Here is a 121,896-nt window from a genome sequence, read left to right as displayed (position 1 = left end):
CCTCAGGGCCCAGAGCCCTCCAAACCCTGGGTCAGTTCCACCCACCATGCAGGGCCATGTGACTGCAGGGGTCTGGGCTCCCATGTGAGGCCCTAGCAGGCCATCTCCCTACCCAAGTGTTCCAACTTTTTGAATTTGAGAAATTATCAAACGTTCTGTGTCCAAATTCATATAAGACCTATCTCATACAATTCCTTAAGAAAAATAACAATAATAGCTTTTATTTATACAGCATTTCTATCAGAATTGGTTATATACTCTACATATATAACAATAATAGCTTTTATTTATATAGCATTTCTATCAGAATTGGTTATATACTCTACATATATTTTCCTTTTGTACATAATTTAAGCATAACACTAACTTTTGTGAGATAAAATAATTTCTTCCTTTCCATTCAAGGTATATTTTGATTAATAGCTATAATTTCAGCCTGGTTCTGGGTTTTATCAAAAGGATAATACATGGTTTTGTTGTTTTTTTAAATTTCTGGTACATTTTACAAAATCAGTTGTCTCTGGCTCCTTTGTTGAAATTCAGAACCAATTCCTCAAAACTGTGTTAAGGTAGAAATTATAAAGGCTAGGCCTTAGGGACCAGTTTTCTTTTTATCTGAGACTTAATTCCAAATGATCTTAGAGTAGTGTCCTTTTAAATCAAGTTTGTGGTAGAAGAGCCTTCCAGCCAAGAGGCAGAGACGTCTTTAGCACAATAAACAGCTGATGTGAAATCTGTTAGTAAATCTTTGTGCATCACTAAGCCCCTGATAACATGGAAGGGTATTCTGTGAGAATATTTGGCAAAAGAGCCACTGCATTCATCTGTGTTGAAGTAGAATGTGTTTGATTGGTCACAAGAAGAAATTAGAAGAAAAGTAATCACTTCTTTTTGGAATGTAAAATTTCATTGTGTATACAGATTTTAATACATCATATGTATGATTAGCTGGAGTAGTATACTTAGTAATAATTCTTCCTGGAGTAGCTGATGAAAATGCCTAGTGCTTAATCTTGTTTAAAATAAATCATTTCTATTTCCTTTAAAAATATTTGGCATCTAAAAGTGAAAAGAAAAAATGTTTTATAAGCTTTGGGGAAAGGCATTTAGTGACAGGACTTCTGAACAGAAAATTCTTGGTTACCTAGGGGAGAGGGCTGTGAAGAAAGCCTACAGATGAACTCCACAAAAAGTACCCAGGCTATATTTTAATTAATACTTTTGGTTTTATTTCAATCCTTCTCCCACTGAGGAACACTATGAAAAACAAGGTGGGTGGAGTTTCATCTTTCTTGATTTGGTTGCCAGTGGCAGAGAATGTAGAAAAGGAACAGAAGCATTAGTCTGAATAACTGATGAAGTGACTTACAGCACAGTGCTGCAGAATTAATGGTATTTATTGGTGCCCTCATAATTCAACTATTAGAAAAGCTGTGTTGCAATGAGAGATGTGACCTATTGATCATTGCCCTCTTCCACAAAGCTATGTCACAAAGAGGCCACAGTATTCATGAAACATGCCCATGGCCTGGGGCAGGACAGGGGCAGCAGCGGAGTATTAGGCATGATTCTAGCAAGTGTAGCTTTGGTCTGGGTCCCAAATTTAATTCTCACTCACTCCTAGTTAGGTACCTACTAAGTGACAGGTGCTTGGGGAATACCGAAACAAATATGAGACAATTCCTGCACTAAAAAAGTTCTAGTCAAGTCAAGGGTCATGTAAGAGAGAACAGTAATATTATGCTATAGGAGCTATTGTGCCAATAGGTATGGTGTGGGCACCTGGGAGGAAGCTAGCCAGTTCCATGTGATAGACAGAGAAGAAATGGCTTCTTAGAGAAGATGGAGCGTGAACTGGCAGATGCTCGTAAGGAGAGAACTGAAAAAAGCAGAAGAAAAGTAGCTGGAGAAGAACATACCAAGTGGGGAAAAGCAGCATGGTCAGTAACAGGAAGGCACAGAAATAACAGCATGTTTATAAAACTGCAGGTAGTTAGATATGGTGTATATAAATGATGATGAGGAGAAAGCAATGCATGATAAAATTGGAGAGGAAGGTGAGAGCTAGGTTGCAGAGGACCTGAGATGTGCAGTTGGAAACCATCCAAGGGCTTTAGGTAGGGGAGGGTCTTGATCATATTTTGGGTTTTTTTTTTTTTTTTTTTTGTATGGGGGATGGAACTCAGGGACACTCGACCACTAAGCCACACCCTCATCTCTATTTTGTATTTTATTTAGAGACAGGGTCTCACTGAGTTGCTTAGTGCCTCGCTTTTGCTGAGGCTGGCTTTGAACTTGATATCCCCCAGCCTCAGCCTCCTGAGTTGCTAGGATTAGGTGTGCACCAACACACCCGGCCAAATGTAGTTTTTTTTATAATGACTATCAAGATGACCTACCAAGGTCATGGACTTCGGATGATTTTCTAATCTTGTTCTGTAGGAAAGAAAAGAAAAGAATGTAAAAAATGGGGAAGGACAAAAATAATGATATTTTTTCACTATGTTCTCTATGTAGCATATTTTCTTACTCACTTGCAAGGAAAATATGCCATTTAGGACAGAACTATGAGACCCTAAAAGATTAAAATTTTTCAATATATAATATTGAATTGTCATAGATCATTCTTAATGAACTTGAATAGAAATATTAAATCAGAGTCTCAATTACATTTAACATTCCCATAGATTTATTTAGGAAAAGGTTCCTGCCATGATTTGCAAACCTAATGAATTTCTTTGAAAGTGATGAACTAGAGGCAAAAATTAGACATTGAGACTATTAAAGTACCCCTTTTCATATCTTGATTTTCCACCATTCTCAGTACAATTAGCAAGAGTAACATCATAATTTTGAGATGATGCAGAGAAAGTCTAAAGCTCCTTTGCATGCTGCTAGGAGCCACAACCAAATAATATGATGCATGGCACTTTTGGTTGTAAGGTGATTATGTTAAGATTTACATTCATATGGAAATTGGACTCCTGCTGTTCACCTTGGCCTGCTATGGGACTCATGTTACGGGACTCCTGGAGAGTTCCCATTGGTTGGGGAAGGACAGTAGGAGGGAATTCGGGGGGGAGGTGCTGGGCTCTGGTAGACACAACCGCGTGGGTGGACCGGTTTGCTTGCCGGGTGCGTAGGGAGTATTGGCGGCATTTTCAAAAATAAAGTTTTGTTCCTGCTTGAGTGGCTCATGATTCTGTGCCCAGCTAGACTGCGGCAGCATGCTAAGTGTACTGAGGTCAATCAATCAATAAGAGCCTATGGAAATGGTGATGGCTGAAGGCTGCCAAGATCTGAGGTTTTTTAAAACACATGGCCTGACCACTTAGAAAAGGCTAGAGAGCTCTTTTGCCCCATGTCACCCCCTTGATTCAAGGCCAGTATATATCCATGCATACGGGCCTTCAATCCATTGTGAAAATAGACCATAAGTAAACAAATATATTTTTTAAAAAATTTTTAAATAGATGAATGCAATACCTTTTTTAAAAAAATTTATTTTTATGTGGTGCTGAGGATCAAACCCAGTGCCTCACATGCTAAGCAAGCCCTCTACCACTGAGCTACAACCCCAGCACATAAACAAATACCTTGACTGGTAAAAAATGTGAGTTTATATGCAAATTTTATTATTTTAAAAGTTTTAGAAAAAATTCCATAGTTTCTCTCTACAATTCATAGAAGACCCATATTCTGTTTAAATTAGCATTTGTGATTTAGCATCAGATCACATTCTTTCATATTAGGCTGGGGGTGTAATTCAGTGGTAGAGCACTTGTCTAGTATGCCCAAGGGCCAGCAATACAGTGGGTAAAAAAAAAAAAATCATACTTAACTTAGCACTTTGCAAACAGCTAGTCTAAATCTGCTCAGAGGTTTTGATTTTTAGAACAGTTGTATTTACACATGGTATGCTGAGCAAACATGTCTCAGGACATAATCAAAATACAACTTTAGTTATTATCCAAAAGACAAAAGACAACAAGTGCTGGTCAGAGAAAAGGGAACCCTTGCACACTGTTAGTGGAAAACAGTATGGAAAGTTCCTCAAAAAGTTAAAAGTGAACTACCATATGATCTAGCAATACCACCACTGGGTAAACATCCAGAGGAAATGCAATCAGTATGTCGAAGAGACATCTGCACACCCAAGTTCACTGCAGTGCTATTCACAACAATCAAGAAAAGAAGCTGGGAGCAGTAGCCCACTCCTATAATCCCAGGATTCGGGAGGCTGAGGCCAGTCTCAGTAACTTAGCAAGGCAGTTAGCAACTCAGTTAGACCGTATCTCTAATACAATACAAAAAAAAAGGGGGGGTAGGGATGTTTCTCAGTGGTTAAAGACCCCTGATTCAATCTCCTGTACCAAAAAAGAAAAAAGAAAGAAAACAATCTAAATGTCCCTCAACTGATGAATGGATAAAGAAAATGTGGTATACATACAACAGAATACCATTTGGCCAAATAAAAGAATAAAATCCTGTCATTTGTGACAACAGGGATGGAACTGGAGATCATTAGGTTACAAGTACTGCATGATCTCACTCACATGCGGAATCTAAAAAAGTTGATTTCATGGCAGTTGAGAATAGAATGTGATTACCAGAGGCTAGGAGGAGTAAGTGGGAGAAGGCAATGGGAAAGGTTGATCAATGGATACTAAATTATAGTTGGACAGGAGTAAGCAGCTGTGGTGTGCTAGTATTACATAGTAGGGTGACTACACACAACAGCAAAGTACTATGTATTTCAGAAAACTAGAAAGAAGGATTTTGTTTAACACCAACTGTGATACTGCTGATCATATAGGAGTTCACTATAAAGCAATGACAAATGTTTGAGGAGGTAGATAAGCTTACCCTGATTTAAAAATATTACATGACGTGCACATGTATCAATACATCTCATAGTACCCCATAAATATGTACAATTGTTAAGTTTGTATGAACCAGCTAAAAAATAAATTTAAATTTAAAAATTCTAATGCAACTTTAATTTTTGTCTCCTACTTCTACCCTAAGCTTTTTCACTCAGGGAAACTTGTCATTTATATGGAATGGATACACAGCAAGCCCAATGGGTTCTTCAAAATAATTTCCTTTGGAAACTCTGCACATGTGGAAAACCTACTCTGACTTTGGGAGTCTGCAATTGTTTTATTAGCACCCAAGGAACTGGGCCAGGATTAGTCCATTTTTAACATCTCACTATGTTCTTAATCAACCCTGAATGGGTTTCTGCATATAACTTATAGTATCAGATTCTGAAACAAGTCTAAAATAACAGATTATAGCTGGGTGCAGTGTTGCACGCCTGTAATTCCAGCCATTCAGAAAGCTGAGGCAACAGGATTGCAAACTGGAGGCCAGTCTTGGCAATATTTAGTGAGATCCTATAGCGAAATAAAAAGGACTGGGGGATGTAGCTCAATGGTAAATCCCCTTGAAGTCCAAATAATAATAAAATAACAGATCATAAGATTTAATGTTAGTGTAAGAAAATATCTAGCCATAAAATATATAGCAAAATAAATAGGGTTTTTTTTGTGTTTTGTTTTTGTTTTGTACAAGGGATTGAACTCAGGGGCACTCCTCAACCACTGAGCCACATCCCCAGCCCTATCTTGTATGTTATTTAGAGACAGGGTCTCACTGAGTTGCTTAGTACCTCGATTTTGCTAAGGCTGGCTTTGAACTCAACATCACCCAGCCTCAGCCTCTAGAGTTGCTGGGATTACAGGTGTATGCCACCACGCCTTGCTTTTAAGCAATTTTTTTGCAGGCAAAATCTTAGTACATTCCTAAGAGGCAAACATATATTCTTTTTTTTTTTTGAGAGAGAGAATTTTAATATTTATTTTTTAGTTATTGGCGGACACAACATCTTTGTTTGTATGTGGTGCTGAGAATCGAACCTGAGCCGCACGCATGCCAGGCAAGCGCGCTACCACTTGAGCCACATCTCCAGCCCCAAGGCAAACATATATTCTTGAGAGCAGTAAATCTCTTTCCAATTCAGGTTCTATAAAAAAATATTTACCACATAAAGAGCTCAAAAAGCTAAACACCAAAAAATAAATAAATCAATAAGTTGTCCAAGGATCTGAATAGACACTTCTCAGAAGATGATATACAATCAATCAACAAATATATGAAAAAAATGTTCATCATCGATAGCAATTAGAGAAATGCAAATCAAAACTACTCTACTCTATTTCATCTCAGTCCAGTCAGAATGGCAGCTATTATGAAGACAAACAACAATAAGTGTTGGCGAGAATATGGGGGAAAAGGTACATTCAAACACTGCAGGTGGGACTGCAAATTGGTGCAGCCAATATGGAAAGCAGTATGAAGATTTCTTGGAAAATTGGGAATGGAACCACCATTTGACCCAGCTATCCCACTCCTTGGTCTATAGCTAAAGGACTTAAAAACAGAATACTTTACAGGGACACAGCCACATCAATGTTTATAGCAGCACAATTCACAATAGCTAAACTGTGGAACCAATCTAGATGCCCTTCAATAGATGAATGGACAAAAAAAGTGATATATATATATATATATATATATATATATATATATATATATATATATATCAATCACATACAATGGAATATTACTCAGCAAAAAGAGAATAAAATCATGGCATTTGCAGGTAAATGGATGGAATTAGAGAAGATAATACTAAGAGAAGTTAGCCAATCCCAAAAAACCAAATGCTGAATGTTTCCTCTGATATAAGGAGGCTGATTCATAGTAGGGTAGGGAGAGGGAGCATGGGAGGACTATACAAACTCTAGATAGGGCAGAGGGGTGGGAAGGGAAGGGAGGGGGCATGGGGTCAGAAGTGATGGTGGAATGTGATGGACATTATTATCCAAAGTACATGTATGAAGACATGAATTGGTGTGAATATACTTTGTATATAACCAGAGATATGAAAAATTGTGCTCTATATGTGTAATAAGAATTATAATGCATTCCACTGTCACATATAAATTAAAAAATGCTAAACAATTTATCAGGTGATTATTTTAAAATCATTGCAAAATATTAAGAATTTTCCTATAATTTATCTTAAATTGAGACGTGGAAAAGTTTTTAGAAATGTATTATATACATGTGTATAAATACACACACACACACACACACACACACACACACTTTTTTAAAGCTAAAGACATTATTATTAGCTCGGCGTGGTAGTGCATGTCTGTGGCTCAGGAGGATGAGGTGGGAGGATTGCAAGTTCAAAGTCAGCCTCAGCAAATTTTTTAGTGAGGCCCTAAGCAATTCAGTGAAACCCTGCCTCTAAATAAAATACAATAAAGGGCTGGGAATGAGGCTCAGTGGTTGAGTACTCTGGAGTGCAATACCTGGTACCAAAGTGTGTGGGGGGTGGGCAAGACATTACTATTGATTTTTAAAGAATGGAAAACTTACCTCAGTTTTCTGGCTCTCTCTCTGGGCCTTCTCATTAAATCTTCCAGATGTTTATTTCTCTCTTCTAAACTGAAAGAAGAAACAATTGAATTTTTTTTTTTTTTTTTTTTTTTTTTTACTGAAGTGGACTCTTCTAGATAAATATTTTCTTAAGATTCGCTGGAGGATTTGAGTAGATAAATTCAAATTGTAGTCTAGTTATCTACACATTATCTGTCCTTCTCACCATATAGGTACTTGGGGTTCTTTTCTAGCAACTTCAATTATGTAATCAATTTTTCCCTTTATAGGTTCTGGGGGTAAAGAAGAAAAGTAGATAGTAGCAAATATTTAAAGTGACATTTAGGTTTTCTGCTGTTTGTTTGCACAGTGGGTAGAGAACTGACCCCTCTGTATGTGTAAACCCCCATGCTCCTAGGATTGCATGTTAAAAATAAAACCCCTGAGCTATGAACTGCTTTACCCGGAAAAAAGTGTGATGGTGTTCCAGGACAGTAGGCACTTGGCTGGGCTGCTAGAGAGTTATTTGTGTTCTGTCTTTATGGTTTAGTGAGAGATGTAGCAATGGGCTCCCTTGTTGCTGGTAGGAGGGAAAATTCCGTTAAGAACGTCTCCTCCCTGAACCCACCTTCGGGTCCAGAAGGGTGTATAAGTTTCCTGACTGGTGCAACAGATAAACACAAACTGGGTGGCCGAAAGCAGCACTCAATTATTTTCTTATGGTTCTGGACGTCAGAGGTCCAAAATCAGTTTCACCCGGCTGAAATCGAGGTGTGGGCAGGGATATGCTGCCTTGGAGGGGGTATGCTGCCTGTGGGCAGGGATATGCTGCCTGTGCTTTGCCTTGACTTGTGTAGCTAGGCAGGTGGTCCTCACTACTCTTGGTTCCACTCATGTGACCTTTTCCCCTGCTTCTCTCATTACAAGGCCTTTTTTTTTTTTTTTTTTTTAATCAAATCTCTCTCAGCTTCCTCCTCTTAAGACATTTGTGATTGCATTTAGGGCCCACCCAGATAATCTAAGACAAACTCCCCATCTCAAAATCCCAACATAATTACATCTACAAAGTCTCTTTTGCCATATAAGGTAACATTTGTTGGTTCTAGGGATTAGGATTTGGGTTTGTTTCAGGGCTATTCTTCAGCCTGCTGTAGAAGGTAAACAGTCAACAGACTCTTGGAGGAGATGAAATTCTAATCTACAGGAGCACATTGTAAATTCAATAGCCTAAAGAAGGGTCAGGAAAGTATGTGAAATCAGTGTCTTTTCATCTCTTAACAATGCCTTTTTGAAGAACATTTTTGAATTGATAAAGTTGGATTTTCTTATGAATTATGCTTTTAGTGACATGTCTAAGCATTTGTTATCAAACCCAAGATTACAGAAAATTTCTATATTTTTATAGAAGTATTAAAGTTTTAGTGTTTATATTTAGGTCAATTATAAATTTTGAATTAATTTTGTATGAGGTATAGGGTATAAATATAAAGTTGGGGCTTTTTGTGGGGGAAGGGGAATAGTTAGTTATTTCCAGTTGTGAAAAGACTACCCTTTTTCCACTTCATTGTTTTTGTACCTTTCTCAAAAATCTCTTGTCCAGGGGCTGGGAATGTGGCTCAGTGGTAGAGTGCATGCACAGCATGAAAGACCCTGGGTTCGATCCCCAGCAACACAAACACCCACACCGCAAAAAACTAACAAAAAACATATCCCATGTTTATGTATGTATGGGTTTATAACTTTATATCTGTTTTGTTGATCTTTTTCTATTATTTTTTTCTATTCTACGACACAACATTTTGATTGATTATTGTACCTTTATAAAAAGTCTCAAAATCAAGTTTGCCCACCCATTTTGTTCTGTTGTTGTTGTTGTTGCAGTTGGACAAAATACCTTTTTTTATTATTAATTTATTTTTATGTGGTGCTGAGGATCGACCCCAGGGCCTCACACATGCTAGGCAAGCGCTCTACTGCTGAGTCACAACCCCAGCCCCTTGTTTTTCTTGATCAGAGTTCTTTTGCCTCTTCTATGTCTTTTGAATTAGCACATGAATTTAGAATCAGCTTGTCAACTTCTAAACAAGCAAACCAACCAACCTTCTGGTACTCTGATTAGGTCTGCACTGAATCTGTAGATTTACTTGGGGAGAATCTTAACAATATTGAGTCTTCAGATCCACAAAAAATCTATATGCCTCTCTATTTAAATCTTTGTTTTCTCTCATCAGTGTTTTGTACTCAAGTGTTTTTCACATATTTTTTCAAACTTATCCCTGTGCAGTTCATATTTTTGGTTTTAGAGAAATGTTTTTAAAGATTTAATTTGATTGTCCATTACTAGTATACAAAAATGCAATTGACTTTTATCTCATACCTTGCAACCTTACTAATCTCACCTAAACAATTTTAGTATTTTTTTTGTAGAATCAGATTTTCTAGATAGATTATTATGTTGCCTACAAATAAATTCATTTTTGCTTCTATTTTTTTATTCCCAATTTGGATGTGTTTTATTTCTTTTCCTTATTTGATTGCCCTGAGCAGAACTTCCAGGACAATATAAATAGAAATCTTTTTATCGACCTTGAGAAAATAGTCACTTGTTCTTTTTTTTTTAATATATTTTTACTTATAGATTTATTTTATTTGTTTATTATTTATGTGGTGCTGAAGATTGAACCCAGTGCCTCACACATGCTAGGCAATAGCTCCACCACTGAGCCACAACCCCAGCCATTTTGTTCTCTCTCTCTTTTTTTAAAAATTTTTTTAGTTGTAGATGTACATAATATCTTTGTTTTATTTATTTTTATGTGGTGCTGAGGATTGAACACAGTGCCTCACAAGTACAGTGCTAGCCAAGAACTGTACCACTGAGCTACACTCCAGCCCCCATTTGTTCTTTTTTTTTTTTTTTAATATATCTTTATTTTGTTTATTTATTTTTATGTGGTGCTGAGGATTGAACCCAGGGTCTCTCACGTGTGAAGCGAGTGCTCTACCACTGAGCCACAACCCCAACCTTCCATTTGTTCTTTATTAAGTATGATGCAGTAGGCTGCTTTTTTTTTTTTTTCTTTCCCTCAGTGCTAGGTAAAGAAATTTAGTGCCTCAGACATGACAGACAGGTGCTCTACCACTGAGCTATACCCTCAGCCCAGCAACAGGCTTTCTGTAGGTGCTGTTTATCACTGCTGTAGAAGTTCCCTCCTGTGATTAATTTGTTTAGTTTCCCACCACCACCCCACCCCGCTTTTTTTTTTTTTTTTAATTAAGAATGGTGTTCCGATGTGATTCTGCAATCTGTATTTGGGGTAAAAATGGGAGTTCATAAGCCACTTGAATCTAATGTATGACATATGATATGTCAAGAGCTTTGTAATGTTTTGAACAACCAATTAAAAAAAAAAGAGAAAAAAAAAAAAGAATGGTGTTGAGTGGGCTGGGGTTGTGGCTCAGTGGTAAAGTACTTGCCTAGAATGTGTGAGGCCCTGGGTTCAATTCTCAGCATCACATATAAGCAAATAAATGAAATAAAGGTCCATTAACAACTAAACAAAATATTTTAATAAAGAAAAAAAAAGAATGATTTTGAAATTTGCCAAATGCTTTTCCTGTGTCTATTTAGATTACCATATGCTCTTTCCCTTTTAGTTTTCTAAATATATGGATACAGTTGTTATTAGAGATAAAGCTGACACTTTTCCCAAAAAAGTAGCATTCAGAGATTTCAGTGATTAGGACAGAAATCAGCCATTTACTTTTACCACCATATTTGGGGGGGGGGGTACCAGGGATTGAATCCAGGGTCACTTAACCTCTGAGACACATCCCCAGGCCTTTTAAAAATGTTTTATTTAGAGACAGGGTCTAAAGTTGCTTAGGACCTCATGAAGTTGCTGACCCTGTCTTTGAACTTGAAATCCTCTTGCCACAGCATCCTGAGCGTTTTTCTTATGACAATACACTTTTTAATTAAAAATATAGAAAGAAGAAAAAAATCAAAGCAATAGAAGAGTATGGTGACTATAAATAGGGCAGTATTGGTGTTATTTTAATTTCCTATATAGTTAAATGTAGTTATTTTGTGGCATTTACAAGCTTTAGAATTAACAAATGTTCACCTTATTGTCTGTGACCAAGTTATACCATCACATGGCTTTTTAACAGCATGTTCAATTAAAATATTTGATCACTTTAGACTATCAATAGAACATAGAAAGTTATAGATTTGCACTTTGAATTTTTCTATGATTTCTGATTTTATTTTGTATGGAAAATAATTTACAGGCATTTCAGGCGGATAGAAGTCAGGTATAGTGGTGCACACCTGTAATCCCAGCAACCTGGGAGACTGAGGCAGAAGGATCACAAATTTAAGGCCAGCCTCAACTATTTATGAGACCCTAAGCAATTTAACAAGACCCTGTCTCAAAATAAAACCTTAAAACGGATAGGGATGTAGCTCAGTGCTAAAGTGCCCCTGAGTTCAATCATCAGTCCCCCTTTCCCCCACCACCCCTCCCCCCCAAAAAAAAAGGTGGGGAACTGTTATCGTGAATTTAGGTTATCTGTAGGAGATACAACATTGGACATATTCTTCTGGAACCTCGTTGGTATTCTTTGGATGGTGATTAGTAAATAAGAATTAGAGAAGTCTGATAAGAGTCTTCATAAACATAGACTGTAATCCCAGATCAAATGATAGATTGGCAATGAAATGTACGACCACCTTAAACAGTAAGGTAGTATGGCTGAATAAGGTGGGAGGCCAGGACAGGAAATGAGCTGGGACGTTATTTTTTTTCATTTTTAAGGATGTTTATTTTCAGAATAGTTTGATATAAAGATATAATGTGTGACCTTGAAAAATAATGAAGTTAATTGGTATTCACAATCATCAAAACCAGGGCACTGAAACCATGTTCTGCAGAGAAAATGGACCAAAGATTACTTAAATGGCTTTGTTAAATGTGTTGAGTTAGGTTTCAAGGCTGCTATATTTACATCACCAATTGTCTTTTTCTTCTTCTTCTTCTTCTTTTTTTTCTTTTTGAGAATGGGGATGGGGAGTCCTTGTAGGGAAATCAAAAGATTCTGAGTCTTTTTCAAGGAGCAAAACCCATGGGTGTTTCCAGGATCCAGGAAATCATCATACCAATCCTCCCACCCTCAAGCTACCAGGAATCAAGTCTGGAGATTTATTATAAAAAGGTCAACCTTGAGTTAGGGTTGAATCAAAGGCTGGATGGGATGATGTTGGCTATTATAAGGAACTATTCTTTCCACTTCTTCCTGTTTCCTGAATTAGGCTTATTTAAAAAATGTGTTCTATAGAACTATTACATCAATAGTTCTATAAACCTTTCCTATACAGAAGATTTTAAAACCAACTTCTAGCTGGGCATGGTGGCACATGCCTGTAATCCCAGTGGTTTGGGAGGCTGAGGCAGGAGGATTTCGAGTTCAAAGCCAGCCTCAGCAAAAGCAAGTGGTTGAGTGCCCCTGAATTCAATCCCTGGTACCCTCCCCCCCAACCCCCTGCCAAAAAAAAAAAAAAACCCAACTGCTAAACACAGGCACAATAAAACAATTAATCCAAGGAGAGAATTGTTTTGGTGGTGACTAAAAAGGCTACTGTGGGGGTAGGTAGAGAATACTACAGGAGAGGTACCCAGTCCAGTCCTGGAATGTAAATGAAGGTGTCTGGAGGAAGTTATGTCTTTGCTGAAGCCTAAGAATAAATAGGAGTTAGGCTCAGAGGGGAGAGAGAGCACATAGGAATGGAAAGTGGGAGTAAGGGAGGAAATAGGCAGGGTGCATCAGACAAAAGTGTGCTTGGCTGCAGGTGACAGTTGTCTCAAACAGTGACATCTAACAATCCTGCACCCCACACCACCCCCTGCAGTAATAGATGGGTTCAGAATTAGTACAGTGTGGAAGACCCAGGTCTCTACCTTCCTGGGCTCCTTTCATCTTTGGCCTTGTGGAAGACAGTTGCCATAGCACTAATCATGTCTTCCTACAACCATCTTCAATGTAGTAAAACGATGTAGGCAATCCTTTTTTTTTTTTTAATCAAGGAGCATACTTTTCCCCAAAAGCTCCCCACAAAACTTATTATTGAGTCTTGACCGACAGAAATGAGTCACATATCCATCCCAACACGAATGAGCAGCAAGTAGAATAGTGCTGCCACATGAGACATGGGCTAACTGTGGCTCATCCCTGAGCTAGGGAGGGCTCAGCTTCCCCAAGAGCCACCTACAGAAAAGTAGGGAAGCCAAGGGGGAAAGATGGTGTGTGGATAGCCACAATGTCTGCCATACAGCAGATGTGATGAGAAACAAAGGTCATGAGAGCTCTTGATCACCTGTGACCCAATGGGGACTTTATTCTGAAAGTGAAGAAAGTCTGGTAGTTTCCTCAAGAGTCTATTCAGGTTATGCAATTTGGGTAGCAAGTTAATGTAAGCAATGTTTGTATCACCCACTGTACCACACCAGAGAAAACTGGTGTCAATATGTGCTCTCTTAAGCCAGGTGTAATGGCGCACACCTGTAATCCCAGAAGCCCAGGAGGCTGAGGCAGGAAGATCACAAGTGCAAAGCCAGCCTCAGCAACTTATTAAGGCCCTAAGCAACTTAGTGAGACCCTGTCTCTAAATATAAAAAGGGCTAGGAATACAACTCAGTGGTTAAGCACCTCTGGGTTTAATTCCTGGTACAAAAAAAAAAAGTGCTTTCTTTGTGGTATTAACTGATCAGTTACTTAAGGAACACACCTCACTTGAACATTCTATAAAACAAATGATGTGAGATCTTTAAGACTGCCAATGCCAAGAAAAGAAACAAAAAGGCTAAGGAAATATTTCAGATCAGAGTTAGACACAACAACTAAATGCAACAAAGGATCTTGGATTTGCTCTAGGACTTAGAAAAAAAAAACTGCTAGAAAGGAGATTATTGGAACAATGAGTAAAATTTGAATATAAACTTATAGCCAACTTATAATTACATTTTATATAGTTGAGTTTTAACATATCAATTGTTATTCCTTTTTTTTGAGAGAGAGAGAGAATTTTTTAATATTTATTTTTTAGTTTTCGGTTAACACAACAACTTTATTTTACTTTTATGTGGTGCTAAGGATCAAACCCAGCACCCCACGCATGCCAGGTGAGCACGCTACCACCTGAGCCACATCCCCAGCCCCTCAATTGTTATTCTTCTAGTAAATGATATCAAATGATTATTAAATGATCTGCATTTAATCATTGCATTATGGTTGTGTGAGAAAAGGTCCTTGTTCTTCAGAGATACATTCTAAAGTATTGAGGAGTGAGGAATCATGCTGGAGCTGGGACATTTTTGTTAGAGGATCCACCTCTCACCAGGATATTTGTAATGGGAAGTGAATAAGTCTCCAATTTCATAGGGAGAGGTTCTAGAAACATGAAGGTATGGAGCAGATTTCCACACGTGAAAGAGACCTGACCACAGGTGTTAACAGAGAAAGCATGGCCACTTGAACTTTAGTAGTATTGTGGAAAAACTACCTGACTCAGACTCACAATAGTGAATGCACCTCTAAGGAAATGGTATTTGAGCAGAGATCTAAAGGATAGCAGAGATAGAACTGAGGTGGTGAGCCTGACCACTTTAAGCAGAACAACACATGCTAACATCAGTATGGTTAACAGTAAGCTAGGGGTTAGTGAGATGAGACTGGAAAGGTAGGCAGGAGCCTGATAATGAAGGAACTTGTAGGCCATGTAAAGGATTTTTGTTTTCACCTAAAAATGATGGAAACTTACTGTCAAATCAAAGTGTTTTAAGATGTAAACTGGCAGGATCAGATTTAACATCAGAAAGATCAGTGTGGTTACATATACAAAGTAAACTTTAGTGAACATCAGATCATCAGCTACTTACCAAGACTCTGTCTCAAAATAAAAACTGAAAAAATAAAAAGGACTAGGGATGTGATTCAGTAGTAAAGTACCCCTGGGTTCAATCCCTAACTCAAAATAAATAAATAAATAAACAAACAAATAAATAAATAAATAAACTTTACTCTGTGTGTGTGTGTGTGTACATACACACACATAATATACATATATATTAGTCTTTTTAAAAAAATCAAATTTCAGGGTCTGGAGTTGTAGCTCAGTGGTAGAGCGCTTGCATGTGTGAGGCACTGGGTTTAATTCTCAGCACCACATATAAATAAATAAATAATAAAGGTCCATTGACAACTAAAAAAGAAAAATCAAATTTCAGTTGGGCACAGAGGTACACTCTTGTAATCCTAGCTGTTGGGTGTGTGGGAGACCTTGCCTTTTGGTTTTATTTCCCCCATCGAAACTTAACTCCCCACTGAAGTTAAGTTTCCATCTCTGGAGAAGAACATCACATAATCCATTACCCCTCCCCCTCCTCTCCAAAGGGCGCCAAGCCGAAGGGCACCAAGCCAAAGGACACCAAAGTCAAAAGTTTTCTCGACCAATCCTCTCAGGACACAGTGTCCACTAGCCTGTTCCTGAGTCACCCTGCCAATCAGCACCCGCCACATCGCCAAAGCAACCATTCTTAAGCTGAAGCTTGCAGTCTCACGCAAGCTGCTTCTCCTCTCCTTTCTTCCCCTTCAGGCAGCCCCCCAATAAGATCTCTTGGATGAATTTCTGTCTTGGGGGAGTCACTCCACTTTCACCAGCTACTTGGGAGGTTGAGGTAGGAGGATCACAAGTTCAAGGCCAATCTGAGCAACTTAGCTACCTTGCTATTTAAAAAGGCCTGGGGATGATGGCTCAGTGGCAGAGTGCTCCTGGGTTCAATTCCTAGCACTGGGGGGAAAAATCAAATTCATTAGTGGATTTTGTAGGTAAACAGCCATATCTAAAGTCCAAGGCGTGTGAATTGAAAAATTACAGCATAGTCAATGAATGTATTTGGAGAATAATACCTCAAATACTGCTAAAGTTTAACAGAATTAACAAACTAAAGCCAAGTTAAAGAACACTGCTCTGATTATATATTTCATAATTTTTGAAGCAGCATATGCTTTTTAATGATACCAAAGCAAATTCACTAAAACAAAATATATCATCATGGACATATTTGGTTTAAAAAATGTATTACAACAGTGATCATTTAAGCAAATCGACTCACATGATATGGGGCAGTAGTAATCAATCTGTCCAGACACTAGAATTATTTGGACAGCTTGTGAAATATATTAAAGCCCAGGTTCCATCTAGCATTTTAGTGCAATGGAGTTTTAGGATAGGGCCTAGACACTGTTATTTTTTAAACACATTCAAGAGGTTCCTAATAAACAGTCATACTTGACCCTTCTTTTAATAAAGCTTGTAGAATTCAGATGCCACGTTTCTTCATCAACACAAACTGGGTTAATCACTCAACTGAAACATACATTTAATTTTTTTTTTTTAATTTTAAAAGTAACTAGGGTAGCTGGGCACAGTGGCACATGCTTGTAATCCCAGCACTTGGGAGGCTGAGGCAAGAGGACTACAAGTTCAAAGCCAGCCATAGCAACTCAGTGAGACCTTAAGCAACTTAGCACGACCCTGTCTCAAAAAAAAGCGGGGGGTGGGGATGTGTTTTTAGAGGTTAAGAGCTCCTGAATTCAATCCCTGGTACCACCCCCATAAAAACAAAACAAAACAAAACAAAAAACTAGGGGGTGGGTAAAGCAACATGGCCAAAATGATAGTTTGATACTGTTTGGTGGTTTGTTTTGTTTTGGTACCAGGTATTGAACCCAGGTACTGAGCCACATCCCTAGCCCTTTTTATTCTTTATTTTGAGACAAGGTCTCACTAAATTACTTAGGGCCTAGCTAAGTTGCTGAGGCTGATGTCTAACTTGCAATCCTCCTGACGTAGCTTCCTGAATCACTGGGATTACGGACATGCACTACCACGGCTAGTTTGATGCTGTTTTTTAAATCTTATTTTTTATTTTGATATTTCATTATTGAACATTGGCTGAATTTTCTTGGTTATAAGCTGAGGAAGAGTTTAACTTTATTTCTTTTTTCTTTTTTTAAAGAGAGAGAGAGAGAGAGAGAGAGAGAGAATTTTTAATATTTATTTTTTAGTTTTTGGCGGACACAACATCTTTGTTTGTATGTGGTGCTGAGGATCGAACCCGGGCCGCACACATGCCAGGCGAGCACGCTACCGCTTGAGCCACATCCCCAGCCCCTTAACTTTATTTCTTGAGTATAAAATATTCTTTCCATCCTTAAAACTTACCTGCATTAGTGTGGGAAAAAAACGGGAAAATTGTTTACTATTCACTCTGCTTAGAAACAACAGTGAAAAACAAAAGCTAACTTTCCAAGCTACCAGTACCCACATTTTCTGTTATCTAATGGGGAAAACTCCAATAGGAAGCTCATAATTTGGGGGTAGGGGGAGTGCTTTCTATCTAAGAATAGACCTTTTGTTATGTCGAGATAAATGAAATTGGGGGAAGGACAGAGGGAGAAGCATATTAGAAGTAAGAATAAAAAGTCAGTGGAAAGCTGCAAAATTTAAGAATATTAGTTTTGGAGACTTTTATGCTGAATTAGTTCTGATGAGTTGATTTGGTACTAGATATATATATATATATATATATATATATATATATATATATATAGATATATAGATATATATAGATATATATATATATATATAGATATATATATATATATAGTTTGCATTCAATATCTTTTTGTGAATAAATGCTAAGCATTGGAAGTTATTTTATTTGAATACTATGATAATATACTCTAAAATTGCTAGATGTTTCTCACTAATTCCCTTAAAACCAAAAGCAGTTCTAAGACAGGAAAATGAAAATCTGGCTATTCAACCTTGTTCAAATAGTCTGAATGTTAAAACCCATTTTGTCCCGTTGTTTGATATACAGAGCATGTATAAAAACCTATAAAATTTTATGGGACACATATAAAATTGCTCAACTAAAATTTTATAGGTGTCCTATATATAGGATGATGGAACACAGGTTAAGCAGACTAGCTATATTAATGAAGAATGGTCTGAATTATAAAATTGCATGTTTCCTCTTTATAGTAGTCAAGGAAAATTAATTTAGAAGCTAGAGAGTGAAATCAAATATTAGTAAATATTCATAAAATTAAAAATTGAGTTTTATAAACTTACTGTGCTATTTGGAAGTGGGATATCTCAAGCCTTTGATCAGCACATTTGATAATTTCTTCATATGAAGTAACCTTGAAAAAATAAGGTAAGCAGTTATTCTTTGATAAATTCTGGTTTATTTATTTATTTAGTACCAGGGATTGAACCACTGAGATAGATTTCCAGTCCTTTTATTTTTTTAACAATTTTTTAAAAACTTTATTAGTTTTTGGTGGATCTTTATTTATTTATATGCGGTGCTGATAATCGAACCCACTGTCTCACATGTGCTAGGCAAGCACTCTGCCACTGAGCCACAACTCCAGCCCTAGTTCTTTTATTTTATTTATTTATTTTTTTAAATTTTGAGACAAGGTCTCACTAAAAGTTGCTGACAATCTTGTTAGGTTGCCCAGGCTAGCCTCAAAAGTTGCCCTACCTTAGCCTCCCAAGTCACTGGGATTACAGGTGTGCACCACTATGCCTGGTTTTAATTTTCTTTACTCATTTTTAAATTTATACCAGTTGAAGTTCAATTGTTGGATGAAAATTTTACAATAGACAAAACATCTCATATTTTGAGATCTATGAATAACAATGGAATTATAACACGCCTATTCATCATGCCAAAAAAGAGAAGTACCAAAATGTGGACAACTATAGTGAACTGACTACGACCCACTTGTCTTCCACACAAGTTTCATACATGCCAGAATCACAGTCTATGTGGCTAAAGTTAATGCAGTTCTTAAAAAGTAAACTAGAACACTAAGTTGGCAAGATTCATAATTATTCTGAAAACAAAGTAGCAATACAAAAACTTTAACTTGCCCACAGCAGGATATACACATGCTAGATTCCTGCTGAAAGGCTAATGGCAGCATTTTATAATGCCAGTATGAAGTAAACGGGATGAATATTATTGGGTTACCTCAAATCTCAGGTCCTTTTTAGTTCCAAAATTCTATTATTTGAATATCTGTCATAATTGTTTGTTTATTTGTTTATTGTGGTCCTGGGGATCAAATTCAGGGCCTCATATAATTTATTTATTTATTTATTTATTTTTTATTGGTTGTTCAAAACATTACAAAGCTCTTGACATATCATATTTCAGACATTAGATTCAAGTGGGTTATGAACTCTCATCTCATATAATTTTTAAAGACAAATATTTCTGTAAGAAAATCTGTACCTTATTTATTAAGTTGCCTAAATATTTTTGATAATTATCATTCTCTTCAATGAGTCGGTTGCAGTGAACTTCTTTTGACTCCAGAAGACCTCCCAATTTTGTGATCTAAGAAAAAACATCAGTAAAAATACTAACTTGGAAACTACCATGAAGAACTAATGGGGACAGTGAGCTTTACTTTATTCCAATATTTTCTTAACTCAATAAGTCCCCATGGTCCTAGATGGGACATCTATAAAAACCTAAATTGAGCAACCAATATACTACTTATGTTAACTTTTAAAATAAATATTTTTAGAGTTTTATTTTTTTGAGTAAAGTAACAGGGAAGTCATTAGAATGTTTAAAATATGCATATAAAGGATATATAAAGTCTAGATTACTATTTCTAACCTATTTTATGGCACCTGTGTCAATTTTGTTGAAATATTTGCAGAATTGAAAACTTGAGACTTAATGGGTTAAACAGAGTTATACCATGAAGTGAATCATGAATCAGATCCTGATTAGATTACACATAGAACAGATGAGCAGGAATTATAATGGGGTTTTATTTTTTTCACTGATCTTACACCATGAAACAGCTTTGCAAGTAAATGAACACCTTAGTACATACAAATATTTATCAGCCCTAAGTCTTCCCTTCCTTTTCCATGAATAATCAATACATTGACATATTTGATTTCTGTATGAAGTAAGTTGTTCTTGATGATTCCATGTTCAGAAATATTCTCCCTTGTATAAATAACTGCAATTTGTAAAAAAGGTTTAGCTTAGCTAGGCACAGTGGTGCACACCTATAGTCCCAGTTACTTGGGAGGCAGAGGCAGAAGCAGGAGGATAGAAAGTTTGACGCCAGCCTGGGCAACCTAGCAAGACCCTGTCTCAAAATAAAATAGAAAAGACTGGGGATATAACTCAGTGGTAGAGCACCACTGGGTTCAATCCCCATACTGAAAGAAAAAAAAAGTTAATATATTTCATGTTCTGGCCTATGATTCTTTTTTTCTTTTCCCTAGCACTGAGGAGTGAATAAGAGCTTTGCACATGCAAGGCAAGTGCTCTACCACTCAGCTACACCTCCAGTGCCCAGTGCTTTCTGCAGTCCTCTTACCTCAGCCTCCAGAGTTGCTGGGATTACAGTTTTGTACCACCATACCTGGCCCCAATAACATCTTAATCATCTAATACCCAGACTGAGTTCAATTTTATTTTCTGCTATTATCTTACAAATATCTTTATAGCTACTTTGTTGGGTTTCACACATTGCATTTGGGTGGATTTGTCCTTCAACTCTCTAGAATCTTTTAGTTGGTAACAGTTATTCCCTTCCTCTTTTCTCATGCTAATTTTTATTTATTAAAATCCCCCACATTCTAGATTTGTCATCACAGTGTCATCTAATACCCAGTATAGTTCTAGATACCAAGGTCATATTTTCATTTTCTCCTAACATATTTCCCTGTTTTTTTTCCTTTTATTTTTTTCATGCAACCTGAAGTAAACTATGAAAATTGTTTCCTAATTATGATTATTGTACATAGCTATTATGGTAACATATACACCAACATAAATATGCCTCATCCATATATTTTTTGGTTTTTGCATTTTATGTAAATCTGATAAGTCTAAACAGAAACCAAGTTGGACATTTAAAACTAGAACATGAAAATACATTAATTCTATGGGTGAATAATACTGTCACAGTGCCAATACATGACCATTTTAACAAGCAAATTTTTGAAGGTTGATAATTTTTTAAACTTAGGAATAAAGCAGTGTTGGATATAAAAATGATAGCAAAGCAACAAAAGGTCTTTCTTACCAAGAAGTCAAGCTCCTCATTTAGACTGTGGTACTTATCTAGTTTGACTCCCAATAAAAGAGGTACATCTTGGATATTCTTGGCTTCATCAGAATCAAAATCTGTGACCTGGGATTTAATGTATTTGTGTTCATTTTCAAAACTTACACAATCCTTGGAACATTTAACAATATGTGCTTTAGTAATTTAAAATTCAAAAAGATGACTGATGAATGGCTGGAATCATAGAGCACAGAACTTAAAGCAAGAAGATTTCAATTCAACAAATTTACCAAGAGAATACAAATATCTGAAATTATACTTTTGTATGTTAAAGTAAATGCATAGTAAGTGTTAAACTCACCTCAATAAGGTGATCTTGAAATGCTTTTTCATTAGCAATTAACTCTCTAAAGGTTGTAATTCTGTCTTTATGTTTCAATAGCTAAGAAAAAAAAGCATTTTATATTTCAGAGGAGAGAAAACAAAACTTCATTCTATAGTATTTGTGATAAAATCATCAAACCTTGCACAGTTTAACTTTTGGTCTCGAAAAAATAAGCAGTTTTGACAGCTCTTCAGAGGAAAAGAGTTCACACTTAGGCCTAAAAACTGCTAGATTTATGTAGGCCTGTCAGCAAGGCATCTGGGATCTTGGAGTGTGGGAGATTCCATCATTTCCTGATGTGAATGGCTCACTGTGTCTAACCTATTTGTCCAAAGCTTGTGGTTTAAACTGAATACTTGCTTTCTTGCTGGGAACTGAAACTTCGGTATGTGCTAGGCAGAGGGTGCCCATGTGAACAGCTCCCACAAGAAAAAGAAAATAAACAACAATCCCAGGGCTGGCTCTTTATAATGAGATTCTTTTGGTAGATAACACTTTACACCTGTAGTCACTACTCATTGTTGGGGCTTCCTGATGACTCCTGAGGACTCTGGGAAGCTTTAGTCTATTCCCTACATTATGCTCTCCCATAGAGGGCTTTCTGTTAGCTGATTTTGCTTTGCAGCCTCCTGCCCTAATAAATCACAGCTGTGGGTATGACTGGACACTGTGTCCTGAGAGATCTTTGGCAAATCATTAAATCTAGGGGTGGTCATGGAGGACTCATCCTAATATTCAATTGTTATTAACGTCTGGCCATTAAGAGACATTCATCCATTCATTCTTCTCTTTCCACATTTTTATTGGTGCATTATAGTTGTACAAAATGTTCCTGCACACAATATAACAATATAATTTAGCTATTACCAGTCCCCAACACATCCCCTCTCCCTCCCTTATTAAAATTTTTAAAGCAAAAAGAAGTGGGACTGGAGTGTAGCTTAGTGATACAACATCTGCTTAGCATGTGCAAGATTCTGGTTCAATTCCTGGTGCCCAAGAAAAAAATGAAAAGAAAAGAAAAAATAATAATTTTGTCTGGATTGTAATTGATGGTTATTAATTGTTCATTTGTTCCTTCAGTATAGCAATAATAAATCTTAATATTCAATATTCAAACTCTTCAAATATCAGTGAGTAGAGCTGTCCAAATTTTCATTTTTTATTATTAAATATTTCCATTATTTACAACAAATAGAGAAAAAACTTTAGTGAGCCCCTATGTAACTAACAATAGCCACTGGCTCTCTCCTCCAACCATTTAGGATGCCAAAAAAAGGTCAAGGGGAAGAAAATGGCCCCAACTCCTGATATCAGAAAAAAGCAGGGAACCAAGAAGGTGGTAAATCTTATTTGAGAAAAGTCCTAAGAACTTTGGCATTGGACAGACATCCAGCTCAAAAAGGATCTCACCCACTTTCCCACTTTGTCGAATGGCCCACTACATCTAGCTGTAACAGCAAAGGGCCCTCCTTTATATGCAGCTCATAGTGCCTCCTGCAATTAACTAGCTCACCAGGCCTTGAACTGCCAACCTGCTGCATAGTTGCATAGGCTGCCCACAAATGCAGACCAGACACAAAGCAAAAGAAGAAGCAGACTGTTGGCCTGGGCTGAGAAGAAAGCTACTGGCAAAAGGGATGTTTCCACTAAAAAGACAACCTGTAGTCCTTCTAGCAGTGATTAATCCTTTCACCACAGCACTGGGGAAGAACAGGAAGGCTCAGCTGGTGGTGTCTGCACATGGCCATGGATGCTGTCCAGCTGGTTTCTTCCTGTCTGCCCTGTGTTACAAGTCAGGAGTTCCCTAACTGCATCAAGAGGAAGGCCAAGCTGGGACACGGAGCCCACAGGAAGATGGGCACCAACCATTGTTGCTTTCACACAGGTAAACAAAGAGCTCTGGCTAAGCTGGTGGAATTACAATAATATGTGATAAGATCTACCATCTCTGGAGAGGCAACATCCTGGATCCAAAATCTGCGGCTCACATTGCCAACTGGACAAGGCAGAAGCTAAAGAAACTATATTAGACTGCTGAGTTTCTGTACCTAAAAATAATAAAAGTTGTCCTTCAAAACCAAAAACAAACCAATTAATAGCTAATGGTCAATCATGCATCATTTTTATCCCCAGCCAGTCCTCTTTCTTTCTCCTTCCACCTTTGTCTGAATCAAACTGTAGACATTATATCATGACACCTGTCAGTATTTCGGTAATTACACAGAAATTCACCAAAAGAAAATAAATATCTGAGATTGTATTTTCATAACATTCTTAATTCAAAACTAAGGTTTTTGAAGACCTGGTGTACAGAATTGGAGGCTAGTATTTCCTCTGCAGGGCTGTGCTTATTCTTTGATCCTTTTTTCTACAGATTAGCTAGAAGACAGAGATTCCACAGAATACCTATAGCATATTTTCTACCATATTAATTTAGAGAAGAAGTGCAAAACTTTGTTGCTAACCAAAATTCATATCTGAATGTTTTACTCCCTTAGCCAGATAAAACTGTCATTTCTTTATTCCTTTCAGATTAAAAATGGCACAATTTAACATCCTGTTATCATCTTCCCTATTTAACTCACTCTCTTATTCTTATCCCTCAATCATTGTATCATACCAAGAGAATTGAAGAAACTCCAAAACCTCTGCTCTTACTCTTATTCCCACCTGAGAAATAAAATGATTTCTTTTTAATGTTTCCATTACTCCAAGTGATTAAGTTTAAAACCACAACCATATCAAAATAAACTATTCTTCAGTAATTAATAGTGCCATGTAAAACTGAAAAAATAATCATACCAAATTTTTTTGTAGATGAATATTTTCTAATAGAAACTAAATTTAAGAAACAAGTCAAATATTGAACATTTTATCTACTTAGTTAATTTGTAAAGCTAATTTGGTCTCCTAAAACAATTCTTAAATGAATTTTAGGAGTGACTTCTCTGTGACCCTCATTTTTTTCCATTAAATTAATACAATATTAGAATGAAGAATAAATATAATACCTCTTTATCTAAATCTATCTTCCTAAGATGAAGGCTCTTCAATTTTTGCAGCATTATGTCATTAACTTTCTCACTTTCTTTGCAATGGTCTGCATCAGGATTGGTGATGTCCTAAGGGTAGTAGAGTTTGAGAAACAGATTAAAGTATTTTTTATCAACTTAAAAGGAGGAAAAAAATAAAGCAAATGAAACAACTCTCCCTTCCAAAATAAGTGGCCAAACCAAAGGAGATAAAATCATTTTGAACTCCATTCTTCAAATACTCTTCACAAAATCTCATAAAGAGTTAATACGGAAGGACCTATATTGATTCACACTTGTACATACATTGTTACTGGGACAGATTAATATAACTGCCAAGCTGTTAATGTTCATTATAATACGTGTGCATGTTTACACATTCATGAAAAAGCCTAATAAGGATTGGCATAAGGATTGAATGAGTCAATCCATAAAAATCAAGGACAATAAATATAATTATCTCCAAGGACATGTCAGGAAGTTAGTAAATACTTGTTGAGTATTTACTACTACTTGTTGAGAGTCCATTATGAGCTAAACTTATTTATTTTATTGTCTCTCTTTGTGTAGTCCAACCCCAATACTTCTTTCCAACTAAAATCTGATTTTTAAAATTACCTGACATGTGAGAAGTCCTACCATCAAAGTCAGAAGACTATGAATTTTGGAGGTCAGCTGAGGAGTTTTCAGATCTGCAGTATTCAAGCCCTCTTCTTCACAAGGTGAGCAATTCAGTAACAAATTACAAGGTATCATCTCAGCATCCTACATGTACACAATTCAGATATGTCACAAGAAAGACAAAGAATCTGAATTACCTTTTAAGTAAAATTTTAAAAAATAGATTTTTGTTTTTAGTTTTAGGTGAATACAGTATCTTTATTTTTATGTGGTGCTTAGGATCAAACCTAGTGTCTCACACATGCTAGGCAAGCACTCTACTACTGAGCCACAACCCCAGCCCCAGTAAAATGCTAAATAAAATAGCACTCTTAAAAACTTTGAGCGATGTTCTTAAACTCTTTTTCCTTGGGGCATTTGTGTACTCTTAAAAATTATTGAAGACCCCCAAAACCTTTTGATCATGTAGTTTCTAGCTATCAATATTTAGTGTAGGGGCTAGGGATGTGGCTCAAGTGGTAACGCGCTTGCCTGGCATGTGCGGGGCACTGGGTTCGATCCTCAGCACCACATAAAAATAAAATAAAGATGTTGTGTCTGCCGAAAACTGAAAAATAAATATTGAAAATTCTCTCTCTCTTTAAAAAAAATATTTAGTGTATTAGAAATTATAACTAAGAATATTTTAGAATATTTGTTTGGTGATTTAACTAATAACACTTCATGTGTACCAACATAAATATTTAATTAAAATTATATTTTCAAAATTAAAAACAAATATTGAAAAGAATGGCGTTATTTTACATTTTTGCCAATTTTCTCTGTGTGAGTGTGGTCCTTGGGATGGAACCCAGGGCTTTGAACATGCTAGGCAAGCTCTTTACCACTGAGCTACAACCTTAGCCCATTCTGTAAGTATATGTATATATATTAATGTTATATTAATAAGACAGCAGGATTCCCATATTTGCTTCACATACCCAATCAGCCCTGAGAACAAATACAATATCATGTCACATAGCTTCTGGAAAAACCTATACTGAAAAAGTGAATGAAAAAGGCAATAATGTCTTAATATTATTAACAAAATATTTTTGCTCTCACAGATGATCCTGAACTATACTTTGAAAAAACGAACCTAGTGTTAGCGAGAAGCAAAACTGAAAGCCCAGTATGAAATTTCAGATATTAAATAAATTCACTAGTGAAGATAACAAAAGGAACTTGATTTTTTTTAGAGGAAGCTTAATAAAAAATTGTATATAATGTTAAACCTCTATATAGTTAAACTAATTCAGCGTTTATCAATCCAAAGGTATCATGATTTGGTTAGGAGCTAAAGTTAAGGTCATCTTGTTATGTCAGTGGTTCTCAAAATGGGATTCCTGGATAGCAGCATTAAGACTTGGGATCCTGGGCTGGGGATGTGGCTCAAGCGGTAGCGCGCTCGCCTGGCATGTGTGCGGCCCGGGTTCGATCCTCAGCACCACATACAAACAAAGATGTTGTGTCCGCCGAAAACTAAAAAATAAATATTAAATATTAAAATTCTCTCTCTCTCTCTCTCTCAAAAAAAAAAAAAAAAAAAAAAAGACTTGGGATCTTGCTGGAAGTGCACATTCTCAAGCCCCATCCCAGGCCTTCTGAATCAGAAACTCTTGTGGCAAGGACCAGCAGTCTGTTAATAAGTCTTCCAGGACATGTATTCAAGTTTGGAACCACTGATTTAGATAATCTTAGAATTTTTAAAACACAAGAATTCTTAAAAATAGAATTATTTGGGAATGGGTAGTAGCTCAGTAGTAAAGTACTTGCTTCATGTATGTGAGGCCCTTGGTTCAATCTCCACTACCATTAAAAAAAAAATATTTACTTGTAAACACTTAGACTGATTACAGATTCATATGAGAAAGTGAGCTGAGGACATCTTCAAGGCAACATATCAGCTCAGCTCAGTTATATTTGTTATAACAAATTTTTAAAAATACATTTCCCTAGTTTAATTAGCTTTTTAAGAAGTTAGAATTACTAAGATTTTACTACACTTAGTAAAGATTTGTATACTTTAAGGTAGGCCTATGATTTGCTCCAGTTGGTGAAAATTATCTTTTCCTTGGATGTGCTTTCAGGTTCTTGGCTATAAAAAAGTCTTTTTAACTGCAGATATTTAAAAAACTACATCTCTACACATATTAATATGAGGTTCTGATGGTATTTTTAAATGCCTTATAATTTTAAAAAATATGTGATGTTTTAATTAGATCATTTGTTTTACCTTGTACCAAATATGTAATTATTTCATTTTATAGCTGTTTAGGATGGAGAGCATATTTAGAAAATCCTTTCTCAAAGGTAACTTCTGAGAGATGCTTCAGGTGATTGGTTATGGGTACCTGCAAAATTCCCAGGATGTCACCTCTACCAAAATACTCAGAAGAAGACAAGAATGGCTACTCTTTAAGGTGAGTACCTATAAGCCAAAAAAACCTTCTTTAAACCTGTGGTGCATTTTCCTGTTTCTCTTTTTCCTTAATAACTGTTTCTGCAAACAAATACTATATATAAATAATACCATGTCTACATGTACATCAATCAATATACCACTAGAGACTTTTGGAATTTTATGTTAGGAGATTCTGAATCTGCATCAGTACCTTGGTAACAACTGGCTCCATTATTTCCTCTAATGACTCCATTAGCTGAGCTCTCTCAAATTTAGGGACACTCTTTGAAACCTGCAGCTGAAGTTTTGCATTTTCATTTTTTACTCCACTGATCTGCTGCTGGAGTTGTGAATTCTTGGCCTTTTCTTTTTCACATGTGAATAGCAAATTTTTAACTTGAGGAATCAATTTCTCAATTCTCAATTTCAATTTCTGTTTTTCTTTCAGGTTTTCCTTTTCATGTTTCTGGAATTCCTCCTGTAAAGACAAGAACTGTTGTTCTCGGGTCTCTTTTTCCCTTTTCAACAAGTCCAAAGCAGAAGTGGTAGCTTTCTCCATTTCTCCTTTAAGTTGCTGCAGCCTTCTTACTTCCTCTTCTTTCTTGCTTAACGTTTTGTCCATCTCTATACACTGATTTACAGATCTATTTTTTTGTTGCATTTCAGTAATGCACCTTTCCTGTAAACGAATATAACTGACCTTGACTTTTTTAACTTCTAGCTGTAAGATTTCCTTCTCTTTCCTGGATTCCTGAAGTCGTTTTTTGGTGTTAGCTAAAATCTCTTGCAAATTCTGTAATTTCTTCTTAATATCGTTCCTTTCTAGGATTATGTTGTATTTGTCTTCAATTAATTCTTCGATGTTTTCCTTCAGCTTATTTATGATGTCAATGAACACCTGCTGTTTGGTAATCTTCATCTCTAGTTCTTTAACTTTCTTCTCTAAATGCAGGTTCTTACACTGGAAGTCCTGGATCTGCACCTGCTGTGTTTTGTTTGTGTATTTCAATTTCCTTAAGGCTTCGTTTAAAGCCATGTCCTCTTCTAAAGGCTGTAAGCCTTCCAAGCTTTGCTCTGTGTCAGGTGTCAGGCGGTTCTCCCAAGAATTTCCCCCACTCTTGGAGATGCCTGGAGACCAACTTAAGACAATCCCTGGGCTTTCCGCATTTCCTGCTATGGCTTCTTCCTGCTGACTGACTGACATCTCAGGAATCTCCTCAGGATTTTGTATTTCTTTTGAAGAAACTTCAGTCTGTAAATTATAGTAAATAAAATATATATGAAAAAAGTACAAATATCCCAATAAATCACCTTTTAAGCATGAGTTTGACAAGAGAAGCTATGGCTGTTTTATTTCATTTACAAGTATGAGAGGGTTTTGTTGTTGTTGTTGTTGATTTATTCGGAAGTAGATGGCATCATTTGAAAAAGAACTTTATTGGGTTCGGGATATAGTTCAGTGGTACAGCATTTGCTTGAGGCCCTGGATTTGATACCCAGGACTGGGAGAAGTGGGGGGAAATTTTATTTTCCCACGTTGATTTCTGGAAAACAGCATTTTAAAAATTTACTCAATGTTAGAGTTTCTCAAGATTGAGTCTTCCCCCTCTTTCCATTGCATTCAGTCATTTTATCAGCCAAGCTTCAGAGTCAGAGCAGGCCTTGAATTCTTTTTTTTTTTTTTTTTGAGAGAGAGAGAAGAGAGAGAGAGAGAGAGAGAGAGAGAGAGAGAGAGAGAGAGAGAGAGAGAGAGAATTTTTTTAGTATTTATTTTTTAGTTTTCAGGGGACACAACATCTTTATTTTTATGTGGTGCTGAGGATTGAACCCAGTGCCCCGCGCCTGCCAGGAGAGCGTGCTACCGCTTGAGCCACATCCCCAGCCCAGGCCTTGAATTCTTTTTTTTTTTTTTTAATTTAACTTATTTTATTTATTTATTTATTTTTTATTGGTTGTTCAAAACATTACAAAGATTGCAGAATCACATCCACATTTTTACATAATGCCATATTAGTAACTGTTGTATTCTGCTACCTTTCCTATCCTCTACTATCCCCCCTCCCCTCCCCTCCCATCTTCTCTCTACCCCATCTACTGTAATTCATTTCTCTCCTTGTTTTTTTTTTCCCATTCCCCTCACAACCTCTTATATGTAATTTTGTATAACAATGAGGGTCTCTTTCCATTTCCATGCAATTTCCCTTTTCTCTCCCTTTCCCTCCCACCTCATGTCTCTGTTTAATGTTAATCTTTTCCTCCTGCTCTTCCTCCCTGCTCTGTTCTTAGTTGCTCTCATTATATCAAAGAAGACATTTGGCATTTGTTTTTTAGGGATCGGCTAGCTTCACTTAGCATAATCTGCTCTAATGCCATCCATTTCCCTGCAAATTCCATGATTTTGTCATTTTTTAGTGCTGCATAGTACTCCATTGTGTATAACTGACACTTTTTTAAAATCCATTCATCTATTGAAGGGCATCTGGGTTGGTTCCACAGTCTAGCTATTGTGAATTGTGCTGCTATGAACATCGATGTGCAGGCCTTGAATTCTTAATGACTAGTTTGGTTCCTCAACTATAAAATAACAATAATAATACCTACTTCCAATAATATCTACTTAACAAAGTTAACTCCTAAATATGAATTGCTGAATGTATGTATTGCACCTAAAGCACAACAGAACACAAGCAGTAGTTGTATGGTACAGATATATATTGTGTTTATTTTGACAAAACAAAAAATTATACTTTGAAACTTTCACCATTTTCCATCATGCAAACTTCTCTTAACACATATAATATGCTTTGACTTTAAATGAATAAAACAAAGAAGTGCATCAATTTCCCTAAAGAACACAAGGTCCTTTTTGAATACATTTTAAAATTCCTCATATAGACCATTACACCTCACTATGCTACAACTCTGTGACCATGAGAATTGTAGGCAAACAAACCTCATGACTGACTTTATGGCCACAACCCAGGTTTTAGGGAAGAGGTTAATAGTCAGTAAATTGTGGTTAAAAAAACACTGAAATGAATATGACATTAAAAACTCAGTAAGATACCTGTCAAATGGTATTAGACCAACTGGACCCCTGACTCAGTGAATTTTCATTACTTGGGATAAAGACAAGTAACTTTTTGAGACCTAAATGACCTGGACACCTGACCTGCCACTCCTCTGTCTGTATCCACCACACCCTTCCTGCCCTTGCAACCCTGGGTTTCCTGGACTGGGCTTCCTTCAAGTCCTAGCAAGTACCCGGCTCCCTGCAGCCACAGGGGTTCTGTAGATGTTGTTACCTGAATGTGGACTGTTTCTCCACCCATGGTAGGCTAATGGACCCCACCACTCACTCTTTAGAACTTAATGACCACTTCCTCAGGTACACCTTTTGGACTCCCTGACCACGTCAGTGTCCTATTGTTCTACTTCAATACAGCTCTTTATCATCGATAAAAATACCTTTATTTGTGTGATTATTTGCTTAATGACTATCTCTTCTACTAAGATTTTTTTTATACCTTTATTTTATTGATTTATAAGTTGTGCTGAGGATCGAACCCAGGGCCCCGCACATGCTAGGTAAGCACTCCACTGCTGAGCCACAATCCCAGCCCTTACTAAGACATTATTTTCATGAGGACAAGAACCAAATATATTTCTTGTTTGTTTGTAACCAGGACATAACTAGGATATAGGCCAGGGCCTGGTACAAAAAAGATGCCCGAGTATCTGTTGAATGGTTGAGAAATGACAATGCAACAGAAAGAGGAAGGAGCAATCTTGAAAAACCCTAATTAAGCAGACTTTTAAATGTTATTATCCAGAAATCAATATGGGAAAATTGTGGGAAGGCTGGGGATCAAGCTTGCTAGACAAGTACTCTACCACGGAGCTACAACCCCAGCCCAGGAAAGTCCTTTTTCAAATGTAGCCATCTACTTCCAAATAAATGAAAACCAAAACACTGTTCATACTTATAAATGAAATAACAGTCACAGCTTTTCTTATCAAACTCATACTGAAAGGAGGGCTATTAATACTATGTATTAATATTATGCTTGGATTCTATTTACCCACACAAGTTCTTACAACTCTTATTTTTTCTTCAGACAGTATGTAGAATTTATACTCCTGGTATCTTCAGTGCTTTGGGGATACTACATGTGTGCCAGAATCAATAAACCAAAGATAATGTTTTCACTCTGGTAGAAGTTAGTATTCTTTGCTTGTCCACAAAAGTTCAACATATAGAAAAATCTTAAGCTTTTCTTGTCAAATAATTTAGTCAATACTTCTGCATGCCTGCCTTTTCTCAACTTTTCCCTCAATGCAAACTATGAGTTTCAACTAGTTTGTTTCAAATGATATAAAAATATATTACATTCATTTCCCTATGAAATGCTATAGTCTCTATGTAATTCTTTGATTTAATATTTAATGATACTTGGAAAAGCCTAAATTATATGTTTTTAAAAACAGACCAAAACCTGAACATCCTTGAATGTTCCACAGTCTTTACTATCTTTAACAATCTTACCTCTTCTGTTTTATAATTAACTCTCTGATCAAGCAGCCTAAAGCTATTCTCCTTAAAAAATGGGTTTTCATAATTTCTGAGGACACCTTCTTTATACAAAAAGCTCTGAGGTTGACTAGGGTTGAGGGCAGACTCCATAGCCGTGCTTTTAGCCAGTGACTTTTCCACAAACTGCAGTGTCTCTCCATTGCACTGGAGTAGATGTGGACTTTGAGGAGACTGTCTGACACACTCTTGAGCAAGCTGGTCTTTATTTGCAGAAATGCTAGTTTCCGTTGGATTTTCTTCCTTACATAAATCTTGCTTTATATTGGTATCTTTTGCATAATTATACACATGGCTTTGCAATTCTGGCTTCTCCATGTAAGAAAAGCCTTCTGTTAGATTTTGAAATGTTGTAATTTCATCATTAAATGCTTCTAGCTGATGAAATTTGCAAATGGGTTCAAATTGTCTCAACGAAGAAATGCAGGTGTTAATAGGCTCAATTTGAATCTTCTGTGAGTAAGTTCCAATGTTGATATCTCATTAGAAAGAAAGAAGAATGATTGACCATAAGTTCATGTGATAAATGTTATACTTAACAAATAAATTGTTGAAGCCTTTTAGAAATTACATATCTTTCAACCTTATTCAATTGCATGGATTTCAAGCATGACTGTGCTAGCAAACTAAACACAGTAACTTTTTACATGGGGGAAAGAAGTCCTTAAATGCCACAGAAAAAGCATGATTTTTATTTTTTATCATTTTGGTCAAACACCATTACAAAAAATTCCAAGATATCTTCAAAATTCTCTGTTATAATTTTAAAATATTTTAATTACAAAATGATTCAAAAGGATGCAAAATCACATGGAGTAGCAATAACAGCAAACATATTTAAAAAAACTTGTTTGATCTTATTTGTAACTCAATCTTTTTTTAAAAATATTTATTCTTAAGTTTTAGGTGGACATAACATCTTTATTTTACATTTACGGGGTGCTGAGGATTGAACCCAGTGCCTCATGCATGCTAGGTGAGCACTCTACCACTGAGCCACAACCCCAGCCCAGAAACTCAAATATTATTTGTAAATAAGATCAAACAATAATAAGAAATGGAGATGCAAGAGATGTTGTCACTTGCCTAAGGTCACAGAGCTCAGATTCTAGAATACTACTTCTAAATGAAATGCTATACTGTTTTTCAGTGGCACATACTGCCAATTTTTAATACATGTCTAAAAAAATTAGAAAGAAGCTGGGTGTAGTGGCATACACCTGTAATTCCAGCAAGGCGGGAGGCTGAAGAAGGAGGACTGCAAGTTCAAGGCTAGCCTCAGCAACTTAGGGAAGTTTTTGTCTCAAAATAAAATTTTAAAAAGGGCTGGGAGCCAGGCACAGTGGTGCATGCCTGTAATACCAGCAGCTCAGGAGGCTGAGGCAGGAGGATCTCAAGTTCAAGGCTAGCTTCAGCAATTTAGCAAGGCCTAAATAACCAGTGAGACCCTGTCTTTAAATAAAATACAAACAAGGGCTGGGGATGTGGCTCAGTGGTAAAGTGCCCCTGAATTCAATCCCCAGAACCCAAAAATAAAAAGGCTGGGAATATATAGTTTAGTGGTACAGTACCTAGCATGTGCAAAGCCGTGGGTTTGATCCCCAGTACCACAAAAATAATAACAATAAATAAGAAAGAAATATTTTCTTTTCTTATTGTCATAATGGCACTTTCTGATTTTTTTAAAGATGTTAGAACTTTTTAGTTCACATGTAGGTCTTTATCTATATGGAATTTATTTTTGTATTTGGTGTGAGTTAAGGTTCTAATCATTTCCTACATTTTTTAAAGTGTCAATTGTTTGAGGAGAACTGAATTATCTAATCCATTGATGATCTAATCTATTCTTTCCCTGATTTATAATAATACCTCTATCAGATACCAAGTGTCCATTTTTCATAAGCGGATCTATTTTTGGACTTTTTATTATTTCACTGTTGTGTTGCTTGTCTGCCTATAACATATTGTTAAATTTACTAAAACTTCTATAATAAATCTTGTTATATGGCAGGACAAGTCTCCTACATCTTCTTTTCCAAAATTTTGATTATTTTTATTTTTTAAAAACTTTTTTCACTTCTAAATGGGAATGTTAGGACCAACTTAGAAAAAAATGAAATGGCATTATTTCATATATTTGAGGAAAATGTAAAATTTTATCTTCATAAAACTGAACATGAAACATTTATATTTTGTCTTCCAGGAAAGTTTTATAACTTCTAGAGAAATCTTTATACATTTTTTTAGATTTATTCTTAGGTACCTCAGTTTGAGCTGCTACTAGCAAGTTTTTTAAAAATTATTTTTTAAATAAGTTGATGCTGGTACATTGTATTGCTTATTGTTTTACATTTATTCTTTTACATCAATTTTTCTAAACTTTTGTATTGATTCCAATATTCATAGATTCTTATTAATTTTCTCTGTAGAAAAATCACATATTTACAAAAAATGTATTTTCCTTCCTAATTCTTATTCTTACAACTGCACCTACTGAATTCTATAATTTCAATAATGCAAAATTATTAAAAATAAAGAGACAAATCAAATCTTTTTAGTATTAGTCATAATTATTAAAAATAAAAAGACCTTTCTATAGCATTTGGGTTTGCTTTACTAAATATGATCTATGTTTCTCATTATATGATTAACTCTGTAGCTTTCATCTATCAACTTAAGGCTAGAATAAGAGATTTTTAGTTATATCAACATATATCTTTTAAGATACTTGTACAGTCTATAATTCTAGGGTCAGAATAGACTTGAATCATAGCTTAATTGAAGCTACATGACCTTAGGCAAGTTACTGAATCTTACTCTCTTCCTCTGTAAAATGGAGATAAAACAGCCCTTGTTTGAATTTTTTAAAATTCTTATTTCATAGGTTTATAAATTAAATGTAATAAATATATATAAAGTGAATAAATGTATATAAACTGCTTAGCATAGTACCTATTATTATTATTATCATAGGTACAAAAATTGTTTTTGTTTTGTATGTTGCCAACAAAGAGATACTTACCACCTAAACTGTCTTGTGTGCTATAAATATCTTCAGAAAGTTTGGGTTTAGACTCATTTTCCCTCTTTGCATTTTTTGTTTCATTCTGCATTCAAAGTAAAGGGCATTAATATTAACACTTCAAACATTGTAAACTTCTAAAAATATACATTCATTGCTACATAATTTTCTATTATATGAGCTTTTTTTGCACAGGTGAATTTTTTTTGCACTATTATCTTTCCTGAGTCACAACACTGACAAATAGCCTACTATTATTTCAATATTTTGGTGTTTTTATAAGTTAGATCATGTAACTATAAACATAAGAATACTTGAGAGTACATATATATGCATATTACTGATAATTCTTTGATGTTAAATCTTGTCTAAATAGCATTAGAGTAGTTGTTAGTCTAGTTTTTTTTTAACATTAAAGATATATAAATCAGAGCTCTAGTAATGAGCTGACATCTGATTCCATTAAATGGTAATTTTTGAAATTCAAAGGATTATTCCGTTATTTCAATATTATCTAAGAAAGGGTTTACTAATTAATATAAATAAAATAAAAAGAAACTATTTTAAATTTTTGAGGAAAATATTAGTTTAATCATAGTGTATCAAATGGTAGGCATGGTGGCTTATAATTCCAGTGACATGACATTCTGAGGCAAGATGATGCCAAGTTCAAGGCCAGACTCAGCAACCTAGCAAGATCCTATCTCAAAAATAAAAAAGAACTGGGGATGTAGCTTAGTGGTAGAGCACCTCTGTTCAGTCTCCAAGACCAAAATAAATAAATAGTATATCAAATGTGTGGATATAAACTGTACCCTAAAAAACATCCACTTATCTTTTATTAAAGTCAGTTAGCTAGCTGGGTGTGGTGGTGCGTGCTTATTAACCCAGTGACTCAGGAGGCCAAGGCAGTAGGGTCCCAAGTTAGAAACCAGCCTCAAATTGCAAGGCTCTAAGCAACTTAGCAAGACCCTGTCTCAAAAAGAACTGGAGATGTAACTTAGTGGTAGAGCACCTCAGCACCAAAAACAGTCAGTTGACTACAAACTTCTATTCAGTAATACTTTTTTTCTAATATTTATTATTAAGTTTTAGGTGGACACAATATCTTTATTTTACATTTATGTGATGCTGAGGATCGAACCCAGTGCCTTGTGTGTGCTAGGTGAGCACTCTACCACCAAGCCACCACCCCAGCCCCTTCAGTAATACTTTTTCAGAATTGTCCCATGTGTTGAATGTACTTGGAAGTTACAATAAAAACAGATACAGCTTATTAAAATCTGTTTTTTAGTTGTTACTAATTTAGACCATTCCTCCTAATTACATTTTAAAAGTATTAAGAATATATTTAAAAAATAAGCATGATTCACTTGCGTTTATATTTCACAAATCTTCTTATGATTCTACTTCTCATAGAATTTCAGATAACTTTCAATCCTAGTCTTCTCTGATAGTACTATTTTTAACTAAAATGTGCTTTTTTAAATACATATAAGAGGATGTGAGGGGAAGGGGAAAAAAGAGAGAGATAAATAAATTATGGTTGATGGGGTAGAGAGAAGTGAGGGGAAGGGGGGAGGGGAGAGGAGGGGAAAGGAGAGGGGGGGAGGGGGGATAGGAAGGGGATAGGAAGGGCAGCAGAATACAACAGACACTAGTATGGCAGTATGTATAAACGTGGCTGTATAACCAATGTGATCCTGCAATCTGTACACGTGGAAATAATAAGAATTCATACCCCATTTGAATCAAATGTATGATATATGTCAAGATCAATGTAATATTTTGAGCAACTAATAAATTTCTGATGAAAAAAAAAGAAGTACAATTGACAAACATATGAAAAAAATGTTTAACATCTCTAGTAATTAGAGAAATGCAAACTAAGATTTCATCTCACTCTAGTCAGAATGGCAATTATCAAGAATATAAGCAATAAAAAAAAAGAATATAAGCAATAATAGGTTTTGGCGAGAATGTGGGGGAAAAGGTAGAATCATACATTGCTGATGTGACTGTAAATTGGTGCAACCACTCTGGAAAGCAGTATATGGAGATTCCTCAGAAAACATGGAATGGAACCACTATTTGATCCAGGTATAAACATTATTAAAATGGCCAGTTAACTGAAAAAAAAAATGTGCCTTTTGTGTATAAATTTATTAAAAAGAATAAAATGTCCAGTGAAATCCAAGGAGGATCTCCTTATGTAATTTAAGATATCTGTTTTTCCAAATGTAGAATATAGTATCTTAGACCTTGATCAACACTAAAATACTATGATCTATTTTTTCAAAATGAGAAAGTTTTTAATAATTATTTTTAAAATGCTGGTCATTGAAGACACAAAGTATTCGAAAGCTCACCATAATACATAAAGCTACAGGTCAACTCTACATCTGTGCAGATAATTTAACTAGCCCCCCATTGATGAAAATTTAGTTTCCAATATTTAACTACTATAGATAATTATATAAACATCTGAATATTTTCTAGAGAGAATTTTAATTTTTGTAGCAGGGATTGAACCCAGAGGAACTTAAAACAAAGCCACATCCCCAGACATTTTTATATTTACAGACAGGGTCCCAGTAAGCTAATTAGGGCCTTGCTAAGTTGCTGAGGCCGGCTTTAAACTTTTGATCCTACTGCCTCAGTCTCCTGAGCTGCTGGGATTACAGGTGTGAGTCATGGTGCCTGGAGTTGTAGACAGAATTTTAAAATGCGGTTGAACTCTTAATTTCATATCTCTAAATATCCCTTTAGAAAGGCTTTGCCAATTTATAAACTGAATCACATGAAATTTTCAATATTTGTTCATTTTTGAACTACAAAAGGCAATTTTATATGGCCTAACTTAATACATTCCTATTATTTCTCTATACTCATGTTAGCAATTATCAAACCCTTAGAACAACACTTCTGAAGATCTTGGGATATTTTATGAGAAAGGGCGCTAGGAATTTTCATGAAGATAAAGGATGGGAGCTATGAACATGGAGGGTACTGTCAATGTCATTTTGAATGACAACTAAATCTGCATACTGACACAGTGGGAGACACATGCCCTGCCTCTGTGACTGAATTGTGGCTTTGTCCCCTAACTGCACTTTTGGGCCTCCATGAGCAGGATAGAAAGTAGCAGTTCTGAAACTTTTATGTGTAAAATTTTCTCTTCAAACACTAAAGGGACTAAGAAAAGCAGGCTGCATTCCCCTCCTTTGTGCGTCCACCAGAAATTCTCCTATTATTTTTCATATTTTTGAAGATATGTTCATCTGGATGACAGTGCGAATGCTGAACAAAGCTGAACCTCCAGAACCTATAAGCAATGCACACCTGAGGCAAGTCTGAAGCACTGAGGCTTGTTTCCATACAGCAGGGAAAATCTGAGTGAGTTAAATCTTCAGAAAGACCACTGAAATTCAAGGCATCCAATTCTGACATGCTTTCAAATTTTTCATGAGGCGTCTCCACTCCAAAATGTACAGGATCTGGTGGTAATGACCAAAACTTGTTTTTTTGTAATGCCAGGGATGATGTCCAAAAATTTTCAGAGTCCTTGTTCCTTTGTGCTGAATGATGGAAAGCCTCCTCAAAAAAACAAAAGCAAACAAATAAAAAACATGAACACATATAATTTTAGTATCTATTAATATATGCAAATAAAGAAGGGTTTCCCCTACTCTTCCTCATACTTGCAGCAAAGTTCACTGCCCTAAATGTTATAAAAGTGCCATTTAAGTTATTAGAAAATTTAAAAATTTAGTCTAAGTATACCATGATAACTTTGTTTGCTACTATCCTGTAATTCCCTAAAGGCTATGACCTAGAAAGTGAAGGGATCTCTGTTACTTTAAAGACCAACACTAAGCCCTCCTCACTTCCCTATGTCACATGGGTTCTCTCAGGCACCTGTGATTGAAGATTTGGAGGCATCTTGGCATCCACCTCATTATCCACAGCTGAACCGTTACCAAGTCCTGTCTGTTTTTGCTTTAAAACTGTTTTTCCATCACCCATGTTTTCATTCCATCCCCTATGCCATCACTCTGATCCATATCCTGACATACTCATTTTCCAGAAGATGGGAGGAGGAAAGATATTAAATCACTGAGTCCTGATTCTTCTACTTGACTTTCATGGCTTTTCACAGCCTGTACTGACATCACCTACCCAATATTCCCTCCAAATCTAGTCAGATCAGGCCCATTTTCCTGCAAATAGATAATGCTTTCTACCACTTTGGCAACTGGCCCTGGCATTCACTTCTCTTAAAACCTTCATCTGTTTTTAAAAACCTTTACTATGTTTTAAGTCTGCAACTCTCTCACAATTCATCCTACTGCCTTAGTTTTCACCATTGTTCCAAGGGTGTTTGTGTTTTTTATTTATAGATTACAATTGCCTTTTGGGAAGTCAACTTATGCCTTTATGTACAACCTACTATAGGCAGACCACTGTTTTCTGCACAGTAAATACTGATTGAATAAATCCTGCATTCCAGGGACTTATTTCTACTAAATCCTCTCAATATGCAGTCACTACTTATTTGCCTGGATGAATTATTTTGATGAATTGGTGAATTAATGATCAATTTAATGAAGATTCTGTTCAAACTTATGCTATCACTCAGTAAAATATAAAAACAGTAAGCCAGGAAGGTCACATAGGACTTGTGAAAGGTCCAACTTTATCCTCACTACTTCTAAGTCTTTCAAACAAATAGATACCGCCTGCGCTGTGGTGAGGGGGATCTGAAAAACCTATCTTGCTGTTTTCCAAATTCCAAAACCCATAAAGGCCTCTTTTCTTTTCTTGGTGAGTCGGTAACTTTCAAATACATAACTTTGTTCATGCCCCCTAGGTCGCTGCACAATCTGCCAGTTTATTTTTTTTTAAGTCAGGCCTACTTTTTCCATCTTCCACATCTGTCCTGAGCATATTTATATTAGATTTTTAAAATACTCAACTGTTTGGAGAGCTATTTCGCAGACACGCTAAAGCACTTTAAAAGTAGATAAAACTCTTTTTAATATTTTTCAGTCGTGTGACAAACCTCAACTTTTTAAAAGCACGTATTTCATTTTCACCTCAAAACAATGCACCAAACTTTGTGAGACACCTAAGTGTGCTCAATTCCATGATCCAGAGAACTTCTGGAACCCACGCTAAGAACTGCGATCTTCCTACCCCTACACTGGCCCTGAGGGAGGAAGAACCCCAGTCCACCTTTTCCCACCGAGGGCTTCTGCAAACAGGCAGCGGGCTCTAGGCGCGCTGGAACGTCCCAGTGTGACGTCCGCCCGCGCCAGCCACTCTCGGAGGGGAAGGGCACCGGCGCGCTCGACGCCTTCGGCGCGGGGTAGTCCCCACTCAGTTCCAGAATGAGCGTGGACTCCCATGGAAACAGCCTGTGAGCTAACTGGAGCGTCCTTCTACGAGAATAACCACAAAGTAGCGGGAAGAAACGAAAAGCACCAGGCAGAAAGCCGCAAAGCGGAATCAACCTCCTCCCCCGGCAATGCAGTTTGTCCCTCTAGCGCACCGTCCCTAGCGAGCTCCCGGATCTCCGTACGGCACAGGGGCGGGACTTCCTGTGATATCGGACTTCCGCCCGGGGCGGGGTTTCCCGGTCGGCTTCTGACCCAGGGTGCCAGTGCTCTGGGTCCTCGTGGTCGGAGTCGAGTGTGTGCGAGGGCTTCTGAACCGTTTGCGAGGCGGGGTTCGCGGAGAGGCCGTTGGATTCGCCGCAGGTAAAACCGTTTCTGTGCCGTTTCCGCCCCGGCGCAGAGCGGAAGGCCTCCGCGGGTGTCGAGGGCTCGGTGCCTCCATCATGGACTACCGGCGGCTCCTGATGAGCCGGGTGGTCCCCGGGCAGTTCGACGACGCCGATTCTTCCGACAGGTGAGCGGCCGTAGAATACTCCCACTCTGTTCAGATTCTGCTCTCTCCTTGCTTGTAGTTCATAGGGTGTTTCAGCTGGCTTCGTCTGCATCCCTCCGAGTCTTCCTACTTTAGGGCAGAGTTCAATGAGTCATTTGTCAAAGACTGGTTCCCTGGACGGTCAGCATAGCCGAAAAACAGAATGGGGGATAGCAACTGGCAGACGTAGGTGTTTGTACTGTAACTACATCCTCAGGTATTTATTGAGCACTTCCTGTGGGCCAGGTTTTTATCCTTGGCTGGAAATTGTCATGAACAAGACAAACCCAGGGCCACTGTGATGGAACTTGACGTGGAGAGGAGAACAGACCATTTGTAAACAATATGACGATGATATGTATCATACAAGTTATTGAAATAGGTTAATACACTAATTAATGGTCAGAGAACGATTACAGTCCACATTTAAATGACAAGGGGATATCATTCCAGGCAGAGAGAACAAGTGCATAGGTCTCACGGGTGGAATCCCTCTTGGTTGTGAAAGGCAGTGGAAGTGGTTGAGATAGAGAAACGGGAGGGGACCAGATCATGTAGAGCCTTACAAGTGATGGCAAGGAGTTAAGATATCTTTGAAACTCTTTAGAAGGCCAGAGGAGGGATTTTTGCAGGGGAATGATGTAATTTGATTTATGATTTGAAGGAAGTCATTTTGCTGTGTAGAATATGGTCATGGGGAATAAGAATGGAACAGAGACCAGTTTGAAAAATCAGGTTCAAATAAGATGGGCACCAGAGCTAGAGTTTTAGAGATATGATTTGGAGATAGAAATGACAGGTTTATTGATAAATTGGATGTGGATTCTAGGGAAGGAGCAGTGAAGAATCACTCCTACTCAGAAGGAAAATGAAACTGTTATTTTGAAATTCAAGAAAAGGATTCCTTTTTTTTATGATAAGGATTTGTTACAATGTAGGTTTTAATTATTAATTGGGACATTTAAAAAAAATTTTTTTTAGTTGTAGATGGACACAATATATTTATTTTCATGTGGTGCTAGGATTGAATTTGTGAGGCAAGCGCTCTGCCACTGAGCCACGATCCCAGCCCAATTGAGGCATTTTTCAATAAGTAAACTTATACTATTTTCTTTGTGTCAGATCTAGTGTTATGTTAGGTGATATGGGTGTGTTGGTAAACACTATACTAATTGATGTAGACCTTGTATTCTGGCAAGGAAAGCTGGTATTAAATAATTAGATAAATTATTTATATTAGAATTGATTTACTAGTATGGAGGAAAAATGGGTGAACAATAAGGAAGACTTCTTTGAACAAGTGATAGATAGCAAGCTGATATGGGAAGGATGAATAAAAAAAATGAGAAGGGCTTTTCAGTCTTATGATTACAGATCAACATACAGAAGACCTTTTGGAAGAATTTAAGTGGGAAGAAGCAGCAAAGCAGCTTGCTGGTGAATAGATGATAGTAATGAGAATGCACTAGTTTACCGACCAAACCAGGCGATAGTGCATGCTTATAATCCCAGCTACTCAGGAAGCTGAGGCAGGGGGATCACAAGTTCAAGGCCATCCTCAGCAACTCAGCAAGATTCTGTCTCAGAAAATAAAAAGGGCAGTTGTGTGCTTCTGTATGCGCCTGTAATTTTAGCAATTTGGGAGATGGAGGCAGGATAATGGCAAGTTCAAGGCCAGACTCAGCAGATTAGTGAGTCCCTCAGCAATTTAGTGAGACTCTGCCTCAAACAAAAACAAAAACAAAAACAAAAAACAAACGAAAAAACCCTGGGGATGTAGGTCAGTGGTAAGTGTCCCTGGCTTCAGTCCCCATTATCAGAATTAATAAATAAGGCTGAGAATGTAGCTCAGTGGTTGAGCAGCTTTGGGTTCAATCCCCAGTACCATTTAAAAAAAATAAAAATTACCACCCACATGGGGTATTGTGAGGATAAAACCAGGGGTTCTTTTACTGGGGATGATTCTGCTACTCCCAGGGGACTTTTGGCAATCTCTAGAGAAATTTTTGTCTGTCACGGATGGCTGGGGGTGGGGGTATGCATTAATGGCAAGTGGTACATAGAGGACATTGATGCTGCTAAATATCCTGCCATGTACAAGACAGTCTGTCATGGCGAAGAATTACTTGACTGTTTATAGATTAGTAGATCATATTTATGAAGTTCTACTAAATTATAGGTGTTGAAGGATTCTGTTCCTACACAAGCCCATGGGGATTTGGAGCTGTCAGAGCCATAGCTACTTAATAAATTGGGATTGGTATCTGAATTTACTTAAATTCATGTGTGACTGTTTGTAAGTAGTGCATATGACTAGTTTGTCCATATGATTTCTGTCCTTATTCTCTACATGAAAGGTCAAAACTGGCAATACCTGTATTGAATTTCAGGCCTATAGACATGTTTTGTTTGGTATGCATTTTATTTTATAAAAATTGAATGTGACATGAAAGATTTTACAGAAACATCTATATTTCTGGCTTCTCTTAAAAAACCAAAACAATCTAATAACACAGGTTCTGAATTCTTACATGGCTAAAGATGACCCTAGTAGTTGTGCTGCTTTTACCCCTAGACTCTCTCTTTTGACAGTCCCTACTTCTATTGTCTTATATTCAGCCAACTTGACTCACACATAGTCCCCATTCTTTCCCTTCATAAACAAGAGTGATTTGAAGTTCTTTGTGTCTCACTAGTCTTAATATAATATAGCTCCTTGTGTTGCAAAGTGGTATTGAGTTCAAAGTAAGACTACTTTAGACTTATTCCCAGATTTTGCTAGAAAGATTTTTTTTCTAATCTTGGAGCAGCTCCATGAATGATTTTATAGTCAGGTCTGGTGCACTGATCAGAGTAAGTTATTTTAAAAGAGAAGGTAATGTAAATTCTAATCTCACTAAGGCAGGAGCAGGTTTATCACATGCTATATTCCTTCCCTAGTGGGACTTGGGTGTGGAGAATAAGCAATTGCAAAGAACTGAGACATAGGAGAAGTAAGTTTTGGGAAGATGGAACTTATTGGAGATATATTGTGAGGAATGTTTCAGATTTATCAGCATTATTTAGTCTGTTATAAATAAATACATACGTGAATCCAGGTAGAGGATTTGTAAACATGCTAAAACATTGTTATTTCTAGTGAAAATGTAAATTTGAAGATAATCAAAGCGGAAGATGGCATTCTGTTTGAAGACTTTCAAAACAATGTGACTAAGAAGAGTGAAAGTGAGATAAAAGTTGAAGAGGAAGAAGAGGAGGACTATGATGATGACAGTGATTGGGATTGGGATGATGGAGTTGGAAAACTCACCAAGGGTTATGTCTGGAATGGAGGGAGTAACCCACAGGTATTTAAATGATTCTGTATAACTTTGTTTTTTTGTTGTTTTTTTTTTTTTAATTGGGGTAGGTAACTAGGAAGTGAACCCAGAGATGCTTAAAAACTGAGGAATATTCCCAGCCCTTCTTATTTTTATTTTGAGACAGAGTTTCACTAAGTTGCTTAGGGCCTCCCTACCTTATTGAGGCTGGCTTTGAATTTAAGATCCTCCTGCTTGCAGTCTCCCAAGTCACTGGGATTACAGGCATGGGATACCATGCATGGGTGTGTGTGTGTGTGTGTGTGTGTGTGTGTGTGTGTTGCTTGGAATTGAATTCAGGGCCTTATGCATACGAGGCAAGCACTTTACCAACTGAGCTATATCCCCAGCCTGTTTGTATTTTTTAAAAAGACTTTTTGTGGTTCTGGAATTGAATAACTGAAAGGAGTTTTTTCAAGTTATATTGTCCTGTAGCCCCAGCCTTGATTGATTCTCTTTCTGTATCTTTTCATATTTCTCATAGTTTCCTGAGTTTGGATTATTTCCATAATCAGAAAATGTTAAATTATTTAAGTGTCATAAGAGCTGGGTGATTTTAAGTTCCAGATCAGAGCGCAACTTAGTGAGACCTTGTCCCAAAATAAAAAATAAAAAGGGTTGGGATATAGCTCAGTGTAAAGCATTTGCAGCATGTGTGAGTCCCTGGGCTCTATCTCCAGTACTTAAATAAGTAAATAAATAAATATGTAGTATCATAAGATTGTAAGCTTAAAAATGTGCATAAAAAAGCACATGAATAGGCAGTAATTATTAAGAAATAATGTTCAAACTTCTTAGTAAATTAAGAAATGTGGATTAAATATGTAGAGATACCAACTTCTCACCTATGAAACTGACAAAGACACAAAATACATAATTGATGATCAGTTAATATGTATAATTAACTAGTATATGATAAAAACTTTAAAAGCTTACAAATGTTTTGAGCAGCAGTTCTTCTAGGGATGTGCCCAAATTTATTTAGAAGTCAGAGTCTCCAAGGTTGCTTGTGGGACAGGAACATTAGAAACAACCTCGATTAAGTTTACTCTGGGATACTATGCAGCTATAACATATATTGCAATGGAAGATTATATTAATGAGGTTGAAATATATTCATGATCTACATGTGCAAAAAACAAGTTACTGAGGCATGTAGAGCTGACTTCTCAACTTGAAAGTACTAAATGAATATGTTAGGAGTTTTCAGAGCCATAGATTAAAATGGTGTATTAAGGTTACTGAACGAGATGAAGGGGAAAAGACTCAACATTATTCCTTTGGCTGTTAAAGTAGCTCATATATCAGATTGCATTCATTTTTAAAATAACTGAAGAAATTTTATACTTACTGTGTTCTTGTCTTGGTAATCTTCTATTGATTCATTGATGAGTCTTTAAGCAGTTTGAACATTGACTGTGATGCCTTTTTTTTTTTTATAACGAATGATCTTTTTTAAGAAAGCTAAAAAAGCAGTCTATACCCAAAGGACTTAAAAACAGCATACTATAGGGACACAGCCACATCAATGTTTATAGCAGCACAATTCACAATAGCTAAACTGTGGTACCAACCTAGATGCCCTTCAATAGATGAATGGATAAAAAAAAATGTGGTATATATACACAATGGAAAACTACTCAACAATAAAAGAGAATAAAATCATGGCAGTTGCAGGTAAACGGATGGAGTTAGAGAAGATAATGGAGTTGGAGAAGATAATGCTAAATGAAGTTAGCCAATCCCAGAAAACCAAATGTCGAATGTTTTCTTTGATATAAGGAGGCTGGTTCATAGTGGGATAGGGAGTGGGAGCATGGGAGGAATAGACAACTCTAGATAGGGCAGGGGGGTGGGAGGGGAAGGGAGGGGGCATGGGTTAATTAATGATGGTGGAATGTGATAATCATTACAATGTATACAACCAGATATGAAAAATTGTGCTCTATATATCTAATAAGAATTGTAATACATTCTGCTGTCATATATAAATTAAAAATTACATTAATAAATAAGTTAAAAAAAGAAAGCTAGGGCTCCCACTCCTGCTATATCAATCTACGCAAGTTGCTCGTCACCCCCCCCCACCCCGTTATTTTGCTGCAGCCAGACTGTGGCAGATGGTGGCCCGTACCGGGAGCCCCGGGACACTGGGGGCGGGGGACAACACTGCATTTATCTTCTCCAGTGTCATAGCAAGAAATTACCATGTTGGAATCAGAGGAGAGCCCTCTTCAAACACCTTGATCTTGGATTTCCTAGCCTCCAGAATTACAATGAAATCATTAAGAAGAGGACATTATTGGAAAACAGTAACTCTGAGGATACATGCATATGGAAAGTCATTGATTTGTTCATCTTCTGAAATGCCCATAAACAAATTTCAATTTCTGTTTTTGAAGTGGCACCCATGAGAAATATTCATAGAATACTGTTGATGCTGGATCCATTAAGATTATTGTGTTTGAAGACAACTGGAGAGAGAGAATGTGAAATATAATGAATTGCTTTCTGTTTCTAAATGCGAGCACAGGTTTAAGTGTTTTACACTCCTTTGAGTGGTCATGTAGTAACCTTTTCAAACTTCATGATAAACAACCTCACAGTTGGGCAATAATATTTCCATGTGGAAAAATACCAGGACACTTTAAAAAAACAAAGCCTATTTCTTGTATTTCAAATCCTGAGTTCTTTCATCCCTTTTAACTTTTTTACCTTTTATGTTTAGAGCAGTTTAAAGAAAGACAACAGCAGGATAATTCCTGTAATGACTTAAAAGGCTATATAAAATATTAGTAGATTTGAGATGAAGAGGAAGCCTTGTAGTCTCACAGATATAAACATTTAAAAATTGTTTTTTCTTATTCTATCTTTGAAGCATCATTTGTTCTTGGACAGGTCACTTAATCTTTCTTCTATGATTTTATCATTATGCAAATAGCTCAGTTGTACTAGTAACAAACTTTGGAAGGATATGAAGAATAAAGAGTGAATTAAATAAAATTTATTTTTAAAATATATGCTTTCAATAGAAGTCAAATACTATGGGATTATTGTAATGAGTTCAACTAAGGGCAATTCAAATTATATATTATATATGTAACACACGAAGACATTAACCTATTCAATATTTTTTGTAAAGATAAATAAAGGATGAATATGTAAAAAAAAAAGAAAGCTAAAAAACAAAGATTTGAAGTGTAAATGCTTACATGTAAACGGTTGTCTTTGTTTGCTGGGATTATAGCAATTAGAATTTTATCTATTTGTCCTAGAGGTGTCACTCAGTGTAGTGCCTAACATGCATGAGGCCCCTCAGTTCAATCCCTAGCACTGCAAAAATAAATAGTTAAAGTTTTACTTGTGTTTTCTGCCATGTATTACGGTGTTATCATGTATCTACATGTATTATTTTAATTAAAATTTATTTTTAGCTGGGTGTGGCGGGGCACACCTGTAATCTCAGTGAGGAGATTGGAGGCTGATTCAAGAGAATCGCAAGTTCAAGGCTAGCCTTAGCAATTTAGCAAGGCCCTAAGCATCTTAGTCTCAAAAACAGATAGATGGATAGATTAAAAAAATAAAAGGATTGGGGGTGTAACTCAATGATAAATTGTCCTTCGACTGAATATCCAGTATCAAAAAATATACTTTTAAAGTTTAATAGAAAATTATTTTTTAAGTTTTAATCAAGCTAGAAACCACCCAGTCTCCCATGCGTCTAACATTATTGAATCAGTAATTATTAGGCCCTTTTTATCTTTGCTACATTCTCTTATTTATGAGTTTTAGATGTTGTCTCTACCTCTCTCTTTGCCATTAGTGAAGTTTGTGTGCAGCACCAGTCAAGCCAAGCCTTGTAATTGGTTTTTCCCCTCTCTTAATATATTGGGCCTAGGGCCTCGTATGGTGGCACACTCCTATAATCCCAGGGACTCCGTAGGCTTAAGCAGGAGGATCACAAGTTTGAGGCCAGCCTCAGCAATTTAGCAAGATCCTGTTTTAAAATAAAACATAATTTAAAAAAATAAAAAGAGATATCAGGCCCAAAATGAAATTCTTAGAAACAGTTTGTGGATAAATGTACATTCTCAAGTTTTAAACTTGCAAACCAACCGGTCAAGTTAGAAACATTCATTTTAATTAACTATTTATAATCATGAAGAATACATTATAGTGATATAAATAACAAGATTATGTGGACTTTGTTCTAGGCAGTAACTTGACCTATTTCAAATGTCTTTTTTTTTTTTTTTTTAAATAGTTTTAAACTGGTCTTAGGGGCACTTGCTCATAATCCCAGTGGTTCAGGAGGCTGAAGCAGGATTACAGATTCAAGGCCAGCCTGGACAACTTAATGAGATCCTGTCTTACAATTAAATTCAGATTTTGTGTGTGTGCGCGCGCGCGCGCGCACATGCATGCTGGGGATTAAACCCAGGGCCTTGTGAATGTGAGGCAAGCCCTCTACCAATTGAGCTATATCCCCAGCCCCACAATTAAATTCAAAAAGAGTTGGGGATGTACTCAGTGGAAGAACTATTCTGGATTCAATCTCCAGTATTGAAAAAAAGTCTTGAGCAGATTTGATTGATATTTTTTTAAATTTTTAATTCTTTTTAAAATTATTTCCTCCCTATAATTATGTACTTTATTTTTTATTAGTGCATTATAATTAAATGTAGTAGGATGTGTTGTTACATATTTGGACAAGCACACAATATAACAGTCTAATATGGTCAGTTTCTTCACAGTACTTCCTTTGTCCCTCCCCTCTCCCTCTTTCTCTAGTCTACTGGTCTCCCTTTATTTTCGGGAGAAACTCCCACCTTCCCTTCATTCACTTTTTTCTGTCTTCACATATAAGCCAAAGTGTATGGTCCTTGGCTTTATGAGTTTGGCTTATTTCACTTAGCATGATATTCTCCATTTTCTTTGGCTTTCTGTAGGGAGTGTTGCTAGGAGATGCTTCTGTAGCAGGTAAACTAGTCCTGAGATTTCCCCAAGCCAAGACATAATATTGTTGTAAACCCTGTTACATCACTAAGTTTTATGGAGCACTCATGGGGCCATTGGGTTCTGCTCCACATTAATCTGTGGTGGCCCCAAGGGTGATATTTTCTTTTCCTAAATGTATTTCCTTATTAATGGTCTAATAGCTAACTATGAACAAAGGAAAAAAGCATGTGTTGATGAATCTTAGGTTTGTATTTACAACTTGTGTCCTAGACTCTACATTTCTTTATTATAGGCAAATCGACAGATTTCCAACTACAGTTCAGCCAGAATGTCTACTCCAGCTGACAAAGTCTTACGGAAATTTGAAAATAAAATTAATCTAGGTGAGTTAATAAAATACATTACCTCACAGGACTGTGAGGAAATTCTTCAAAAACCATAAAGTATTATGCAGTCTTATTGAAATGAACATATTCAAGTGTTGCTAATTCAATAACACTACTTAAAATCAAAACATGTTAGTGATTTGAAGTCATGACTTTCTGCTTTTTTAGTTTCATTGTGGGAATATGAAGTTCTTGTGTGTTCTGTGTTAGACTTTGTAGTAGGATCATCTCATAGTAGCATGTTGAAAATACCATTTTGTTTTACTATAGTTTTTATGAAAGAGTTAATTATTAAGTTGGTGAATGCAAGGAATCAATGCTGATTTGAACTACCACTTCTTTGTGTGCTCAGGGGATTGGTTGCTGGGGATTAAACCCAGGGTTGCCCTACCTCTGAGCTACATCCCCGGCTATTGTTTATTTTATTTTTGAGACAGAGTCTCAGTAAGTTGTTTAGTCTGGCCTCAAACTTTCGAACCTCTTGTCTTACCTGCTGAATGGCTGGGATTACGGATATGCGCCACCAAACCCAGCATCTTTCTCCTCTTGTAGATCCTTGACTCTTTAAAAACATATAACATGGTATCTCTCCTATAAATTCAATAAATGCTGAATCAATGAATATGAATATTAAAGGATCCTCATCACCATCAAGAACCTGTAACTTTCTGGGCATAGTATTGCATGCCTGTAATCCCAGAGGCTTGGGAGGCTGAGGCAGGAGAAAAAGTTTTTTAGAATTAAACTTGGAATTGTGACAGTTATATTATCTATAATATGCAAAAATATTAACAAATGTCTGGAATTTAATATGCAGATACAGTATTTTTGAAGTATTTCTATATTTAGAATTCTATAGAATTCTGTCTCAAAAACTATAGCTATTGTGATAAAAGTGACAATGCTTATTATACAAGAAATAGTTTACTTTTGAAGACATTATATATTCTTGAAGTCTTTAAAATTTTAACATTAAATGTAATGTTGTTTAAAGACATTACATTTTTTTTTCATTGTGTAGATCTAAGATCCTAACTATAATAAAATATTTAGAAAACAGAAGAGAAGGAAAAGAAATCTCTTATTCAGAGATTCTCTGATTAATGTCTTTTCCTCTTACATATTGTTTACATTATGGCTTTTTTGTATTTTTAGATAAGCTAAATGTTACTGATTCTGTCATAAATAAAGTCACCGAAAAATCTAGACAAAAGGAAGCAGATATGTAAGTAGTATTTTAATTATAAAAAACGGGTGATAGGGAGAGATTCTAGATTAAGTAAAACAATTATTTTGCAAAGGATATTAAATTATATCCTTTTTTATCTCTGGCATAAATAAGGGTAGCCTATACCTTTGTAAATTGAAAATATCAAATGAGTCTTAAGAAATACATGGTAAATCTGTAATCTTGTGAAATTCACAAATGTATTCTCTCGAGGATAACAGTTTGAGAATAAATGTGTAAAAAAATGTTCCCTTTTTAGAATTTATTGAAAATTGTTTCCTTTCATGAAGTAATTTTAAAAATCCAAGGGAAGATTAAAAACAAAATCATGATATAATTGAGAACTATTTTGGTTTGCACTTTTGTTCTCAAAGTCAATTAATTGTTTAAGCTCTATCTCTGTTGATAAATCTAATATGATCACTGTTATGGGAAATAACTGATCTATTACAACTAGCAATGTTAGAACTGAACTTAAAAACCCCATTTTCCTGTGATTTATTGCTTTAACCAAAGGGTCTCAGCTTTTTTGAGAGCCACTCTAGTTTTAACCTATTATTTCACCCTCATGACTCTATTTGAATCTTTATTAGTGTGGGTTAGTGTTCTTGGCTGAGTTATTTAATGTATGAGTTGAAACAAAATCAGTCTGCATTTGAAGACTATCTTGAAATGGAAAGATCTTGTGGCTTTGTAAAAAGATATCTCTAAAGAGAAAACCTTATAAATAAAAGACTTAATTCTGTACTGTTCTAATTCAGAATTTGAAAGATAGTGTACTCTGTGTTTTGTCACTTTATATCTTAATCCAGCTGCTCTTTTATTTCATGCTTCTGTATCACGGGGATTCTTTCTCATACTGCATATGTACTGCCCTAGAGTATTGAATCCCACATTTAGGAAAATAAAGGAAGTTTCTCTGAGTGAAAAGTCTGCAATGAAATTTACCTGAAATCTCTTATGAGAAAAACTTAAGAATTTTCACAAAATGATGTACATACATTTAAAATCTTTATTTTGGCTTCTTTCACAGAATTTTGAGTGTATCAACTGTTCTTTTTTGTTTTCCATAGGTATCGCATCAAAGATAAGGCAGACAGAGCAACTGTAGAACAGGTATAGTTTAAATGTGTTGCAAGCTCTTTTTTAAAAAGCCTTTCTTTCCTCTTTGAATTATAGTTTGCTTTCATCCTTCTTGCTTAATACTAATGTTACCTAAAATTACTCTCTTTATAGTTTTGAGATTGACATTTCGCTTTACAATAGGACCATTAGAGTCATCCTGCTGTGGCCTTGTGAAGCCACCATGTGATATTTTCCCCTTCTTAGAAATGAATTATCAGACTCTAGTTATCTATGTATAGGAATTTTATGAACTTTTCCTAGCAAATAGGTTGATTATCTGCCACAGAGCTAGGGGCATATGTGTGTGTGTGAGTGCAACTGCTTGTGTGGAGAAAGAAAGAGAGGTAATGCTTTCAAATTCTCATTAAAAATCTTTTTCTTTGATTAGAAATTATGTGTGTGTTATTCTTTCTTTGCAAGAAGGGAGGAAAATTAACCTCTAGCTTTCCCATATGCAGAGGGGTATGATTGCATGTTAGTATTGGCCTATGCTTTCAATAAGAAATAAGTGATAAAAAGGACCAAAACGGGCTGGGGATGTGGCTCAAGCGGTAGCGCGCTCGCCTGGCATGCGTGCGGCCCGGGTTCAATCCTCAGCACCACATTACAAACAAAGATGTTGTGTCTGCCGAGAACTAAAAAATAAATATTAAATTTCTCTCTCTCTCTTTAAAAAAAAAACAAAAAGGACCAAAACATTGTTATTATTACCACCTTCCCACCCCTCTCCATCCATATACAAATAGATTTTAGAATGGAAGTCTCTTTGCCCTCCAGGCTTGGTTTAAGACATATGCACCCCTCCCATCATGCACATCAACCCCCAGGAGAGTAGCACCTCTCCTGATGATTCTGAGATCCAGAACCATTTGTGCAATCAAATAATTCCACCATTGGGAGGGAACAGGGTCTGGGTCTATGTCTTCATTGACCTCTGGTTTATTATGTGTGATTTGTGTTTGTATTTAAAAGCAAAGTATGGTCCAGCTCAGAGAGGTAGGGCAGGCTTAATTTTCAAATAACTTAGAAAATCTTTTGCTTTTTTTCTTTCAAAATTAATTTTGAATGGTGGAGTATATAGCTTGAGTCTTAATTTGTCTTTTTTCTTATTTTTTTTTTGTTTGTTTCATGAGCCATTTGGTGTGTTGCTCCTTCCTTCCTGTATCCCTTGTCTACCTACTAATTTTGCAGGTCTCATTTAGATTCCTATATACAGCCAGTTTTTCCCTTTTTGTCTTTACCTGTGCAATAGAAAAAGAATGGAAATTAGTGCTCTTCACTTCTTCCCTTTCACTCTTCTGTCAGTTATAATGGTTGCATTTAGTCCTATAGTCTTCCAAGGTTGTGTTTTTTATATTAACCTTAAGTTTCTGGTGTGACCCCAGTTGCCTCATTAAAGTTTAGACCCTTAGACGTAGTTAGTGACGTTTGGCCAGTTTATACTCTCTCTCTGGCACTGAAAGGTCTGTTTGAGCCATAAGGACCCCTTGCTGGTGTCCCTTGACACTGTATAAACATATTGGGCTGCATCAGTGTCATAGATGGACAAAAACAGGCTGTAAATTCCTTACCGTCTGTTTGTTTAAGAGGACTTTAAAATTCTTTTTCAACAAGACTGACTGTTCTGACTCTGAAGGAGATCTTTATCCTGATTTACACAGTCTGCAGGAGTCTTCAGACTCTTAAAGGGCCAGTAAATACTGTAGGCAGCGCAGGTCACTTATAGTGTATATTGAATTGCCTTTAAAAGCAGTGCTTAAAAATGTAAAGACCATTTTTAGCTTTCAGGCTGTAGAAAAACAAGCTTTAGACAAGATTTGGCCCATAGGGCCTAGGATGCTGACCCCTGGTTTAGTATATGTGCTATGAAGTGAGTACTCCCCCTGGTTTAAAGTTGTCTTCCAATGCATACTGGATTTTGAAGTCTTATTGTAAGAAAAAGAATATTAAATATCTTAATGACTTTTTATATTGATTACATATTTAAATGATAGTGTTTTAGATATATTGGGTTAAATAAGATGTATTAAAATAATTTCACCTTTTTACTTTTAATGTGTAGTGGCTAGAAAATTTTAAATTAGGTGATTTGCGTTGCATTTCTCTTAGCTAATGTTGGTCTAGAGTCCATATTTTTTCCTCTCAAGACTTGTTGGCTTTGGTTTCCATGACTTGATGGACTTCTTGGTTAGCTGCCTCTGGTTTGTTTTGCTGTCACCTCACTTTTCATATATAAATGACTAAAAATCAAAGTGAATTAAAAATCCCATGATAGTGACTCTCCTTTACTTAGTCATTCAGAATAACCTGGCTCTTCTGTTTATTCTCACATGTGTTAATGAGGAAGATTTGGAACCATCTTTCTAGATTTTGTGTTTTTTTGCATTTTTTTTTAGGTTTTGGATCCCAGAACAAGAATGATTTTATTCAAGATGTTGACTAGAGGAATCATATCAGAGATAAATGGCTGCATTAGCACAGGAAAAGAAGTGAGCTTTTCTTTGGATCACTGAATATTTTCATGTTAGTTTTCTTATTTCAAATAACAATGAAACTTTGGCACTTAATATGTTAATTGTGCCTTTAAAAAGAAAGGAAAAGGGGGCTGGAGGTGTAACTCAGTGGTAGAGTGCATGCCTAGCATGTAGAAGGCCCTGGATTTGAACACAAACACTGGTGGGGAAAAAGAAAGAAAAAAGGGTTAGGATAGTTTAATATAAATGTTTCTGAAACTGGCTTTATTAGTAGTTATGGCTAAAAAGGAAATTGTATATGAAACTGTTTTCTCACTATAATTGCTATATTTTATCTTTCAATCTAGTTGTGCCCACAGTTTAGATGATCATATTATTGTGATATCCTGAGTCTTAATTTAAAAATTGCTAATAGGGAACTGGGTGTGGTGATACATGCCTGTAATCCTAGGTGTTTGAGAAGGGGAGGCTGGAGGATTACAAGTTCAAAGCCAGCCTCAGCCACTTGGCTAGGCACTAAGCAACTTAGTAAGAACCTATCTCAAAATAAAAAATAAAAAAGGCTGGGGATGTGGCTTAGTGATTAAATGCCTCTGGGTTCAATCCCTGGTTACCTACCCAGCCCCAATAAATTGCTAATAGAGATAGGGGCTTATAGTCTCATTTCAATGAGTCACTCGTTCTCATTATTTTCTTTATATATGTACATCAAAAAAGATAAACATGGTGTTTTTTAATTAGCAACTCATTGTGTGGGAATTACTAGTTGCAAGAATATCTCTTAATATTTTTCACATACTTGAGACTTAAAATTGTGAAATAATTTCTCACATATATTTAAATTGGATTTTACTGTGTACATAGTTATTAGCCACTTAACAGTGGGATATGTTCTGAGAAATGTGGTGGTGTGAGAACTTTGTAGAGTGTACGGTATAAAACTAAGACAGCCATGACATCACTAGGTAACAATCCATTTTGGGACTGCTGAGGCATATGCAGCCTGGTGTTGACTAAATTTTTAATGTGGTATGTCACTGTATCTAGGAGATTTATGATGTTTCATGTTTTAATTCACATCTTTCTTGTGCATGTTATTTCACTAGACTTTTGAGGTTAGAGTCAAATAGATTGGAACAGTAAAACACAGTAGTTATTTAACACTTTTTTGTTTTTGTTTTTGACTTTAAATAGGCCAATGTATACCATGCTAGCACAATAAATGGGGAAAGTAGAGCAATCAAGATTTATAAAACTTCTATCTTGGTGTTTAAAGATCGGGATAAGTATGTAAGCGGGGAATTCAGGTGAGCTTAAATTTATTTTCCCCAGTTTCTTTAATTTCTGGTTTTTAAAATGTTGAAACAGAACAATGGAATGATTGAAATAACCAATAGTTTTTTTCCTCAAGATTTCGTCGTGGCTATTGTAAAGGAAACCCTAGGAAAATGGTGAAAACATGGGCAGAAAAAGAAATGAGGAACTTAATCAGGTAACTGGGATGTGTGTGTCAGCCTTTCTGCCAGCAGGTCTCAGTGTGGTTCTCCCCAAAGGGAAGGACTCACTTGAGGTGTTTAGTTTTATTAGGTCTGCTGAACTGAGCAAAAGAAACAGATTTCTGGACAAATAGCAATTACCTGTTGTGTATTCTAAGAATGGGTTGAAGAAGCATTCTACCACAGTTCATATTTATTTATCAAAGCTAATCATTTGAAGAGCCTTGAGATCCTTCTGCCTCAGCCTCCTGAGCCACTGGGATTACAGGCATGCGCCACCATACCCTGCTTGAAGAGCCTTGTAAGCTATATGAAAGCAATTAGAATTTGTACAAAGGAAGACAAAAGAGTTGTTACAGGATTTTAAACAGGGAAGTGACATAGTTGGTGATGATAATGTGTTCTCCTTAATAAGTTATTGGTGTTTTAACAAATCTTGTGAAGTTCTCAACTATGTATCTGTTTCCTTTTTTGATTTTGTTCCAATTTTGGACACATTTACATAGTCTTTATTTTTTTGGTTTGTTTTTGAGACAAGTTCTCACTATTTAGCCCAAGGTGATCTGTCTCCTAGTTAAAGTAGTTCTATTCCTCAGTTTCCAGGTAGCTGGGATATAGGTATGTGCCATCTTGCCCAGCTTTTATATTCTTTGTTTGCATTAACGAAGATAAAGAAATAGCACGTAACTGAAATCACTAGGTAACAATCCATTTTGGGACCACTGAGGCAAATTTTGAAAAATTTCCCCCCCTCTTTCTTTTCCAATGTCTTTTAACTTTTTATATGCTATATAAAGGTATTATACATTGGAAAATTTGAACATGTACTATTTGTTTTTGAAAGTCCTGTAATCTTGTGTTCAACTAGCTCTTAGGTGAGAATCTAATGATTTATATTAAACATTTTTAAACATTTTTTAAATATTTAATTTTTAGTTGTAGGTGGACACAATATCTTTATTTAGTTTTTTTTTTTTTTAAATGTGCTGAGGTTTGAACCCAGTGTCTCACCTGTGCTAGGCTAGTACTCTCACTGAGCCACAACCCCAGCCCTGTATTAAACATTTTTTAGGCTGATCAATTAAAAAGACAAATATAGACTTCTCTAATATATTTCATCAATTCTAAGTCTATAGGATATAATCGTTTAGTTGTCAGAGTTTTGTTGTTCTTGGTGGTACATAATGGTGCTACTTAAAATCATTGCTGTCTTAGAGTTTATGAAATACAATTCTGAGGTCTGGATGTTATTTCCCAACAGCAGTATTGATATTGTAGACTATAGCTGTTGTAGTTTGTTTAGATGCCTTTTCAGTTTACATTTTTCTTGTTACAATGTCACAGGTTAAACACAGCAGAGATACCATGTCCAGAACCAATAATGCTAAGAAGTCATGTTCTTGTCATGGGTTTCATTGGTAAAGACGATATGTAAGTATACAGAAGGCCTTGGAATTTTATACCCAGAACTGTATTTTTTAAAATGCTTTAAATTATACAGAATATGAATATTTTCCACTTGAATAGTTCTTTCCTGAATCCTTTTCACTGTGTTAGGCATATGTGTTACCAGCTTACCTTTTGAAGTCTGAAGATGCTTCAGAAGAACAAAGTTAACTTGTTTTTGAGGGATGTTTTATTCAGTGCATGGGAAAAGTATCTTTGGAGTGGAATATTTGTAGTGAGACTAACTGTCCCATGTACAATTCACATGATGAGTTGTAGAGAAGTATCAGTGTAATGTGAAGCAGGATATCTTAGTCTTGGTCATTTATGTTTGTTCATTTTATTTTTATGTGAGGCCTGCACCACTCTTGAAAAATGTCCAGTTATCAGAATCTAAGGCTCGGGAGTTGTATCTGCAGGTTATTCAATACATGAGAAGAATGTATCAGGATGCCAGACTTGTCCATGCAGATCTCAGTGAATTTAACATGCTGTGAGTATGTTTTGTCTCTTAGGACCCCGCCCCTAAGTCATTTCATGTTCTTCGAAACAATAGACAAAGCCCAATCCCAGAAGTCATATTGAATTATAAAGTTGTAAAATTGGCTTTCACGTGGTAACAGTTACCATGTTGTCCTGCCTTCAGTGGCCTTAGTCACAGAACCAGATCATTTTAGAGTTAATGGGCTTTGGAAATTTTCTGTTTTTCTCTCTCGTTACTCAAGCCCCTTATCTATCTTGATTATTTTATGAATGATTTCCCTTACTCTTAAGAATATAATTTTTTAAAAAATATTTTTTAGTTGCTGATAGATCTTTATTTTTTAATACGTGGTGCTGAGAATTGAACCCAGTGCCTCACACATATCAGGCATGTGCGCTACCACTGAGCCCCAGCCCCAGCCCCAAGAACAGAATTATTAAAACAGAAAATAGTTAAGTAGTAGTACCCCAGAGCTGCTGTATCTCTGGCCCACAAGGTACCATGGTGGAGATGTGTACATCATTGATGTTTCTCAGTCTGTGGAGCATGACCACCCACATGCCTTGGAGTTCTTGAGGAAAGACTGTGCCAATGTCAATGGTGAGTAGAAAGGGTAATTTTGTGTGTGTGTGTGTGTGTGTGTGTGTATGTTTTGTACTTGAACTGGTGGCATAAAATCTTGTTCATTGCAGTGATATGTAAACCATTTGCTGAGAGACAGTAGATTTTTTTTTTTTAATCTTTGTTTCTCTATACAGTAGTTGGATTTGATAACTTCCCTTATACGTCTATCATTAACATTTTTCCTTCCAACAGATTTCTTTTTGAAGCATGCTGTTGCTATCATGACTGTGCGGGAGCTCTTTGAATTTATCACAGACCCTTCCATTACACCTGAGAATATGGATGATTATCTCTCAAAGGTAAACTGGGGTGAGAAAGGGGAAAAGTTGAAAATAGCAGTAGTAATTTACATTTGTATGACACTTCTGAGGAACTTGGATTACTAAGTATAATTTATTCATTTTGACAGCCTCCTGACTTCCCAGATTGGGAATTAAAAACATAGCAAAACACCAAGTTTTTCTTGACTCTAATTGTCTGACAGGATTACATAGATTATCAGCCTTCTTGAGTAATTAGTAAGAAACCTGTTAGGTTTTTTGTCATTGATACTTTTTCCATTATTTCGGAAAGACCTTTCTGAATCTTAGAATTATTTAAAATTGTAATAAGGTACACATAAAGTTTATTATTTTAGCCACTTTTAAGTGTAGATTTCAGTGGCATTAACTGCATACATATCATTGTGCAGATGTTGCCATCCATCTTCAGAACTTTTTTATCCACAAACAATTCTGCTTCTAGCAGCTACCATTCTGCTTCTTGTCTTGTGACTTTTGGCTGCTTTTGTAAAATCATAAGATGCTTGTCTTCCTGTGACTAGTTTATTTAACTTAGCATGGTGTCCTTCAGATTCATCCACATTGTAGCATATGACAGGATTTCTTTCCCTGTGAAGGTACATCAAATTTTGTATATCTATTCATCCGTCTTGAGTTGCTTCCACCTTTTGGCTATTTGTGAATATGCTGCTGTGAACATGAGTATACAAATATGTCTTCAAGACCCTGCTTTTTCCCAGGTCTGGTGACTCACGCCTGTAATGCCAGGGGCTGAGAAGGCTGAAGCAGGAGGATTGTGAGTTCAAAGCTAGCCTCAGCAAAAGCAAGGCACTAAAAGCAACTCAGTGAGACCCTGTTTCTAAATAAAATACAAAGTAGGGCTGGGGATGTGGCTCAGTGGTCAAGTGCCCCTGAGTTCAGTCCCTGGAAGACACACACACAAAAGACTGTGCTTTTCATTCTTGTGTACGCATAGACACAAGTAGAATTTCTAGATTTTATGATAATTTTATTTTTTAAGTTTTTAGGGAACAACCATACTTTTTTACTGTAGCAACGGTACTGTTTTGCCTTTCCACCAAGAGTGTACAGGTCCCAGTTTCTCTACATCCTCACCAACACTTATTATTTTTTTACTTTTTTGGTAGTAGCTATCCAAATGGATGTGAAATGGTATCTCAGGATTGTTTTGGATTACATTTCCCTAATGATTAGTGATGTTGCACATCTTTTCATATGTTTGTTGCCCATTTGTTTATCTTCTTTGGAGAAATGTCTATTCAAGTTCTTTGCCCACTTTTAAATGGGTTTGATTTTTTGCTGGTGAGTTGTAAAGGTGGTGTTTTACATTCTGGTATTTGCAGATATTTTTCCCATTCCATGGGTTGCCTTTTCACTTAATTGCATCCTTCGATACACAGGAGTTTTTAATTTTGATGTGATCCAGTTTGTTTTTATTTTTGTTACATTGAATCACAGGATTTTGAATACATGGCACATATATCCATCCCTACACAGGTTTTCAGGTTTGATCCTACTTTCTCACATCCTCCTCTTCCCCAGGGTGCCTTCTCATTGTTCCCTTTGCTCACCTTGTTCTGCCTAGTTCAGGATGCTTTCTCGTGCAGAAATTCAGTAGAAATCATTGTTTTCATAGGTATATTTTCATATTATGTGACTGTAATAGAAAGTAGTCACTGCTTTACTTCTTCCTATAATAATTTTTTTCTTTTTAATTCTTTCACCCTCTACTAGATTATAAACTCTTAAGGTACAGGAGTTTTATTTGTGTATTTCCAGCACCAGATCAGTACATGACACACAGTAGGTGACCACATATGTTAATTGAATAAATAACTTATCACATTTTTATTCTTAAATTCTTTAATTCAATACTGATTTTAGTGTCTGTACTTAAAAAAAAGAAAAGAAAAGAAAATCATACTGCCATGGTGAGAATCTGAGAATAGATCTTTAGTTTTATAAGCCAAGAACTTTATAGCATCTTTATCACCTTAGTTTCAGCAGTTGTTTGCTCAAAGAGCTTTCTTTGGCTATACTACAGCATCATTTTGAGCCATATTGCAGCTTTCTTGTATGACAAGAACTAAGGAATGATTCCTTTTTTTTTTTTCTTTTCTTTTTTTTTTTGGGGGGGCGTGCTGTGTTACCCATTCTGGCCTTGCTACTGGACTCAAGATACTCTCCTGCCTTGCCTCCTGAGTAGCCTGCCACCGTACCCAGCTGGTTCTTTCATTCTTTAGGTTTCAGTTTTCCTGTAGTAAATATTTTTGCTACTCAAAAATTATATTACAAGTAGTAGTCCTTTTGCTTTTGATTTTTGGCAGTGCTGGGGATGTAGCCTAAGGCTTCATGCATGCACTACACCCAAGCTACAACCCCACCCCAGATTAATATTACTTTTGAAGAAGAGGATTTAGGGATTCTCTAAAGCTAGGAGAGTATATTCTGTTTCTTTGAGGGTTGATGACAACTTTTTTAGTGTCTGTGGTAGAGAGAGAGCCTGCACCATTAGGTCACTAAGCACTTTGATAACTGTGGTGGACAGGTAACACCTATAAAGATCAGAACAAGTTTTTACTAAATCAGAAATAGCCAAACTTGGTAGTGCACAGCTGTAATGCCAGTGACTTGAGAGGCTAAAGCAGAAGGATGACAAGTTTGAAGGCAGCCTTGGTAATTTATTGAGACCCTAGCTCTAAAAACTTTAAGAAGAGCTGGGAATGTGGCTCCCAACTCTGAGCACCCCTGAGTTTAATCTTCAACACCACCAGACACAAAAACAAATCCCCCATAGAAATGGATGCATTGTCTCTAGGTTGAACGTAAAGAAAAATTATTTTTGTTTTCTTTCAAAGGCCATGGAAGTAGCATCTCAAAGGACCAAGGAAGAAAGGTCTAACCAAGATCATGTGGATGAAGAGGTAGGACTTATTATATGTTAATAGTGTTAGGAAATTCTTGTATTTTGAGGGGTTTTTTTGTTTGTTTTTGTAGGAGGCATATGTATTTTGTTTTGTTTTTTAATCAACTTGATTTTTTCTTTTTACTTTTTGTGGCAATAGGAAATTAAACCCAGGGGTGCTCTACCATTGAGCTATACCCCCAGTCTTTTTGATTTTTTTATTCATTTTGGGACAGATTCTCACTAAATTGAGGACTTGTGATCACAACTTGGACTTGTGATCCTCCTGCCTCATCCTCTCAACTCTCTGAGATTAAAGCCTGGCCAACCATGAACTTGATTTTATTTAATTTAATTTAATTAATTAATTAATTTATTTATTTTTTAAAGAGAGAGTGAGGGGGGGGAGAGAGAGAGAGAGAGAGAATTTTTAATATTTATTTTTTAGTTCTCGGCAGACACAACATCTTTGTTGGTATGTGGTGCTGAGGATCGAACCCGGGCCGCACGCATGCCAGGCGAGCGTGCTACCGCTTGAACCACATCCCCAGCCCCATGAACTTGATTTTAGTGTCCACTCTTTTATTGTTGTTCTGGGTATTGAACCCAGGAATGAACATGGTTTTAATAGATACATGGCACATAATTCAGCTGAACTGAGTCTTATAATTTATATTACATTATATTGTTCCACTTGACAACCTATGTTATTAGCTCGTTGTCTTAGGTGGAGAAAACTTTTTGAAGTAAAAGTCTGTTTTTAGTTTGCAAATATAAATATTTAAGTGACTTAAATATTAATTTCATAAATACTATAAATTTTAAATATTTATGATAAAAATTATTTTAGTCTAGGAAGTCAGGATATTTTTTCTTTTGTTATACATCTCTATTTGTTAATGAAAATCACTTCACCAACACCCATTAAAAATAGCCCCCCCCCAAAAAAAAAGCAAATGTTTTTTCAAAGAGGATACATAGGTGGCAAACAAAACAATACATGCCCAATATTATGAGATATCAGAAACATGCAATTAAAACTACAGTACAGTATTTTCTGATTTCTAAACCAATTATGGTTCACTGCTGGCTCCAGTCATGATTGGTGTCAGGGCACATGGCTTTTTGTAAAGCCCTGTGAACATTTTCTACTCTACATGCTGGGTATTATATAAAGTGACACCCTCTGGGAACAATAGAGCAGATTTTAATTCCATTCACCCAATCATAGAAACTTGTCCTAACAGCTGGCCTCTCCTCAGGATGACTTAAAGTCTCATAGAAAAGTATGAGCATCCAAGCCACAAATCAAGACAAAAATCCCTGCATTGTTTTTCGTGTTGTCTTGGACAGCAATAAAAATCAGATCAGAATCGAAATGAGAACTCATTTTACTGTCCTTGAAGAGGCACACAAAGTTGGTACACCCATGAAAGCTATCCATCCTTTCAGATAAATAGTGCAGTGTTTTCTGGCCTCCCCACATAGTAAGCTAAACCTGAAGATTAAAGGTAGCTTTAACAATAAGGTATGCATTAGCACACAATCAAGAACAATGCAAGGCAGGCAGTTACCAGTTGGTGTTCAGAAGGCTGGAAAAATTAACCCAATTGTCATGTGAGACTGATGAGACAACTTCTCCATGAAGAAAGTAAGTCATTCCTGGAAGCCTCCAGCAGACTGCAGAGTAGGTTATACGAATGCTTTAATTAGTCAGAAAAGGAAAAGAATTCTCTTTGAAAGGCCAGATTATTTGACTTCCTCCAGGGAGTAAGCATTGTGCATGGTGGTAGAGGAAGATCCCTTCTACCAGAGAAACCAGACCCCTGTCAGTCTTGAGTGTGCATGGCAGCTCCTGTAAAGCCTCACCCATGTCTGAACACATGGCATCTCACCATCTCGCCAGTGGGTGTTAGGAAGTATGATGTTTAACTGTAGGCAGATGGTTCCTTTACAAAGCCTCTCTGAAAAAGAGGACATTCCGTACAGGTCTAAGGCCTTTATCAAGTGTGGACTTTCAGGAGTTGTTGAACCTTGAGCTGAAGACTTCTCTATATTTATTGCTTTCGTGAGGCCCCTTCATGACATTTTTGGTGGTGAATGAGGCTAGAGCATTGGCTAAAGGAATTCCCACTTGTGTCACATCCTGAGGCCTAATTCTTGCAGGTCTTAATGTGATAGTTGAATATGAGGTACCCTCTCTTCAGCAGTTCTAAACCTGTTTTCACTGTAGAAGCTGGGTAGGTGATCTTCCCATGTAAGAACATGTTCCTTTGTAAGGCACAGCCAGGTAGTGCTTCTAACTATAGTTCATTCCTTTCCTTCCTACTCAGAAGAGCTGTTTGGGATGCAACAAGAGAAATGTTATTTGAAGGATAACCTTGAATCAGCTATAATTCTTCCTTAAGATGAATCATATGCAAAATGTAGTGTTTTTTCATTAGTAACAAATTTTGGCACATCACATGGCAGATGCAACACCAGTGGGTTTTTTTTTTTTTTTTTTAAGAGAGAGAGAATTTTAATATTTATTTTTTTAGTTTTTGGCGGACACAACATCTTTGTTTGTATGTGGTGTTGAAGATTGAACCTGGGCTGCACGCATGCCAGGCGAGTGCGCTACCGCTTGAGCCACATCCCCAGCCCAACACCAGTGTTTTTAGACAGCATGTCTGAGAATAGATTCCTCCATGACTTGATGGTGATAAGGATGCTGAGTGAATGTGAAAAGTATATGAATAATAGTTTCTATTTTGCTTATCTCCTCTCTTAGGTGTTCAAGCGAGCATATATTCCTAGAACCTTGAATGAAGTAAAAAATTATGAGAGGGATATGGATATAATGATGAAGCTGAAGGAAGAGGACATGGCCATGAACGCTCAACAGGACAATGTGAGCAGTGTGGTTTGTATATAGCAAGCAGGTCTAAAGCAGGTCTAAAGAAGAAGGGGACTATCCCAAACAGATTGAGTTCCTCTAATCTTGAATGTTTTGGAACATGTCTTCTCTACATATTGGATATAAAGGGAATTTGATTGATATTTGAGAGGGAGTGACACTTTTGAATGAGCCCAACAGATTATAATTAGAAAAAAAAGAATCATATAGAAGTCTAGGCTATGAAAGGTTATTAGATCATTAACATATATATTTCCTTAACATATTTTAGAAAAATTTTTTCACTAAAGAATCAAAATAGTAAATATTTTAAGTTTTGCCAGCTAAGAAGCAAAATATATGTAGGCCTTTTTATAACAAGGGAAAATAAATGGTCCCCGGATTTTTATTTGTGATATTAAAAACACTTTAATAAGAATTAAATCCAGCTTTTTTTTACTATAGATCTACTAATGAAAGAAGAATGGAATTGAGGGGAAAAGATAACATTTCACTTAATGGGGTTCAAATCAAAGTTAGTATTTGCTGTTGTCAGGTTGATTGCAAATATTTATGTCTCACAACTACCAGATAACTGGTTGGATTTGACCTCTGGGCTTGAGATACCTGGTGGATAAGAATATTACCCATGTTACTCATGTAATAAACTTTCTGTGTTGCTATGAGGTAAATTTTAAGTACTTTTTTATTATCACAAAAGATACCATTTAGTCCATGGTGTTTAGTAGGGCAATATGTGTGTATATGTATATATATATCACTGTCTAGTTTTATGTTGATTCCTTTTTTTTTATTCCTTTTGGTTGTTAGATTCTATATCAAACTGTCACTGGATTGAAGAAAGATTTGTCAGGAGTTCAGAAGGTATGGAGAACATATGTTACTGTTTGTTTTTGTGAAAAATATTTTAAAGGATATAAAACTTAAAGTGATATCAAAACTTTTAAAATGGCCTATTTAATGAAATAATTTTCGTCTGTAGACATTTTCAGAAATGATTTTTTTGTGATATTTATAACCGTAATACTAAAATTTGGAAATTTTTTTATATTTTCATTCTCCTTAAATTGTTTTGTTGTTCTAGGAGAAGCATTTATCTTTTTTTTTTTTTATCCTGTTCTTCATTTATGAGGTTATTAATGATAGCCAAATGCTTCTGGATATTTTTTACAGTAACTTAAAAAACTGTGGAAAGTGTTTATAAGTATGTAATTTTCTGAAGAGCAGTCTCATGAGTTCAGCAGGCTTATTGTGCTGGATTCCTGTAGTGCTCTTTTTATTTTGCATTTTCGAAGGGTAGGGATTAAGTAATTCTAATTCAGAGAGTAATAAAGGCAGGGATTTGTTTGTTTTCTAATATTGGGGATTGAGCCCATGGGTGCTTAAGCACTGAGCTGCATTCTGAGGCCTTTTGGTGTTTTTATTTTTAGACAAGGTCTCATTGAGTTGCTCACACTGGTCTTGACCCTGTCCCCTCCGCCCTCCATTTCCTTACATAAAGACTTCAGTGGAAGGATCATAGTGCACTTTTTGAAAATTGATTGTCCTATGAGAAGAATTGAATTGGAGGAATTCCAGTATTTTCTGTTTCTGAGATAAATGTACCAGATGCTATGGGAAAATTGTATTTTAAATTCCAAAGCATGAAGATTTTGCTTGATAAAACTTGCTAAAAAATCTTTTTGTATGATTACCTTTTGATAAAGGAAACCTTGCTCTTTTTGGAGCGGGTGGTAATGGGATTAAGCCCAGGATACTCTACCACTGAGCTACATCCCCAGCCCTTATTATTTGTTTTAATTTTTGAGATAGGGTCTCACTAAGTTGCTTAGAACCTCACTAAATTGCTGAAGCTGGCCTTGAATTTTGAATTCTCCTGCCCCAGCCTCCAAGTTCTTGGGATTGTGTCAGGATACCTGGCAAAAAAACCTCACTCTTAAAAATTGCTCCCTATTAGAGAAAGAGAAAAAAAACCAAAATAATAAAACTAGAGTTGATAAAGGAGAAATAACCACAGACATCACAGAAATCCAGCAGATCATTAGGTACTATTTTTGAAAACTCATACTCTAATTAATTGGAAAATCTAGAAGAAACAGTACATTTCCAGATAAATACAGTCTGCTAAAACTGAATCGAGAGGACATAGAAAACCTGAACAACCCAATAACTTGTAATGAGATAGGAGCAGTAATTAAAAACCTTCCAACAAAGAAAATCCCAGGACCAGATGGATTCTCAACTGAATTCTACCAAACCTTTAAAGAAGAATTAATGCCAGTATGCCTCAAATTATTCCGTGAAACATTAGGGAATGGAACACTTTCAGATTCATTTTATGAAGGCACTATCACACTCATACCAAAACCATATAAAGATACATCAAGGAAAAAAAAATCTATAGACCGATAACTTAATCAGATATTACCAAATCTCATTCAACAGCATATTAAAAAGATTGTACACCATGACCAAGTTGGTTTTACTCTAGAGATAGAAGGATGGTTTAATATACACAAATCAATAAACGTAATTCATCACATAAATAGAATTAAATACAAAAATCACTTAGTTATCTCAATAGATGCAGAGGCCTTTGACAAAATTCAGCATCCATTCATGTTAAAAACATTGAAAAAACCAGGGATAGAACCTACCTAAACATCATAAAGGCTATATATGGAAAAACTCAAAGGCCAGCCTCATAGTAAGTAGGAAAAAAGTGAAAACATTTTCTTTAAAATCTGCGACAATACAAGGGTGTCTACTCTTACCAGTTCTATTTAATATGGTGCTGGAAATTCTAGCCAGAGCAATTAGGCAAAAGAAGAACATAAAAGTAATAAAGATAGGAAAGGATGAAGTCAAATTATCACTGTTGGCAGATAATATGTTATTCTATACCTAGAAGATTCAGAAAATTTTGATGTAGTTAATAAATAAGCTTGGCAAAGTAGAAGGTTAGAAAATCAACATAAAAATCAATAGATTTCTTATTTATCAAAACAAATCTGTTGAGAAAGAAATCAGGAAAAAAATCCATTCACAATAGCCTCAAAAAGAAAAAGGGGGGGATAAATTTAGGCAAGGAGGTGAAAGTCCTCTACAGTGAAAACTATAGAACATTGAATTAGGAAATTCAGGACCTCAGAAGATGGAAGGACCTACCATGTTCATGAGTAGGCAGAGTTAATACTGTTAAAAAAACAAAAGCAGTATACAGATTCAATGCAAGCCCCATTAAAATACCAATATCATTCTTCATAGAAGTAGGAAAAACAGTCTTAAAATTTATTTGGAAGAATAAAAGACCCAGAATAGCCAAAGCAATTCTTTTTTTTTTTTTTTTAATATTATTTTTAGTTGTAAATAGACACAATACCCTTATTTTATTTATTTATTTTTATGTGGTGCTGGGGATCCAACCCAGTGCCTCACACATGGTAGGCAAGCACTCTCCCACTGAGCCACAACCCCCGCCCTAGCCAAAGCAGTTCTAAGCCAAAAAAGCAGTGCTGGAGGGGTCACAATGTCTGGCTTCTAGTTAGACTACAGAGCTAGAGTAACAAAAACTGAATGGTATTAGCAAAAAAACTGACACATAGAACAGTGGTACAGAAGACACAAAGACAAACACTGGAGTAAAGACAGCCATATGTAGAAGAATGAAATTTCACCCTGTGCAAGAACCACTTAAAATGGATCAAAGACCTTAGAATTAAACCAGAAACTATTCAACTCCTAGAAAAAAAATGTAGGGTCAACATTCCAACATATAGGCACAGACAGTTGCTTAATAGGACCCCTAAAGCTCGGGAAATAATGCCACAATAGTTAATATATGAGACGGCATCAGAGTAAAAAGCTTGTGTACAGCAAAGAAAACAATTAGGAATATAAAGAGAAAAGCTGTAGAATGGGAGAAAATCTTTGCCAGCTACCGTTCTGACTAGATTAGTATCTAGAATATATAAAGAACTCAAAAACTTCACACCAAAAGAACAAGTAACCCAATTAATAAAAGGCCAAATGAATTAAACACATGCTTCTCAAAAGAAGAAATACAGATGGCTAACAAATATATGAAAAAATTTTCAATATTATTGGCAATTAGGAAATTCGAATCAAAACTAGACCAAGACTTCATCTCATCAGACTGAATGACAGTCATCAAGAATACAAATAACAATAAATGTTGAAGAGGATATGGAGGAAAAGGAACATTTTTACACAGTTGGTGGAATTGTAAATTAGTACATCCACTATGGAAATCAGTCAGAGGTTTCTCAAAAGACTTGGCTTATGACCCAGCTATACCACTCAGTATTTATCCTAAAGAATTAAAGTCATCCTACTACAGTGATACATGCATACCCAAGTTTATAAGAGCACAATTCACAATAGCCAAAAGAAAATGTGGTATATGTACACAATGGAGTTTTATTCATCCATAAAGAAAAATGAAATTATGTCATTTGCAGGAAAATGGATGGAACTAGATATCATATTAAATACAATAAGTCAAACTCAGAAGGTCAAGGGTTGAGGAGGCTAGAGAGGAAAAAGGAAAAGAAAAATGGGAGTGGATCTCCTGAAAATCAAGGGGAGATCAGGAGAGGAAAAGGGACCACGGAGTGGGAGATGGTGAGGGAGTAGGGAAGTGCTGGGGAGGTATGTTGGTCAAATTATATTGTTACTTTGTATGTATGAATGAATATGTAACAGCAGATCCCATCTTCATGTGCAGCTATAATGCACCAATAAAAAATTGTGGGGGGAAACTCCCCTGCTCCCTGCTGCTTTAAAAATCTGCTAAGCTTGACATGGTGTCACATACCTTATTTCCTAGCTACTTGGGAGGCTGAGGCAGTCACTTGAACCCAGGAGTTGGGGGACCAGTCTAGACAAAGAAGATTGTCTCAAAATCTCAAAAAAAAAAAAAAAAAAAAAAAGAAAACCGAAAATAAATAAGTGTGCTAAATTTCAAGGAAAATGAAATTTTCTCTCAGTTTAAAATGTCATTCATATTTTTTAATTTATTGTTAGAAATGTGTTTCATAGAAAAGAAACTGTGAAGTTATCCAAATAAATCTTTATTTTTGACCCCTGTTCCACATCCTTCTAGATCTCAGCTCAGTGCTGGGGAGGTATGTTGGTCAAATTATATTGTTACATTGATTTGCTGGAAGCAGCACAGTTCTGCTGTTGATCTAGGTCATCCAGTAAAGCCGTACTGCTTTCACTTGGTCTTTTCTTGAGCCCAACTGGAATGTCTTCTTCTCTTCTTTCTCCTTCATGTTGATTCTGTGATTTTGATGTTTTAGTACAAGATATTATTTTTTATAATCTATTTGCAAAGCTGAAATCCAAATTCTAACATTAGCGTGTTTAATAATAATAAATAAATAAATAAATAAATAAATAAATAAATAAAGCTGGTATTAGCATGTTAATTGGCTTTGAATTACATCAATCTATTAATTTCAAGGTTCCAGCACTCCTAGAAAATAAAGTTAAGCAGAAGACTTGTTCTGATTCAGAAGATACAGGAAGCTCTGAATGCTCTGACGCAGACTCTGAAGAGGAGGGAGACCGTGCTCACTGCAAAAAGCACCCCACTGACCCCAACATTGATAAGAAGGTTGGCCAAGAACTTTAATTCTCCTTTTCTTCAGTGTGTTAGCACAGCTGCTCTTATTTCTCTTTGTTAAGGATATAGCTAGATTATGATGACTGAAAATATTGATAGTAACTCTAATGATACTTTTCAATAGCTAAGTGTGAACTTTGCTTTTGAGGGTTAGAGAGACCAGGCTGCTATTAGAGCTCCTTGCATAGAAAGAAGACATATCTCTTTCCAGCGTTTATTTCCATTAAAATATGGAGCTTGAAAAGAAAAGTCCTTGCAAACTTTTAGTAACATCCACAGAGATATTTGTTAGGTTGTCTTAAATTTCTATTAAAGCTCAAAGACAATTTTTACCCAAAGTTCCACCACCAACCTATAATCATTTTCATTTTTTAAGCTATACTCACTTTTATCCTTTCACATGAGTTTTTATTTAGTTGTAATAATAATATGCATACTCCAAATGAATGAAGTTTATTTTTGTTTGTTTGTTACAGGAAAGAAAAAAGATGGTAAAGGAAGCCCAGAGAGAGAAAAGGAAAAACAAAATCCCTAAACATGTGAAAAAAAGAAAGGAGAAGACAGCCAAAACCAAAAAAGGCAAATAGAGTGAGAGCTCTATCGTGTAGTCATTTTCCTTCAGCTGCTTGCTTTCTCACCTGAGCTCGGAGCTGCAGCTGGAAGATGGCTTCTTGATTTTAACCGAGCAGTTATTATGGCACCATTTGTGAAGACTGATTCGAATGTTTTCCTGTAATTATGTAAAAAGCCCTAAGTTCTCATGTCCAGATCCAGTCACTGACACTGTCTGGTACTGACAGAGGATTTGTCTAAGCTACTATTTTAATGAAGAACTTGGTACATTTTTATTTTTATATTTTTTTCTCTTGCAAATCTGTTTTTAGAAGTATCATAAAATATTTAAATATTCCATGACCTTTATGTCAGTATAAAGGCACTTTAGACAAACTTGGGAAAATCATTTTTGCTTTCTTTATATTTGCCAAAAACATCTGAAATCATTTGGTTATAAGGCCATGGTTTATATAAAAGGGAGCTTTGCTCATAAGAAAATTCAGTTGACCACTGATGTAATCGTTCACTGCAACTCTGTTCTTGGATAGGAGAGAGAAAGCCTGTGGAGGTGTGAGGGTTTGCAATTCAAAATAGGTTTCTTGGGTCATGTGTGGTGGTGCATACCTGTAATCCCAGAAGATTGGGAGACTGAGGAAGGAGGATTACAAGTTCAAAGCCAGCCCTGTTTCAAAATAAAAAGGGCTGGGGATATAGCCCAATGGTAAAGTGCCCCTGGATTCATTGTCTAGTACCACATGGAAAGGGAGGGGGGTGACTTTGGGGCTGGGGTGTGTAGCTCAGAGGTAGAGCTCGCCTAGTATGTGTGAGTCCTTGAGTTTTATTCCTAGCACTAACAGAAGTGGGGACGGGTGATTTCTTAGGCCATATTATTGAGAGGTGATATTTGAACAAGTACTTAAAAGAATCTGAATCAGGTGCATGTCAGGAGGGAAAAGCATTCCAGACAAAGTGAAGATACAGGGAGAAAGTAGTAGATGAGTTCAGGTAGTGTAAGGCTATAGGAGAGTTTTGAGCAGAGGAATGGTATGATCTGACTTCTGTCTTAAAAGGATCACTCTGGCCTCTTGAAGCCAGATCAGGAAGCAAGGGTGGGAGGTGGTTGGGTATGTTTGTTGTGGTAACCCAGGTAAGAGATGCTGATGGCTGGGTCTAGGATGGTAGCAGTGGATATGGAGAGAAGGAGTTGGATATGCTAAGGGAATAGTTGAGGAGTAGGAGAGAAAGAGTGAAGGGTGACTTTGGGGTTTATGACCTAAGAAGCCACTGAGCTAATTGTAGTTGCTACTTAATTGATGGGAAGAAATGTAGGTGGAGCAAGCTTGAGATAGGAGAGAGAAAGAAAAAATCTTATATCTCAACACTGTGCAAATATTGAAATTATCAGGTTCACAAAATTTATTTTTCCATACTTCATGTTTAAATTAAAAAGGGCTATTTTAAACATTGCTTTCAGAAACTTTCTATATAAAAGTTAGTTTCCCCTTAAACCTGTACCTATTTGTTTGATGGTGGATTATTGAGGGGAATCAATGGAGCTCTTAAAACTGAAGTCCAATTTTATTATATTCAAAATAATCCTCCCTTCCTGACCTTAAAGTTCAAAATATGAAACACAATTTCAGTGAAACAAAAAAGTAGCCCCTTTAAAATAGTCCACAGTGAACATAACAAGAAAATCCAAGAACAGTCTGAGCAACTCTGTATACATTTGGGAAGTTCATCTTCATGATCTTACAGTTCTTATGATTCCAACATGGTTGTTCACATCAAGTGGGTGATTTCTTAGGCTGCCTTTTGCTCAATCTAATGTGCTTTCTCAGTGGAATTAATTCCACTTGACCAAAAGTTAATAGGATTGAGGGAGCAATTCATTGTCTTACATTGCTGTTGGGAGGAAATGGCTTATAAAACATCAAGATTTGGAAGCGCAGGGACGTTCCAACCTGAGAGCCATTTTTCTGATAACCTGTCACTGTGGTGGCTGTTTCTGTTTGTGTTCTGAGCCAGAAGACTATGACTGAGTGATAAGCAGTGATATTAGTGTTGCCAAACTTGTCTGAAGATAAATTTCCCTTGTTCGTGCTCATCAGAAGGCTTGGGTATAGGAACCTAATTTGTAGGCAAACAAAACTACGGATACAGCCTACTTGTTGACTTTGATTACTATTGAATTTTGATTGCTTGGCGGCCATTGGGTTTTGGTGTTAATGGATTGTTGGCTGTACTGTCCATTTGGAAGGATGAGGTTTGGGTCTTTGGGTGCAATGTTAAGGACATAATTTTGCCAATTGCAAATGTATCTGATTTTTTTCTATCATATTTTACTAATTTCTCATTCCTCCAAATAATGCAGATGTTTTTAAAAGTTCCTAGGAGAAATCTGGTTAATTTCTTTGAAGCATGAAGTCACACAACTTTCCTATGCTGCTGTCATTCTCAGTCTTCCATCAACAAAGCAGTTTGGGGACAGAACTTTGCTCAGTCTGGAGGTTCCGTCCTCTGAGTATGATCTTTGAGTGAAGGGGGGATGGGGGAGGAAATGGAGCAGCTTTTTGCTGAAGTCTGGTCAAGCATGATTCTGTGGTTCTTGGCTCACATCAAGTTTTCTTCAGCTTTATGACTTAATGAAGATGGACTCAAGATGTTGAAAACTTTATAGTGTGGTACAAAGAGTTCTTTGAGAACTTCTCTCCATGAGTACTCTGTTTAATTCTGTACTAGGGAGATTGTTCCTTGGCCTATCCAATTTTATGGTTGTGATCTCATTAAACTTTTGGCTCAGAAAATGAAGAGATGAAATAAGAGATGCAAAACCTTTTCATTTTCAAAACCTTGACAAGTTTTCTAATTTTCAGTTGTCTATGCACATTAATAAAGATCTTGAACAGAAGAACTTGCTTTGATTTCTGAGGTTGACGATGGAAGAGTTGTAAGGATCAGCAACAAGAGCAGGTTCTACTTGAGTGTAGCTACCTGTGAAGACTTTTTGTGGCCACATAGAAGGGATAAGTTTTCACCTATGGGGCTCATAAGCCAGAACACTCCACTTCTTCTATCCCTCAAATTGATTGGGTTATTATATTCCTGACATTTCAGCTGGAGTTTTTAATTTTTGTACTTTTTGAGTTTGTATTTCCTTGAATATGAAGGCTTCTAGAAGTGATCCAGGGGAAACTACAATGTTGGGTATCAGATATTTAAGCTGGTTTCCTAAGGAAGAGATTGTTGTTAAATCTGTGCCTACAGAGATTTTAATCTCCGTTGGTGGGATTGTGGAAGGCCCTGGATTAGAATTTGGGAACCCGGGACTGCATTTGTGGATTTATTGACTTTGGTTTCCAGCTTGCTTTAATTTTCTGTGCCACTCCACATCTTTCTGCTTTGGTTGCTGGTTGGTCGTGGTCATGAGACAGCCCTGTGCAAGTGAGACTAGCCACACTGCCACATAGTCCTTTTTTTCCAGGAGGGCAAGGGGGTCTTCTGACATGAGCAGAGCTATTTCCAGTTCTCTGAGATAGGGTTTCTATGTCTTTAGTGCTGCTTAAATACTGATCAGCTTTTATCTTCAGATGAACCTTTAGCCGGTGCACATTCTGCAGAGTCATCTTGGAGCCCTATAATTCAGCAGTGAAAAGTGATGGAAGGTCCTCTGGGGCCAAAACATTGTTGGAGTCTGATTGCTACAGTGCTAAGCTGGAGAAGCAAGATTGCCAGTGTTAAGCCAGAGAAGCAGGAGGTCAGAATAGGGGTTTAAAGTTGCTGTACAAAAGTACAAAGAGAGGGTCGCCCTTGCTGGGAGTGGTCAGGAACAAGTGACTGAGGTGGAATAACAGATAAGCGCATTGAAGGCAAGAGAATCAGACACCTGGCCTGGGGTTGGCAAGGGCATCTGTGTTCTCATAGGCATGATGTAAGAGTCACTGAAAGACCCTGGGAGTCAGAGGAAGTAGGTGGGGGAGGGGCAGCATGAAAGCCTGCAGTGCAGAAGGGAAGTGAGTGGCCCCTGAGGACATGACACAGGTTACTTGCTAGAGAGATAGGGGAAAGGGAACTATCAGAAAATGCAGGGGTAAAAAACTTTTTGTTAGTGTCTGACCATGAGTTGGAAGAGGACTGTGGGGTGGGGTAGTTTCAGGGATTAGAAGAATAGGAAAGGAAGTCTGTTTTTTACTTAACTTGAATTGCAGATCCTTTTAGAGGGGTTGGATGCATCAATTTCTCAGATCCTAATGCCATTCAGGATGCTGTAACCACTGTGGAGATAGGGGTACCTCTGTACTTAGATGTAACCAGTGGTTTATAGGACACAGGAACAGGGTACATGTTACTAGGAGGATACAGTCAACCAAATTCAGAATAAGGGAAAGACCATAAGAAAGGTGGGTGTGTTGGCTCATGCCTGTGAGTCCCAGCAACTCCGAACACTGAGGCATGAGGATCTCAAGTTCAAGGCCAGCCTTAGCAACTTAGTGAGATCCTAAGCAACTTAGTAAAACCTTGTCTCAAAATTTTAAAAATGAGACTGGGGATGTAGCTTGGTAGTAAAGAGCCCCTGGGTACAATCTCCAGTACCAAAAGAAAAAGAGGAACTATTATTTTAAAAGCTGCAGAAGTCTAAGGCACATGTATCCAGATGCTATAAACTTTATTTTGATCCTGGCCAAATTATGAAAAATTGGGATGGTTTTTTAATACAAGAAGGAAAATTGAAAATGAAATAGGTATTATGACAGTAGGGAATTGTTTGTTTTGTATAATGCATGATACTCTAGTTAGATTTTTTTTAATTGTCTTATTTTTTTTTAATTGTGAATATCTGGAATTACTTTAAAATACTTCATCCCTCTTTCTAAAACAAAGTGGTGATAGATAACAAAATTGGTAGATCATTAACTGCTAAAGCTAGGTAGTGATTATGTGGGAAGTCATTATACTATTTTCATGATTTTTGTGTATAAGAGTTCCTGTAAGAAAAAAATTAATTTAAAAGAGATAAAGCATAATGAGCACTTAACAGGGATTTTGTAAGTAGTACTACATTACACAGTGTCTATGTATTTGTTATTTCACTTTTTAACTAAACTTCTTTTGCTCAGGTATCAAGATTTAACCCCATGGGCTAGCAAGGTAGGTCAGCAGAATGGTAATACCTTCTGGTGCTGGCCTAGCTCAGTGTTAACGGTTTGTATCTTAAATGTCTCCCAAAGGCCATGTGTTGAATGTTTGGTCCTCAGCTGATGGAGCTGTGGGGGCTGGCGAATTGCATAATGGGAGGAAGCAGGTCATTGAGGGCATGCCCTTGAAGGGGATATTGGGACCCTGGCTCCTTCCTCTGTTTCTTTGCTTCCTGGCAACCATAAGGTGAATGACTTGGCCTTGCCATGTGCTCCCCACAGGCCCCAAAATAACAGAGCCAAGCGATCCTGGACTGAACCTCTGAAACTGAACCAAAGTAAACATTTCCTTGCCTCCAGTACTAAGGATTAACCCAGGCAGGTAGGCAGGTGCTCAACCAGTGAGCTACACCCCAGCCCTGACATTGCCTCTTTTTAAGTTTTTTATCTCAAGCGTTTTGTCACAGGGACAAAAAGCTTACTAATAATGCCCTTTGGGTTCAAAAATTCAAATCACACAGTGGATGAAGTTGAACAAATGCTGATAGATGCCAAATCTGATCCTCATTTTAAAATACGATGTTACCTTCTTGGTGAGACTTATTCTACCCATTCCATTTGAAATTGCAATCTGCTCACTTCCAGAAAGCCCCCATTTACTTCTACTTATTTATTTTTTGGTACCGGGAATTGAACTCAGGCATGCTTTACCATTAAGCCACATCCCCAACCCTTTTTTTATACTTTGAGACAGAGTCTTACTGAGTTGCCAAAGCTGGCTTTGAATTCTCCATCCTCCTGCCCCAGCCTCCAGGCTACTGGGAATACAGGCGTGCTTCACTGCGCCTGTCCCCACTTGGCTTATTATACTTTCACTACATTACTTTTCTGTAGCTCTAACAGAAATTTAACATTGAATTTACTTACGTATATTGTATATCTTCCGTCCGCTTCTAACCTCTGACCAGAATGTAAGCTCCGTAGGGCAGGGATTGTTGTCTTTGGCCTGATTTGTATCCCAGCACCTAGATTGGTGCCTGAAACATAATAAACTCTCAGAGATATTTAAGTGAATGATGTGTGTGTGTTTCCTGAATAAACATGAGTCTTGAGTCAATTGAATGTACCACTGTTCATCAAAATGAAAACTAGGTGATATGGGTTGGTTTGCACCCTTTAGCCTACCCCATGACCAGTGGTGCATGTTTTCAGATGCCCAGCCTGAGTTGGTGGGGTCGCAGAGCCTGCTGCGCATTAAGAACCCTTGGCATGGATGGAATCAAAGCCAATGAAACTGATGTATCTTCAACAGTTGGAAGTAACAATCATTTCCATTTTGACTTTGTAAAACCATTTGAATATCATCCAAAACAATCAGAAAAATTAGCTTACTAATGAATTATTCAATCCTGAAGTACCATAATGAAGAGAAAATGAGGAAGTTTTAAAAAAATATTTGCACATTTTGCTCTTTACTTACCAATGTTAGACTTCGGTTGTTTGGGACAGGGTCTTGAACTCCTGGGCTCAAGTGATCTCTTGGATTTAGCCTCTCAAATAGCTGGGACTTTGGGTTTGTGCCACTGCAACTGGCTAGAGTAACAATTTAAAAAATGTGTTGTATGATTTCAAGAGGTGTTCCTGAGTTTAAACAAGACCTCTGCTTACCTTAAAAGCTGACAAACTCTTAACAGTGACACCTGTGATGCTCCCTTTTCTTCAACAGGGTATAGAACAGTAGCCCAGCCCCAGGGGGTTGGTGTGGCAGGTATTTAGAGCAGCCCAACCCAGCTTTTCCTTAAGTGATACCAGGACTTGGCAGTAATGTTGGCTGGCTGTCTCAGGCCACTTCAGCATGTAAACACTGTCCAGGCTTACTGAGGGCAACTTGTCCAAGTCCTTCTTAGCTATTGCTGGTAAACTGCTGGGAGCCTGGGTAAGCCATTTTATTCCTCTGTACATTGAAGGAATTGGTCCAGTGTCTTCTTTAAAATTCTCTTATTTGGAACTGGGGAATACAACTCAGTAGTAGAGCACTTGCCTAGCATGCACAGGCCTTGGGGTCAATCCACTACCACAATCAATCAATCAGTAGATATAAGATTCATACTTAGAAATAAGACCTTTATTATTAACTTTTTTTTTTTTTTTTGAGTGTCTCACTAAGTCTCCTAGAAAGGTCTGGAACTCATAATCTATCTTTCCTCAGCCTCCTGAATTACAGGAGGCTCCTCTTGGATTACAGGCATGTGCCACTCTGCCTGGCTGGGGATTGAACCCAGGAGCTAGGCAAGCAGTCTGCCACTGATCTACAACCTCATCCTCCCCTACTTTAAGTGAACCCAGGGGCTCTTTATGTCCTCAACCCTTTTTATTTTTCATTTTGAGACAGGGTCTCTCTAAATTGCCCAGGATGGCAAACCTCCTGCCCCAGCCTTCCTCTCAAGTAGCTGGGATTTATGGTATGTACCACCATGCCCAGCCAGAATTATATCTTTTAAAAGAGATTATTTATTAAAAATAAAATAAAGGGCTGGGGATGTAGCTCAGTCGGTAGAGTGTTTGCCTTGCATGCACAAGGCCCTGGGTTCAATCCCTAGCATCACAATAAGTAAGTAAGTAAGTAAGTAAGTAAATAAATAAATAAAATGGCTGGGTGTGGCGGTACATGTCTATAGTCCCAGCTACTTGGGAGACTGAAGCAGGAGGATCACAAGTTCAAGACCAGCCTCAGCAATTTAGCAAGGCACTAAAATAAAAATTTTAAAAGGGCTAGGGTGTAGTTCAGTGGTGCAAGTCCCTGGCATCAGTATCTAGTACCAAAATGAATAAAGTAAGTAGGTTTAAGGTGCCAGTTACCACAGAAGTCAGGTTTGCTTTTTATATGAATCATAATCTCATAAGGCAAATTTTACTGTGTCCTGTTTTAATTTGGGGATAGGAATACCGTCACTGTCCTTGCAATAACTTTTGCTCCTCTAGAGGGAGCTATGCCACTGAGTTCTGATTATTGACAAGCCTTCCAGGAGCCTGCCTGGCAGGACTTCTCTGGTTGGAAAGGGGACCCTGATGACAGTGGGCACTTGTTTGATTGTTGGTTTTTAGATTAATCCTCACTAGAGAGCTCTTTAAGGAAGCAACTTCTCAACATACATTTTCCAGAAGTTGTACCTCATTTAAGCAAGAGATGTTTAAAATAATACATACACTTGAGTAAAAGAATAGCAACAGTAAAAATAAGCTTTGCAAGGGACATAGACTAAGTGTCTGGCATGCTCTAAACTTGCAGAGATTCACTTCATCTTTCTGAGTCTCAGTTTCTTCATCTATAAGTGAAGATGTTGAACTAATGTATAAAGTCTCTGATAGTCCAGAGCAGCACTCTTCAGGGTAGTGGCTACTAGCTACGTCACTTTATTTTAGTTTACAAAAAAAAAAAAAAAAAGAAGAAGAAAAAGAAAAAGGAAAAATTTCACTTCATTTTAAATAAGTTCCTGGTTTTTTGTTTTGTTTTGTTTTTGTTTTGAGCTCTGGGGTTTGATCAGAGGTGTGCTTTACCACTGAGCTACATTCCTAAGCCCTTTTTATTTTGAGATAGAGTCTCAGTTGTTCAGGCTGGCCTCAAACTTTTGATCCTCCTGCCTCAGCCTCTCAAGTAGATGGGATTACAAGTGTACACCATGGCTAGATTTGAGTTAGGAAAACCTGAATTCTTGTCTAGGATCTGCACTCCTTTTTATTTATTTTTTTTATAATGTATAACCTGCCTTTTTAGAATTTTTAAATGGTTTTCATTAAGCAACATATTCAAAGCTACCAATAAAAAGATCAAAGCTGTTTAGGGGACAGGAGGCATTACTATATAGCAAAACCCTCGGAGGCTGGTACATTAGTTGCCTGGCTCGGTTTCCTGAGCTGGTAGGCAGAGGGTCGGTGAGCTGGGGAAGTCATTTGACACTGCCTACCTAACCTTTGCTCACCTCCATAATGAGGAGGTTTGGCCAGGTGATTGGTAAGGCCTCCTCCAGTATTGACTAGTTGGATGAGCATTGGCAAATTGAACCCACTGAACTTACTCCTTTATCTGGAATGAGGAGCAAATGTCAAATGTGATGACAGAGAAAGTTCAAAGCTCGGCACTTAGAAAGTACTTAATTTGGACAGCACAGTGGCACATGTCTGGAATTCCAGGGACTCCAGAGGCCAAGGCAGAAGTATCACAAGTTCGAGGCCAGCCTCAGCAATTTAGTGAGACCCTAAGCAACGTAGCAAGACCCTGCCTCAAAAATGAAAAATAATAACAATAATGAAAATTTTTAAAAAGTGCTGGAGATGTAGCTTAGTGATAAATGTCACTAGGTTCAGTTCCTAGTACAAAAAAATTATGTTAGCTTTCCCAAATAATTCTAGGACTCTAATACAATTTCATTTGCTATGTCATTTTATTGCTGCCACCCTCTTCCAAAATGAGTGTTCCTTAATGAACAAGATTTGGAATTTGAAAACAGCACCCCTGATCAACTTGGTTTTGTTTGTTTGTTTGGTTTTTTTGGCAGTGCTGGGGTTTGAACTCGGGGTGTTGTACATGCAAGGTAAGCTACCAACTGATCTATATCCCCAGCACCCCCAACATGCTATTAAGTGTGGGAGACCAACCTCGCACGCACGTGACTAAGTTAACTCCCCTGCTGGGCAATGTGGCATCAGGCACCCATGCTGCTGGCCTGCCCCACTCTTCTAGGGTTTGAGTGACTTGTGTCTTCCTGCCCAGGCTTGTCTTCCTTATAGCCCATGGGTGGAGCTACACTCACCTGTTCCTTTGTAATATAACCCCTGGCCCTGTTTAGGATAGAATATTCCATGGAAGTGCCTTGTGTGTGTCTCCTTCTCTTACTGTGCCTTTGGGTGTGGCCTACCCAGATGTCAGTCAACCTGCTGACAGTGGACATCATGAAGATAGACTCAGTCCCCTGAAACCTGACCCCTGGCCTCATTTGAATAGCTTCTCCTCAATAAAAGGGATCAGCTCATGTTCTCTCTCTCTCTTCCTGCAGACCCTTAAGGTCATTGGAGCAGTCACAGCAACCCCAAAGAAAAAGGTATTTGTGTCTCTTGTGTGGTTATTTTGTGCAGCCCAGTTAGCCCAGTTCAACTGGAGTGACCCCTGAGCCCTTTAGTCTGGAGAACAGAGATCCGGCAATTAAGTCCTTAGCATGGTGCTTGGAGAAAGAAGAGATAGAAATGACCTTTACTTCAACACTCTGCTACTGGGAAGAGTTGTCAAGAACAAGTGAGGGCTTTCATTTCAATTGGAGATAAATTCACACTAAATTGTCAAGTGCTCATTTCTGTTGATCAGATCTTGACCTGGGCCGGGCAGCTGAGAGCCCGGAGGGGTGTGGTGGGAAGTGAGGAGAGAAGCGTGGAGAGGGGAGGGTGGGGAGGTCCACAGCCAAACTTACTGACTGCTCCGTTTTCTTTGGGACCAGCCCAGCCCTGGGCTGGCGCATGAGAGCATGAGGAGCTGGCTGGTGTTCAGAGCCATCTTCTTAGGAAGCCACTCCCTGTTTTGGGGCACAGGTCTACCACATTACTGCTTACAGGCTCTGGTGGAGCTGGAACGGGGAGCTCCAGGCCCAGTTTACCAATTAGGTGATGGGTGCATGCTCATCCAGAGGGCGTGACCACAGGGCAGAGCCTGTGACGTCAGCCAAGCATTTGACTCGTCCCCACCTTGAGACCCCAGTGTTCCCCTGCTATGGAAGCCAAATCGTAGGATTCTAAAGGAGAGCCAGAGATTTGTGTTGTTGTTGTTACTTTTCTTGAATATTTATATTTGGTTCTGTTTGGTTTGGGTTTGTGGCAGCCTTTTGGAGCATCTAGTTACCTGGCTCCTCCTTCTGTTGGAAAACCAGGGTGTAGCAGCCCACACCCACAGTCTCAGACACTCAGGAGGCTGAGACATGACGATCGTGACTTTGAGGCCAACCTGGGCAACTTAGTGAGACATTGTCCACCCCCTGCCCGGGGATGTCACTCAGTGGTAGAGCACCCCCATGTTCAATCCCCAGTACTAGAAATGCAGAAGCCCAGCTCTGGTTAGGGGTCCCCCTTTACTACTGCAGTAGCTTTATTACTGCGTTTTCACTTCATGAACCACAGTCTACCTTTGGTATCCAAGGGGGATTGTTCCAGAAATCCCCACGGATGCCAAAATCCACAGATGCTCCAGTCCCTTCTCTGAGGGTATTTGCACATAAATTACACACATTCTCCTGCATGCTTTAAATTATCTCTAGATCACTTATGTAAATTGTGGTTTCACTCTTGTATTTAGGGAAAAATGACAAAAGACAAAGTGTACCCGTGTTCAGCACAGCTCAGTGCAGACCCAGCCACCCCATTGTAGGCCTAACCATGTAGTACAGGACAGTCACGCCTAAGTGCTGGAGAGACGGCATGGATTCAGCATCGTGCTCAGTCCAGCAAATTAAAGTTTTGCCTCTGGAACTTTCTTTCTGAATATTTTCAATCTGAACCCATTGGTAGTTGCAGAATCTGTGACTATGGAGGGCCAACTGTATGGCTTATGCTTGCTGCTTTTAACCTCTGTCCTCCAGGGAAGAAAGTCTTCTTCACCAAAGAACCCATGAGTCCACCGGGGACATTGACCTCCCATCATTTCTCCAAAAATGCCTTTGAGCCCAATATAGTGGCACACACCTGTAATCCTGGCAATTTGGGAGGCTGAGGCAGAAGGATTGCAAGTTCTAGACAAGCCCCAGCAAGGCCTTAAGAAATTAGCAAGACCCTGTCTCAAAATAAAAAATAAAAGACTGGGGATGTGACTCAGTGGTAAAGAGCCCCTGAGTTCAATCCCCAATACCAAAACCACCACACAACACAAAACAAAAATCCCTTTGACTTTGAGGATCAGTTTTGAGTTCCTGGTTGGCCCAGAGGAGGCTGAAATGCTCCTGCCTCTGGAAGCTGGGGGTGGGGAACCAACAGTAGATTCTCTGGGGACAGCTGTCTGGACTGAGAGGTGAAGTTTCTAAAGGTGTCATAAAGACAAACTCCAGTTCTCTGACTGCATAGGTTTGGTGCAGACAAGATGGTCCTGGAAGGGTGGGCGGGGGGAAATCCTTCAAAGATCTTAACGATGGGAAAACATTTGTAATAAAGAACAAGCCCTGGGCTGGGGATGTGGCTCAAGCGGTAGCGCGCTCGCCTTGCAGGCGTGCAGCCCAGGTTCGATCCTCAGCACCACATACCAACAAAGATGTTGTGTCCGCCGAAAACTAAAATAAATAAATAAATACTTAAAAAAAAAAAAAAAAAAAGAACAAGCCCTTATGAGAAGGCAAGTCCAGAAAAGACGGCAGCAGGATTGTATGGTGGGGGAGGTGTTCAGCTCAATTGCTTTGATCTTTAAGCCAAAGGGAGGTCCTGTCTACCCTTAGCAGGCTCTCTCTGGTCCTGTTATCTCCTTGGGCCTTCACCCCTTAGGTGGGCTTTGGATCAGCCACTATCAATATCCTGGTGAGCACAAGAGTTTGTTTTCCAGAACCACATGATTTTCGGGGAGAAAAAAAATCAGCACACCAGGAGGGGCTTTGGATACTGCAGGTGGAGACCAGTCGTGGGTGGGGCTGGCTGGGCTGCCAGAGGCCGGGTGCTGCTGGCTAGAGCCGTGCTCACCTGGAAACTGTGCATGGAAAACTACATGCCTGCGAAGGTTGAGGCATGAAGAAGGCCACCCAGCCCGGGAATGGGGTGGCGCAGGATCCTCTGAACCACCTCCTAGGAGGCCTTTTTTGTCCTTTTTTTAATAGGTGTTGGGGTTCAACTCAGGGCCTCGTGCATGCTAGGAAGGAGCTCGACCACTGAGTCACACTCCCAGCTCTCCGTGAGGAATCTTAAGAAGACTTTCACCCCGTGGAACCTGGTCAGAGAAGGGAACAGAGGTTGGGGCCGATTGCAAACCTTAGATTCCATTCCTCCACCAAAAATAAAGACAAGCTCCCCTCCCAACACCTGCAAATGAAAAGTGGTGAAAATCCGCAGAAGTCAGACAGTTCATTAACTCTCTCTTTCTTAATTGAATATTATTCTAAGCCCATCAATGATATGCTACTGGGAGATATACAAGGTTAGATGTTGGCTCTTGTCCTTGATGTTATTGGTGCTTTCTGATGAAGATTGGATCTTGAATGTCCCTAAAGGCTCATATGTTAAAGTCCTGGTCACCAGCTTAGGGAACTATTTGAAGGAGTGGAACATTTAAGAGATGGGGCCTAGTAAAATAAAATTAGAACATGCAGGTGGGGGGGTGGGGGTGACCTTGAAGGGGATAGTGTGACCACAGCCCCTTCTTCTTTATCTTCTCTTCCTAGGCTCTCCAACCAAGAAGTCCCACCATGATGTACTGTGCTTCCATAGGCCCGAAGGAACAGGACCAAGTACCATGGACTGAAACTTTGAAATTATAAACCAAGATAAACCTTTTCTCTTGTTAATGTGATTATATCAGGTATTTTGTTACAGTGATAGAAAATAAACCCCCATTTATTTACTTGTTTCTCTAGAAGTTTTGCCTCATGCACTGTTCCAGTCATTTGGAGCTGGAAGAGGGGAACTTGGATAGAATCCTCTGATAAATGTGTTTGACCCAGAGTCAGTGTGAGTTTCAGTGTGAGTTTCCAATTTCATTGATGGTGGGTGATCAATGCTAAACACAACGGTCATTGCTTCTATCTGAAACTGTGCTGTCTGCACTGCACATATTTAGGTGGGGATGGATGTGCAGCTTTGCCCTCTGAAGATGCTCCTGTTCCAAGTCAGGCAGTACCTGGAGATGTGGGATCTGGCCTTGAGGATCTACCCAGTGCATGTGAGGGAGATGTAGAAGGGCTTAGGCAGTCGGGGCAAGATGGCGAGTGAGGCGGTTGGGGCAGAGCCAGAACAAAAGAGCAGGAAGAGGGTCTTCTGATGAGATCAACTTCCTGCTTGATGAAAGTGTTTGTGGACACAAGAGGGGGACCCAATCAGACAGACACTTCTGTACTCATGCTCCTAAGCAGGGGATCTAATAAAAAAAAAAAAAAAAACAGATACATGGACAGAATAGTGAGGGGCTCCTGGACAGGGGAGGAGATAAGGAAAGGAGGAAATTCCAGAGACCATAAAAAGAACAGACCCAAGCTCCCCCACTGGATTCCCAGCTCTGAGGCCCCTTCTCTTCACAGAAGTCTCTCTCTCTCTCTCTCTCTCTCTCTCTCTCTCTAGTACTAGGCATTGAACTCAGGGGCACTTGACCACTGAGCCATATCCCCAGCCCTATTTTGTATTTTATTTAGAGACAGGGGCTCACTGAGTTGCTTAGTGCCTCACTTTTGCTGAGGCTAGATTTGAACTCACAATCCTGCCTCAGACTCCCGAGCTGCTGGGATTACAGGTGTGGGCTACTGTACCTGCTCGGCTCTCTGTCTCTTTTCAATAAACCTACTTCTTGCTTACTACCTTTGTGTCCCGTTCTTCAATTCTTTGCTGAACAGAGACAACCACCTAGCACCCCGAGATGGTAACAATTGGGGGCTCGTCCGGGATTGAAACCATCAACTCAAAGGTTCATAACCGTCATGTTAAACAGCTGTTGAGACCTGGGAAGTGACTATTGATCATCTGGCACTTCTGTGGCTCTCTGAGGCCAGGAAGCTCCCAGCCAGGACTAGCATAGCTGAATTCCCAGACTGAATGTGTTCTTCTCTTTCTCTCCTCTTGGCAACAACACAAGTCATAGGACCCTTAGTCTGTGACAGAATCAGCAATGTTTCTTTTCCTTCTTCTGGGAACACCGTGTGTGGGTTAAGACTAGGTCGCTCCTTATTCATCTTTACCTTATGCAGAAACCTTGTCTTTTTGGTCAGGATAGTTGTCCCTGATCAAAAGACCCCAAAATAGAGAGACTCCTTGTCCTTTGAGACATTTTAGAAATAACCACCCCCCTTCCTTGTGGCTCTAAGGACCCTCCAAAAGGAAGAGAAAGGAAAAGGGGATATTATTATGACCACCACAGGACGTCTCCTAGGGTTGATTTATAGCAGCACAGAAGAAAAAAAAAAAAAGACCCATAAATGTGGGCTGAGAGGCCATGTTACCGGGTCAGGGGATTCTCTTATCTCAGAGACTTCAGCATAGATCTTTTTACAGGCAGATGCCGCGTCTCCAGATTCTTGTGGTCCTGAGAATTCTGAATCCCTCTTCGGCAGGAATAAGGTGGGAAGGAGTTGCTTTCTGGGAAAGAAAGCATCAGAGAGATCCGGGTTACAAAAAGAAGTATCAGGGACGTGGACCACAGGCCATGGTAAGCTTGGCTAGTCCCTTCCTGGACGCGGTCCCCCTCCGATAGATTCTGGGCTAACACAGTCTACCCAATTGACAGGCCAGAGCTGCACCTCTCAGGATTTGTAAAAGAGTGAGATGAGGATTGGGCGACCCCCATCAAGACCTCTCTTCTTTCTTTTTGTTCCCATAAGGAATCCAATTCTTCCAAGATCCCAAAAGGCTCACCCCTCTCCTATCTGCTCAAAAACTGGGATAATTTGGACCCCCCAATTAAAGAAAAAAACCTTTGATCTTGTTTTGCACTGAGGCCTGGCCTCAGTACCCGTTAGGAGATGGAGAAAAGTGGCCACCCGAGGGGACCCTAAATCATAGTACTATTTAGCAATTAATTAGACCTTTTCTGCCAATGGGAGGGCAAATGGAGTGAAGTTCCTTATGTAGAATTATTCTTTTATTGAAGGGATCATCCTGAATCAGCAAAGGATTGCAAGCTTGACTCTCAGACCCTAGCGGCAGTCTGCTGCTCTAAGCCAGACACCAAGTCCCCAGAACAGAAAAACTTATTGTCAGAGGAAAAAGAGACCTTTACCAGTTAAACAGGAAATTCCCTCAGCCCCAAATGAAGGAAAAATAGGTCCTAAGACTGCTTCCCCTTTATGTTCATGTTTAAAAGGATTGCAGCCCAGTTCTCCTGATCCAGGGACGAATTTTACCTATGATCCCAGAGTTGCTAGGAAACCTGCTACAAAGGGCATATTTCCTCTCAGAGCAATGCGGGTGTGGGGGGTTTGCACCTGAGATGGTACATGTCCCTTTTACACTAACTGCATTAAAGGACCTAAAGATAGACCCAGGGAACTACACTGAAAACCAAGATCAACACCTTCAAACCTTCCAGCAGTTATCAAATCTTTACGACTTAGCAGGAAAGGAGGTTATGTTGCTTTTGAGTCAAACTTTAACTTCCTTGGAAAAACAAAGGGTGTTGGAGAGGCTATTGAAACAGGAGCAGCGGGAGGGAAAGTAACCCTGGCTGGCAAGAGTGGGGACTTCCCCAGGGGAGTCAGTCACTGAGCCAAACTGGGATGCTGACAAGATAAAGATGAAGGGACAGACATCACTTTATGTATTGGGTGTTAGAAGGACTGAGGACGGGAAGTTAAGCATTTAATTATGCCCAACTGGCCACTGTAATTCAAGGGGGAAAGGAGCCCCCAGGAACCTTTCTACAGAGGCTCCGGGAGGCCCTTAGCAAACACAGGGATATTGAGCCCAGGGCACAGATGGAGGAGACCATTCTTAAAGATAAATTCTTGACCCAATCTGCTCCAGAATGTGGAGGAAGCTCCAAAAACTGGCTGCAGAACAAAACTTTGGACCAATTAGTCCAGAGTGCTACAATAGTCTTTTATAATAGACACCCCGAAAAGCAGAACAAGAACAAAGGACATGGAGAATTGATGGCAGCCATAGGAGCAGGTGCCCAGGGGTCCTCCTCCACCTCCTGTTTCTCTCCTGGGAAAGAAGGCCACTTCAAAAAGGATTGTCCCCAGAGGTGTGGACCACCTATTAGACTGCCTCCCACAGCCCTGGAAGGCTAGATGTCCTGGGAACCTGAGGGAATCAAGGCCATTGCCTACCAGTTTCCAATGACGGCTCCTGGGCCTTCCTCTGTGGCTCCCGTGACTGAGGTCCAACTTGAGGAGCCCCAGGTAACCTTCCTTGTGGACAAGCACCAGATAAACTTCCTCTGGACACGGGAGCACAATTCTCAGTCCTGTCCTTCTCTTCTGGACCTAGGTCCCACGATCCAGTAACCATTCAGGGCATGTTGGGCCGGCCCCGTGAGTGACACTTTACTGGACTTCTTGTTTGCTGCTGGGGGGATGTCCACCTCTGTCACTCCTTTCTCATTGTTCCAGAGACCCCAGCCCCTATCTTAGGAAGAGACCTATAACTCAACTAAGGGTCACATTGTTGTTGCCACGTGGGGAGTGTAGCTGTCTACCCTTAATAGAGTCAGAGGTGGACCCCGAGTTGGTCAGATGGCAATACAGTGGGAAGGGCCTGAACTACAACCCTGTTGAAATTCACCTTAAAGATCCTTCCTACTTTCCTCACCAAAAGCAGTATCCCTAAAAACCTGAAGCTAGGAAGGGACTAATACCTATTTTTTTTTTTTTAAAGAGAGAGTGAGGAGAGAGAGAGAGAATTTTTAATATTTATTTTTTAGTTCTCGGTGGACACAACATCTTTGTTGGTATGTGGTGCTGAGGATCGAACCCGGGCCGCACGCACGCCAGGCGAGCGCGCTACCGCTTGAGCCACATCCCCAGCCCCGGGATTAATACCTATTATACTGAGTTTGAAACAGGGACTTTTGGTAGAGTACTCTAGCTCTTGTAGTACTCCTATATTGGGGGTTCCAAAGAGCCCCAATAAATGGAGATTAGTTCAAGACCTCTGTGTACAGTGAAGCAGTGGTCCCTTTACCCATATACTCTCCTTACCCAAATCCCCAAGGGAACTACTTACTATACTGTCCTAGATTTGAAGGATGCCTTTTTCTGCATCCTTTAGATCCCCAAACCTCTATTTGCCTTTGAGGATCCTACCCATAAGGATGGACCAGTTATCTGGACATTCCTTCCCCAGGGATTTAGAGACCATCCCCATCTGTCTGAATGGGCACTGGAACAAGACCTCATGGATGGTCAGACCCTGATACAGTGTTCCTTCAGTTTGTACATGACCTTCTTCTGTGTGAACCTTCAGAAAACATAATGTCTGATTGCACTGTCTCTCGTCTCAATTTCCTGGCCACTGGGGGATTTAAAGTTCTCCCAAGAGAAGGCTCAGTTGTGCCTACCCCAGGTTACTTACTTGGGCATGAGACTGGAAGAAGAAACTCAAAAACTTGGCCCAGAAAGAATCCAATCCACACTCTGATATCCCCTTCCTCAGACAGTAAAACAACTGAGGGCCTTTCTGGGAACAAGTGGATGTGGTAGAAGGTGGGTCCCTGGATAGGCTGAGAAGGCAAGACCCCGCTATGAATACCTTAAGGAAGCACAGGGGCTTCATGGGCAGTTATTAATCGGACTGCAGAGGTGAGGAAAGCCAAACAGCTCTTAGCCTGCCCACTCAGTCAACTTTTCAATTATATGTTACAGAAAGGAATGGAATAGCACTAGGCATGATTATTCAACCATTAGGGGCCACCCCACAGCTGGTGGGATACCTAAGTAAGGAGTTAGACAAAGTGGCCAATGGGTGACCTGGAAGTCCCAGAGGCATGGTTGCAGTGGGACTATTGGTCCCTGAGGCAAATAAACTTACTCTGGGAAGGTCCCTAACTGTACTTACCTCTCATAATATGGGAGGAACCCTAAATTCTAAGCATAGTCTCTGGTTAACAGACAGCCATATATTCAAATATCAGGCCCTCTTTTTGGAAGGACCTGAAATTATCTTAAAGGCTTGTCATGACCCCAATCCAACCACTTACCTGAGAGAGAGGAAAAACCTCTCCAGTCCTGTGAGAAAGTTTTAATGGAAACTTACACTGCAGGACCAGATTTGTCTGATCATCCTATAGATAATCCCGATCTCTATACACTGATGGGAATTCATCAGTAATTGATGGGACCTGGAGATCTGGATCTTCAGTAGTGACAGATTTTGAGGTTCTTGAATCGGGGCCACTTCCTACTGATTCTAAATATGCCTTTGTCATACTTCATGCTCATGCAATCATCTGGAAAGAGAGAGGATTGCTTACTACCACAGCACTTCTGTTAAGCATGCCAACGAGATTCTTCGCTTCCCAGAGGCGATATTCCTGCCCTCTCAGGTAGCAGTTATTGATTTTCCTGGACATTAGAAGGGAAAGGACACAGTAGCTAAAGGAAACAGGCCTGCAGATGTAGCAGCCAAGGCAGGTCAGGTGCTTTACAAGGTCCCCACTCCTAAGGGAACACTCTTTTCTGTCTTTTGAACATCCCCAGTACTCAATGGAAGAGGCTCAACAAGCTGTACCTCAAGGACACCAATGTGATCATAGAGGATTAAGATGGCGGGTTTCTCCTGAGGGCATCCTACTACTTCCCCAAGCATCCCAATGGGAGAATTTAAAGTCTTTCCACAAACTCTCCCCTTTGGGAAGAGATAGTACTTCATCTTCAGGAAAAGGCCTGAAGGACACAGTCCAACAGTTTATCCAAAGTTGTGAAATCTGCCTTATGGTTTTTAACCTCTCCTGGGACTTGGTGCTTATTCTTATTTTTGGTCCTTGCATTATCGATTTGCTTATTTACTTTGTTTCCTCTTATATAGAGACCACAAAACTTCAGATGGTGTTGCAAATGGAACTCCCAATGGATGGCCCTCCAGACTTCTACCATGGACTCCTTGACAGACCCCCTGATGTATATCATCAGTGTTGGCCTCTAGACCAACCTACTGCTTCCCGCCTGCCATAGACCTTCCTCAGAAGGGTATCCCAGTTAGTCCAATGATGCCCCTTGTCAGCCTGAACTAGCTAGAGTGGTCGTTGCCCCAACTCCCAACAGTAGCTGGGGTATCCTCTGAGAAAATGGATTGAGGGAGAAATAGGGCAAGATGGCGAGTAAGGAGGTTGGGGGCAGGGCCAGAACAAAGGAGCAAGGAGAGGGTCTTCTGATGAGATCAACTTCCTGCTTGACAAAAGTGTTCGGGTACATAAGCAGGGGATCCAATTAGACAGACACCTCTGTACTCAGGTTCTTAAGTGGGGGATCCAACAGAGACACTAAAACAGACTTAAGGACAGAGGGGCACCAATCAATAATAGTGAGGAATATGTGGACTGGCGAGGAGAGGAGGAGAGGAGGAAATTTCAGAGCCCATAAAAAGAACCAACTGGAACTCTCCACTGAATTCTCAGCTCTGGGGCCCCTTCTCTTTGAAAAAGACCATCTCTCTCTATCTCTGTCTCTTTTTAGTAACCCAACTTCTTTTTTTTATTTTTTATTTTTAAAATTTTAATTTGTTACATATGACAGCAGAATACATTACAATTCATACTACACATAGAGAGCACAATTTTTCATATCTCTGGTTGTACACAAAGTAGAGTCACACCATCATGTCTTCTTAGGGTAACGATGTCCATCTCATTCCACCATCTTTCCTACCCCCCTGCCCCCTCCTTTCTCCTTCCTCCCCTTTTCCCCTTTGCCCTATCATTGAATCCTTCCATACTCCCCCCATTACATTATGAATCAGCATCCTTAAATCAGAGAAAACATTCGGTATTTGGTTTTTTTGGGACTGGTTAACTTCACTTAGCATTATATTATCCAACTCCATCCTGCAAATGCCATGATTTTATTGTCTTTTATTGCTGAGTAGTATTCCATTGTGTATATATACAATTTCTTTATCCATTCATCTACTGAAGGGCATCAAGTTTGTTTCCACAGTTTAGCTATTGTGAATTGTGCTGCTATAAACATTGCTGTGTCCCTGCAGTATGCTGTTTTTAAGTCCTTTGGATATAGAGCGAGGAGTGGGATAGTTGGTCAAAAGTGGTTCCATTCCCAGTTTTCCAAGGAATCTCCATACCGATTTCCATATTGGCTGCACAAATTTGCAGTCCCACCAGCAATGTATGAATGTGCCGTTATCCCCATATCCTTGCCGACACTTATTGTTGTTTGTCTTCATAATAGCTGCCATTCTGACTAGGGTGAGATGAAATCTTAGAGTAGTTTTGATTTGCATTTCTCTACTTGCTAGAGATGTTGAACAGTTTTTCATGTATTTGTTGATTAATTGTGTATCTTCTTCTGAGAAGTGTCTGTTCAGTTCCTTGGCCCATTTATTGATTGGGTTTTTTATTTATTTATTTTTAAATATTTTATTAGTTGTTGATGGATATTTATTTATTTATTTATTTATTTATTTATTTTTATGTGGTGCTGAGAATTGAACCCAGTTCCTTACACATGCGAGGCAAGTGCTCTACCACTGAGCCACAATCCCAGCTCTGGGTTATTTGTGTTTTTTTGGTGTTAAGATTTTTGAGTTCTTTATATGTCGTAGAGATTAGTGCTCTATCTGATGTGCGTGTGGTAAAAATTTGTTCCCAAATTGTAGGCTCTTTGTTCACCTCACTGATTGCTTCTTTTGCTGAGAAGAAACATTTTTAGTTTGAAACCATCCCATTTATTGATTCTTGACATTAATTCTTGTGCTATAGGAGTCTTAGTAAGGAAGTTGGGGCGTAGCCCAACATGATGGAGATTTGGGCCTACTTTTTCTTCTAACAGACGTGGTGTCTCTGAATAACCCTACTTCTTTTGCTTGCTATCTCTCTGTCCTGTTCTTCAATCCTTTGCTGAATGGAGACAACAAACCCAGCACCCCTAGTCGGTAACACCTAGATGGGGCTCCGGGATGCATGCAACCTTCATGGGGTGCCTCGGAGTTTGTAGTCCACTGTTCATCTCAGTGGGATTCTAAGAAAATTTTGTTGTTTGGTTATTATTTCAGTTTTGGGATAAAATTGTTTTTGTCAAACACACTTTGCTTGGAACTCTTTTTTGGGGTAATGATGTCCATCATTACGGAAACAGTGATTCGATCACTTGGGGGAAACCTTGGGTAGCACTATGGTTTGAATATGTCCCCGAAGGACCATGTGTCAGAGATGACCCCTAAGGTGACAGTGTGGGGAGGTGGACCCCGTAAGAGGTGGTGTTAAACACCTCTCCCCCTTTTTCCCTGTTCCAATGCAGCAAGAAGGCTCTTCTAGATGCAGAAACCTTGACTTAGGGCTTCCCAGCCTCTAGAACCATCAGGCTATAAATTTTTCTTCTTCATGAATTTCCCAGTCTTCTCAGATATTCTGTTGCAGACCAGGACAGGCAGCCTTTAAACCCAATTGGCTGGGCATTGCTGAGAACCCCCCACACTGAAGCAGGTTAGTTCTGCCAAGCCGGGGATCCCACATCTTCCGTCCTCCATTTCTAGGAGCTGTTTCATTTTGGCTGAGTCAGTGATTAACCCGAGCCAAACACTGCAGAAGCCAACAGGCCCAGGGGCCTGACTCGGTCTTGCCCCTTGCCTACCCCATCTCTGCCAGTGCTGAAGTGGTACATTTCCAAGGCCTAAGGGTGTTTCCACAGAGACCTGCTTTTAACAGTCTCCTGTGCCTTCTACCTTATCTCCAGTCAGCTTCCAAAGTGCAAATTTCCCCCTTTCCTAATTAAACAGTACACTTGGTCACTTTTCCCACACTGTGTCCATCATTTCCTCAATCTTCTCAACAGAAAGAAGTGCAATTCTTTGGTGGCTCTCTTCTGCCTCTTGCGTGTATTCCCTTTTTAAAATGTTTTTGTTTTTATTGTGGGTACTGCTCATTGAACCCAGGGGTGATTTACTACTGAGCTATATCTCCAGCCCATTTTATTTTTATTCTGAGATAGGGTCTCACTGTTGCTTAGGGCCTCACTAAGTTGCAGAGGCTGGCCTCCAACTTTCGATCTTCCTGCCTCAGCCTCCTGAGCTGCTGGGATTACAGGGGTGCGCCACCATGTCCAGTTCTCAGGGGCTTTCTTTTTTTGGGGGGGAGGGGAACTGGGGGATTGAACCCAGGGGTGCTTAACCACTAAGCCACGTCTCTGGACCTTTTTATGTTTTATAAAGACAGCGTCTCACTAAGTTGCTTAGGCCTTCATTAAGTTGATGAGGCTGGTTTTGAACTTGTGATCTTCCTTCTTCAGCCTCCCAAGCTGCTGGGATTACAGGGGTGTGCCACCATGCCTGCCTCATGGGCATTCTTTTACCCTTACGTAGGTGTATAGGGAAAGCAGATCTTTTCATCCAATGATGAAATTCCCCGAAACAACAAGCCTACTTAGCCCTTGGACTCCCATACTGAATGCGAACATTTCAGAGATTCCAGTTGCCTTGTAAATTTGTGCAGGGGGCATTAAGTTGGAAGAGACTGGAGAGTTATCAGACCTGGATGTGGGGAGCCAGGTGAGCCCCAGAACAGGTGTTGTGTTCTTACAGTCCCAGAGGCAGCTTTGGGTTCGGGGGAGAAGGAGGAGAAGAGTCCCCTGTAGTTTCTGGGTCCTGTGCCTGAAGCTGCATGTCTGAGAGGCAGCCTGAAGTCCCGGGTAAGCATCTGTGGGCTGTGGAAGTGAGAGCACCCTGCAGGGAAATGAGGGAGGCCGTTCGGATGGCGGTGACGCATGTGAAGAAACAGCAGCAGAACGTGGCTGAGGGAGGGGAGATCCAGTCGCTAAGCTAAGAGGAGTGATGGGGAGCAAGAAGCCCAAAGTTCAGCTTAACACGTGAGAAGAGAAAAATTCCGAGATGTTCAATATTAAATTATGAGTGCCAGAGGAGGGAGGGAGGAGGTTACTAAGTCAACAGCCAGATGTCAAACTCAACAGAAGACTCTCAACAGTCCTGATTGCATGTTAAAACCTTAACTCGGAGGGCATCCTGCTGCCTAGGAGCCACCAGCACCGCTTACAATCCCAACCAATCCAGAGGCATGATGCCTTCTCCTTAGGGGCTAGCCTTCTATCGCAGAGCTTTCTCTTGCCCTTGTTATCTGCAGCCCATGTAGGTTCCACAGAAATAACTTATGCTTTCCTTCCCCATATTTTGGCAAGAAAAAATACTCATGGCTCCAGGTCTAGTGGACCTATTTCCAAATTGAGAACTTGTCTCCGGACTTCATCCTTTTTCTGGCTAGCATCCATAACGGTTCAATAAATCCTTTGTTTTTTGCCTTAGGTGGGTGTGGTGGCGCACACCTGTAATCTCAGCTTCTCAGGAGGCTGAGGCAAGAGGATTGAAAGTTTGAGGCCAGCCTTAGCAATTGAGCGAGACCCTGCCTCAAAATAAAAAGTAAAAAGGGCTAGAAATACAGTTCAATGGATAGATCACCCCTGTGGGTTCAATTTTGCATACCCCAAACCCCAAACCCCAAATCAATCAATCAAACAAAAAACCCCAACAAAACAAAAACAAACAAACAAACAAAACCCCAAGGCTCTAATTTCCTGTGTGGTATAGCATGGCTGGAAAATTTGCTATGAGTTTCTACAAGTCCAAAACTTGGCTGGGAGACTTTGATGAGTCAGAAAGTCTAGCTCTTCTGTGAGAAATAGAAAGTCTGATTGTCTGTTTTCTGAATACAGGATTTAGCTTTAAATGCCAAACTGGGGTGACAGAAAGGCAACTGGATGGAGGGGAGAGAAAGTTACCAGCAGTTGACAGCAGAGTGTCAAGGTGAGGGTGAAGGGCTTGACCAACAGAGTGACCTGGGAGGGCTCACTCAATCCCAGAAGGCTTTCCCACCATAGGAGAACAAAAGGAGGTGGGAACAACTAGAGGAATATTTCTTTAAATAACCCAGTGGGAGACAGTAAAATCTACAATCCTCAGCAGTGAGGAATCAGAGGGTTAAATCAGAACCTGTGCTCTCAGGGATAAAATGCTGTTGTAACCGCTCCGGGTGCCTGCTCATCCCAGACATCTGCAAGACTGTACGTAAAGCCTCACTTTTTGCTAAACCTTGTGTCTCTAGTCCATTTTGGGGTTGAAAAGGAGAGTGTGCTTCTCACCCTTCTAATGCTCTGTTCCTGAAAATTCATTTTTAACTTGATTAGGACAAGATTTGAGGAGAAGTTTTCTTACAAAGTCAAAAACCTTCTGAGGACCACTTTAATTGTATATGCATACTGGGAAACAGGGCCTTTATTTCTTTATTGATATGTGGTGCTGAGAATCCAACCCAGTGCCTCACACATGCTAGGCAAGCACTCTACCACTGAGCCACAGTCCTAGCTCTTAGAAGCTGGCCTTTAGAAAGATGTTTTTCAGCTCTGCAATAAGCATTGTAAGTATGCTTCTTTTCTATATGACTTACATTGTGCATATTTCGTGTAAGTATTAATTTTCTCAAAATGTGTCATGAGCTGGGTGCAGCGGTATATACCTGAAATCCCAGCTACTCAGGAGGCTGAGGCAGGAAGAGCAAAAGTTCAAGACCAGGGCTGGAGTTGTAGCACAGTGGTATAGTGCCTGCCTAGCACATTGAGGCACTGGGTTTGATCCTTAGCACCACGTAAAAATAAATAAGTAAAATAAAGGTATGTCCATCTACAACTAAAAAAAAAAAAAAGTTCAAGACCAGCCCAGATAACTTAGCCAGATTCTGTCTGAAAAGAAAATAAAAAGGGCTGGGATATAGCTCAGTGGTAAAGCCCTGGCCTACATATGGGAGGCTGCCATAGAGTAAAGGAGTCTGAACTTTATGTTAATACATTTCTTTAGTTTAGAATAACCATTTTTTTTTCTCTTGCAAATGAACCCCATATTTCTTTGCTTTACTCTTTTGTCAAATGTATGTATGTACGCATGTACCTCTAAAACTCAATTAAATCATCAAGTTAAAAAAAAAAGCTCTAGTAGTCACAGTGATTTGAGAGGTTGAGGCAAGAGCCTCATAAATTTGAGGCCAAACTTAGCAACTTAGTAATGAGGCAGGAGAAAGAGTTAAAATAGGCAGAAAGGAAACGTGGGCCCCGTGAAGGTCAGTTTTCTGTGCAGGTCAGTTTTCTGTGCAGCTGGGCTGTTTACAGACACAAGAAGCCGGGACTCATCAAGGTCAGGATGATTCCTGTGTAAGCAGAAAAAGTAACTGACCGTGAGCCCTCTGCTGTCTAGTGCCCAGACCCCCTGTGAAAAGGTAGCTTTATTGGACCAAAGGGCACATGGGGAGCTGTGTGGTTGTAGAGTGCCTTACCCAGGACTGGGCAAAGGGGGCTAACTTCCTTAATCCTGTAGACTCATATAAACCCCTAGACAATAGACACCCATTGGCAACCTGCTCTTGAGACCCCTCTCTTTTGGGAACTCCGCTTTCTTTCTGTTTGATACTCTAATAAATCCTGTAACTTTGCCCTCACCTTGTGTCTATAGATTTCATTCTTCAAATTTGGGAGAAAAAGAACCCACCCAACCCCACTCAGTGCTATAGTAGGTCCCTTGGCAATTTAGAGAGACCGTCTCAAAAAAAAAAAAAAAAAAAAAAGAGAGAGAGGAAAAAGTACAGGAGTGTAGATCAGTAATAGATCACCCCCAGGGTTCAATCCCCATCACCCCAAAAATAAGCACCCTAGAAACTGGGCTCTGTGGCTCACACTCTTAATCCCAGCTACTGGAGAGGCTGAGGCTGGAGAGTGGCAAGTTTGAGGCCAGAGACCAGCTTGGACAGTTTAGCAAGACTCTATTTTAGATAAAAATATAAAGAGCTGCAGACGAGGCTCCATGGTGGAGTGCTTGCTTGGCCCATGCTAGCACCTTGGGTTCAATCACTGGGACTGAAGGGGAAAAAAAGCCCTAGGCCACTTCACTGCACCCATTCCCCCAGTTTCTCCTTTGCTAGTGTCATTTGTGTTCTTTTGGCTGATCCTCTGGGCATTTTCCTTGATAGCCGTTTTTCTGTGTGTGTGATGTGGGGGATGGAGCACAGGGCCTGACTCATCCTGGGCAAGCACTCCAGCTCCCAGCTATACTCCCAGCCACATTTTAAACTCTAATATGCAGGCTTGCATTGCTGTTGCTTTATTTTTCAGTTTAAGGCATTAGTTATTCTCTTTCTTCTATGAAAGTTGAGAATTTAGCTCTCGTTCACACATTTGAACTTCACTCTTCTCCCCCATCCTCTGTAAAGTTACAGTTTACATCTATTTTACAGCCATTAGTTGTAGCTTAAATTAAAATGAACTGTGTGTGTGTGTGTGTGTGTGTGTGTGTGTGTGTGCTCGCGTGCTCTGCGTGTATTTGTGTGTGTGTGTTACTGGGGATGGAGCCATAGGCCTGCCGGGTAAGCACTCCACCACTGATCTACACCCTCAGGCCCCTAACTCACTTACTTTTCAGTGTGGATGTGACAAATTCAATTCCAAACTCTGTTCCCTTCCCAACCTGCTCATTTTCATCAAATATCTTACCTCTTTCATCTTCATGCAAACTCTCTGGACTGGTTGTTCCAATGCAGGGGCAGGGCCGTCATCTGGGGTCTCCCTTCACCTCTCTCCTATGTTGGTCCTGACTTATTTTCCTTCTTTAACTTTTTTTTTTACTTGTTCTTTTTAGGTGTACATGACAGTAGAGTGTATTTTGACATGTTATACATGCATGGAATAGAACTCATTCATATTAGGACCCCATTCTGGTGGTTATACATGATGTGGAGTTTCACTGCTGGTGGATTCAGGTATGAACACAGGAAAGTCACGTCTGATTCTTTCTACTGTCTTTTCTATTCCACCCACCCCTCCCTTCGCTTCATTCCCCATTTGCCTAATTCACCAAACTTCTGTTCTTCTCTTCCCCCTCTTATTGTATGTTAGCATTTGCACAGAAGAGAGAACATTTGGCCTTTGGGTTTTGGGAATTGGCTTATTTAATTTAGCATGATAGTCTGAAGTTACAACCATTTACTGGCAACAGACAAAATCATTCTTTTTTATGACTGAGGAAAATTCCATATATATAATATTCCATATATATCATATTCCATATATATACACACACTTATATCTGTATCTCAGTCTCTAAATTTCCAGTAACTCTTTTTCTGTTCTCTGAATGCTACTTTTCATTTTATATCATTCCATTCTTCTTTTATGAATACATTTTCTTTTCTCTATATCACTATAACATAATTTTCAAAATGTTTTTAAAATATACAGCACATTATCATTATCAATAGTGACCCTGAAGTAGAAGAGGAAAAATAAAGATACACAAAAAGGAGATGAATGGAAGGACAAGGAAAATATAACTTTAATCCAAAAGCTTTGTGCTACATTTCCACATATTTTTCCTTCTCAATCCAGCTTTCTCTCCCAGACCTGTCACTTCCCAAGGCATTTCTTTTTCCAGAACTATTACTCCCAAATGTCTGGGAAATCTATAAATCTCAGAGTTACCATAAATCTACCCACTTACAAAAATTATCTTGTGCACTGTTAATGAATATAATAAGCAAAGAGAGCCCACTAATGAATATATTTAGCAAGGAGAGCTATGGTACTTAAGACACCTGTATTCTAGGGTACTTTCCAACATTGTCTACTGATCCCATAGTGGAGACGATGTCACCCTGAGGATCCTGAGGACTGCCAGACCAAAATAAACCACCTGTGATCACCAGTTTGATGGCATCCGATGTACCTTCCTATGTCCACCTCATACCAAGTTTCCTTTAAAGAACCCCCAAAGCATCTCCCACTCTCAAGATGCCCTGCATTCTCTCTTGAATGTGTTTTCTTTGATTTACCCCAAAGCAAGTACAGGTAGCCCACATTCTCCCTTCAGCATGTCTCTGCATTCCTAAATAAACCTGTGTCTCTGATATATCCTAAAATCCACTTCTGCCGTGTTTGTCAAGACTTCCTCTGGTGACAACCTTAATGTGCAGGTAAATAGGTTTACTCTAATTTGAACATTACACAATGTACCCATGTAAGGAAGCATCACATGGTGCAGTTGCGGACAGCCACTTAACTGCTCCCCAGGGGCTTTTCGGTCTTCCCTTCACCCCTGGTTCCAGCTGTGCCTGATGCTGCCATTCCCCCTACCCCCCCACCGTGGTGCTGGGGATTGAACCCAGGGCTTTGCACATGTGAGGCAAGCGCTCTACCAACTGAGCTATATTCCCCACCCCCGCCATTTCAAGAATTCTGGAATGGAAATTCCATCATGCTTTCCTTCTTTGTTTAGTGTTCAACTTCTTTCCAAGTCAGCAAAATCCCCCAAATTAGAGCTCATCAGTTTCCAGTTTGAGGTTTTGTTTATCTTCTCTGTCAGTTTCCCTGTCCCTGGGGGGTTATGATTTTAGCATTTCTGGAGAGAAAATGAGATGTGTGTGCTATCTATCTTTACCCTGAAATACCTCCTAACAATTGTTTATTGTAGTTTAGGATTTACAAGCACCACAGAAATGGCCTAGCAATCTTTTTTTTTATTTTTATTTTTTGTAGTTGCAGATGGACAGAATGCCTTTATTTATTTTTACGTGGTGCTAAGGGTCAAACCCAGTGCCTCACACATTCTAGGCAAGTGCTTTGTCACTGAGCTACAGCCTCAGCCCTTTCGCAATCTTTTTATTTCATTGGTGGGTGTTCCTAGAAGAAAACAAACGAAGTTTAAAAATATTATAATCAGATAAATGCCAAATTCTTTTATCTCTTTATTCTCTTAAGAATTTTATCAAGCAGGCGAAGGAAGGCAGTATTCAATCTTCTGCAGTTTTTTCAGGTCAATTTCTCTTTCTGTCTCTCATGGATAAACCTTTAAAAATCAAATGAATCTTCACTAATGATTAAAAAAAAAAAAAAAGAATCCAAGATGATCAAGTAACTTTGTTGGCAGAAGAACCAGAAGGCTGGTCACTGACATTGCTCAGAATTCCCAGCTCATGAAGACGGGGGAACGTAGCCCTGTGGTAGAGCGGCGTCTTTAACATGGGCAAAGCCCGGGGTTCAATCAAATCTCTGGGTTCAATCAAATCATCTCTGGGTTCAATTGCTAGCACCCAAAATAAACACAGAAACAGAATTGCCAGCACACCTGATAATAGAAGCAGAGGCGTTTTAATTGGTCTATTATTGTCTTTCAGATCTTTAGAAACAAAGCCATCCTCCCTGTCCAACCACTCCCCCTCCCCTTAGCTCTCCACTGGATTGAGGATCCCAGGGAAAAGAGGCTCCTAGTGGTAATGGGGGCAGAGTTCAGGCAGAGAATGCAAAGTTTCTGGGGTTTCAGAAATTTCAAAAACTTCAGAAACTATAACAATTGTTTCTAGCTCTTTATATTATTCCATTTCTCTAAAATTTCATATTTGAAAATATTTTCATATATTCATCTCTATGTGATCATTCCTTTTTCTTTTCTTTTTTTTTTTTTTAATGCTCTTTTTCTTTCTGGTATTGGGTATTGAACACAGGGGCACCCTACCACTGAACTGCATCCCTGGCCCTTTTTCTTTTTTCTTTTGACATGACAGGGTCATTGTGGAGGCTAGCTTTGAACTTGGAATCCTCCTGCCACAACCTCCCAAGTCACTGGAATTACAGGCATGTTCACCATGTCTGGCTCTAATCATGCATTTAATATTTATTTATTGAGAACCAATTGTGTGCCAGACCTGGGAGAAGAGTTGGGGGATGCAAAACTATCTAAGACAGCCCTTAGGAAGTCAGTCTGTCATCCAGGTGGAGAGACATCTTTTAAAAAAGTGCATGTAACTCAGCAGTAGAGCACTTGCCTAGCGTGTGGGGAGCCCTGAGTTTGTATCCACCACCACCACCACCAAAAACAAAAAAAAAAAAACAAAAAAAAAAAAAAAAAAAAGAAAGAAAGAAAGAAAGAAAGGAAGGAAGAAAGAAAGAAAAAGAAAAAGGAAAAGAAAGAACTGCATAGGTACAGGTGTATAGTACAGAAGAGGTTGCCTTGGCGACAAGCCTAAAGGGCGATGGAACTGAAGCCTTGTGTTGGAGAGGGTACTTAGACAACAGAGTCACTTCTATGAAAAACAGAAGTACCTGTGAGGAAGCAAAACCACTCGGTTTGGCTAAAGGAGAGTGTGTGCTAGGGATGAAGTCCTTTGAAGGAACCTGGACATCATTCTTCAGGAAAGTGATTTTTCATAACCAGCTCCCTGGAGGGATTAACTACATCTCCCTGGAGATGGTCACAGCTCCGGGTCTCTCTAGATCGATTTTTGAAAAGCTCCTGAGTATGTTGACCAGGTTTAGAAACCACTGCTTCAGACAGTGTGGTTCCAGTAACATAATCTAGGGAAAGAACATGATCAGATTTTCATTTAAAAAAATATCCTTTTAACCCAAATGTGGAAGTCATGCTGGGAAACAGATTGGAGGGGAGAGAGAGAGAGAGAGAGAGAGAGAGAGAGAGACAGACAGTGGGAGCAGGGACCAAGGCAGAGGGTCCTTGGGTTGATGCAAAGGATGAGACTGACAGCTCCTGTCACTGTAGAGAAGGAACTAGGTGGGTGACACCCTTGTTGATGTTCTTGTTTCTGGGAGAAAATGTTGCTGAACATTGGCAAAATCTTCAAGGTGATTAAAAATAACTGAGGGAGACCTACAGTTTCTAGCAGGGACACAAAGTAGACAGTGGCACCATCTATCGAAATGGAGAGTCAAAAAGGATCAGGTTTGGAGAGAGAGACTGTGATCCTTTGGGCATCGAGTGTCTGATCTGTGAGCCAGCAAGTGTGTTAAGTAGATGAGAAGATCAGAGGGTCCTGGCTTGAGGAGGGTGTTTAATGCAAAAGGAGGAATGAGTTGCCCAGAGAGAGGGCGAGCCAGCAATTGAGAAGAGAAGAGCACCTCCCCCATCCACCCACCAGGCAGGTAGCACAAGCTCCTGAGCAGACAGAGCAGAAGGTGGAGGAGTCAGAAAACTGGCAAGAGGGAGAGGTGGAGAAAAGAGAAAGCTTGGTGTCCTCCGCAGCAGCCTTGAAGAAGAAAGGTGGGGTCCAGCAGGCTCAACGCCTCCCACAAAGGCCACCTTCCACCCAGCAGCAGGCATCCTGGGAGCAGCGGCTACAGCCTGGGAAGGGAAGAGGAGAAGAGCAGAACCGTGGGTCTCCCTCAATTATTTTTAATCTCCTTGCAGATTTTGCCAACCTCAGCAGCATTTTCTCCCAGAAACAAGAGCGGGAGAGTGCTTGGGGCCTGGGTGTGGCTCCTGAAGTCCTAATTGTTGAGTTAGAAGGTTCTGGGAGCTTTGGTGTCCTGGAAAGCCAGTTGGAGAAGCCAGCAGCCCCACCCTCCAGACAGAGGCCAGCTCAGCTCTGTGGAACTTGTACATTACTTCTACTTTTTCTTCTGATTTTTTTGCAGCAATCACCTGGTGCTCAAAGATCATTCTAGATACAGCCAAAAGACAAAAGATGTTTTAAGAGGAAAATTAAGTCCTTCTCCCTCATTCTATGCTCTCCACTCTGTTTTCATTTGAGTTTCAAGGAGATGTGAGACCTACATTAAAAAGAGGTTCACAGAAACCCCATCCCTAGGTATATATTCCATAAGCCTTCCCCCCCCCCACAAGCAAGATTTAGTATTTGTCATCTGTAGAGTTCAAATCTCATTATGGATACAAATGAATTCATATATCCAGCACCCCTGGGAAGTGGGAAAGCCCTGTGTTGTAGGGCTGGTTTTTGGATTAGATAACATGGTGCTGTGAGTAGTTTCATTCATTTATTCACTCGGCAGATATTTTTATTGACTGCCTACTCGGTACAAAATAGTACCTATGAAACTCTGCCCTGCCCACAGGAACGTAGTATCGAGCTGGGGGGCAAGACATAACATGCATGCTCAGTTTAAAAACACTGCAAAGAATCAGGCTATATGTCATTGCTTGCAAAATGAAATGCAGAACATAAGAGCTCTTGTTTCCCAGGGGTGATCACTTGGGACCTGGAAAGGCTCTGCTGAGGAGGGGACCTTGGAGTAAGATTTAGCAAAGTGGCTGGGGGCACTTGCTGGCTCCGGATTGCTGGCTCAGCAAGTGTCCCTGATATTAGTCTTCCCTGCCTGTCCCCAGAACACGGGCTCTCTGCTCCCCCACTCCACAACTCTGCTCCCCAGCCCCACACCACTCCCATATTGGGTTAGAACTTTCCTGTCCATGTCCCTCCCTAGTGTCTCTGTGAAGCCCTACCTCTTTGCACATAGTGGGGACTTTGTAAAAATCTGTGGGATGAGGAAATGAAGTGCTCTCTAGACACAGAGTAGGGAGTGAGACCAAATGCGCTTGGGGTGTTTGGAGGAGAGTGAGTCAGCCTCCCTGGGTTGGAGTCCAGCAGTGTGTGGGAGAACCGTGAGAGGACAGACAAGGACCCAATCACGACACGTCCTGTATGTCCACAAACCAGGCTCAGAACGGACTTTGAGCCTGGTATGGTGGCACATGCCAGTAATCACAGTGACCTGAGAGGCTGAGACAGGAGGATCGCAAGTTTGAGGTCAGCCTTGGAAATTTAGCGAGATCTCATCTCAAAATAAAAAAATAAAAAGGGCTGGGGATGTAGCTCAATGGTAGAGCTACATCCAGGTTCAATCCCCAGTACCAAAAAAAAAAAAAAGAAAAAAGAAAAAAAATCAGACTTTGTCCTGTTGCTGCAAAGGAATGGAGCAGGGGCTACCAGGACAGGGAGGGAAGAAGGTCAAGCTGTGCCACCATGGAACATGGGTTGGACCAGGGCAAGATCAGAGAGGGAAATAGGTAAGGTGAGGGCTGATGCTGCCATCCCAGAGTGGGAACATAAGCAGGAAAGTCTTTATGCCATTAAAGAACATTCTGCCAAATGACAGAGCAATGCAAAAATGCAAATATGTTTCTTATTTTATTGAGATATAATTCACATGCCATAAATGTACCCTTGAAGTCTACGATTCAGTGACTTTTAGTATACACACAAAGTTGTACCACCATGACCCCAGTTCAAATTTTGACATGCAAAATTTAAAAATCCAAACAAGTTTCATTCCGGTTAGCGCAGAATGACCTGGGCTTCTGCACAAGAATTGGTCTGTATTTTGGACCCTTCACATCTTGGGATGCTGCTCTCAGGCCTGCTGTCCAGCGTGGGTGGAATTCTCTCTGGAGATGGTCTGCAGAGACTGAGCTCTAATCTGTCATGTTAATGATCGGCTCTAGTTTACTCTCGGGAGACTCCCTACAAAGAGACATTTCTGGGGACACAGAAAGGAATGTGCGTGGTATGCGTGCGTGTGTGCTTGTGTGTGCTTCTGTGTGTGTGAGCACGTGCCAGCGACTTCTCCGGACCCCCTGTCTCCCCAGATCTTATCTGGAGCTAAACATTGTCCAGTAGCTGCCTGATGGATCATAATCTCTGTTAAGACAGTCTCTAGGGGCCTCAGTAAGCCTGGATTTGAAAAATACCCCAGACGGAGGGGCAGGGCTGGTTTTAACAAACCTCTTGCCTTGCAGGCAAGGAGCTAATGGTAAAAATGACTGTTCGAGTAAAGCTTGGGTGTGCCGGCTTTATAATTTTTTCCAGGGTGAGTTAATTCGGTGATGATGATTATATAGCTTGGCAAATAGGGGAAACTGAAAAAAAAATACATAGTAAAGGAAGGAAGGAAGAAAGGTGTGCTGGAGGGAGAGGAGAGACAGACTAGGAATGCAGGAAAAAACAGCAGAGAAAGTAGAAAGGAGAGGGCCCTGGGTGCAGCTCCCAGGCAGGGCAAGCACTTAGAGTTCACTGAGATCCAGGGTTCCATCCCCTGCACCCTCCCCACTCCCCCAAGAAAAGGGACACAGGAGAAAGGGAAAGATCATGAAGACACAAAGAAGATGGGTGAGAAGTGCGTGGAACGCTTTAATGAGATTTTGACTCTTTTCACATTTGGACCATGTCGAAGGGGCTCAGCCTGAGGCAGTGTGGACTGTGGATTCTTGCTTTGAGTATTAGGCTACCTTGGAATCAGTGGGGATCCAAAATCTGCATTTCTGTAGCATTATTTCCCAATAGCCAAAATGTTGAAACAACCCCAAATGCCCATCAACTGGCGAGTAGATAAATAAAATGTGGTACATCCACTCAACAGAATATTACTCAGTCCTAAACATGCATGATGTTCTTTTGCAACATGCAACATCATAGATGAATCTCGAGGACACTTCAGTAAGTGAAAGAAGCCAGTCACAAACCATCACATATTGTGTGATTCCATTTTTATGAAATGTCTAGAGTGGCCAGTTCCATAGGTAGAGAAAAGCAGATAGGTGGTTGCCAGGGACTAAAGGGAGATGGGGAGTGACGGCTAATAGGTTTCCCTCTGGGGTCATAAAAGTGTTCTGGAACTGGGGTGATGGCGGTACAACTTTGTGTGTATACTAAAAGTCACTGAATTGTAGACTTCAAGGGTACATTTATGGCATGTGAATTATATTATGGCATGTGAATTACATATTTGCATTTCTATGACTCTGCTTCTTGCCCTTGGGCCTCATTTTATTTTATTAAATAGTATTAAATAGTATTTTTTAATATTTATTTTTTAGTTATAGGTGGACACACAACATCTTTATTTCATTTTTACGTGGTGCTGAGGATCAAACCCAGTGCCTCACAAGTGCTAGGTGAGCGCTCTACCGCTGAACCACAACCCCAACCCTTAAATAGTATAACAGAAATAAAATTACAAAGTCAAAATATGTAAGAGGATATAAAGTGAAAATTCTTTCTCTTCCTCTCCTCTATCCTCCAGCTCCTCAGTTTCTCACTCTGAAAGTCAGAAACACTGCCAGTGTCTTGTGTGATGTTCATAAATTTTTTGTACACAAGCAAATAAATAGTCATAAACACCTGCCCCCCATAGGACAAATAGTGACACATGGTTCTGAACTTACTTCACAACACAATGCACATTTATGTACAGCGCGACCACATTTAATTTAACAATAGGCCTAACTAGGATGGTCCTCCCTTAAGAGTGCATTACCTGACGACGCTGTAGCTGTCTTAGTTTGTCTAAGTTTGATGCTCACACAATGACTGAATCACTTAGCAACCCAGTATCCCCATCAACCTATATTTGTTAAAATCTTGTCTAAAATATTGTAGGGACAGACGAGGCAAGGCACCAAAGATAGCAGGAAACAGTTTTATTTGGCTGCAGCTAGGTTCAGAGGGCACAGCTTTTGCTGTAATCAATCAATCCCCTGAACCCCGAGTTCAGGGAGTTTCAGAATTTTATACCCAGCATGTAAGGGGAGGGGCTCAGAAGTTCACAGTCTGCAGAAGTTCACATAAAAGCAGCTTTTTCTTTCACTAAGTTTTGGGCAAGTTAACCCTTCAAGGACAACACCTGAGAAGGGGAGAGCTTCTTCTCCCCTTTCTTTCCTCCCCCTGCCAGCTGTTACCATGGAGTCCAGTTGGTAACTTCTCTTAAAAATGTAGACATCTCTGTGAAGCCCAGCTCAAGGCCAGAGGCCTTGTTTGCACATTTCTTCAAAGTACTATACTGGATATGTTTGTGAAAAACTAGTAAGGGGTGTCCGGCACCTGGCGTGCTGGTATCTTCTCGGCCAGTGGCCAAGTAAACAGGGCGACACAAAAATAGGAAGTTTGTCTACATTGAACTCTTTTGCAGAGACTGTTTTGCTGACATTCCTAAAATCAGCCATGGTGAAGATTTCTGGAGAGGTCCAGTTAAGATTTTTTAGTGGAGAAAGGAATTACCACTTCAGTATTAGTGCATTTAAATCTCTGCCATTCTTCTAGACGTATGAATACTACTTAGTCTGTAGAGAGCCAGCTCTGTCCTGCTGAGTTACTCTGTGATGTAGAGAACGGCAGTTTTCAGACTGCGCCTAGCTATGAATGAGTTGCTTCATTTTATAAAGCAGTCGTCAGCCATGAGTTATTCCATTTGAAGTCCAAGGGCCAAGGTAGGATGACTCTACTCCTTGGTTCTACAAGTAGATATCCACTATCTGCCCAGCATAGCCATAAGGCACAGATTCATAAATAATTTGAGCCAACTTATCAAATTGAATCAGGGCACCTGAATACACGGGCATCTCAAATCATATCAGAAACACCCGACACTGGAGTTTTATCAACGTCAGCAGAGGTAAACCCTTCATCTAAAACCCATAAAAGGAAGAGCACCCCATGACTGAACACAGCTGTACAATGACCTGGTCACCTGGTCACTCATCACGAGCCTTGCCCAGGAAAATCTTCCAGGGTGACGAACTTCTGAGTCTGTCTCTGGGGTTCAGCCCGGCTCAGTTCCTCCCTGCCCACAACAAGGAACACTGCCCAATTGAAGCTGGCCCCTCAGGCTGTCACTTCGAAACTGCCAGTCCCTGGACCCTCACCTTCACTCTGCAGAACCAGTTCCTTAGTGACCACCTGCAGTGGCTCTGTGCATTTGTGTCCACTCTCAACCATCACTCATATTCTCTGGGAACCCTCTGGCCCCTTAACCCTTTCTTGGCCTTTTTGTAATATATATATATATATATCATTGCGCAAAGTGTGATGTGTGACTTTTGAGTGTTGTAGATATTAATAATTAAGCCTGGAATGGAATAAAAGATCACCCGATTGCCTCAATCAGGACACCAAGTGAACTGTGAGTATTTTCAATGAATCAGAGCTGATGAAGCTGGGCACAGTGGCAGTGATCCCAGTGCCTCGGGAGACTGAGGCCAGAGGATCAGAAGTTCAAAGCCAGCCTCACCAACGTAGTGAGACTCTAAGCAATTTAGCAAGGCCCTGTATCTAAATAAAATATAAAAAGGGCTGGGAATGGGGCTCAGTGGTTAAGCGCCCCTGGGTTCAATCCCTGTTACAAAAAAAAAAAAAAGCCGATGAAAGTGATGTAGTGCGTGAATCTATTGTTATTCAATAAATTCTGACATTGGGGGATCTGCTCTATGCTTATGGCCTGACTTGCTTATGACAAGTCCCCGCTTTGGTCCTTTATGATCCTTTGTAACTTCAGTGAATAATTTCCTTTATTTGTGATCCACAGGGAGGATATCTGTAGATTAATTTCTTAGAAATAGAGAGATACATACCTTTGCAGTTTGGGTAGATATTTCCCAGCATCCAGAATCTCTACATCTACAAGGACATGAGTTTATTCTTTCACTAGCAGTGTGTTAAAGTGCCTGTCCCCAGGTACTGCCAACACACTGCCCAGCACTTTTTATTTTTTCTCTTGAGATGGGTGCTCCCTAAATGTTCTGTTCTGATTAAACTATATGGTGAATAAAGGTTTCAAAGTGTGAATTTTTCCTTTTTTCTTTTACAGTATTGGGAATTGAATCCAGGGCCTCATGCATGCTAGGCAAGTGCTCTACCACTGAGCTACATACCCAGATCCTCTCCCCATGTTTAAATTTTCTTTTTCTTTCTTTCTTTCTTTCTTTCTTTCTTTCTTTCTTTCTTTCTTTCTTTCTTTCTTTCTTTCTTTCTTTCTTTCTTTCTTTCTTTCCTTCCTTCCTTCCTTCCTTCCTTCCTTCCTTTCTTTCTTTCCTTCCTTCCTTCCTTCCTTCCTTCCTTCCTTCCTCTCTCTCTCTCTCTCTCTCTCTCTCTCTCTCTCTCTCTCTCTCTCTCTCTCTCCCCCTCTCTTCTTTCTTTTCTTTTTTTTCCCCCAGCACTAGGGATTGAACCCCGGGGACACTCTATTACTGAGTTATATCCTCTGACCATTTTATGTAAATTTTTTTTTTTTTAAACTAAGTTGCTGAGGATGGCTTGGAATTTGCTATCCTCCTGACTCAGCCTCCCACACTGATGCAATTACAGACTTGCACCACCATGCTCTGCTCTCACTGTGGGTTTAGCTTGTGGTTTTTTTTTTTTTTTTTTTTTTTTTTACTTATAATCAGAGAGGCTGGCCGTTTTTCTAATAGGAAGAGCCTTTTCTATGAATTGCCTTTACCCTTTTGGCGGTGGGCGGTGGGTGGGGGGTGGGGGGATCCCAGGGATTGAACTCAGGGTCACTCAACCACTGTGTCACATCCCCAGCCCTATTTTGTATTTTATTTAGAGACAGAGTCTCGCTGAGTTGCTTAGGGCCTCGCTTTTGCTGAGGCTGGCTTTGAACTTGAGATCCTCCTGTCTCAGCCTCCTGGGATTACAGGTGTGTGCCATTGAGCCCAGCCACCCTTTTTTAAAACTGAGTTTGTTTTGTTTATTTATTTTTCTTTGGCAGAATTAGGGATTGAATGCCAGGGTGCTCTACCACTGAGCCACATGCCCAGTCCTTTTTATTTTTTATCTTGAGACAGGTGCTCCCTAAGTTTTCCTGGTGGCTCTTGAATCTGTGATTTTCCTGCTTAGTCTTCCAAATTGCTGGGATTACAGATGTGTGCCACCATGCCTGGCCTTGTTTCTTATTAATCTTCAGGAGCACTCATCTATATCTTTGTCTGCCATATGAGTTTAAATTTTTTTTACCCAGTTTGTACTTTAATAGTACTTCACTAGCAGGGCACGGTGGTGCATGCCTGTAACCCTAGCTATTCAGGAGGCTAAGGCAGGAGAAACACAAGTTCGAGGCCAGCCTCAGCAACTTACCAAGACCCTGTCTCAAAATAAAACGTAAAAAAGGCCGGGGTTGAAGCTCAGTGGTAAAATGCTCCTGGGTTCAATCCATAGGGTCAGGAAAAAAGAAAAAAATATTCTATTTTAATATTTAAATATATGTCAACTTTAAATTTATTAAATTAACTTTTGGATCCATTTATAATAAGCATATTAATAGCTATTAATATCAATTAATAGATATTAAATTTTAATACATTTCTTAAAACTTAAGTGCACTTTGTTACAATAGGTATTTCCACAAGGACCTACTATTATGATTTTTTAATGAGGTTGAATTTATTGATCTTTTCTTCTACAGTTTCTGGGAATTGTGCTGTAACTGAGGGAAAACCTAAATAAACCCTTCAGCTTCACTCACTCTTGTTTATTTACTTATTTATTTTTGAGCTGGGGTCTTGCAGAGTTGCTGAGGTTCTTGTTAAGTTGCCAAGGCTGGCCTCAAATCTGCCATTCTCCTGCCTCGACCTCCCTAGTCAATGGGATTACAGGCGTGTGACACTGTTCCTGGTTCCCTTGCTTTTAGTTGACTTCATAAATCACTAATTTTGGAAATCATGCAGGTGGAGAAATGTAGGATTGGTCTCCCACTAGCTTTGCTGTAGATAACACCTGTGACATGTGGGTCACGGTGATCACCTGTCAAGTTGCCTTGGTTACTTTTCAGGGACTTGAAGGCCACTTTTGCTGAAAATGCTGACTCTTGGATTGGGCCTGCAGGTGTCCTATGGGTGACTGGAAGGAGATAGGAAGGCTCGGCACCTGTGCCTTCATGGCTGTCTCCTTTGTTACCTCGCCCTTCAGGTCAGATTTCTGCTCAGGCCTGCATGGATGATTTGTTTGGAACTGCAGGGGTGATTTCAAGTAAACTTGCTTCGACTCTCTCTTCCCCCTTTAAGTCCCAAGACACCAAGATGGGAGTGGCTGGGATGGCTTCTCATGCCAGGCCACTGGAATGTCTCCAGTCATGGGCCCCTCCTGTCTCTTGACTCTGGGCTCTCCTTTCCCTCCCTGTAAAAAACTTTTCACATTGCGAGTCCCCAGAGGGTCATTAAGGGTCTTTGAACGCACATCTTCCAAGTTGGCCTGTTATTAATAGAGCTCTTTCTCTTCTCCCCATTCCTTGGCTTTACCCAGCAGCAGGAGAATTGGACCTTTTCTCAGTTATAGTGTTTAAGAAAACTGAGCCAGGCACGCTGGCGCATACCTGCAACTCCAGCAGCTCAGGAGGCTGAGGCAGGAGGATCCTGAGTTCAAAGCCAACCTCAGCAACTTAGTGAGTGAGACCCTGTCTCTAAATAAATTATAAAAAGGACTGGGGATGTGGCTCTGTGATTAAGTGCCCTTGGGTTCAATTCCTGGTAATAACTGTTAGAAGATAGTAAAATATTTTTTCTTATGTTTTGTTCTAATTATTAGACAGCTCTTTTATGGTTTTATTGTACTTTTAAAATTTAAATCTTTGATTGATGAGACATCTATTTTTGGTATGAGGCAGAAATCCCACTTTATTTTTTTCCAGATGGTTCTCTAGTTTCCCTGATACCCTCTGTTGAATGTTCCATTTTTCCTGCACAGATCGGAAATGCCACCATTAGCAGATATCAAAATTCCTGAAATTGGATCTTTTTGTGGATTTTTGTATTCTTTCCATTATCTGTATAATCATACACCAGCACCACACTTTTAAAATGTACTTTAACTTTACAATATATTTTAATACTTGTTGAGCTAGTTTGCCTTATTGCTTTCCTCAAAAAAAAATTTTTTTTTTTTAAGATAGGGAGGGGTCTCACTATGTTGCCCAGGCTGACCTTGAACTTTGGGTTTAAAACTTCTACCTCAGCCTCATGTGTAGCTGGCATTACAAGCGCACCCACAATGTCCAGCCTCAAATTTCTTTCTTGCCTTTTTATTTTCCCATATGAACAAGAATTTAATCTGTGTGTGTTCATGATTCTGTGACATTGGCTCTCTGGGAACCTCCCTGGAACATTTCACTATGTCCTTGTTCAACAGCCCTGTCCCACAATGCCTTATGCTGTGCTCCCGGATTTCCTGTAAGGACAACCACCTCCTCTTAATTTATTTCTGATCCCCTCTTGAACTTGGGATCAAGGCTCTAGGTACCTGACCATATATGGCCTAAGCCATCATTCTGCCATATGCTTGGTGGTCTGGAGGGAGAGCTGAGTGCTGTTTGTCCTTCTACCCTCAGCACTGTCAGCATCCACCCCACCCCCCCCAAGTCCCCTGTGTCCTCTCAGGAGTAAAGTACCATAGACAACCTATCCTTGGGGGATCAGTCCCGAGCCTCCTATTGGGTGCCTGAAACCATGGATTTACCGAACCCTGTGTATATTATGTTTTTCCAACTCATACAAACCTAGGATAAAGTTTAATTTATAAATGAGGAACAGTAAAAGATTAACAACTAATATTAAAATGGAATAATTGTATCAATATATGATTAAAAAGTTATTTAAAATTTATAAATTATAGCCAGGCATGGGGCACATGCCTGTAATCCTAGTTACTCTGGAGGCTGAGGCAGGATGGTGGCAAGTTTGAAGCCAGCCTGGGCAACTTAGAGAGAGCCCCCTGAAAAATAGAAAGATAGATAGACAGATAGATTGATAAGGGCTGGGAATATAGATTAACACTAAGCACTTGCCTAGTGTGTGTGAGGCTCTGGGTTCAATTCCCAGTAGTAAAAACCAAACAAACAAATACACACACACAAAGAGAAAGAAAGAAAGAAAGAAAGAAAGAAAGAAAGAAAGAAAGAAAGAAAGAAAGAAAGAAAGATAGTTTTATAAATTGTTTATTTCTGGAATTTTCCATTTAATATTTTCTGATCAGAGTTGATGGTAGGTAATGGTACTTGCTCAGACCCCAGAGATCAACTGTGTTCCGAAAATATTAAATGGAAAATTCCAGAAATAAATAATTCATAAATTTTAAATTATGAACCAATTTTATTAATTGTGGTAAAAGCCAATAAAAGATTGCCATCCTAATGTGGTTTTGTTTATTTATTTATTTTTTGTTTTTGTTTTGTGTCTCTGTGTGTGTATGCTAGGGATTGAACAGAGGGGCGCTTTACCACTGACCTACATCCCCCGCCCTTTTCTTTTGAGATGAGTCTTTCTAAATTGCTGAGAGTAACCTTTGAACTTGTGATCCTCTGGCCTTACTTAACCTTCAAGTTGCTGGGATTACAGGTGTGCACCACCACGCGTGGTATCTCTGACCATTTTTAAGTGTACAATTATCAAAGATAAGCAAAGCTGTCATTATTAAAACATAAAATCACGTTTTACTTCTCCTGCTGAAACAGGAGAAAGGGCTAAGTTCTGTTTGATTTTCCAGAAGTGACTGGGCTGTTCAGAGGGATCATGGTGGAGTGGAAGCAGGAACCAGCAGGGGCTGGAGCAGAGTTAGAGTGAGGCACTACAGGGAGCTGGCAGGAGGGCCGGTCAGCTAACTATTAGGCCAGCTGTGGTGCTGAAGGCATTTAGAGTTAGGTTTCTTCCCTCCCACAGAGACTGGGGGTGGGGAGACCAGGCCCTGTCCTTCCTGATGATAACATTGAAAAGAAATGACTTTCAGGTCGGGGTCGGGGGGTGGGGAAAGGCGTCCCTGGGTTGCAACAGATTTTATAGGTGTCCTCAAAGGGGCAGGGGAAAGATTTATAATTGTCAGCTTTTTTGTTTTTTAAGTAAATGCACCAAGAAGGGGAGGTCACCGCCTATCTGTAGGTGTTGTCTGGAATAAACAGTAAATTATTTTGGCAGCCTTGAGTGTTTCCAGAAGGGAATTCAAGAGGGTCTGTGTTTTCCCAGCCACTGAAACTGTGGGCTGCTGGAAGCAGCTGCTGGAAGCCGGGCTAGAGATGCGAGAGTTTGGCCCAGGCTCTAGGACAGGGTTTGGAGAGATTTTCAGATCTCCCAGGGTGGGTTACCAGGGACGAGTCCTGCTCCCTCACACGTTGAAGTTTGATCCTTAGAGAAGCACGCAGAGGCAAGCATATAAAGCAGGGTTTATTTAAAAAGGGGTGACATAGACTTCTCCCAGGAGGGAGAAGGGGACCATAGCTGGTGTCCTGGTATCCGGAGAAGTGAGGGTGGTCTGCCTTCTTATGTCTTGGGCTTCCTTTGTTCTCCTGCTCTCTTCCCCTTATCTCTCTCCTTCCTGCTTACATTTGTGACTAGGCCCAGGAGATGTTCACAGGGATGTCCACAGGGTGAGAAGGGGGGCGGAGCAAATGGAGCAGCCTAGGACACATTGATTAACAACTTTTATAACTTCCTGTAGGGAAGGAAAATTCCTGGGACAGGTGACCTTGGCGACAGGTTGGAGCAGGGCAGATTATCTCCATCAGGGTGGAGGAAGGGCTCTGAAAGCTTTAGCACTTCAATTCCTCAGGGGATTTAAAGCTGGAATTCTCTAACTTCAGGGACCCAAATTGGCCTCCTGGATCCAACCTGACTTGATTTACATATCTATACTGACTGCCTGTCTAAGTCTGGCTTCAGTGGCATTAAGTAGGAACACCAGCACCAACATGCAGCTCCAGAACTTTCCCATCTTCCCAAACTGGAATTCTGTACCCATTAAATGCCAACTCCCTATTTCCCTTCTCCAGTCCCTGGCAACCACTATTCTACTTTCTTTAATCTATGGATTTGATGACTCCAGGCACCTCACAGAAGTAGGCTCATACAGGACTGGCTTATTTACCGTCATGCCCTCAAGGTTCATCATGTTGCAGCGGGTGTCAGAATTTCTTTCCTTTTCATGACTGAGTAATTCTCCACTATATGGATCCACCAGATTTTCTTTATCTGTTCATCTACCAGTGAACACTTGAGTTGTTCTCCCCTCTCGGCTGCTGTGAACATGAGGATGTAAATATCTCTTTGAGCCCCTACTTTCTGTACCTTAGCATTTTCCAGGGGAGGCACACATTAACTCCTTAGTGAAACTTGTTTCAAATATTGTTGAACAAGCCTCTCAGAAACATGAATGGCCACAGCAGCTCAGCTGAGGCCCACCAGGGAGACAGATTCTGGAGGCCGAGGAGAGATATTGAGGTCCTGGATGAGGCACAGGGGCAGAGCCATGGGTGTATGTGGTGGCAGGACTGGCTGCTGAGATGAACCTCAGCTGGGAGCTGAGGTTCAGTCCAAGGCCGTGCTGACTCGTCCTTGGCCTAGCAGGCTCTGCCCTAGCTCCTCACCTTCCCAGGGAGGCCCTTTCCCGACCACTTCCGAGCCTGCTGCCCCACGGCCACATTCCCGTCCTGAGTAAGGCCTGTTTCTACTTCTCAGAGCCGATTGCCACAGATGCACGTGTACATGTTTACTTACTTATTGTCCAATCTCCAAGGTTAAAAGGTAAACTGAGGCATGTTGAAATATTAAAGAGAGCATTTGAGCAAACAGTGATCTACCTCCCAATGCCCAGGGCCAGATCTCAAGTAGTTGGAGGATTCAGGGAAGGGGCAGGCATGGGGCCTTTCAGAGGGCAAAAGGAGAAGCAAGGCAAAGAAATTACTCTTCGGAAAATCCCTCCTGGAGGTTAGTTGGAGTTTCCAATTGGCCCAGAATATGGCCATTTATACTGATTTGCTTTTCCCAGGATGCTGGAGGCTGCTCCAGTTAATGGCCTCCTAAGGAATTATTTTAGCACCGTGTTATAAGCAGCATGAGGGTCTCATCTACCTGCATGCAAGCCATACATGCATATCACCTAGGGGGTGGTATGTAAAATGGGAGAATGACTGTGATCATGTTGTCTGACAATTATAGAAGGGGAAAAAAAAACAAATAAGTTCAATCAGTTTCTCCTCAGTTTCTCCACTCTCAGCTGATAACATACTCATGACATCAGGTATCTCTGGGTTTTCACATGGAGTAGTGGGCAGCTAGTTTAAACTGTGCTTCTGACAAGCGTAAATCAACTTTTTTTTTTTTTTAATAAAGGACATTACAAAGGATCCAAATGAAGCAATGTGTTGTGGGAGGTGTGGGAAGGGGCGTGGAATTTCCAAGCCCTGTCTGAGGCACTGCTCTACATGAACTTCCACATGTTCAGCTATCTGGAAGCTTCTGGAACCCAGTCCTTTAGGTTTTTATGGAGGCTTCATTATATATGCATAATTAATGAAGTCATTGGTCATGGGTGATGAACTCAACCTTCAGCCAACTTCCCCTTCCTCAGAGGTTGGGGACGGGATGGGGCTGCAGTCCCCAACCCTCCAACTCCACCTTGGTCTTTAGGATCAACAACCCCATTCTAAAGCTACCCAGGGACGCCAGCCTTTGGTCAACTCCATGACATACCAAAAGACACTTATCACTTTGAAAATTCCAGGGAATTCAAAGTCACGTGCTTGGAAATGGTGAGAAGACCAAATACATATTTCACAATATTGCACTTGGTATACTTGAGGAACGAGGATACTCTAGCTATAGTCTACACAATGCTGGGAAGAGGCTGGGACCCTCAGGACTCTGGTCATCTAAGTCTCACTTGCACCTCCTGGTGCAAGGAGGAAGGTTAGGAGAGATCCTGGAGCAAGCACATGGAGAAAGTCCTGGCAGGGGTGCACAGCACAGGCCAGCAGGTCACCAAGCCCCGACCCTGGTCAGAGTTCCCCGCAAGACCCACCTGCTAAAGACTGATGGGGGCAGACATGGCACCTGGCATCCCTAGTCTGGGGCTGGCTCCAAGGGATGCTTAATAAAAATATCAAAATGAATTCCATCAATTTGTACAATTAATATGCATTAAGTTAAAATTGAAAAGTTCTAAATATATATATTTAGAAAAAAATAGTTGTTGCTTACAAAAAGGTGTTATAAGCATCGTGCTCTGTCCACTAGTGGACCTGTGGCATAGGTTTGAGTGTGAAGGAACTAAAGCAAAATATGCCAAATTGGTGCAGAGATTATTTCAAGTTGAAGTCATTTTAGGAACTGTAACTTCAGGAAGGGCCATTTGCCCTGTATTTTCACATACCGAGGCTGGAAAACAGACTGGTCATTAGGGTTGCAATGAACCTGAATGAACGGAATCTCCCAGGAGCTTCTGGACCACCTCCCATACCTCTCTCAGTGACATCCCTAGAACCTGCTTCCCTAGTTCAGATATCTATTTGTCCTGTCATTCCTTTGCAAATTTATTGTTCTTTGTTTAAATTTTTTTCTTTCATATGTGGGAACCAAAAAAGAAAAAAAAAAATCAATAGAGAGACTATGAAGGAACAGGAAGGAGACTAGGGGAGGGAGAGAGTAGAAGAATAGAAGATGGATGGACGCCATCAATACATAATACATGTGCATGTGTAAAGATATCAGCGATATGCCTGACAGGATGTGTTGAAAATGGGACTTTACCTTTGTGTTCATCCCCCTCACTTGTAACCCAAGTGCAATCCAGATAAAAGTCTCAGACAAATACAAAGTGTGGGGCATTGCACAACATGTCTGTTTAATAATTTTTTGAAGGATGTCAAGATCATCAAAAACAAGGGATGCCCGAGAAACTGTCACAAATAAAGACTACATATAACGTGGTAAACTAGAGGGGATTCTAGGCAGAAAAAAATACATTCAGTAAAAATGAAGAGCATACCAGTAAAATATGGGCTTTACTTAATAAAAACATCAAAATGAATTCCATTGATTTGTATAATTAATATGCATTAAAATTATAATTGAAAAGTACTAAAAATATATATTCAAGGAAAAAATAGTTGTTGCTCACAAAAAGGTGTATAAGCATCGTGCTCTGTTCATGTCCTCAGACTTCATTCACTTTTAAAGATCCGTGCATACATGTAAAATAAAAAAAAATGTACTTTCCTCTTGCATTAATTTGGTTTCTAGATCCACCCCAAGAACCCCACATAAGGACTGGAGGATATGTCTGTCCCCTAAAGTGGCATCAGCCAGTGAGCTCTGTGCTTGCCCACTCAGGCAGTATAGGTCTGGAGCCTCAGTCAGCGCAGCATCGTAACCATAAGAACCAGAAACCGGAAGCGTGGAGGGCCATAGAGCAAGCATATACTAAATTTAAAACAATGTTATATAGGATATTAAAAAAAAACCCAAAAACACAGACCATAAAGGAAAAGGGAGATAAAAGTGAATGTGCTGAAATTTAAAGAAAAAAAATATATTTTCTGCTCTCTGCTTCCTGGTGGCTTTGTTCTAAGATGATTTCGTCTTCCAGGCCCTTCTGCCATGATGCTCAGCTCCACCCCGGGGCCAGAGCTATGGAGTTGGCCCACCACGAACTGAACCTCTGAAACTTCTGGCCAGATGACCCTGTGGAGAACGCCTCATTCCTGAAGGATTCTGGGAGGAATTGAAACTACCTGATAGAAAAATCTGTATCCTAGAAATGCCATTTAAGGGAGCTGCATGTTTGAGAAATCTACATCGGACTTGGAAGAGCAAAACACACATCAGCTGTGTCAATCCACAGGGATCTTCGACCTAGCAGCTTACTAGGTAATAATTCTAGAGCTAAAGTACAAATAAGCAAGGTTAGGAATACAAATAGAGACTATGGCAACAAAAATGGGCATGGATTAAGTATTTAAGGAAAAGAAAGCATGACAAAATAAAAAATGTTTGAGAATTTTTTTCCTGTCAAACGATAGCATAAATAAAGCAGGGACTCACTGAAATCTATATATCATATTCATAGCAACATTTTTCACAATAGCTAAAAGGGGGGAGCCAGGCAAGTGTCTATGACAGATGAATGATCCATTGTATGTACATGAAATGTGCTGTGTACATACAGTGGATTTAATATTATTCAGCCTTAGGAAGGAATGTGCTGGGGGAGGGCCGAATGGGGAATTATGGTTTAGTGGGCACAGAGTTTCAATTTTGCAAATGAAAAGAGATCTGTGCATGGGAGGGGTGATGGCTGCACAGCCACGTGTGCACTCGATGTCCATAAACTGTATGCTTAAAAATGTTCAAAATGGCAAATTTCACATTATGCATATTTCAGCACAATTTTTTTAAAAAGAAAAGAAATGCTGATACAGGTTACAACATAGAGGGAACTTGAGGACATTTTGCTAAGTGAAATAAATCAGTTGCAAATAAACTAAGACTAGAAAAAGATACCTTGACGTTTTGGGGTCTCTATGCATTTATTCATCCTGGTTGGAAACACCAGGCACATAGACCAGGGAACAGAACCCTTTTCTCAGATAGCAGTCTTATTACCAATTCCCCACACGTCAGTTTCCCATGGGGCAGAACAATAAGACTCAGATGGTGAGGCAGGTAGATGCTCTTTCACAGGGAAGAGCTCCGGAACTGTGGAACTCAGACAGATGCTTCCAGCACATCTTCTCCTCCCTTTTGCTCTGGAGATGGAAGGTAAACATTTGTAAACACAAATCCACCAGGAAAGGCAGAAGCTCTCTTCTCTGGGTTTTTACAAGCCTTTGGAATGTAGGCAAATGGCTCTGGATTTACCACTCTCTGGAGGAGAGGAGGCTTTCTTTATCTTTGTAGCCTGTCAGTATTTCTTGCTTGGAAAGTCCAGAAAAGCTTCAGGGAAGATAGATCTCCAACAAAGTTTGTCATGTTATACCAAAAAAAAAAAAAAAAAAAAAAAAAAAAAAAAAAAAAAAAAGAGAGAGAGAGAGAGAGAGAAAGAGAGATTAGTATGTGATTTTTCTAGCAAACCCTTATGAACACACAAGATGAAGATAAATAATCTTATCTAAGAGAATGTAAACTGGGAATTTATAAATGAGGTACTCCAAAAGACCAATAAGCATTTGGACATTGCCAGACTTACTATTAATCAGGGAAATGCAGATTAAAATAGGTATCAACCATGTATTGAAGTATTTGCCAACATTAAAGAAAAAAAATAGCTGGGTGTGGTAGCTCTCATCCATCGCTCCAGCTACTTGGGAGACTGAGGCAGGAGGATCCTAAGTTCAAGGCCAATTTGGGCTACTTAGCAATAGCCTATATAAAATTTAAAAATTACAAAAAAATAGGGCTGGGAGGCTGGGGATGTAGCTTAGTGTTGGAGGGCTTGCCTAGTATGCCTGAGGCCCTGAGTTCCATCCCAACCACCACAAACTAAAAAACTAATAAAATCTTTCATGGTCAGGTTGTAGGGATTTATAATGGAATTACAAGTTTGATCTACTTATATGATTTTTTTTGGGGGGGGCGTGGGCTTGTGCATGCAAGGCAAGCACTCTACCAATTGAGCTGTATCCCCAGCCTGATCTACTTACATGAAATGTCAAGAAGAGACAAATCTATAAAGATAGACAGTGGATCAGTGTTTGCCCAGGGCTAAGGAGATGGTGGGGAGTTGGGCAAGAAGGGCAAAGTGACAGCTGAGTAGGATTTTTTTTGAGGGTAATGAAAATATTCTCCAATGGACTAGAGTGATGGGTGCACAACTGTGGACATACAAAGAAACACTGGGCTATCCATCGTTTTTCTTTTTGGTCCTGGGGAGTGAACACAGGAGTGCTTTACCACTGAGCCCTAGCCCCAGCCCTTTTTATTTTTTGAGACAGGGTCTTGCTAAGTTGCTTAGGACGTTGCCAAATTGCTGAGGCTGGCTTTGAACTTGTGGTTGTCCTGCCTC

The 121,896-nt window shown here is 39.2% G+C and overlaps 2 protein-coding genes across 2 annotated transcripts; one reads left to right on the top strand and one right to left on the bottom strand.

The window, feature by feature from the left end:
* Positions 1-2,333: 2,333 nt before the first annotated feature.
* CAGE1 (cancer antigen 1) lies at positions 2,334-40,758 on the bottom strand (the record flags this gene model as incomplete). The annotated part of the gene is made up of 13 exons (XM_081296466.1): positions 40,705-40,758; positions 39,076-39,330; positions 35,734-35,818; positions 32,667-33,190; positions 28,332-29,372; positions 25,675-25,821; positions 25,036-25,146; positions 21,998-22,078; positions 21,655-21,762; positions 19,830-19,934; positions 18,656-18,726; positions 7,456-7,524; positions 2,334-2,436 (listed from the first exon to the last, which is right to left on the bottom strand). The coding sequence occupies exons 2-13, from the start codon at positions 39,181-39,183 to the stop codon at positions 2,334-2,336; spliced, it is 2,553 nt and encodes an 850-aa protein (XP_081152592.1). The 5' UTR covers positions 39,184-39,330; positions 40,705-40,758.
* Positions 40,759-41,331: 573 nt separating this feature from the next.
* RIOK1 (RIO kinase 1) lies at positions 41,332-76,407 on the top strand. Its single transcript, XM_081295530.1, has 17 exons — positions 41,332-41,643; positions 44,801-45,008; positions 50,272-50,362; positions 51,521-51,590; positions 52,667-52,709; positions 55,115-55,207; positions 56,387-56,499; positions 56,604-56,684; positions 58,033-58,119; positions 58,490-58,627; positions 59,115-59,218; positions 59,435-59,541; positions 62,403-62,468; positions 65,223-65,342; positions 66,159-66,212; positions 70,837-70,989; positions 71,475-76,407. Exons 1-17 carry the CDS (start codon positions 41,573-41,575, stop codon positions 71,583-71,585), a joined length of 1,710 nt encoding a protein of 569 aa, XP_081151656.1. The 5' UTR covers positions 41,332-41,572; the 3' UTR covers positions 71,586-76,407.
* Positions 76,408-121,896: the final 45,489 nt, after the last annotated feature.

Source organism: Spermophilus citellus (genome assembly GCF_964194105.1).
Source record: "Spermophilus citellus genome assembly, chromosome: 5".
In the NCBI taxonomy this organism is placed as follows: Eukaryota; Metazoa; Chordata; class Mammalia; order Rodentia; family Sciuridae; genus Spermophilus; species Spermophilus citellus.
The sequence above is the reverse complement of the archived record's forward strand: the minus strand, read 5'-3'. Positions and strand labels throughout refer to the sequence as shown.

Excerpts from the sequence above, each read along its gene's own strand:
- RIOK1 (XM_081295530.1), top strand. The coding sequence starts at position 41,573 with ATGGACTACCGGCGGCTCCTGATGAGCCGGGTGGTCCCCGGGCAGTTC. Across the intron at positions 50,363-51,520 it reads TGAAAATAAAATTAATCTAG|ATAAGCTAAATGTTACTGAT; the intron begins GTGAGTTAATAA and ends TTGTATTTTTAG. Across the intron at positions 58,628-59,114 it reads CTCAGTGAATTTAACATGCT|GTACCATGGTGGAGATGTGT; the intron begins GTGAGTATGTTT and ends CTGGCCCACAAG.